The sequence below is a fragment of the Ursus arctos genome, unplaced genomic scaffold (genome assembly GCF_023065955.2).
Source record: "Ursus arctos isolate Adak ecotype North America unplaced genomic scaffold, UrsArc2.0 scaffold_28, whole genome shotgun sequence".
NCBI lineage: Eukaryota > Metazoa > Chordata > Mammalia > Carnivora > Ursidae > Ursus > Ursus arctos.
The window spans coordinates 32,831,092-32,972,841 of NW_026622963.1; the positions used below are offsets into that span (position 1 = coordinate 32,831,092).

At 47.7% G+C, this 141,750-nt stretch overlaps 2 protein-coding genes and 1 non-coding gene across 7 annotated transcripts; 2 read left to right on the top strand and 1 right to left on the bottom strand.

Annotated features, from left to right (window-relative positions):
- Positions 1-953: 953 nt before the first annotated feature.
- Positions 954-79,669, top strand: FANCI (FA complementation group I). Of its 4 annotated transcripts, none has more exons than XM_026510451.4 (38): positions 954-1,253; positions 4,907-5,009; positions 15,341-15,413; positions 19,850-19,980; positions 20,413-20,569; positions 20,645-20,702; positions 22,238-22,279; positions 22,626-22,749; positions 23,210-23,295; positions 24,887-25,013; positions 28,119-28,211; positions 29,263-29,399; positions 34,757-34,937; positions 36,394-36,481; positions 45,276-45,406; positions 46,105-46,175; positions 47,384-47,498; positions 48,609-48,731; positions 50,437-50,505; positions 56,902-57,003; positions 57,952-58,119; positions 58,322-58,443; positions 59,667-59,828; positions 60,636-60,815; positions 65,023-65,189; positions 65,539-65,615; positions 66,552-66,668; positions 69,219-69,270; positions 70,009-70,136; positions 70,232-70,300; positions 70,484-70,577; positions 70,872-71,059; positions 72,152-72,205; positions 72,288-72,347; positions 76,281-76,352; positions 77,733-77,828; positions 78,121-78,228; positions 79,010-79,669. In XM_026510451.4, exons 2-38 carry the CDS (start codon positions 4,926-4,928, stop codon positions 79,088-79,090), a joined length of 3,987 nt encoding a protein of 1,328 aa, XP_026366236.2. In that variant the 5' UTR covers positions 954-1,253; positions 4,907-4,925; the 3' UTR covers positions 79,091-79,669. The 4 variants fall into 4 exon arrangements, with proteins under 4 accessions (XP_026366236.2, XP_048076699.1, XP_057159665.1 ...); XM_048220742.2 differs by lacking the exon at positions 954-1,253 and adding an exon at positions 1,272-1,359; XM_057303682.1 differs by lacking the exon at positions 954-1,253 and adding an exon at positions 1,298-1,386.
- POLG (DNA polymerase gamma, catalytic subunit) lies at positions 78,925-96,107 on the bottom strand. Of its 2 annotated transcripts, XM_026510452.4 has the most exons (23): positions 95,947-96,107; positions 94,404-95,183; positions 91,486-91,681; positions 90,445-90,609; positions 90,194-90,340; positions 89,967-90,046; positions 88,975-89,157; positions 88,739-88,893; positions 88,449-88,575; positions 87,337-87,573; positions 86,356-86,476; positions 86,105-86,209; positions 85,686-85,793; positions 84,460-84,620; positions 83,756-83,809; positions 83,533-83,650; positions 82,939-83,074; positions 82,591-82,837; positions 81,308-81,430; positions 81,018-81,186; positions 80,695-80,903; positions 79,858-80,018; positions 78,925-79,458 (listed from the first exon to the last, which is right to left on the bottom strand). In XM_026510452.4, exons 2-23 carry the CDS (start codon positions 95,021-95,023, stop codon positions 79,400-79,402), a joined length of 3,681 nt encoding a protein of 1,226 aa, XP_026366237.2. In that variant the 5' UTR covers positions 95,024-95,183; positions 95,947-96,107; the 3' UTR covers positions 78,925-79,399. The 2 variants fall into 2 exon arrangements, with proteins under 2 accessions (XP_026366237.2, XP_026366238.2); XM_026510453.4 differs by lacking the exon at positions 79,858-80,018.
- A 236-nt stretch (positions 96,108-96,343) lies between these two features.
- TRNAR-UCG (transfer RNA arginine (anticodon UCG)) lies at positions 96,344-96,416 on the top strand. Its single transcript has one exon. It is a non-coding gene; the product is annotated as a tRNA-Arg (tRNA).
- The last annotated feature ends 45,334 nt before the right edge of the window (positions 96,417-141,750 follow it).

Below are 141,750 nucleotides of genomic sequence, written 5' to 3' on the forward strand. Positions count from 1 at the left end.
ATAAAGTCATCTGTGACCTTGGCAAGCTAAAGGATTCCTTTCAGGAATCATCTTCCAACTCAGCTGCTGTGTTTTAGCCAGGTATCGCAGCTCAATATTGGGCCAGAAACGAGAGAAGTGAAAGTTGCTTAGGAAGGGTCATAAGCAAGGAGCAGGCCTGGACAGCTGAGAGGTATCCCTCTATTGTAGCAGTTGTTCCTTCCAATACTGGCCAAGTAGACCCATCCCACCCCTGGGGACTGGGTGTGTGTGTTGGGGGGGGGGGTCAGGCTCCACACTGAATGCCTCTGATCTTAGCATTCCTTCACATGAAGGCCTCCTCATCACCCCCTCCCCAAAACCTGCACCTTTCCTTGCTCTCTCTGTGTCAGTTCTCTGGCAGTCTCAATCCACCCCCGCCTGTCACTCAAGCCTGGATATTCCTCAGCTCCTCCCCCATCCCCCCCAAGCCGGTGCACTGGACTTCCTAATCTCTTTCACATGCAGTCCACTCCTTTCCGCCTGACCCCACTTAAAAACCTATTTCCAGGGCAACTTATAGCCTCTAAAGGGTCCTGCCTTCAGTCCTCCCCACCCCCATCTCTGCGGCACTCATCTGCTAGAGAGATTTTTCTACAGTGTGAATGCAGTCACGTCCTTCCACTTCAGCTGTTCCACACAACCCCTGAGGTGAAAAGGACTTCCCAGACCCTGCTTTCTCACCCCAACCCCAAGTACCTTCACCTCCTGAACTAATCAAGGGCTTGTTTGCTTGCTTGTTGCTCTCAGGCCCTTTGCCCAAGCTGTTCCTTCAACCTAAAATAAGATTCTAGATCTGTCCCCCCCCCCCCATTGCTCTTTGCTCTACTGTCGGTTGTGCAATTAACATTTACTGAGCGTTTACTGCTTTGCCAGGCTACGCGCTAAATGCTGAGGTTTTGCAGGGGGGGGAGGGAACAAAAAGCTCCCTGGCCCGATGGGACTTACATCTTGGGGGTTAGTGGCACCTCCCCTAGCACGAGGAGTGGGACACCTTCATCTGCCTTGCAGGTGCTTCCAATGCAAAGACCTGTAGTTCCCTTGATCCTGCCCATCTCGCGCTCACTCTTTCCCTAACAGGAACCGATTGGTGTTAATGAGTCGACACCACGCTCCAGGGACATTCAGGCAACACTGCGCATGCTCTCTGCGGTCCCGAATGCGAGTCCATCTGCGGCGCCTCCCCGTGATAGGAGTGGAAACGTCCGAGGACTCCCGGCCGCTCTGCCTTAATGGTACACCCCATGCGCGTGCGCCCGGACAGCGGAAGTAAGCCGCGGGGGCGGGGCCTGTCGTGTCCCGTGACGGAAGTGCGGCGGCGTGCGGTTGAGCGGGCTTTTTGTAAGTTGTTGCGGCGGTGAGACCGAGGTAACGGTGGGGAGCGGGTTCGCTTGCTGACCGGCGCACGGACTCAGCGCCAGAGGGAGGGAGCGGGTCTGGGAGGACTGCTGTTGCGAGCTGGCGTTCTGGTGTCTTCACTGGCCTGTCTGCCGCCGCGTCCTTGGGTTTCCGCAGCTCCGTCCTCCCGCGCGGGCTACACTCTCCGCCCTCCTGGTAGAGTCTTCTCTCCGTCAGGGTTCAGCTCCTGCGTCTGAGATATCTAATCCCGTTTCACGTCTGGCCCGGTCACGGCCCGCCTCGCTAGCCGCCGCGCTTCCAAGTTTGTGTTTACGTGTTGCTCTCGGGGGAGCCCCGGCACCAAAACCCGGGCGTTTCCAGTCCCGGAGCCGTGCTATTCTCAGAGCCTCTGGACGAAGGAGGTGCTGCGCGCCTCGCACTCGCCTGGTAGTTCTTCGTCTCTGGTTTTTCGGCCGAATTTAGCAAATGCACCTAGTGAGATAGATTTCAGCGTGTTCCGCTTCTGGCTGCACGTCTCTCGTGGTCAGTATCCCCTTTGTGCATTTTCTCTGCCCCCCCCCCCCCCCCCGCCCAGGCCTTGACGAGGGTGGGGGTAGTAATTAAGAGCATGGGATCTTGGGGTCTGGAGCTGGTAATGAATGTAAAGGGCTAGGCCCAGGGGCTTGCCATTCATTGTAGGGAGTCTTACACTCCCTACATTACATTTTTTCAGCAAGTAGTTATTGGGCACCTATTACAAGGGAGGTACTGTGATTAAGTACTGGAGGTTCGGTGGGTAAACAAAACCAGACATGCCGCCCCCCATCCCCTCGCCCCGTCCTCATGGAGTTTTAGTCAAGTGGAAGAAACAGTCCTTAATCTAGTAATTACAAATGTCCTGTTAAAGGTGTAGTGACGGTAAGAGAAATTACTGTTGCCTCGAAAGTGTATAATAGGGGAGTATTTAGGGGCGCCTGCGTGGCTCAGTCTGTTTCTGCTCAGGTCATGATCTCGGGGTCATAAGATGGAGCCCCGGTAGGGCTCAGCGGATGGTCAGCTTGAGATACTCCCTCTCCCCCTGCTCGCTCGCTCTCTTTCTTTCTAAATAAATAAAAAATAGGGGAGTGTTTAACCTAAGCTGAGCTCCTGGGGAAGTAGATTGAGCTGAGATCTGAAGTGCTTGTAGGAATTAAAAGATTGGGGGGCAGGGGATGAAAGGAGGGGTATGTATAGAAATTCCAGACTGAAAGTCAAGTGTAAGAGCCTGTGGTAGGAGAACTTGGGGGTTGGAAGGACTGAAAGCAATTCACTGTGGCTGGAGTATATACTGATGAAGGGGATTTCGGTGCAGGCCAGACCCTGCAGGAATTTTTTATCCTGACTTCTGGATATTGGACTGACAGGAGAGCAGGGGGAAGGCTCGAAAGGTGAGGATGAAGGTGGAAGGAGTGTAAGACGGGTAATCTGGTTTGTGTTTCAAAAAGATTAGTTGCTGCCTGGGGACAAGTTAGAAAGCTTTTGTAGTAGTTCAGGTGAGAGATGGTGGTGGCTGTGGAGTGATGTGGCAGTAGTGGATCTGAGAAGTAGATTTGAGAGATGTTTAGGGGTGACGTTGCCAGGACTTGCACTGGATGTGAAGGATGAAGGTGAAATTATTAAGAATGTTGTCCAAGCTTCTGGTTTCAGTAGCTGAGTGGAGGATGGTACATTTTATGGGGATGGGAAACAAGAAGAAATACAGGAGGGGGAGCAGGTGGTCTTTGCACTAGTCTACATTTCCCTTCCGGTAATACTCCCATAGCTGCTCACTCGATCCTGCCTCCCAATAGTCTTGCGTTTCATCTCTTCCTTTCCACACCCCAGAGTCACCACCCTAACACAGACCTTTGTGTCCATCACTAAAATAGCACTCCATAACTTTCTAGTCTCTGCTCTTTGTCCTTACTCTCTCCCCAATTTAATCTAGGTGTCGCTGCCAGATCGTTTGCTCAAACACTTGTTTAGTCTGAAACAGGCAGAATCTGAATCAGGCAGATTTTCTTTTGATCCAAAAATTTTGGTTGTTATTTACAGAATAAAGTCTAAATCCCTTAATCTGGCATTTAAGATCTTGCACAGTTTAGGGGCACCTGGCTGGATCAGTTGGTAGAGCATGCGACGCTTGATCTTGGGATTGTGAGTTCGAGCCCCACCTTGCGCGTAGAGATTACTTAAAATCTTAAAAAAAAAAAAAAAAAATCTTGCACAGTTTATTCCCAGCCTATCTTTCTAGCCTTCATACTCATTGCTCCCCTCCTTGAACTTCGTACCTCTGTCCCTCATTTTCCCTAAACAGGTTTTTCAAATTCTCATATGAAAGCCTTTGTTCATAACATTCTCCTTCCCAGTAGTGTATAAAGCATCCCATCTGGTTATTTTATCTGAATTTAATCTCTAAGTTCCAATTCAAGCCCTCTGCTGGGAAGCCTTCTTGACCTCTGGGCACACATTTATTTAATTAGTCTTGTTAGCTTCTCATTTGTTTTTATACCATTTTTTTAAAATGTTCATTTTTTATTTATTTTTTATTATTTTATTCTTTTTTAAAAGATTTTATTTATTCGACAGAGATAGAGACAGCCAGCGAGAGAGGGAACACAAGCAGGGGGAGTGGGAGAGGAAGAAGCAGGCTCATAGCGGAGGAGCCTGATGTGAGGCTCGATCCCATAACGCCGGGATCACGCCCTGAGCCGAAGGCAGACGCTTAACCGCTGTGCCACCTAGGCACCCCCAAAATGTTCATTTTTTAAAGAGCGCATGAGCGCAAGCGGTGGGGGGAGGGGCAGAGGGAGAAGCAGACTCCCCGCTGAGCAAGGAGCTGATGCAGGGCTTCATCTCAGGACCCTGGAATCTTGACCTGAGCTTAACCAACTGAGCCACCCAGGCAGAGCCATTTTTATACCATTTAATTGGCACTTTGCATTTACAGTGTTGCTGATTTATTTATCAAATATTTTAAGTTTATAATACATGTTCTTGTGTATATGTTTATAATTATTTGATATACTATTATGTGGCAGCTTTGTTCTAGGCAGTGTGCTACGTAGATGTTAAAAAAATACATAAAAATGTGGGCAAAACTTTTGAAACTGCTTGCTTAGAATACAAGTTTCTAGGGGCGCCTGGGTGGCACAGCGGTAAAGCGTCTGCCTTCGGCTCAGGGCGTGATCCCGGCGTTCTGGGATCTATCCCCGCATCAGGCTCCTCTGCTGGGAGCCTGCTCTTCCTCTCCCACTCCCCCTGCTTGTGTTCCCTGTCTTGCTGCCTGTCTCTTTCTCTGTCAAATAAATAAATAAAATCTTTAAAAAAAAAAAAAAAGAATACGAGTTTCTAATATGGAAATTCCAGGAAATTCTCCAGATTATTTTGGATAAGAATCACCTACTTATACTAATGAGTGCCTACTGTGTACCTCGTCTATAATATGTATGAAATAGTTAACAGGGAAAGAAAATAATCAAGCTTGTTTACTTCTGAAAGTTTCATCCAGCTCTGACTCTTTCCCTTACAGTTCCCTGGTATGTGCAACAATGGACCAGAAAATAATATCTCTAGCAGCAGAAAAAACAGCAGATAGACTGCAGGAATTTCTTCAAACCCTGAAAGAAGATGATGTGAGTATTAGGAAGCATGTTCTGCTAAAACCAAATGTTAAGCATGATGACAAATTCCAAGGACATGTTAGAAAAATTATTCTGCCACTTCATCTACCTCCACTCTCCTTAGGAGACAAGGATTTATTTGATAATAACTCAGATGTAAAGAAATGGGGGAGAGGAAGAGAAGTAGACAAGAAATAGACAATGTTTGTCTACAACTATATAATATTTAAACATTTATGCAACTGTATGTATCTAAACAAATTAGTGTACTTTTAAGGTTCTTCAAACAATCCTATTTGAAGATGATATCCAGACTATAATTACTGATGTGAGGCATTTTGCTTATTGACACTCCTTTATTAATATTTTCCCTTAAAAAAGATAAATTTATAAGCAGTAAAATATTTTTAAGTTATTACTTGAGTCTTCTTACTCTCCTGATATACTTCCCTTTTTCCATAAGTGATCTCAGCTTATTCAGATTCCTGCATGGAAAGGAATCCCTGCTTAACATTTAACCTTAAACGTTAGTATATATGTCTGAATAAGTTAAGACTTCGAGTGTTAGGTTTTTAAAGGAATTTTTGCATGCTTGTGTTGTGGTCATTGAAGCTAAGTATAATCTAGCTTGTAATCTTTGTTAATATGTGACACTAATTGGGAATTGATGTAGGGATGGGCTATGGCTCTGTTTTTGGTTGGTTGGTTTGTTTTTAATTACGCAGGATTGCTTTTGTGGCACCTTTTTGAAGCAGCCCATTGCCTGAGTTTCAGCTGGAATCTTTCTATAGGCATTTAAGATTTGGTTAAAACCAGCTTTAATTAATGTTATTGATTTAGAATTTATATTTAGAATTTATATGCTTCCAAAAGGAGTGTGAAGAGGCTTTAAGATTATAAGTAAAACTAAGAACTAGAACAAAATTCACGATATAAATAGATGCTGTGAATTACTTCTCTGATTCTTGCTTGGTTTTTGTAAAGATGAGATGAGTTAATGCATGTAAACCATCTAATATCTGATAGATGCTGAGTAAATTTAGCAATGTTCCTTCACCAATATGGACAGTCTTCTGAACATTTCTGTTAACATTTCCCTTAAAAGTTTTATACCTTAAATTGAGCACATGTTTTCTACCACTAGAGTAAAATGGACTAACATGTCTCTTATTTCTCCGTTAATGCGGAATCAACTTGTTGGCCACAATATCATTCTATTGTCTCATTGCTTTTACAAGCAACCAAAAACCCCATTTTTGCACATGTTGATATTAGGCTATTTCCTTCATCTCTGAATTTCTGTAGTTACTTTTCAGGACTCGTATACAAAATTTTACATTTATATCTGTTAATTATCTTTTTAAATTCATTTCACTCCATCAAGATCTTTGTGTATCTTGGTTCTGTTGACCAGTGTATTAGTCATTTTTTTATCTCTTCTACAAATTTAAGTATTCCAACAATATATACATTCAGTTTATGTAATAAAATGTCCAAAGAAGATGTGCTTAAAATAAGAAAGTATAAAACACATAAAGAAGTCTGTGACAAGACAGACTGACATATCTAGCAATGGGAAAATTCACATTTGAAGATTTAGAGAGACTAGAGGAATCTAAAAGGGACTTTATATTTCACACAAATATTTAATGTGATTTTTTTAACATATTCAAATATGTCAATGAAGAAGTAGAATCCATAAAGTAAGAAGGGATAGATTTGGAAAACAATCAGAAAACTTGTAGAAATGAAAACCTTGATAGTTAACAGTAGACTAAACACTGCTAAAGAGGAAATTAGTGAAAGTAGAATACAGACCTCAGGATACCTAAACAAAGCAAAGATTGTAAAGAGATGGAAAATATGAAGAGTATTTAAAATATGTGGAGAATACTTTAATAAGAGAATATATCTTTGGGGTGCCTGGCTGACTCAGTCAGTAGAGTGTGCAACTCTTGATCTTGGGGTTGTGAGTCTGACCCCCCGCAATGAGCATAGAGATTACTTAAAAAAATCTTTAAAGAAATATATACGTGTGTGTGTTGTATATATATATTTTTCTAAACACGTAAAATGTTCACAAAAATTGATTATGTGTCCTAACTAGAGCACAAAGAAAATATTGATAGGTCCCATAAGGTAGAAATATATAAAACACCCTCTTTGATCACAACTCAGTAAAAACTAGAAATGAGAAATGAAATAAAAAATAAAAAGGTGGTTTGTTTTGTTTGAGAGAGAGCAAGAGAGAGAGAGAGAGGAGGGGCAGAGGGAGAGACAGAATCTTAAGTAGATTCCGCATGTAGTGTGGAGCCCAATGCAGGGCTTGATCCCCAATCCTGAGATCATGATCTGAGCCAAAATCAAGAGCTGACACTTAACTGACTGAGCCATCCAGGTACCCCAAAAAGGTTTTTCTACCTGGAAATAAAATACCTTCTAAACAACTTTTTGATAAAAAGGAATATACTAACCGAAATTACAAGATTTCTAAAAAATAATGAGAACACTACATATCAGTCTGTGGAATGCTTTTAAAAATCACCTAAATCAACTAAGAAGAAATAAATGAATTAAATTTTTGAAAGCAGTAAACAAAAGAAAGACATAAAGAAGAAACTAAAATAAAAGTGGAAACTAATCAAGTAGAGAATAGAAAACCAGTACATCAAATTAATACATCAAAATCTTGATTCTTTGAAAAAAATAAAACTATTATCTAATCAAGAAAGTAATGTAAACACAAATATACAAAATAAGGAATGAGAAGGGGGAAATAACCTTTTTCTAAAAGATTTTTATTTATTTGAGAGACAGCATGAGCAGGGGGAGGGGCAGAGGGAGAGGGACAAGCAGACTCCTCCCAGAGCCCAAGGTGGGGCTTGATCCCAGGACCCCGAGAGATCGTGACCTGAGCTGAAGTCAGACGTTTAACCAGTTGAGCCACCCAGGCGCCCCAGAAATAACTATTAATAAAGAGAAAATGTCAAAAATACTAAGACTACTTTGTATACATTTATTCAAATAAATTTGAAAAAGTTTAATAAAATTGATCCAATTTGAGATGGAAACCTTAACCAGACCAATTTACATAGAAGAAAAAGAGTTGAGCAGTTAATTCACACAGAAACACCAGGCCCAGATAATTTCACAGGAGACTTCTACCAAACTCTTAGAAATCAGAGATTAGAAATAGACAGTCTCAATGCTACCGCATTTTTTGACAGCATATATAACACAAAAAAATTTACATAGGGAAAACTTCTGGATGCTTTTATAAAGCATAACATTGATACCCTAAACCTGATAAAGATAGTATATAGGACACCTGGGTGGCTCAATCGGTTGGGCACCTGCCTTCGGCTCAGGTCATGATCCCAGGGTCCTGGGATCGAGTCCCTCATCGGGCTCCTTGTTCAGCGGGGAGCCTGCTTCTCCCTCCACCTGCTGCTCGCTCTCTCTCTCTGACAAATAAATAAAATCTTAAAGATAGCATAGAAAAAGAAAATCAAAGGGTATTTTCAGTTATGAACATTGATGCAAAAATCTTAAATACTAGGGAACAGATTCCAATACCAGATGAAAATATATCATGACCAAGTGGAGTTTATGCCAGAAATACAAAGTTGGTTCAGTGTTAGAAAGTATATTACTCGGGGTGCCTGGGTGGCACAGCGGTTAAGCGTCTGCCTTTGGCTCAGGGCGTGATCCCGGCGTTATGGGATCGAGCCCCACATCAGGCTCCTCCGCTATGAGCCTGCTTCTTCCTCTCCCATTCCCCCTGCTTGTGTTCCCTCTCTCACTGGCTGTCTCTATCTCTGTCAAATAAATAAAATCTTTTTTTAAAAAAGAAGTATATTACTCCAAAGACCCTGTTGATTATCTTCATAAGTTAAGAAAGCCTCTGACAAAATTCACCCATTCCTGATAAAAACTCTTTGAGAAAATAGGAGTGGGTGCCTATTTCCTTAACATGGTAAAATGTATGTATAAATCCTAAAGTCAGCATCTTAATGGGAAACCCTAGAGGCATGGTAATGAGACCACTGAGACCAGGAACCAGGCAGCATGCCTACTCTTTCCACCGTGATTTAATGTTGTCCTGGTCTGTTAGCCAATGCAGTTAAACTAGAGAAAACAATGAAAGGCATAAGAATAAGAAGAAAAGATATAAAACCATCTGTCTTTGCAGATGTCATACTAGTATACTTGGAAAACTCTAAAGAATCTGTGATCAAACCATCTACAACAAGAAGTCAGCAAGGTAGCAGAATATAGAATTATGTAAAAATCAATAGCATTTCATACACATAGTAGAAACGTTCATATAGAAAAATAGGCAAAAATAGCTAGGAAAACACTGAAATGGATCTCTGAGGAAGGACCAGCCCTACCAGTTACTGAATGTACCAAAAATCCTCTCTAATTCAGTGTGGTATGGGTACATGAAGAGAAGAACAGATAATGGAATAATAAAGTCTCAAAATAGACCCAACTACATGTAAAATTTAGTATAGGATAAAGTGGTATTCCAAATAATTGGGGTAAAGATTATATTTAATAAATGGTGTTGGGACAACTAGATAGCCATTTAGAAAAAAAATAGATGAAATTAGATTTATTCTTCGTATTCTGTTCAAGAATAAGCTCCGCATGAATCGGGTCTAAATGTTTAAAAAAAAAAAAAAGTCTAGGGTGCCTGGGTGACTCAGTTGGTTAAGCACCTGATTTCACCTCAGGTCATGATCTCAGGGTCCTAGGATCAAGCCCTGCCCCCTCCCTTTCAGGCTCTGTACTCAGTGGGGAGTCTGCTTGTCCCTCCCCCCCTTGTCCCCCCTTGTGTGTGCGATCTCTCTTTCAAAATCTTTTTAAAAAATTAAGTTGAAATATTAGAAGAAAACGGTTGAGATTCCTCTTTTTAATTTCAGTGAGAGAAGGGTTTTCTAGGACTCAAAATCTAGTTACACTGAAAGATTGATAAATTTACCTACATATAAGTAAAATTTCCATGACCAAAAACACCATACGCAGAATCAAAACAGAAATGAGATTGGGAGAAGGTATTTGCAATGTACCACAGATAAAGGATTAATATCCCTAATTCATAAATAATAATAATTGAATGGGGGAGGCCAAAAATCCCATAGAAAAAGAGCAAAAGGAATGAAGAGGATAATCACAAAAAGACATAAAAATGGCTGTAACCATAAGAAAAGATGCTCCAGTCATAAGAGCAATACAAATTAAATTGAAATAGCTACTATTTCTTATTTGTCAGAGTAGAAAAAAAATGAACACCGTGTCTATACACTCTTGGTGAGATTGGGGAAACAGTCACTCATACATTGCTGGTAGGAATGCAAAAATGGTAAGACCATGATTAGAATTTGATGCTATCTAACAAAACTACTTAAATACATTTTCCCCTCAACCCACTCATCCCACTTCTAGGCATACCCTAAAGATCTTCCTCCAACAATAGGAAATTGTATTATGCGCAGGGTTGTCCTTTGAATCTGTAAAAAAAGAATGAAGTTCACTATGTACTGATAGTGATTTCCAGGAGATACTAAGTTAAAAAGGCAAAATGAGAAATGTGTATTATTCCACCTTTTATATAAGAAAGAAGGGCAATAAAGCATACATACATCTGTGTATCCTTACAAGAAAGAAACTCCTGAAGAATTCTATAACCATACTGAAGGTGGAGGGGTAGAGAGAAAAAAAGAATTAATCTAAGTTTTGACTATATACCCTCAGTCTTGGGCAGAGGATTGAAGGGAGAAATACAAATAAACCATGAACTTTTTCAATAGGATTATTTAATGTAGTAATATGGGCAAAGCAATTCTGAAATGACTGTAGATGTATTGCAGGGTTCAGCAAATGAGTAAATGTATTGACGTTGGGAGTCAGCATTTTTACCGTGGCAGAAGGGACAAATACAGGATATAGGAAGGCAAGAAAGAACCTTCTGGGGATAAATTAGAAATGTAAGTGTTGATATGAACTTAATGACTTCTCCCATATGTGTATGTGTGTGCATATCTCCACACACGTGTATTTGTATGTATTTGCACGTACGCGCATATATATTATTTTAGCTCTGTTCGCTGAAAGAGCTAAGATGTGGCAACAAAAATGCCACAGTAGTAACAAGCACAGTCATGACTTAGATCTTTGGTCTCTAATAATCATTCCTCCCTAAAAGGAACCAGGGCTTTTCAGAGAAATGGTTGATTTCAAGAGTGGACATGGTAGATACAAGATGAGCCTGGAACATCTTGCTAGGCCAGAAAGTAAAGAAAAAATGATGAGGGCCTGTCACAAGGACATGTGAGCTAGCTCGGAGGGGCTTCCATCGCCTACATCTGGGGCCATTAGAACATCAAAATAATTAAGTTCAGTTATGAATTATAAGCCACTGAAAAATTAATCTGTGACTCCAAACTGATAACTAAATGGAGAGAAGGAAGGTCTCTTGCTTACTGTGCTAGCGTTAGAAAATCATCATTTTGCAGCTGTCATGATGAAGGTTGGATCAGGCAAGAAACCGGTGGATGCTAAATCCTGGGAGATTTTTTTTTTTCTTTTTATTCTGAGTTACTTTTAGACTTACAGAAAAGTTGTAAAATAATACAAAGAATGTCTGTGTATCCCTCCCATAACATCTTACATAGCCTTAGTCAGAATTTTAAGAATCGAGAAATTAACATGGGTACAATACCATTAGCAAACCTAAAGACCCTATTCAAACTCTATAATGGCAGTTTTTCCACTGATGTCATTTTTTCCCCCAAGAATCCCACTCAGCATAGTACATTGCACTTGTTATTTTTCCCTAATCTTCTGCAGTTTGCAACAGTTCCTCAGTCTATCTTGTTTCTCATGATCTTGATAACCCTGAAGAGTATTGATCAGTTATTTTGCTGAATGTCCCTCAGTTGGTGCCTGTCTGGTGTGTCTCATGATTGGACTGAGGTCATTCATTCCTGGTAGAAGGACCCCAGAAATGGCGCCTTGCCTTTTTCAGTATATTGTATCACTGGGCTCATGATGTCTGTGTCATTTCTGGTGCTACTAATTTTGATGACTTGGTAATGGTGGTTGTTGCTGGGCTTTTCCATTATGCAAGGGGAAACTAGATGAGGAGCAGGATATTTGTGTGGTCAAAGTGTCTCCCTACAAACTGCTCCTGGTTGTAATTATAAAGTAGAAAAATCAAGCAAAACACCTGACTGAGTGACCAGAATTAATATTACCAGTGAGGGATAGATGGACATCACATGCTGGTGTGATACTATGAGAAGGACACAGTATCACCTGTGTTCTGACCGGGAATGTGTAAACACAGTGTGATCATGAGGAAATTACAAAATGAGGACTGTTCTATTTGGGAAAAAAGTTTGTATCTGGACTGTGCCATTAACTTGATAGTTTCAGTCTACCAATTAAAAGAAAAATTTTAAAGCCTTCCAAAACAGCAAGGATACATAATCTTATTTCGTCTACTTTTGTGTTTTAAAATGCACTTTTAAAAATTGGGTGATGGGCATTAAGGAGGGCACATAATGTAATGAGCACTGGGTATTACATAAGATTAATGAATCACTGACCTCTACCTCTGAAACCAATAATATATTACATGGTAATTAATTGAATTTAAGTTAAAGAAACAGGAAAAAAAACCCAAAATTTTAGAAATGACGTTGGAAAATCTACAGAATTTTTTTCTCTTTCTTTTGAAAGGCCAAATATGAATTAGAAATTTGTGATGTATTATTTAAAAAACAGAAGTTAAGGGGCTCCTGGGTGGCTCAGTGGTTAAGCATCTGCCTTCAGCTCAGGGCGTGATCCCAGGGTCCTGGGATGGAGCCCCACATTGGGCTCCCTGCTCAGCAGGAAGCCTGCTTCTCCCTCTCCCACTCCCCTTGCTTGTGTTCCCTCTTTCACTGCCTCTCTCTCTCTGTCAAATAAATAAATAAAATCTTTAAAAAAAAATAGAAGTTAAAAAAGGAATTAAAATAAAATAAAATGAGAATAAAAGTTTTAAAAGAGTCGGGGTTTCTCAGCCTTAGCACTGTTCACATTTTGGACTGGATAATTCTTTGTTGAGTGCCATCCTGTGCCTTGTAGGGGGTTTTAGCAGCGTCCCTGGTCTTCTACATCAGCAGATCGTTGTACCCTTCTAGTTATGACAACTGAAAATGTCTCCAGGCATTGTCCAGTGTAGTCTGGGGGTGGGAGGAGGGACAGATTCAGCCCTGGTTGAGAACTACCCTTCTCTGAGGGCTGTGTCAAGGGCTGAGTATTCTGCTGGAGGTTCCAGGTGGAACAGTCAAGTACTTCCTTATTATGTATTTAAGAAGGGAGATACGGGGGCACCTGGGTGGCACAGCGGTTAAGCGTCTGCCTTCGGCTCAGGGTGTGATCCCAGCGTTCTGGGATCGAGCCCCACATCAGGCTCCTCCGCTATGAGCCTGCTTCTTCCTCTCCCACTCCCCCTGCTTGTGTTCCCTCTCTCGCTGGCTGTCTCTCTCTCTGTCAAATAAATAAATAAAATCTTTAAAAAAAAAAAAAAAAAAGAAGGGAGATACGGACTCCAGTCAGAAAGACCAGGCACGTGTAGTTGGGGAAGAGAACAAATTCACTGTTTTATTCGTCTTGGCTTCTGTGACACTCATGTCTCTGGATATTGTCAACCTCACCTCAGTTTTTGCTGGCTGCTGCTTCTCTTTTTAATCCTTGAATGTTGGTGTTTCTCCTCTCTTTACATCCCCCCCGAATGATCTCATATGTTCCCATCGAACTCTTTCTTCTCGAGCTCCATTTTGGCATATCCAGTTGACTACTTGGCATTTCCACTTGGATATCTTGAGAGTAGTGGTTCTGAGTGCCACATCGATTTGCTAAATCAAAAACTGGGGCCTTGCAATTTGTTTTTACAAGCCCTGTGGGAGATTTACATGCTTAATACCAAGTTTTCACCATGTCAGTGACTGATACCACTATCTACCCAGTTAGTTGCTTAAGCCGGAAATGTAAGAGTCCTCCTTGATTTCTCTTTCTTCGTCATCACACCCTTTTCACTTCTAAACCATGAGGAAGTCTGTCTCAGTCTGTTCAGGCTGCCGAAAGAAAATATGGCAGACTGGGTGGCTTATAAATGAACATTTATTTCTCATGGTTCTGGAGGCTAGAAGTTGGAGATGAGAGTGCCAGTGTGGTCAGATGAAGGCCCTCTTCTGGGTTGTAGACTTCATGTTGTATTCTCACACGGTGGAAGGGGCTAGGGAGCTCTGTGGGATCTCTTATAAGGGGACTAATCCCATTCATGAGAGTTCTGCCCTCATGACCTAATCATCTCCAAAGTTCCCACCTCCAAATACTATCACATCGGGCACTAGGACTCCAGCATGTGAATTTGTGGGGGGACATAAACATTCAGACCACAGCAAAGTCCTGTTAATTCGAGCTCTCAGATTTGTCTTTAGTCTACTTTTCTTCAACTTCTTTATTAGTTTGCCAGGGCTGCTGATTATAAAATTACTACAAACGGAGTGGCTTAAACAATCAAAATTTATTTTTATAGTTCTGGAGATTCGAAGTCCAAGATCGAAGTGCTGGCGGCGTTGGTTTCTTTGAGGCTGTGAGAATCTCACCTAGCCTCCGGTGGTTTGCTCACCGTCTTTGGCGTTCCTGAGCTTCTGTCACCCTGCTCTCTGCTTTCATTTTCACAGGGCACACTTGTTGTGTATGTCTCTGTGTCCAGGATTCCCCTTCCTAGAAGGAGTCTTTCGCACCAACCGTAATGACCTCAACTTAAGTAATTACATTTGCAACAGCCCTATTTTCAGATAGGGTCACATTCTGAGGTCCTGGGGGTTAGAACTCCAACATGAATTTGGGGGGGGGCACAGTTCAACCAGTAATATCTCCCCTGCTATTTGGGCTAGGCCACTATCATCCCCCACTTTTGAGTACTGTAGCAGTCTCCTAACGTATCCCTATTTCACTCTTAAGCCCCCCACAAGCCATTCTTTACATAAGGAGCAAGACTGACTTAAAAAAAAAAAAAAAGTGTCCTATCACTATGCTCTTTTCCCTTCAGTAAGTTCTGTTGTACTTAGACAATTGTAGAATGAAGATACGAATAAATTTCAGTCTTCACAGCCCAGCGTCATGTTAAATTCTACCCTCCTCTATCTAAATCAATGATATTTGTGATACCTGAAATCTCTGAAGGGTATGAACCTGACAGATGATTCGTACTAGGAATTTAGGTCCTTGCGGTAGAGAAATTGTTGCCAGAAACTTGTAGCTTTTTCTTTCTTTGATTGCAGTTGGCTAATCTCCTTCAGAATCAGGCAGTGAAAGGAAGAGCTGCCGGAGCACTCCTGCGAGCCATCTTCAAAGGTAATAATTCATGCCACTTCTCCGCACCTCGGTTGGTTAGTAGATTTATTTACTTTGGGTACATATTGCTGCTTTTCTTACTGTTGGAAGCCACACTGAGACTTTTCTGTGTTACGGGGATTTTATAAAATCAACTAAAGCAGCAGTCTCCTGTCTTGTGGACTCAAGTAATTTTACTTAAAGGGATTGAAGTAGGTACTTGAGATTGTATCGCTGGTTTGGGGGCCTACAAAGGATGCATTTCATAAAATTTACTTTACTTGCTTTTAAAATTGTGGAGAACAGCAACGTTTAGTACTTAACCTGTGCCTAACAAGGGGCAGAGGAGTTCTGGGGTTCAATGACTTGGAATATCTTGGTTGACTTCTGTGTTACTTTCCCACCAGCGCTGAGTGAGGCTGATGATTTCTCCATATCCTTGTCAACACTCGCTACTGTCTTTTTCACTGTAGCCGTCCTAGGGAGTGTGAAGTGGTATCTCGCTGTTTTGATGTGCATTTCCCTGGTGGTTGATGATGTCGAGCCTCCCTTCATGTGCTTACCAGCCATTTGTATATCTTCTTCGGAGAACTAGCTACTCAGATCATTTGCACTTTTAAAAATTGGGTTGTCTTTTTATTATTGAGTTATAATCTTTATATGTTCTAGATACCTATCTCTTATGATTTGCAAAGATTTTCTCCCATTCTGGGTTGTTTTTCACTTTTTTGACAGGATGCTTTGAAGCACAAAGTTTTTTGATGTTCATTTTGTTTTCTTACAGCTTGTGCTTTGGGTGTTTTATCTAAGAAAACCATTGCTTAGTCCAAAGTCATGAAGATTTAAACCTGTGTTTTCTTTTCAAAGTTTTATAGCCTTAGCTTTTACATTTAGATCTTTTTTTTTTTTTTTTTTTTTTTTTATTTTTTTTTTTTTTTTAAGATTTTATTTATTTATTCGACAGAGAGAGACAGCCAGCGAGAGAGGGAACACAAGCAGGGGGAGTGGGAGAGGAAGAAGCAGGCTCATAGCGGAGGAGCCTGATGTGGGACTCGATCCCATAACGCTGGGATCACGCCCTGAGCCAAAGGCAGACGATTAACCGCTGTGCCACCCAGGCGCCCCTACATTTAGATCTTTGATCCGTTTTATTTTGGTATAAGGTATGAGGTAGGAGTCCAGCTTCATCTTGTGTTTAGCAGCACTCTTGCTGAAAATCAGTTGCCCATAAATGTGAGGGTTTATACCTAGACTCACAGTTCTAGTCCCTTAATCTATATGTCTCCTTATGTCAGCACCACACTGTCGATTACTACAATGTTACAGAAAATTTTCAAATTGGGAAGTTTGAGTCCTCCAACTTTGTTTTTCTTTTTTAGGATTATTTTGGATATTCAGGGTCCCTTGTGTTTCCATATGAATTTTAAGATCAGCTTGTCAATTTCTGAAAAAAAAGGAAGCTGGGGTTTTAGTAAGGATTGTGTTGAATCTGTATATGCATTTGAGGGGCGCCTGGGTAGCGCAGTCGTTAAAGCGTCTGCCTTCGGCTCAGGGCGTGATCCTGGCGATCCGGGATCGAGTCCCACATCAGGCTCTTCTGCTATGAGCCTGCTTCTTCCTCTCCCACTCCCCCTGCTGTGTTCCCTCTCTCGCTGGCTGTCTCTCTGTCACATAAATAAATAAAATCTTAAAAAAAAAAAAAAAAAAAGAATATATGCATTTGAGAAGAACTGCTATCTTAGCATAAGTCTTCCATTACATGAACGTGGAATGTCTTTCCCTTTACTTAGGTTCTCTTTATTTCTTTCACTGATATTTTATAGTCTTCAGAATACAAGTCTTATACATACTTTTCTTAAATTTATTCCTAAGTATTCTATTTTTTGATGCTATTGTAAATGGAATTTTCTTAATTTAGTCCTCTAATCGTTTGTTGCTAGTATGTAGAAATGCAGTAGCCTTTATTAGGATTTTATTTTAAAATTTATTTGGAGAGAGGGAGAGAACGAGCAGGTGAGGGGATGGGCAGAGGGAGAGAGAGAATCTCAAGCAGGCTCCATAGTTAGTGCCGAGCTGGATGCAGGGCTCAATCTCAGGACCCTGAGATAAGATTTTATTTTTAAGTAATCTCAAAAGGGGCACCTGGGTGGCTCAGTCAGTTAAGTGTCTGCCTTCAGCTCGGGTCATGATCCTGGGACCCTGGGATAGAGCCCTGCATCAGACTCCCTGCTCAGCGGGGAGTCTGCTTCTCCCTCTTCCTCTGCCTGCCACTCCCCCTGCTTGTGCACTCTCTCTCCGTCAAATAAATAAAATCTTTTTTTAAAAAAAGGTCATCTCTACACCTAACATGGGACTCGAGCTCACGACCCTGACTGAGATCAAGAGCCGCATGTTCCTCCAACTGAGCCAGCCAGGTGCTGCTCTCTGATAATTTATTTTTTTGTGGATACTTGAGGTTTTTCTATAAACAAGATTATGTCATTTATGAATAGGGATAATTTTACTTGTATTTCAAACTGAATGCTTTTTTTTTTTTTTTAAGATTTTATTCATCTGAGAGAGCACTCAAGCAGGGGGGCGGGTGTGGAGGAAGGCAGAGGCAGAAGCAGGCTCCTTGCTGAGCAGGGAGCCCAACATGGGGCTCATCCCAGGACCCCGGGATCATGACCTGAGCTGAAGGCAGATGCTTAACCATCTGAGCCACCCAAGTGCCCCTCTTCTTAATTTTTGAAGAATAGTTTTTCTGGTTGTAGAATTCTTGGTTGACAGTCCTTTCAGCATTTTGACTATGTTATCCCATTTCCTTCTGCCTTTCAATGTTGTGGGGGGTTTTTTGTTGTTGTTTTTGTTTTCTTTTTGATGAGAATGCAGCTATTAATTGTATTGAATATCTGTTTCCCAGATGACTTGCTTCTCTCTTACTGCTTTTAAGGTTCTTTCTTTGTCTTTGACTTTTAAGGGTACAGTTCAGTGGCCCTAAATCCAGTAATTACTCTGTCTAGAATTCCAATACCATCTTGAATAGAAGTGGTAAAAGTGGGCATCCTTGTATTTTTCATGTTTTATGGAAATGCTTTCAATCTTTAATAATTGGGTATGATGTTAGTTGTGGGTTTTTCACATATGGCCTTTGCTATGATGAGATGTCTTTGATTTTGTTTGCTATTGTATGTCGAGGTGTACTTCTCTTGTGTTTATCATTGGAACTTACTGAGTTTCTTAAATGTGCAAATTAGTGTTCATTAAAATTGGGAAGTTTTTGGCCATTATGTCTTCTTTTTGCCCCTTCCTGTCTTTCGGGACTTTCATTATGTCTGTGTTAGCACTCACGATGATATCCCACGGGTCTTTGAGGCTCTGTTCATGTTTCTTCTTTCTTTCTGTCCCTCAGACTGGATAATCTCAGTGCCTCTATCTTTGAGTTCTCTGGTTCTTTCTTCCACCAAGTCAGATCTCCTGTTGAGACTTTATTGTGGATTTTTCAGCTCAATTATTGTACTTTTCAATTTCAGAATTTTTATTATTTACAATTTTTTTTCATATTTATTTGAGAGAGAGAGAGAGAGCGAGTGAGCATGTGCACTGAGTGGGGGCGGGGTGGGGCGGGCAGAAGGAGAGAGAATCCTCAAGCCGACTCCACGCTGAGCGCAGAGCCTGATAAAGGGCTCAATCTCATGATCCTGAGATCATGACCTGAGCTGAAATCGAGTCAGATGCTCAACCAACTAAGCCACCCAGGTGCCCCTACTTATTTACAATTTCTGTCTCTTTATTGATAGTCTCTATTTGTGAGACATTTCCTTTAGTTCTTTAGGCATCGTTTCCTTCTTTGAACATACTGAAAATAGCAGATTTAAAATCTTTGTCTAGTAATTTAACATCTAGGCTCTGTCAGGGACAGTTTCTATTCTCTTTTTTCCTGTGTATGGGCCATACTCTTGGGACATTTTAAATGATATTTTGTGGGAACTCTGGCAACCAGATACCATTCCCCTCTGCCAGGATTGTTGTTCTTGATGGTTTTCATTATTTTTGTCAGTTTTCTTACTGCTTTTATGGAGGAAAGGATTTTCTGAGGTCGTTATTATTCTGCCATTCCTGCTGACATGACTCAGTTATATTTTGAAGAGGAATATGTTAAAGACATTTAATTTGGGTTACTGGACCTGAAAAGGCTCTAAGGTATAAGAGAAGATATTTCTCCATTTGCACTATGAACTTGTTTTAAAAATTAATGATGTAGGTGGAAGAAGAAAAGATGACATTTCAGTCATCTGCCTAATTTATGTGCTTTTGTAAAGCTCCTAAATATTGCTGTTCTAAACATTAATCAGTAGTTTGATAATTCTACTTCTATATTAAACTATAATGTTTGTTTTTCCTGTTTGCTCTTCAGCTTTTTAAGATTTCTTCCTTTATTCTTTCTTTGTTTCTGTACCGCTCGTTAAAACAATAAGGTTCCCCCTGCTCTGAGGAAGCTGGAGCTCTTAGGAGACTTAAGATATACGTTTGTTGTATCCACTTAGTGGAATCAGGGGATTTGCAGAAAGAAGTAGCGTCTGAGATCATAGGATTACTAATGCTAGAGGTAAGATGGAAAACAAAATTTTTTGGTTTTGGGTAGATTTGGGGCCGGGGATTGTAGTTTGTTGAGGGAGTGTAAACTTAAATGTGCAAATCTAGTATAGTTCCTACTTATCAATAAGAACTACTGTTAAAAAACAGAATAGATGATGGATGGGCCATAAACCCATGTTTATGTTAATTTCTGATACACTGGACATCTGATATCTTTGAAGAGTATTTGAAAACATTGGAGAACTGATGGAGGATCCTGACCTTTGAAATCTTTTACAATTATAAGTTTGTACCAGAGCAGACGATTTCCAGGATCCCTTATAGTACCAGTTCTGGGTTTCAGTGCTATTACTATTAATTCAGCAAGAGACACTATTTGTGGAAAGAGATACCAAACATCTAGATTTCTGCTTAACATTTTCCTTATCCCATGAATGTTTAGGCTCACAATTTTCCAGGATCATTACTGGTTGAATTAGCCAAGGAGTTTGTTGGTGCTATCAAAGAGGGCAGCTTAACAAATGGAAAGTCTTTGGAGTTATTACCCGTTATTCTCACTGCCCTTGTTGCCAACAAGGAAAATCTGGATTATGGAAAAGGTAATTTTCTTCCAATTTTAGTGGCTTTTTTGCTAGTTAATCAAATTTATTTCTCAGTGTATTTTGCATTTCTAGGTGCACTGAGCGGGGAAGAATGTAAGAAGCAGTTGATTAACACCCTGTGTTCTGGCCGGTGAGTCTTACTAACGTGTAGCACTTTCTCAGACGTACAAGTGGCCAAAAAAAGGATTACTGTCTATTTCAGGAATTTGTATCACTAAGTCTTTTAGTCTGTTTTTTTGTTTGTAATATACAACTGTAAAACGATTTATGTAGTCCACGATGAATTTTTGAGAGATTATTTACTATATTTTCTGTTCTAAGACTATATTTACTTGACTGTTCATCTTAACGCAGTTTTGTCCTCTAGCATTATTTGGAGTCCCAAGGTCCTTAAGGCTGAGAAGTCACCCTGCTACTACATCTTTTATGTATTTTTTTAAATGAGTGGGATATATAAGTAGTGGTTGTGTCTTTAAGCCAGAAATATGGGAATCTACCCTAAGGAAAGACTCCAGCATAATAAGAAATCCTCATACATGAACATGTTCGACCCAGAAAATTATGACCCACTTAAGTATACAGTAATAGAGAGATGTAAGTTATGGTATGTAACCTACGTAAGTTAAGGTAGAGCCACTCCATGAAATTTAAACCCATTAAAAGTGAAATATAAAAAACCATCAAAGATGAAAAATCCTTACTACAGTCAGTGAAATAAAGAGAATACTAAGTTATGTAATACAGTGATTACATTTGGGTATGTTAAAAAGAAACAGAAGGGAGCACCCGAGATTACCTAAATCAGAAATAACAGCTTTTATGGTTCTTTACATAAGATCCTTAGCATACATAATTTTAAGTATGTCTCAGCTCATGTGTGCTTATCTATTTATTCATTCGTTTTTAAATTAAAAAAAATTTTTTTTAAGATTTTATTTTTAAGTAATCTCTATACCCAACATGGGGGTCAGACTCGACCCTGAGATCAAGAATCGCATGCTCCTCTAACTGAACCAGCCAGGCACCCCCATTTGTTTTTAATACCCTAAAGAGTTTATTCAATACACATTGTAATACACCTTGCATTTTTCATTTAACACATCTCTTCATGTCAGTATACACAACTCTACATCATTCTTTTTAATAGTTCCATATTATTCTGTTATAAATGGCTAATTTCTGATTGTTAAGAATGTTTTTTCCCCAATAAATAATATATGGTTACTTGGGTTTTTTGCTGTTATAAAAAGTGTTGCAGTGAACATCCTTACATATCTAGGTGACTTTGTAAGCGTGTACTTGGGATATATTTCTAATACTAATTTGAGGAGGGGGTGTCTGGTTATGTGCATTTTTAAACTTGATAAGTATTGCCAGCTTGTCTTTCCAGAAAGGTTATATCAGTATACACTCTCTAAAATAGTATGTGGAGAGCATTTGTTTCCCCAAAATTCCCAGCACTGAATATCACCAAACTTTGATTTTTGCAGTTTTATAGGTTAAAAGCTGTTATTTCATTGATTCTTTGATCTTGTTTTCCAGTAGTACCAAATCAAACTTGAAATGGCCTGAGTTTTTTTCCTTCCTTATTAATTTTACATAGTAATATGCAAATAAGTTAAATTGAGATAAACTTTCATATTCTTTGTCATTTTCTTGAACCAGATGGGATCAGCAATATGTAATCCAGCTCACCTCCATGTTCAAGTAAGCATCATTATTCCCTTTTCTCGTTTTACCCTGCTGTGTGAACTTGCCTGTAGAAATTGAAATTTAGCAACCCCAAACACTGCTCTCCCCCAAGTAAGAGTATTGGTACCTCTCTTTTCTGTTACAGGATTTTCGCCCTTCTTTTTTTTTTTTTTTTTTTTTTACTATAATTGCTTATTTAAAGTATAACTATGATTTTTTTTTCCAATATGACTTGACTTGTGTAAAGCTTTTGGCCCCCTTTAAGTTTCTCTCTCAGATAAAAGACAAGGAGGCAGTTATAATATTCTCATATCTCCCAAATTAGGCCATAGCTCTGGCCTTGAGAGTCTTTGATCCACAGGGATGTCCCTCTGACTGCAGAAGAGGTGGAGTTTGTGGTGGAAAAAGTGTTGAGGATGTTCTCCAAGTTGAATCTTCAAGAAATACCACCTCTGGTCTATCAGCTTCTGGTTCTCTCCTCAAAGGTATAAATAAAAAATAAATATATGTTTTTTAAACTCTAGTGGAATGATCAGGTAGGGCCATTCAGCTTATTCATACCCTTGATTTACATACTAGGGCATAGATGCTTTCATTTCATGTCTGATGATATGATGGGTAAAAGGGTCATGCTCCTCAGCCCAGGAAAACATACATGACTCTTGTACTCCCACATTCTGTGTGTGTGGGTGGGGGGTAGCAGAAGGGATAAAGATCTCAAAAAAGGGTGGACTGTCCAGCCTCTAACTGAAGTCTGACACTAAGATGCATTTCAAACTCAGTCTCAACATGAAAAAGTCTTCTGTAAATGCTTAGTGTGATTTTAGGTTGTAATTTACCTATGTAGGTTCATATTTGAGAATCCTCTAAGCTGAAAAGTACTTTAAGTTCAACTTGGTGATCTTGCTCTTATGGGGAGACCTTACCTATTTTGTGTTTTTTCAGGGAAGCAGAAGGAGGGCTTTGGAAGGAATCATAACTTTCTTCAATGAGCTAGATAAGCAGCACAATGAGGACCAGAGTGGTGATGAGTGAGTAATATAGTACAGAAATAAAATGATTTTGACAGATGCCCTTCTTGTGTGTTTTACTTCCTTGTTATTTAGCCTTTCAGTCCCTACCTTCACGTTAGCCGAGAACTTCCTAGTCCTCTCTGAGCTGCTCAGTACTAAAGCAGCCTCTTCACCTCCCTCATCTACAGCTCTCCAGGAGCATAGCAGTAATTGTCGTGTAAGTTGCAAGTTTATAAGCTGTTGATGAAGTTTCTACTCTGTACCAGGAACTATTTGGCCTTGGGACTATAGTGATGAACCAGTCAGCAAGGTCGCTGCTCTCAAAGAGTTTAAATGTTGGTGAGAAGAGAACAGAAAATAAATAAGAGAACTATTAGAAAGTGCTATGCAGCTGACTCAGATGGATGACATGATAGTGACAGTGTAGCTACTTTAGAGTGGGGGAGTCGGGGAAAACCTCTTGGAGAGGGTGTTACTTTAACTGAAGACGGAATGATAAGAACCACAATATGTAGATCAGGGAAAAGAACATTTTCAGTTAGTGGAGTAGTTAGTATGAATGCCAGACACAGCTTGGTATGTCTGAAAAAAGATTTTTTCTAAAGCAAGTATTTGTAGGGTGTTTACCTGTGCCAGGTGCTGTTCTAAGCTCTTAAACCTCACAACAGCCCTGTTTTGCCTCTACTTTATGCATGTGGAACCCGAGGCACAGAGAAATCAAGGAATATCCCAAGGTTATATAGCAGTGGAGCTGAGATTTTGATCAGGGCAGCTTGGCTCAGAGCTCATGCTGTTAATCTGATTGCAGCCTACCACTTCTACTGTAAGGTAACTTTTTGTTACGTGGCTTGAGCAATTGATTAGAAGGTGGTCTTATATACCGAGTTAGGAAGGACTGATGGAAAAGCAGGTGTAGGACGAAATAAGCTCAGTTTTAACTATGTTAAGTTTGAGATGTATTATTAGCTTCCCATTTGGAGGTATTAAGCAGACAGTCTAGAGCTAGAGGGAGAGGTCAGGACTGGAGATAAGAGACTGGAAAGAACTAAAACCATGGGATTGGATAGGGAATCCTAGGGAGATTGTGAAGAAAAAGAAACCCAAGACTAAGCTCAGAGGCATTCCACCATTTAAAGGGAGGATGAGCCAGCCAAAAAAAAAAGAAAGAAAAATTGGAGAAGAATTCATTGACCGTGCCCCAGAAGACAAGAGTGTGTTTCAAGAAAGAAGTGGTCAGTTGTGTCATATCTGCTGGGGTGTTAATTAAGATGGGACTTGATTATTGGTTTTGGCAACATAGAGGTCATTTGTAACCCTTGCAAGAATAGTCACATGGCATTGAGGGGAGTGGGTAGAGAGGGGCAGAAGCCTGGTTGAATTGGATTTAACTGAGAACAGGTAAAGAAGTGGAATTAATGATAATAGATATAATTCATGCTTTCAGGAAGTTTTGTTACAAAGAAGCAAGAAATGAGGTAGTAGAATTTACACTTCCTGCCTCCAGTGATGGTATGAGTTCAGCTTGAGTTGGTCTGCTTGTTCATCTGAGTATCTGCGCTCTTGTCTTTTGCTCAATCTGTAGCTCATACCCTTCTGTTGAATCTTTTAGGCTATTGGATCTTGTTACCGTGCCATCAGGCGAACTGCGTCATGTGGAAGGCACCATTATTCTACACATCGTGTTTGCCATCAAACTGGACTGTGAACTAGGCAGAGAACTCCTGAAACACCTAAAGGTAGCCCCGGACTCCTACGGTGATCCAGGAGCTCTTTATGAAACAGGGGTGTTTGAGCTCAAGCCTCTTTGATGCATGTTAATGACAGGAGACGAGTTGAAGCATTGTACGGTGGCTGTAGATCTAGAGGATGCCTTTTACTCTGAAAGTAGAAAATATATGTCACCACATTCTTAAGCAAGTTCCATTTTAAAACCATGCTTAAATGTTTGGGTGTTTAAAAAGAAAAAAAAAAGATGACTGTTCAGCAGGAAACTTAACGTTTAATCATACATAACTCCATCATCATTGTAGATGAGCTTCAACCTTGACCTCTGTTTCTCCATATAAGAATTGGGATAGTGCCTATTTCTAGTAGTCTCTTATGGAGTTTTGCGAAACCAAGTCATTCATCATTAAATATTTGCGAAGTAGTAAGATTAAAATTAGAAGTGTTTTGAACCCTTTTAAAGAAAAGTAGTATACAGATAAAAGACCTATTTTTTCCTATTTTTTCTTTTGGTTAAGACGGTGACCATCAGTTTTCTTCATTTGCAAAGATCTGTGTTTCCTTTTGTAGATAGAAAGTAATCCACGGGCTCATAATTTAGATCACGTGAAGATCTAGCAACGTTCCACGCAGTGGTTTTCGTTTTCCCAGCTACTGACAATTCTAAGCCTTAATCAGTTATTATACTGGGAGTTACAAAATGGTAGAATTAAAATAAAAAATTTCTAAGTCTATTATTCCTTCTACATTCTTAGCTGGCTTCCATGAAAAAAGCCTCCCCCCTCCTATATTTTTGAATATTGCTATGCACCCACTAACCTTTTTTAATTCCTTGTATTCATTATTCATTACTCCAAATGACCCATATTTGGCCAGTTGGATCCTTCAAGTTCGCGTCTGTGTCCTTCTGACGTGACCCTTTGAGCACTGCTATCCAAGGCTCCCCATCCATATGGATATCAGCCATTTCTCCAAGGAGCCCTGGGTCCCTTTTGTAGGAAAGGATATTCAAAGACCATGATGTGGAGCTAGACTTTAAAGCTTCTTTATCTCCTCAGTATCTGTTCACTCTTCTTTTTATTTAGGTTTATAGTAACTACATTATTGATCTTTCCAAAGAACGAGTTTTGTATTTTTTTTTTCAAGATATTATTTCAGAGCGAGCTAGCGCGCGCGCACATGTGCTCAAGCATGAGGGGGACGGAGAAGCCTGATCCTTGCTGAGCAGAGCCTGATGCGGGCTCGATCCCAGGACCCTGGGATCATGACCTGAGCTAAAGGCAGACGCTTAACCGACTGAGCCACCTGGACACCCTACCAGTTTTGATTTCTTGATCTACGCCACTGTATTATTTTTGTTTGTCGATTTTTTTGTTATTATTTTTGTTTATTGTCTTTTGGGTATCATTTCTTTCAGGCCTCAAAGACCTCTATTTTTTTAAACTTTATTGAGATACAACTTTTTTTTTTTAAGATTTTATTTATTTATATGACAGGCAGCAAGAGAGGAAACACAAGCAGGGGGAGTGGGAGAGGAAGAAGCAGGCTCCCAGCAGAGGAGCCTGATGCGGGGCTCGATCCCAGAACGCCGGGCTCATGCCCTGAGCCGAAGGCAGACCTTTAACGACTGAGCCACCCAGGCGCCCCTATTGAGATATAACTTTTTAATTTAAATTCAGTTTAGTGAACATATAATGTATTAGACTAGTTTCAGAGGTAAAATTAGTGATTCCTCAGTTGCATATGACACCCAGTGCTCATTACATCAACTGCCCTCCTTAGTGCCCATCACCCACCCAGTTACCCCATCCCCCCACACACCTCCCCTCCAGCAACCCTGTTTGTTTCCTAGAGTTAAGAGTCTCTTATGGTTTGCCTCCTTCTTTGTTTTCATCTTATTTTTCCTTCCCTTTCCTTATGTTCATCTGTTTTGTTTCTTAAATTCCACATGAGTGAAATCATATGGTATTTGTTCTTCTATGAGATATAATTTATAAAACATAAAATTCATCCATTTTAAGTTTACAATTTAGAGATTTTTCATAAGTTTACCTCGTGCAGCCATCACCATAATCCAAGTTTAGAACATTTTCGTCATGCTGTAAAATCCCTCATGCCCATTTATAGTAAATTCACATTCCCAGGCCACCACTAATCTACTCTCTCTATAGATTCTATGAACTAGACAGTTCATAGAAATGGAATTATATAATAAATGATCTTTTGTGTATGACTTTGATTTAGCATGATGTTTTCAAAGTTATCCATGTGTTGTAGCCTGTGTCAGTATTTCATTCTTTTTTCTTGTTTAATAGTATTAAATAAGAAATCTGTCAGTTGTTTTAGCTGTTCACCAGTTGACGGACATTTGAATTGTTTCTACTTCGGGGCTACTATGAATAATGCAGTTATGAACATTCATATGCAGGTCTTTGTGTGGACATATGTTTCACTTCTCTTGGATAGATACCTACAAGTGGAATTTCTGGGTTATGTGATAAATGTATATTTACGTTTTTAAGAAACTACCCAAGTGGCTATGTCATTTTACATTCCCACCAGCACGGTATGAGGGTTCCTGTTTCCCTGTATCCTCTCCAACATTTGTTATTGTCTGTCTTTTTTATCATAGCTGTTTCGGTGTGTATGAAACAGTATCTCACTGAGGTTTTGCTTTGCAGTCCCTAAAGACTGATAATTGAGCATTTTTTCGTGTGCTGATTAGCTGTTCTGATATCTTCTCTGGGAAAATGTCTCTATAAATCTTTTGCCCATTTTTTGATTGCGTGTCTTATTATTGAGTTTTAAGAATTCTTTATATATTCTAAGTCCTTCATCATGTATATAATTAGCAAGTATTTCTCCCAATCTTGGCTCATCTTTCTATGAGGTCCAGTTTATCAATTTTTTCTTACAGAGCTTATGCTTTTGGTATTATATCTAAGTAATCTTTGCCTAATCCAAAGTTTTAAAGATTTTCCAATATGTTTTGTTTTTAAAGTTTTGTAGTTTTGGGTCTTAAATTTAGGTTTCTGATCCATTTTAGGATCTGTATTCAGTAGGTTATGTTATACTTTTAAGATGTGAATGATGACTCCTTTTTGGTTTCTCTGTAGGCAGGACAGCAAGGAGATTTCAGTAACAGCATATGTCCCTTCAGCATTGCCCTCCTGCTCTCTGTAACAAGAATACAAAGATTTGAGGAACAGGTATTTATTAATGACTTTTTGCTTCCTCCTATAGTTGATAAGGAGTACAAGAGCCCTTTTTTAGCCCATTCTGCTAGCAGCAAATTCCTCTGTAAGGCATGTAGGCCCACGCTGTTTTCTGGGGGCTGCCCAGAGACTTGTTCAGGTACTTGGTTTATGCCTTTACTTCATATGGTGTGGTAAGCCAGGTGGTGAGTGGGAAGAAGAGTGGAAACATATCACACAGTCCAGGTGGCAAGAATGGGAAGTTTAGCTAGGAATTCACTAGTAGTTTTATTATGGTGCAGCTTTCTAAGAAATTATCCCTGATTGAGTTTAAATTAATGAGAGCAATGTAGTTCTAAGGATGGAAATATAAAATCCTTTACCCTTTTTTCTCATATGTGTGCCCTGATTGTGGGTAATATTAATATTGATTTTAGCCCTTTTCCTTTTTCTCTCTCTTTTTTTTTTTTCTTTTTTCAGAGAGGGAGAGAGTGAGGGGGGGTAGGGAGAGGGAGTGTGAGAGAATCTTTTTTTTTTTTTTTAAGATTTTCTTTGAGAAAGAGCAAGAGGGAGAAAAAGCACAAGCAGGGAGAGGGGCAGCGGGAAAGAGAGAAGCAGACTCCCCGCTAAGCATGGAGCCTGACATGGGCCTTGATCCTAGGACCCTGGGATCATGACCTGAGCCAAAGGCAGATGCTTAACTGAGCCACCCAGGTGCTCCAGAGCGAGAGAATCTTAAGCAGGCTCCACGCCCAGTGTGGGGCCCGACGTGGGGCTCCGTCTCACAACCCTGAGATCAGGACCTGAGCGGAAATCAAGAGTTGGACACTTAACCAACTGAGCCACCCAGACACCCCAGCCCTTTTTCTTAAGGAATACCTACCTGTCTTCAACTCTTTTAAGTGCGCACTGGAAGTCGTAATTTTTATATCATACTCATCTAGTAAAACGGCCGTCTTAGGGATGTAAGTGTATGGCAGCAAGTAGGAACAGTTAACAGAGTTAAGATTCTGTAGCATCGGCTCTCATTTTTTGCTTCATTTTCCTGTTTCTTTCATTATATTAGGTGTTTGACCTTTTAAAAGCTTCGGTTGTAAAAAGCTTTAAGGATCTTCAGCTTCTCCAAGGCTCAAAATTTCTTCAGAATCTAGTCCCTCATAGGTCATGTGTTTCAACCATGATCTTGGAAGTTGTAAAGAATAGGTGAGTTCATGAACCAAACCCCAGTGGGTTCACAAGGTATTTAGTGTTGGAAAATACAATGTGATTCCATACTTGGGGTTCATCAGAGAAAATTGATGACTATGGCTGTTGACTTCACATATCAAGGTTTAATCCCTTGAAATTGGTCAAGCAAGCTTTTCCCATATCGAAAAATCCTTAAATCCCAAGGCTTGATTTCTTGGCCACCTTGATAGCAAGAATACAAAACTAAAGTGGGTGCCTTTGATCCTGTCATGATATTACACTTCTTTCTTGGTCTGAGTCTTCATTGGCTTTTTAGGTGAGTAAAAAAACATTAAAAGTTTTATTTACTTTTACTGTTGAAGTTTGGGGCTGATGGATGAAACTAAATTAGCAGTTTTGGACAAATCCATTTTATTTTATTTTTTATTTTTTAAAGATTTTATTTATTTATTTGAGAGAGAACATGAGTGAGGGAGAGTGGCAGAGGGGGAGAAGCAGATTCCATGCCAAGCAGGAGCCCAATGTGGGGCTTGATCCCAGGACCCTGAGATCATGACCTGAGCCAAAGGCAGATGCTCAACTGACTGAGCCACCCAGGTGTCCCTAGACAAATCCATTTTAAACCAAATTGAAAAGATTGGTAACTACACTGGTTTTTATTTTAATTTCAAGATACACATTAGCTGTTGTAACTGTCTTTACTGTGTCATATTTGCTTTGTGGATCGAATGTTTTAAAGCTTTATAATTTAAGCCATAATCTGAGGTAAATCTCATTCCACGTCCTGGAATTCTCATTTAGATTGAATTTACACGAGGTTGGCACATAAGGCAAATTTCAGACTAGAATCCTTTGTTTCTGAGTGGTTTACCCATTGATAGGCTTTAAAGCTCCTTTATCTTCTCTGTATCTGGTTATTCTTTTTCCTGAGGTTTATAGTTGTATCTCCTGTATTTTCCCAACCTGGTCTCTTCAGTTTGGGCTAAAGATACAGGCATATTAGCTAGCCAGGAAATTCCTAGAAAGCTGCCCTTCTGGAAGTCCCAGTCAGCCATAGGACCTGGAATCCTATCTCCATCTATAGTTAGAGTGGGTTTCACTGTTAACACCAGGTAGGACCAAACCTCAGTGGGGAGGGATTTGGAGAATATTACTAGACTCCCTTAAATAAGCAGATGGTTAATTATACATGCTTGCCCCAGTCAGTTAACCTCATGTGATTAAATTTTTGGACCCCCCCCCACCACATTTTAGTGGTATTGTATTTAGACTTAGACTTGCCTGTTAGTGTGTATTTAGTAGAGTTGATTTTTCACATTTCTCCTGTAACACAGTATATTTCTGGAAAACCTGTTTTTTAAAATTAACACTCTAAAAATGACGGGGTGCTTGTGGGGAAGATAGGGCTGAGCAGACTTATATTTGACATTATAACCAGAGCATTAAGATTTTTTTTTTTTAGATATAACTGACATATAACATTATATTAGTTTTAGGTGTACAACATAATGATTCATTGTTCATGTAGTAAAATGATGACCACAATAAGTCTAGTTAATATCCGATGTGTTTTTTTAAGTATAATCAACGTGCAATGTTATATTAGTTTTAGGCGTAGAGCATACTGATTTGATGATTTTGTACGTTGCTCATTGCTCACCATAAATGTATTCACCATCTGTCACCATAGAACCATACACCATACAAAGTGGTAGGATATTATTATTATTATGGACTATTCCCTGTGCTATTCTTCTCCTCTCTGTGACTTACTTATTTTATAACTGGAATTTCCTCTTAATCCCCTTTATCTATTTCTTCATAGCCAAGATATGAAAGCAACCCAAGTGTCCATCAAGAGATGAATGGAGAAAGAAAATATGACACATACACAAACACTGAAATATCACTCAGCCATGAGAAGGAATGACGTGATATATTCTTTTTTTCCACATTTTTTTTTAAGATTGATTGATTTTAGAGAGCACGTGAAAGGGAGAGAGAGAGAAGGTCTTTTTTTGTTGTTCTGTTTTGTTTTGAGGGACAGAAAGTGTTAGGAAGACTCCACACTGAGTGTGGAGCCTGACTCGGGGTTGATATCATGACCTGAGCAAAAACCAAGAGCTGGAAGCTTAACTGACTGAGCCACCCAGGTGCCCTTCCCATATATTCTTTTTTTTTTTTTTTTTTTTAATATTCTGTTAGTCACCATACAGTACATCCTTAGTTTTTGACGTGGTGTCCCGTGAGTCATTGTTTGCGTATAACACCCGGTGCTCCATGCAATACATGCCCTCCTCAATACCCATCACTGGCCTAGCCCAATCCCCTCACCCCCCCTCCCCATATATTCTTAACATAAATGTTCTGCTACAGTAAATTATGAGACTTTACCTTAAATAAGTTGTGGTGACCTGGACAGGCACAGTAAGGGAGTGTTGAGGCTGAATTCTGGAGACTAGAACCAAATGCACAAATATTGGGGAGAACCACACAATAAACACCTCAGAGATATTGGTTTGCATGTGGCCTAAGCCAAAAGGAAGAAAACAGGCTGGGGCACCTCCGTGGCTCAATCAGTGAAGCATCTGCCTTTGGCTCAGGTCATGATCCCAGGGTCCTGGGATCGAGCCCCAAGTCAGGCTCCCTGCTCAGTGGAGAGTCTGCTTCTCCCTCTCCCTCTGCTTCTCCCCCAGCTTGTGCTCACTCTCTCTCTCCCTCTCAAATAAATAAAATCTTAAAAAAAAAAAAAAAAAAAAAAAACAGGCTAAGGGGCATCATGAACAGTAGTCCTGTATTCCTCTATGGTTTGCTGTATTCAGTTCTGTTGATACACTTTGTGTTTACCTGCAGATACTTGGAGGTACAGAACATTAAGTGTACTAGGAAAAAATCACCTGTGAACCAGTTCAGCTTCCAGGTTATGTTTACTTCCCTAGTTAACAATTGTGTCTGAGCTCTTTCCTGTTACAGATAGACATTTTGTAGCAAATGGACTATAATTGTCTCTTTTCTCCAAGATTAGAACCTTATTTAGATTTTGTAGTAAATTTTACTGGTTTCTTTGCTTATGTTTATCTTTTGAATCTCGTATTTTTCTCTTGGAAAGATACCATTAGTATGTAATTTTTGCTATAATCCTTTCTGATATGATTTATGGATAGTAAACTTTCTGAGTCTTGTCATCTCTGATGTCTTGATTTTGCCCTCCCACTGAACAGTAGTTTGACCAGGTATAAAATTTTAAGTTTATAATCATTTTTCATTGTCTTTTTGCATCTAGAATTACTGATAAAAAGGCTAATGATTATCTGACTCTTTGTACTATTGTAGATAACCTGTTCTTTTCTTCATGGGAACCTGTAAGACTTCATTTCTATTTTTGATATTCTGAAATTTAACACAATTTATATAAGTACCTTTTTAAGTCATTTCTGCTTGATACCTGTTGTGACCTTTCATTTATAAGGATTCGTGTCTTTCCTAAACTGTTTTTCTCCTTATTTTCTTTAATTAATTTCTTCCCTTTTTTTTCATCTCCATTCTCTCCTGTTAGCTGTTGGGATGTCTTTGTATTCCGTGTCTCAATTTTTCTTTCAAGCTTTTCATATTTTTGTCTTTTTATGTGAAATTCTACAAAAATCTTAGTTCTTTTATTTCATTCATTTGCTCTTAGCCCTGTTTATTTTACTCTTAGATTTATCTGTTGAGTTTTCACACTCTAGCAATCATGTTTTTCATTTCTAAAATTTCCAGTTGGTTCTTTTTTCATGCCAGTCTGTTTTTTGTTTCATGATCTAATATTCTCATTTAAGGATATTTATTAGACTTCTAAAATCTCCTTTTTGTTCCATTAACCTTTTCCCTCAGGTATTAGTTCTCTTCATTGAGTTTTGTTGCTTCTCTTTCAAGGTGGTCTTTTTTTCTTATATTTGGTGATTATTGGTTGTCTCCTAATTGTTGCTGGTGATTGCCGTTAGTTTGTCTGAGAGTGCCATATTGTGGGATACGGTGTACCTCTGCCGTGAAGGTGGTGGTAGGATATGCCAAGGGCTGACCTCCCTAACTGTCAGCATGTTGCATACTCAGAGTGCTTCTCTGCCTCTGAGGCCCGAGCTCCTCGACTCACAGATCCCACCTAAGTATAGCCTCATTGTTACTCACTTCTTGCCATAACTGGGGGTGCACTGGGCTGTTGGAGAAGAAGGTCCAGAAGGATGCTGTGTACCTGACTGTTCATGCTGGGGAATTCCAGCCAGTCACCCCACAGTGGCCCCAGGGTCCCTTCCAGGTCCCAGCACATCTGCCTTTGGTAGCTGCTTTTGAAGCCACGCCGTCGTTTTGCACTCTGGTCTGAGGCTTCATCTTTCATTCTTGTGTTACATTTCTTTCACTTTTTAAGGATTCTTTATAATTTCTAGTCAGTCAAAAACACCTTATTTTTCCCCATTGTTATGGATTGTGTAAGTGCACCGTATATAGGCGCACACATACAGACGTGTGTATCTTTTCGGCCATTCGTGGGTTTTGGGGGGTGCGAAGAATAGAGCATGTGCTCAGGCTGTTATCTTGATCCCAGATCTCCAGTGTGTGAATATTATTAAAATCTGTTGAAATGTAATGAGAATCTGTTCACAACTGTCTCCTTTATTCTTTAATGCTGAATTTATTATAATTTGTTGCTGTTTAGCAAGTAGAAATGATACAGAGGTTATTATAAGCATAGCATTTCCTCTACTGTGGGTATCCCCGAGGATTCTACTGCTGTGCAAAAGGTTATTTGTAGGTTTGGCTCATTGCTTTTGAAACCAGATCATGCATTGATTCGTACTATAAATATGAATATGATATAAATATGTGAATATATAAATTTGAATATAAATATTCCTGCTATAAATATTTACCGTGTGCCCTCTAAATGTTAGTCTTAATGCGAGTCTGTATGGGTAAAAATACAACTACAAGATGGTCTCTACCATAGAGAAACTCATTCTGGGGAGGGGGGCAAACTTGTGTGTATAGAATATAAGTGTCGTTAGTGTCATGGGGGAAATAAAAGAAGCAGCAATTAGCTTCCAGTCATGAAATCTTGAATGGAAATGTGTAATGGTCGGTACATTGAAATATTCCCGCTTCGTCTGTATGTTTTTGAACATTCTGTAGTTTCTGGATTTTCCCAGTGTTCTGTCAGTTGGAATACTAACAAGAATTCAGAATTCTGACAGATAAGGATGCATGGAAAGAAAAGGTTCATGTGAATGATGTTGGTGATCTAGGTCAAATTTGGGAAATGTGTAACATGACAGTGAGTATTATAAAGGTAAGGTATCTTCCTAAGTTTTTCTTTTTAACTCAGCTTTGTTTTCTTGCAGTGTTCATAGTTGGGATCATGTTACTCAGGGCCTGGTAGAACTTGGCTTCATTTTAATGGATTCATATGGGCCAAAGAAGATTCTTGATGGAAAAAGTAGTGAAACCAGCTCAGGTCTTTCAAAAATACCAAACCAGCATGCATGTAAGCTGGGTGCTAATATCCTGTTGGAAACTTTTAAGGTGAGTCTCTAGTTCGGCAACCATTCCCTAATTCTGTAAAACTGTATTATAAGCAGGGCATGACATTTGCTTGGGAGCTTGGAGGACAAGGAAATTTGAGTATGCAGCCGTTTCCAGGAACAGAGGTTGGGATAGTAATTGAAACATGACATCTAGCCTGATGGAATATTTGCTTTTTCATCCTTTATTTATATGAGGTTTTCATTTATTTTAATTTCTCCTTTTTCTGTTTCTTAGAAGTTTGAATATAAATTAGCTTTTCATGATTTCCTCTTCTTCCTCCAGTAGTAAATCATTTTTGATCATTTTCTGTTTTGGGGGGTGCTTTTGGATGCTATTGCCTTTTATAAAAAAATAATCTTTTAGGTCGCTGTAGAACATCAGGCTTGAAGAATCATGCTTATTGGTTCATTGTTTTTGAAGAAACCAAAATAGTTCTTAACATTTTTAAAGTCATTACCATATAATGACTGTCATTTCAATCTTAATTTCTGAAACAGCTTTCAAAAATACATTTCCTTTCAATTAAAACAAAAGCTAGGTTATGTCTGAGGCTAAACAACTTTGCTAATGGTTCATCTACGTCATTTTCTTGACTTCGAATTAATGTAGCTACATGCCAAAAGTGTCTGCTGAAAATGTTATTGGGAGGCTCATTTGAATGTGTATCTAGTGTTCTGATCCAGAACTACGAAGTGAATGTATAATAGTCCTCGAGAGTTGTGTGTTAGGTGATATAAATGACCCTTTTAAATAGTAATCTGATTAAAAGAGTAAGAGATTTTAATATTTTTTAAAATTGTTTTTCTAAAACTAGTGAGGTTCTCTTTGGTTTCACACAGATGTTGTCTTGGTCAAGGCATCTGTAAAGCATGTAATTTACTACTACTGATCTAGTGTTAGTCTGAGGTCTGAAAGAAATTAGTCTGTACCTTAAAATAATCAAGTCGAGGTAAGAATTTTAATGAAAATTCTAGTGAAAATTCAAAACAAGTCTTTTTTTTTTTTTTTAAGGTGACTACTGTGCTTCCAGAAACTGGAGAAGGGTTTGGTGAAGGTTTTTGGGATTTCCAGAAATTTTCATAGGCATTTAAATTTTAAGATGAAAGTCATGCATAGCATAATGTCAGAAATAAGGGTTTGGCATGTAATGGATACCTAAGTAGAATTATTCCTGTTTGGTGCTGAATCTAACACATCAGTACTTTCATATGAGCTCTCTTTTAGGCTAATGAGCATGGTAGTTTGCCCTGCTGATGAATCTTCTGAGCACAGAATAAGGATAGAATTGAGTGACTGTATCATTCTAGATGATTCGCAGTGTATTTGTCTTTGAAATAAACGGTCAAGTTGTATCCATATCCAAACTGTTCCTCATTCTGCCTGACCTAAATTGATGCAGTTGTAAGCTGAAGGTCACCATGGGATATGTTATTGACTGTTCTGTTCTTTTTAGATCCATGAGATGATCAGACAAGAAATTCTGGAGCAAGTACTCAACAGGGTTGTTACCAGAGCATCCTCTCCCATCAGTCATTTCTTAGGTCAGTTCTTAGAACTGTGGAAGAGTGAAAAGGTGTGAAAGTTCTAAGGAATATCTTTGTGTAAATATCATACTGTTTTGGTCCTGCAATTTTTTTTTTTTTTTTAAATAGGCTCCATGCCCAGTGTGGAACCCAATGCAGGGCTTGAACTCACAATGCTGAGATCAAGACCTGAGTTGAGATCAAGAGTCAGACTCTTATCCAACTGAGCCATGCAGGCACCGTGGTCCTGGAAAAAAATTTTTAATGATGCAGTATTTTAATGCAGTATCTTTGATTATGATGCCCATGAGACATAAGTCCATTTACATTGTGGTCGTCAAGAAGGAAAGGAGTATATAACTAATGAGTAAAACTTGTATCTTTCATCAGCTCTCTCTCTTCTGTTTTTACTGTTTCTCTAGTGAGTGTCGTCCTTATGCTGCAACTCATTGACCTCCTATCTCCTTAACCCTTGACGTTTGGCTTCAGTACTCTTTGTATTTTAATACATATCTTCTTTTTTTTTTTTTTTTTTAAGATTTTATTTATTTATTTGACAGAGGGACAGCCAGCGAGAGAGGGAACACAAGCTAGGGGAGTGGGAGAGGAAGAAGCAGGCTCCCAGCAGAGGAGCCTGATATGGGGCTCGATCCCAGAACGCCGGGATCACGCCCTGGGCCGAAGGCAGACACTTAACAACTGAGCCACCCAGGCACCTCTTTAATACATATCTTCTAATGCCGAATCCACTGGTCTTTTCTTAGCCACCAACTTTCCTAATTTCTCTATCATTCAACACCGTTTATAACTCCCCCCTGAAACTTTCTTAGATAGGTTCTCTGGTAACTAACAGTTTGCTTCTTCTTTTTTTTTTTTTTTTTTTTTTAAGATTTTATTTATTTATTTGACAGAGATAGAGACAGCTAGCGAGAGAGGGAACACAAGCAGGGGGAGTGGGAGAGGAAGAAGCAGGCTCCTAGCGGAGGAGCCTGATGTGGGGCTCGATCCCAGAACGCCGGGATCACGCCGTGAGCCGAAGACAGGCACTTAACCGCTGTGCCACCCAGGCGCCCCTAACAGTTTGCTTCTTACCCTGTGTGTGATCAGTTCTTCTCTTCTTCCTTTAGTGGTTCCTTTTCTTCTACCCTTCAGCATGAAGATTCTGAAAAGTTCAGTACTTGACACTTTATTCTACTTTTTTCCCCTTCTTTACAGCTTTATTGAAGTACAGTAATCTCTACATATTTAAAGTCTAACGGTTTGATGACTTGACATGCGTACAGCTGTGAAACCATCTGCACGATGAAGGTGACATATCACCCGCAGAGGTTTCCTGGTGCCTCTTCATAATTCTTTCCTCCAACCCACTCTTCCTCCCCACCTCCTGTCTCCAGTCGAGTCTGCTTTCTGTCTGTAAATTAAATGCCATTTTTTGAATTTTATGTAAATGGAATCCCGTATGCACTCCTGTTTTTGTCTGGCTTCTTTCACTCAGCATAATTCTTGTGAGATTTTTCCATGGTTGTTGCATGGATCAGTAGTTGGTCACTTTTTATTATTAGCAGTACTACCTGGTGAGAATATAACCTCAATTTGTTTATTCATTCGCCTGTGGACAGGTTATGTAGGTTGTTGCTGGTTTGGGACTATTATGAATAAAGCTGCTATGAACATTCACGTATAAGTCTTTCTGAGGAAATATGCTTTCATTTCTCTTGGGAAAATACCTGGTAGTGGAATGGGAGCATCATATGGGAGATCTATGTCTAATGGTTTAAGAAACTGCCAGACTGTTTTCCAAAGTGGTTGTACCACTTTACATTTCTACCAGCAGTGTTGCTAGTCACTCCACATCGTGACCAATACTTGGTATGGTTAGTCATTTTAATTTTAGTCATTCTGATAGGTGCATGATAGTATCTCATCATGGTTTTCACATGTCTGTTCAGATCTTTTGGTCCACTTTTTAAAATTGAGTTGTTTGCCCCCTTATTACTGAGTTGTGAAAGTTCTTTATATGTTCTGAATACAAGTCCTTTGTCAGATGTGTGTTTTGCAAATACTTTTCTGGTTTGTGGTTTGACTGAATGTTTGTAACAGTGTCATTTGAAGAGCAAGTATTTTTAATTTATCAGTTATCAATTTATCGGTTTCTTTTTATAGTTTCTGCTTTTCGTGTCATGTATTAATCCTTGCCTAAACCCAAGATCACTGAGATTCGCTGAGATTTTTTCCTATATTTTCTACTAGAAGCTTTATAGTTATAGCTCTTATACTTAGCTTTATGATCCATTTTTGTTAAATTTTATATATGGTGTAGAGTAACTGTCCCCCCCACCCTTTGGCTATTCAGTTGCTCCAGCACAACTTTTTAAAAAGGTTATCTTGGCATTACCATGGAATCTTGGAATTATATGGCATCCTTGCTGAAATCAACCAACCATATGTATGTGGGTCTATTTTAGGAATCTTCTGTTCCAGGGATCTGTTATTGTCTTGATTAATATACCTTTGTAATAAGTCTTAAAATCAAATAGTGTAAATCTTTCAGCTTTGTTCTTTTTCAAAATAGTTTTGGCTAATCTAGGTGCTTTGCATTTCAAAGTAAGTTGTAGAATTAACTTGTCAATTTTTATAATAGACCTGCTCAGGTTTGATTGAGCTTGCCTTGATTCGATGGGTCAGTTTGGGAGACAATTGGCATCTTAACAATACTGAGTCTTCTAACCCATCCATGAACATAATAGATCTCTCCATCTATATAGGTCTTCTGTAATTTCTTTTAGCGATGTTTGTAGACTTCAGTATGAATCTTGCATATCTTTTGTCAGCTTTATCCCTAAGTATTTCATTTTTTTGATGCTATTGTACGTGATATTTTTTAAATTTCAATTTCTAATTGTTAACTGTCAGCATGTAAAAATGGTTGCTTTTTTATGCTGATCTTATATTCTGCAACATTGCTAAACCCACTTTATTAGTTATAATTAATTTTTGGCAGTTCTGTAGGATTTTCTACATAGAAATCATGTTACCTGCAAATCAAAACATTCCTAATATCAGTAATTTGCATCTTCTTTTCTTTATCAGTTTGGCTTAGAGACTTGTCAGTTTTACTGATCTTTCAAAGAATGAGCTTCTGGTTTGAATTCTTTCCATTGTTTTCTATTTGCAATTTCATTGATTTCTGCTTATTTCTTCTTATTTTTTTTTAAATTTCATTTATTTACTTGAGAGAGAAAAAAAAGCACAAGCAGGGGAAGGAGCAGAGGGAGAGTGAGGGGAAAGAATCTCAAGCAGACTCTGTGCTGAGCTTGGAGCCTGACACAGGGCTTGATCCCATGACCCTGAGATCATGACCTGAGCCAAAACCAAGAATTGGATTCTTAACAGACTGAGCCACCCAGACACCCCTCTGCTTCTTATTTCTTACCTTTTGCTTGCTTTGGGTTTATTTTGCTCTTGTAAGTGGTTGAAAAAAATCAAAAGAAGAATATTTCATGTCACGTGAAAAATTTAGATTTCAGAGTTCATAAAGTACAGTATTATTGGAATATAGCCAAGCTTAATCATTTATGTGTTTTCTATCTTGCTCTTACATTATACCAACAGAGTTGAGTAGTTGTTATTTATACCATGTGGCCCATGAAGCCTAAAATAGTTACTATCTGGCCCTTTACAGAAAAAGTGTACCAACTTGTGGTCTGTTATATTTGCCTGGATGTTTACATTGCTTTTTCTTCCTTCCTGATGTTCCAAGTTTCGTTTTGTTTATGTGAAGGGTTTTAACTAACATTTGTTTAATAAAAACAGGGCTGTTCAGGTTATCTAAATCTTCTGGGTGAACATTGGTAGTTTGTGTCTTTCAAGGAATTTAACCATTTCATCTGGTTTATCAACTTTATTGCCATGAAGTGTAGGGAATATTCCTTTTAACGACTGTAGGTTCTGTACCGATGTCCCCTTTCTCATTCCTGACAGCCGTGAGGTGCATCTTCTTTTTCCTTATAGCTGAAGGCAAAAGATTATCAATTTTATTCATCTTAAAAACCCAGCTTTTGATTTCACTGAATTTCTCTATGTTTTTGTTTTTAGTTTTGTTTATTTCTGCTCTTTTTTGTTTCCTTTCTACTGCTCACTTTGGGTTTAATCTGTGCTTTTTTTGGTCAGAAGCTTAGGTAATAAATTTGAGACTTTTTTTTTTCTAATACAAGCATTAAACTGTAAATTTCCATCAAAAATTGCCTTAGCTACATCCCATAAATTTTGTTATTAATTTTCATTCGGGTCCAAATACTTTTTAATTTCCCTTGTGATTTGTTCTTTAACCTGTGTGTTTGGAAGTATGTTGTTTAGCTTTTGAATATTTGGAGATTTTCCAGGTATTTTTCTGTTGTTGATTTCTAATTTGTGGTTATAAAACATACAGTCTATATGACATGACTTTTTTTTAGTTTACTTATTTATTTAGGTAATCTCTATCCCCGGCGTGGAGTCCAAACTCAAAACCCCAAGATCAAGAGTCAGATGCTCTTGTGATGGAGTCAGCCAGGCACCCCTATGACATGAATTTTTAAAAATTTATTGAGACTTGTTTCATTCTCAGAATATGGTCCATTTTAAAAAATGTTCTATGTGCTTTTGCAAAGAATATGTATTCTGCTGTTATTAGGTACAGTTTTCCATAACTCAGGTGATTGAAATCTTTTGTATCCTTACAGATTTTCTGTCTACTTCTGTTAACTATTAAGAGAGGAGTGTTGAGATCTCTGACTTTGTAATTATAGATGTGTCTGCTTCTTTTAGTTCTATCAGTTCTTGCTTTGTGTATCTTAAAACTTTGCTAATAGGGACATACTCATTTAAGATTGTTATGTCCTTTTGGTTAATTGACCTGTTAATCATTATGAAATGATCTTTTTTGTTCCTGGGAATATCATTTGTTCTGATGTCTACTTTGATATTAATATAACTTCTCCAGTTTTGTTTCTCTCTCTCTCTTTCTCTTTCTTTCTTTCTTTCTTTCTTTACATTTATTTATTTTAGAGAGAGCATTGATTTGGGGGGGCAGGTAGAGAGACTCTTAAGCAGACTCTGCACTGAGTGTGGAGCCCGATGCGGGGCTCCATCTCACAACCCTGAGATCATGACCTGACCTGAAATCAAGAGTCAGATGCTTAACCCACTGTACCCCCAGGTGCCCCTCTCCAGTTTTCATCTTTTTAGTTTTAACTTATTTATATCTTTATAGTTAACATGGGTTTCTTGTAGACAACATACAATTGTCTTACTTTTTAAATCTTTTTTTGATAATCTTGGACTTTAAATTGGGGCATGCCATTTACATTTAATGTGATTTTTAAAATGTGATTATCATCTAGCTCTTTGTTTTCTATTTTGTCCATCTGTACTTGGTTCCTTTTTGTCTCCTTTTCTGCCGCCTTTTGGGTTGAATTTTTTTTTAATTCCATTTTATCTTGCTAATTTGATGACTTCTAGCTCTGTTTTATTTTCTTTCAGGTTGCTTTAGGGTTTATGATACGTCTTTAACTTCTCAGTCTACCTTAGTGGTACACCTCAACAGCGTACGTCCATTTCTTACCTCTACTCCTGTGACTTGTGCTATTCGCATGCATTTTACTTCTCTGTTTATTGAATTATGTCTACGTTGTGGTTATGTTTGCTTTAAACAGTCAATTGTCTTTTAAGAATTTTTTAAAATAAGAGGGGCGCCTGGGTAGCGCAGTGGTTAAGCATCTGCCTTCGGCTCAGGGCGTGATCCCAGTGTTCTGGGATCGAGCCCCACATCAGGCTCCTCCACTAAGAGCCTGCTTCTTCCTCTCCCACTCCCCCTGCTTGTGTTCCCTCTCTCGCTGGCTGTCTGTCTCTGTCAAAAAATAAATAAAATCTTTAAAAAAAAAAAAAAAACTTTTTTTTTAAATAAGAAAACGTCTTTTATTTTTACCCGTGCATTTACCATTTCCCCACTGAGCAGGGAGCCTGATTTGGGCCTTGATCCCGGGACTCCGAGATCATGACCTGAGCCAAAGGCAGATGCTTAACCACCTGAGGCACCCAGGTGCCCATAGATCCAGATTTCTGTCCAGTACATTTTCTGTCTGACTGCCTTTAACTTTTGATCTATTGTTTTTGGATTCTTCTATATGTCACAAAAAGTCTTCATTTAGTGTTAAGTTTTTTAAAAGATATTTTTGCTGGGTATAGAATTCCAGATTGACAGGGTTTTTTCCTTTGGTACTCTAAAAGTTACTTTACTGTTCTTTTGGTTTTCATCATTTCTAATAAGCCAGCTTTCATTCATATCCTTGTTCCTCTCTATATAATTCTTTTCAGATTTTATCAGTGGTTTTAAGCAAATTATGATGTGCTTTAGTGTAGCTTTCTCCATGTTTCTGGTGGTTGGAGTTTGTCAGGCTTCTTGGATCTGTAGGTTTATGGTTTCCATCAATTTTGGAACATTTTGAGAATATTTCTTCAAAAACTTTTTTCTGTCTTCTCCCTCCCACCAGCACACACTCCCCCCAACCTCACCCCCGGCCCCATGACATTACATATGTAGTAGGCTGCCTTACATTGTTACATCGCTCACAGATTTTCATTTTTAGTCTTTTTTACTCTGTTTTGTTTTAGTTTATATTGGCATAACTTCTAGTTCCCAAATCTTTTCTTCTGCAGTGATCTTTTCCTCTGCTGTTGATCTCATACAGTAGACTTTTCATATTTAGACATTTGTATCTTCCTGAGTATAGAACCTTGTATATTATGAAGTGTCTGCACTGTGGTTCTTGTAATGCAAACTATTTCTTGTCCTTTGTGACCTCTGAGAATATATCTGCCTAGTCCTTGCTGGTGAGTCTTTCCTTGGCTTCTGGTAGCTTCCTCACAGTCATACACCTACCAGAGGACAGCTGACATACAGAGGGGGCTTCTTGCACATCCCATGTAGCTCTTTCCTTCCTAGTACTCTACCCTGTGAATTCTTGTCACCTTAGCTTTCCTGAATTCCCACTTCTGTCTCTTTAAATTGGGAAAACCACTGGACTTGGAGTTTCCCCGCTCTGTGCGGCTGCCTTGAAACTCTAGGCAGGAAGATGGAGCAGTCATAAGGCTCACCCTGTGTATTTCCCTTCTCTCAGGGATCATGGTCCTGTACTACTTGTTGTCTGGTATCTGAAAATCATTGTTTAGTATGATTTGACCTTTTTTGTTATTGTTTAAAGTGGGAGGATAGGGGCTCCTGGGTGGCTCAGTCAGCTTAAGCGTCTGCCTTCAGCTTGGGTCATGATCCGAGAGTCCTGGGATCGAGCCCCACATTGGGCTCGTTGCTCAGCGGGGAGCCTGCTTTTCCCACTGCCTGCTGCTTCCCCTGTTTGTGCGTGTGTGCTCTCTCTCTCTCTCTGACAAATAAATAAAATTTTAAAAATAAAAAAATAAAGTGGGAGGATAAATTTGGTCACCATTATTCCATGATGGTGGAAAGCAGAAGTCTGTTCCTCTTCTTATACAGTCTCTTCCTTATAGATGACATGCCTATTTTCATGGCTTTGGTTGTTTTTGTGGGCTTTGACGGACATGGCTCCCAAATCTTTATGTCAAGACTGTCTTCTTTCCTGAGTTCAGTGCCTCCATTCCTGTTGGGTATTTCTATTTAGGTTTTTCTTTTTCCTTTATTTGAAATGCAATATATTTTCCTTCAGACAAAGTCCCCTTTCCATTATCTGTATTTCTATTATTTGAAGCCTGGCTCTCCAAGTTCCAGAAGCTGGAATTCCTTTTTATCTTCTCCAACATACTTGATACCTAAGTTCTCTCTTTTTTTTTTCCCTCTTACTTTTCATTTTTTCTTCATTTTTGTACCCTTCCTCCCCACCCATTGTGTAGTTCGCAGTCTTACAGCCTTGCACTTAGACCATCACCACAGCTTCCAGCTGATGCCCCTGCTTTCTTCTTCTCTTTGCAGCACCTCAACCTGCATATGCCACCAGATGAGTATTCTTAAAATGCCTGTCATTCAGGAGTCACCAGTACCTCCTTTAATAAATGATCAGCTCTTTATCCTGCCCTTAAAAGCCTTGACAGTTTGATTCGTCCTGCCTTTTCAACATTCACTTCACTTATTTATTTTTCTGAATCTTTCACTCTGGCTTCACAGATTTCCCACCATTTTCTGAATTTGTCCTGTACTTATCTTTACATATTTTGCCCTCTTCCAGAATCCAGCTAGAATTCTTCTCTTTATTCTCCTAAAGCACACCAACTCTTAACCTCCTCTTCCTTTGAGCTCCTCTTTAGACTCTGTCTCTAACATTTGCTAGGAAATAAAACTGTGTTTGAGATTATTAGGTATTCGGTGTTGATCTGTTATTTACCTCTTTCATTCTTTCAAAATGTATTTTTATTGACTCCTAACTAAATTTAAATTCTTGAAGGAAGAGAGACCATGTTTTATGGTTAAGACTATACCATGCTTACATATAATACAAGTACATAGATATTTATTGATTTACTTTAGCTTGGAAATATGAAGACATATGCTACTTGTCAGTATAATGGATTTCTTCCCGTCTTTTAGATTAATTTTTGTAGTCTTAATATTATCACAGAAGAAAGTTTGAAGTATTCTGGTTACACTGACTAGAAAAAGTATACAGGATCAGTAGAAATTTATTTTGCAGTATACTTGGGAAAAGAAACAAAAAACTTTTTACCATTTCTTTTCCCATATTTATTTTCCTTTTACTTGAAATATCTTTATTGTTTGAGGCAACTCACTATAGATTCTGTTTTTCAGATCTTCTTTCAGACATCATCATGTATGCACCCTTAGTTCTTCAGAGTTGTTCTTCTAAAATCACAGAAACTTTTGAGTATCTATCCTTTCTGCCCCTTCAGACTGTACAAGGGCTGCTGAAAGCAGTGCAGGTAAGTCTTCTGACTCCTAAGGAACTTGACAAGACTAAGGTTGAGCTACCTAATGGAAGTCTGATGTGATTCTTCATAGATATAAATGTCTGAGAAATTGTATATCCCTTGATTCTAAAGCATTGAACTTTGTATTAAAAGGGCAGGAGCATTGGGCTAGACTCCATTTCCAAGTTTACCCCTTCTTCCTGTCACGATTCTCTGTCCTTTGACTCATTTTCAAGTTAATAAAGTGATTGAAAAGCCCTTAGAAAATTGAGGACCATAGGTTTAAAGGCATTCACAATTAGTTTAAATTAATATTTCAAAGTATGCTATTGGCCTTATTACTAAGTATAATAAATATTGAAACATTATTTATTTATTTATTTATTTATTTTTAAAGATTTTTTTTATTTATTTGACAGAGATAGAGACAGCCAGCGAGAGAGGGAACACAAGCAGGGGGAGTGGGAGAGGAAGAAGCAGGCTCATAGCGGAGGAGCCTGATGTGGGACTCGATCCCAGAACGCCGGGATCACGCCCTGAGCTGAAGGCAGACACTTAACCGCTGTGCCACCCAGGCGCCCCCTGAAACATGTATTTAAAACAGAACTAAATTTCCTTATGTAAGCCAAGTTGTAACAGTGTTGGGTAGAAATGAGCTAAGGCTAATAAGCTTGGGGTGTTTTTTTTTTAACCACTTCTTTGTCTTTCAGCCCCTTCTCAAAGTCAGCATGTCAGTGAGAGACTCCTTGATACTTGTCCTTCGGAAAGCCATGTTTGCCAGGTATGGAGCATCCCGCAAGACCCTAGCAAGTAATGCCTTCTGGTGTTACCCACCATCCTCTCTGCTGTCTCCTCGAACAGCCTGTTCACAGTGGTCATGCAGATGTCTGACCCGGCAGGACAGCTTCCATCTAGCAAGACCTTGTGCTGAGTGTAGGCTTCCTTCTCTCATTCAGTTTTCAGAGTAACCATATAAAGTCAGAATTATTAGTTTCTACTATATAGATTAGGAAACTCTGGCTTAGAGAAGATAAATGACTTTCCCACAGTCAAGCAGAGGTTGGTGGGGCTAGAATTTGAGCTTTGATCTCAGGTACTCTGCTAACACCCCTGGAATAATCTTGGGACAAGGTTCGGTGCCAGTTGGCAACAGTTCTGAAGAGGAAAACACCTTAATTAAAATACTCAGGAAACTTACTCTAGTGAACTTCGGAATTGTGGTCTAGTGACCATAGACCACATAAATGGTTCAGTGGTCTGAGGTTTTTTTGGCTTAGCCAATGCCTCCTGACCTCTCTTCCTTTATTTCTTAGTGTATAAGCTAGAGATGATGATACCGCCTCCTAAAAAGTATTATGAGACCAGTAATGGGTAGAAAGCACTTGGTACTTTAAATATGAGATGCTCGATATCACGTTGGCTATTGTATAGTGCTTTCGTGGATATCCAGGGAACAACTAGTAATTATCCCTCTTCTAGAATTGACAGTTTTTTGTTATTCCTTACCCAGAGGCATGTCTGCTAGGCCAAGGTTTGTATGTTGTAGCATTTCCATGAATTAGAGCCTCAGTGAGAGGAGTGTATCATTTTTCTGGATGGAGGGCTTACAAGGCACCAAGCACTACACTCCTCTGTGAAGAAGGGAAGTAGTCCTTCAGACACAGAAAATCAACAATTCCCTTTGCTATTTTGTACTTATATTTGAGTTGTTGGCCCATTGGACAGCTTCTCAGTACTCCTCATTCCTCGCATAGAAGAAAGTGTAGATAGTGTTATGAGGTTGAGTAGATAGTGAAAAGTCAGCGGATTCCTCTATCACTAACTGCCAGGAACAGCTGATGCCTTGAGTATATAAATTCATTTTATTTTGCTCTGTGTTTCATGGTTTATTCCTTCGCTGTACAGAACTAACTGGATTTTTCTGACTCAGAAGCCTGTTGTATACTTAGTACTGTTTATTAACTACTTTTCTGTCTGTTCCTGAGCTAGCCAGCTTGATGCCCGAAAGTCTGCGGTTGCTGGCTTCTTGCTGCTCCTGAAGAACTTTAAGGTTCTGGGCAGCTTGTCGTCCTCTCAGTGCAGTCAGTCCATCGGCATTAGCCAGGTAAGCGTTGTGCGCACGGCACCGCGGTTTGCGGATTGTGCGCACGGCACCGTGGTGTGCATAGGAGCAGGAATTGATGACGTGCAAGCTGTGCTTTTTCCCTCCTGCTCGCGTGGTACAAATGATCCTGTAACTGAGAGTCTGAGTCTAGATGCTATTATTCTCCCCGTTTTTAATAGTTTATTTACTGTGCACATGAACTTCTTTTAAACCTGATAATCTGAAAAAAAAAAAAAAAACAAACAACTTTTTACAATTTTTTGGTAATCTGGACTTTGGAGCAATAAAATTGTTTTTATAACTTGTGTATTATATGACTTGTAAATAACAAATTAATGTGACAGTTTTATCAAGAATCCTTTATTGCTCTAGTGTAACTCTACAAAACTTCTGTTGATAACATATGGCACAGATTAAATATTAGGAGCACAGGGTATCAGTGTACTGTTATCAGCATCCCCATCTTAAGGATGAGAAGACTAAGGCCCAGGAAGGTTAAATAACTTGTCCAGGGTGATAGAAGCAGCAACGGGCAGAGCGGGGATTCTACTGCTCAGGCCTGTAGTGAGGATTAGGAGTCTTGGTCTACAGCTGCTGGATTTATTATATAAATCAAACAAGGGCTGTTATTATTCTTTGTCTTCTCCATTTCTAAACTAAAAATTACCCACCTCTAAACCTCTCAGGATTTTGTGGAAGCAAAAAGAGCTAGATTCTGCTAGCTACTGAAGACATTTAAAGGAAGCATTTTAGGCCTTTTAAGTAAAACCAAGTATATTATGACTCCTGGATTCTAGAGGTGTGAAATAATCTGTGTGCCTTCCTAAGCAGCTGACTCTGTCAAGGAAGACCTTAAGGGATGGACAAGAGCTAATGTTAAAATGCTTGAAAATTCTTTCTTCTTTTTTTTTTTTTTTAAATTCTTATTCTAAACCAGAATAAGAGTGGCACTTACAGTAGCCTTGTGATGATTGTAATGTCGGCCCCAGTCCTGGGTTGTGCCTTGTGAGGAAAGCTAAGTCTAAGTTTCTGACCAAGAACATAGGCTCATTTTATGTCCTTTATGAAAATTAATTTGGTAAAATAAGAACCGGCCTCTCCTCCTTTCAGGTCCATGTGGATGTTCACAGCCGTTACAATTCTGTTGCCAATGAAACTTTCTGCCTTGAGATCATGGATAGTTTGAGGAGATGCTTAGGCCAGCAGGCTGATGTTCGACTCATGCTTTATGAGGTAAATCAGAATGGAAGGAATGTAGCAACCCCCAACTAATAATCCTCTTTATTTTAATAAATTTTTTTCTGATTATAAAAGTATAGTTCACTCTTATTTGATGCAGTTAGGATTGGTAGTTTGTGATGGTTAGCCAAAATTCCAGACACCCGGAAGAAAACAAGATACTAAGCATAAACCACATTGTACAGTTTACACACCGTAAACCTATCATTTAGGGAAGGCTCTGTGTCGGTGTAGGAGACTGTTTCCTAGCCGGATTCCCAGCCGCCCACCAAGGGCCAGTCTTGCAAGAAGGCTTTACTAAGGATAACAGTCGCAGACCTACTATGTCGACTCTTTTCTGGAGTCATCGATGTGCAAAAAAGAATCTGCCCTTATCTAGCTCCAAATTTTACAAATTAACTTGATATGGATCATAGACTGATCTGTTAGGATATTGGTGTTCATTTATTCATCGGTTTGTAAAAACTCTGTATGTTGCTATTAACACTTTTGGTCATATTTGTTGCAAGTGTATGCCAGGTTGCCATTTGCTTGGTGGTGGTGGTGGTGGTGGTGGTGGTGGTGGTGGTGGTGGTGGTGATACTTCTATACCTACAAAAATACTAATTTTTGGTTGTTTAAAAATCTATTGATCATTTCCTTTAAGATATGTTATTTTTATGTGTGAAGAGTCCATAGCCTTCCAATGTATATTCACTAATATGTTCTTCTAGTTTTTTATGATTTTGTTTTTTATGTTTAGCTGCTTAATCCATCTGAAGTTTGCCTTGCTATAATATGTAAAGAGTTAACTTCTCTCCAGGTTAACCAGTTGCCCAGACATTATTGCCTTCTTCATGTGTACTACGTCTGTTTCTGTTTGTATACTATTCCTTGATTACATCTCTAGATTTTTGTGCCAAGACCACAAGTGTCTTTTATCATTATACATTTATAAAAAATTAGGGCAAAATTTCCTTTGTGTCTTTTCTTTAAAAAAATGTTTTAGGGGGTCAACTCTCATTTGCTTTTTCTCGAAGATGAACTGTACAATCTCTTTTCCTGGTTCCAAAATGAAAGTTCTCCCCAGGATTTTAATTTAAATAGTTTTTTTGCCAGGGGGGCAGAGAGAGAGGGAAAGAGAGAATCTTAAGCAGACTCTATGCCCAGCACAGAGCCCAATGCAGGGCTCAATCTCAGGACGCTGAGATCATGACCTGAGCCGAAGTCAAGAGTCGAATGGTTAACCGACTGAGTCACCCAGGCGCCCTTTAATTTAAGTAGTTTTAAACTATGACTGGGGAATTAGGGATAGGAAGAGATACCACAGTCTTTTAAATTAGGGTGCTTAGGGCCAGGAGACACTTTTGAAGCACTGGAAACTAAGTGGACATGATGTCCTAGAAGAGAAGACTTAAGGATGAGAGAAAAGAATGATGCTTGGAACATTCTTGACTGTAAAGGAGCAAAGTACTCCAAAGCCAGAAGTGACCTGTTGTTTAAAAATTGTAACGGTTATGGTCAGTTTATTAATCCAGTTCTCCGTGATCAGAGATCTCTTTTTACCTCTTTTTAGGCAAATAATCTAAACTTCCTGAATTGTTTCTCCTTCTGCAAATATGGTCTCAATCTTTTTCAAAGAAAGAGTATTGTTTTAAAGTTATGATTGTTCAGATCACTAGTATATCTGTTAAAGAGCTTACTATTTTTTTCCTCTTAGGGTTTCTATGATGTCCTTCGAAGGAACTCTCAGCTGGCTAATTCAGTCATGCAGACTCTACTTTCCCAGGTAATACATATTTTTTATTTTATGGATATACAGAACAGATAACAAGGCATGGAGAGATGATTGACATTTTCCAGACTTTTCAAAATATAAAATAATTCCCAAATAATACCCTGGTTGGTACATCGTAAACATGCCTGGATATGTGATGCTGTCCTGATGTTTTGTTTTAAATACCACCTATCTGTCCGCCTTCTTGCCATCATCAGAACGGTTATCCTCCCAGCTAGTGGTGTGCACCCTAAGTCAGGAGGACATATTAGGGGCACCCGAGTGGCTCAGTTGGTTAAGTGTCTGCCTTCAGCTCAGATCATGATCCCAGAGTCTGGGATCACGCCTTACGTCAGGCTCCCTGCTCAGTGGAGAGCCTGCTTCTCTCTCTGCCTGCTGCTCCCCCTGCTTGTGCTCTCTCTGTCTCTCACACATGCTCGCTCTGTCTCAAATAAATAAATAAAATCTTTAAAAAAAAAAGAAGGGGGCATGTTAAAGAACCATTTGTATAAGGGTTATCAACAGCCGTGTCTGTTTTATTTCTAAAAGAAAAAAATCTGAAGCAAATATCGCAAAATATGGACATGTTAAATCTGGGTTACAGATCCATGGGTGTCTACAGGTTATTTTCTGTACTTTACAGTTTAAAAAAAGATTTTTAAATTAAGAAATATTTCATAGGATGATCACAATGAGAAAAATTCAGCTGGAGAATATTTGGCATAAATAAGATCTTTTACCCTGAACATTTATTCATTAAGCATTATTTGAATCTTTTTTTTAACTGCTTTATTGAGAAATAATTTACATATCATACAATTCACCCATTTAAAGTGTACAACTCATTGGTTTTTAGTGTATTCATAGAATTGTGCAAACCATCACCCCAACCAATTTTAGAACATTTCATCACCTCAGAAAGAAGCCTCATACACTTTAGCTACCACCCCCTAATTTTCTCATCCTTCTCCCACCCACCTAGCCCTAAGCAACACTAATCTGTGTGTTGTGGACATTTCATATACATGAAATCATACAATATGTGGTTTTTTGTGACTGATGTCTTCGACTTAATGTTTTCACAGTTTATCCGTGTTGTAGCATCTATCAGTACTTCATTCCCTTTTATGGCTAAATGGTATTTGAATCTTTTTATATATCGAGAGTTTGTTGGTTCGTAACCCTTACAGAGCTTCCCGGGTATAAGCTGAAGCTGGCCCTTATACTCAGAGAGCAAGGAGAGACCAGCACAAGAGGCAGGCCACTCCAGGTTGGTAGGTAGCAGTTTTAAGAAGCAAAAGGAACTTACATGTGAAGCTTGTCTTGGGCAGCAGCAAGACCAGTGCATCCCCACAGTCACCTGCCACATCATAAAAGGTTAAACAGAGCCCTTAACTGGGCTCAGTCACATATACTGTGTAGATGTTCTCAGCACCACATCACCATCTCAAGGCCATGTTCTGGGAGCAGAAAAGGCAAGCAAAACCCACATTTCAAGGACAGGGAAGGGGAGGGTGAGGACCTCTGATCCCCCAGGTCCAGCTCACGGGTAAACTAGTGGTCACATCTTCTTGGTAACAGAGTTCAGGATGCTGTTATGTACTGATAGTAACAACAATACCGACTGTGTTTTAGAGAGGGCCAAGCGTGTATGAGGCGCTATATGTGGGTGATCTCATTCGATCCTACAAAATCCTGTGAAATAAAAGTTGTTATCTCCATTTTAGATTCTGAAAGGTTAAGTAATTTAATTTGTCCAAGATCACATAGATAGGAAGTGGCAGAGCTGGGATTTGAACTCATATCTTCCTGGCTCAAGAGCCCAAGCATGAAAATCCTCATATAAAAAACACTAGATAAAAAACAAGGAGAATCTTTTCAGCAAATGATGTTGTGAAAACTGGATGTTCACATTCCGAAAATGAATTTGGATTCTTATCTTACACTGTGTACAAAAATTAACCCAGTATGGATCAAAGACCGAAACACTAAGAGCTAAAATTATAAAACTCCTAAAATGGAAGGGAAAGTCTTCATGACATTGGATTTGTTAATGATTTCTTGGACATTGACCAGAGGAACAGGTAACAAAAGAAAAAAGAGATAAATTGTCTTCATCAAAATTAAAAACTTTTGTGCAAAGAACACTATTTACAGAGTGAAAAGGCAATCCACAGAGTGGAAGAAAATATTTACAAATCATATATCTCCAATAAGGGATTAATATCTAGAATATATAAAGAACTCCTACAACTCAACAGACAACAGACCAATTAAAAAATGGGCAAAGGACTTGAATAGACATTCATCCAAGATATATATAAACACAAATCGCCAATAAACACATGAAAAAATGCTCAACATCACTAATCATAAGGAAAATACAAATCACAGCCACAGTGAGATACCACTTCATACCCGTTAGAGTAGCTACTATCAAAGTGAAAAATAACGAGTGGTGGTGTGTGTATAAAGAAATTGGAACCCTTGTGCATTAATGGTGGTAAGGTAAAATGGTACACCTGCTGTGGAAGTATGTATGGCAATTCTTTAAAAAAATTAAGCAGAATTACCATTTGATCTAGCATTTCCCCTTTGGGTATATACCCAAAAGAAGTGAAAGCAGGGATCTTGCTTTTTTTTTTTTTTAAGATTTTATTTATTTATTTGACAGAGAGAGAGACAGCCAGGAAGAGAGGGAACACAAGCAGGGGGAGTGGGAGAGGAAGAAGCAGGCTCATAGCGGAGGAGCCTGATGTGGGGCTCGATCCCAGAACGCTGGGATCACGCCCTGAGCCGAAGGCAGACGCTTAACCGCTGTGCCACTCAGGCGCCCTGGAATCTTGCATTTTTAATCCAATATGACACCCTTCCTTTGGATGGGAATGCCTAGTCCATTCACATTTGATGTAATTATTGTTATAGTTGGATTTAGGTCTGCTATTTTGCTATTTCATTCCTTTATTGACTTTTTTTTTTTAAGATTTTATTTATTCGACAGAGATAGAGACAGCCAGCGAGAGAGGGAACACAAGCAGGGGGAGTGGGAGAGGAAGAAGCAGGCTCATAGCAGAAGAGCCTGATGTGGGGCTCGATCCCATAACGCCGGGATCACGCCCTGAGCCGAAGGCAGACGCTTAACCGCTGTGCCACCCAGGCGCCCCCCTTTATTGACTTTTTAACTCTATGTTTTACATTTTTTAAATTTTTTAAAAAGATTTATTTACTTTATAGAGACAGTATGCATGAGAAAGCAAGTTGGGGGAGGGGAAGAGGGAGAGAATCTTCAAGTAGACTCCCTGCTGAGCACAGAGCCCAACGTGGGGCTCCACCCCACAACCCATGAGATCATGACCTGAGCCGAAACCAGGAATCAGACGCTCAACCCATTGAGCCGCCTAGGCGCCCCTTTTGTTGTATTTCTAATTTTGCTCTAGAGGTTACAGTGCGTATCTTTAATTTATTATTATATATTTAGGTCAATACTAATATACTTCCAGTAAAATATAGGAACTTTGATCCACCTTCCTGCCTTTATGATATTGTCATACATGTTACATCTATGTTAAAATCCCAGCAAGACAGTGTTGTATTTTGTTTTAAACAGTTATATATATATATATATATATATGTCTTCTATAAAAATTAAGGGAAAAAATTGTACAGACACAATCTTTTCTACATACCAACTTTTTAATTGCCAGTGCTCTTCATTCTTGTGGATTCAGGTTTACCATCTTCAGTAACTTCCCTTCAGCCTGACGAACTTCTTTTTAGTATTTCTGTTGTGCAGGTCTGCTGGCAGTGACTTCTCTCAGTCTTCATCTGTATAGAGATACATCATTTTGCCTTCATTTTTGAAGGATAGTTTCACTGGAAATAGAACTTGTAGTTCACAGTTTTTTCTTTCGGTACTTTGTACCATTTCAGTGTCTTTTGGTTTCCATTGTTTCTCAAGGAGCTGATTCCTGAGTGAACCAATTATTGTGTCTTTGGTTTCTGTATTTTCTATGTCGTTTTTCTCTTGCTCCTTTCAAGATTTTTTTGCTTGTCAGGGTTTTAAGAGTTTGTATGTTTACATGTGATTCTTTTTGTGTTTCTATTTGAGTTCATTAAGCTTTATGGGATCTATAAGTTGATGCTTTTCACCAAATTGAAGAAATGCCCACTATCTCATCAAATATTTTTTCTGCCTCCTCACCTTTCATTCTGGGACTTCAGTTGTATATATATTGTAATGCCTGATTTTGTTTCACAGATCTTTGAGATCTGATTCATTTTTCCTCAATATTTTTTACCCTTCAGATTTGATATTTTCTCATAATCCATCTTCGAGTTCACTTATTCTTTCTTCTGCATCTCAGATCTGTTGTTTTACTCTTGAATGTGTCTTAAATTTTAACAAATGCATTTTTGTGTCTATTGAAATTAACCATATGATTTTTCTTCTTTAACATGTTACTGTGGTGAATTGTATTATTTAATTTTCTAAACCAACATTGCACTCCTGAGATAAACCCAAATTGATTATGATATATTACCTTTTTTGTACATTATTGTATTCAGCTTAGTAATACTTCATTTAGAATTTTTACATATATGTTTATAAGAGAGAATGGCCTACAATTTTTGTTTCTCATACTGAACTTCTTGGTTTACTATGAGCTAAATGATTATTAACATGAGTTAAAATGATTGGGGAATGTTCCCTCTTTTTCTAGTTTGTATAAAGTTTGAAATTAGTTATTTCTCTTCTTCCTTCTCTTCCCTCGTTTGGAAGGTATGTACTATGTTTCTTTAAATTTTTGGCTTTTGGTTCTTTAGACCACACACGTGGTGTGAATCCTAGCCCAAACTATGTTTGGAGATTAGCTTATGGTTAAAAATTCCCAGGGGAGGCTTTTTTCCTTTTCTATTTAAAGTCAAGGCTCATTTAGGTACATATCGCTACCAGCTTTTTCCATATGGTAGATTTATTTTTTTAGGTTTATCCCTAAAGGATATCTCCTTTTGAGAAGTCCGGCTTTGCGTGAGGTTCTCTGATTTAGCCTTCACCCCGTGAGGGCCCTAGTCTTCGTTTTCAGGCTCATGAGCCCTACAGCTATAGCTCTAGGCCTCTAGAATTGGCAGGTGCTCCTAGAATAAACACTAGTTTCAGAGTTCATTTGCTCATGTAGTTGCTAGATTCGTGTTTTATGACATTTTCTAATATAATGAGACGTATGAGGACTTCTCTTACTTTCCCATTGTCTTAGCTATCTAAATTTTTTAATAAATTTTTTAAAATTGTTCTCTACCAGGAGGGTTTCTTAGACCCCTTTCTTGTCTCTAACCACTTTGCTAAAAATGGAGGGTTTTTTTTTTTCTCCCTCTTACCCCACTTTTGTGTGCCATTGCTTTGTTATAATTCTGCTGAGGAAGCTGCACTTGAGTTAAGATCTCAGAGGTGTAGAAATTATTGGAAGGTCCTATACTATTTTTTTTTTTAAAGATTTTATTTATTTATTTATTTATTTGACAGAGATAGAGACAGCCAGCGAGAGAGGGAACACAAGCAGGGGGAGTGGGAGAGGAAGAAGCAGGCCCATAGCATAGGAGCCTGATGTGGGGCTCGATCCCATAACGCCGGGATCACGCCCTGAGCCGAAGGCAGACGCTTAACCGCTGTGCCACCCAGGCGCCCCGGAAGGTCCTATACTATTTATCAGAAGCTTTCCATTGCGCCTCAAGCCTGATCCTATGTAAAATCTGTATCCTGTTAACTATAGTGTACCTTTCAAACTGTAGTAAGTACCTCATCAACATTCACACACTTAAGAGGCATAAAAAATGGTGATGAAGGCATAGAGCAGTGCTTCGCAAGTCAGGTTAGTATGTGGACCAGTAAAATTGTGCAGACTCCAGAAGTAAAAAGGAGAAAATTAATAGCTAATGTTTCCTGAGCTCTATTATGTGCTGAGTAGTGTTGGTTTTTTTTTTTTAACACTTCACATATATTAGCACATTTAATCCTTATATAGCCTTATTTGTTTATAGTAATCATCTATCACAGATGAGGAATCAAGGCATGGATGCTATTACCAAGATTATTAATAAGTGGTGATACTGGGACTTGGACTCAGCCATTCCGACCCTGGAGCCTGTACTTAACTATCAAGCTATAGTGAAAATGCTGATTGCTTATGCACGTTTGGGAATTGTGTGAGAGAGCGTGGTGTGTTTTGGGGAGTTAGAAATATAGTAGGAGAGAATATCTCAACGTGATGCCTGAAGCAAGGGTGAAGGATGTGCATGAGGCCAGGCAACACAGATTTTGCTGCACTGTTCTGTGGACACTTGAGTTTGAGCAGTGAAAGAAGTGAAGAGCACTCATGAGCCATGGTGTCTTTCTTTCGTTACCATACGTAGTTAAAACAGTTCTACGAGCCAGGACCCGACGTGGTGCCGCCGCTGAAATTAGAAGCTTGTATTTTGACCCAAGGAGATGAGATCTCTCTACAAGAACCACTGGTGAGACTTTTTATTCCTCGTATAACCATTATTTTTACTGTTAAGTAAAAACAACCCTGTTGATAGAGTCTGTCTTCAGGAAGAAGTATCTTTCTTGAAAGCACTCTTCTGGGACTCCCAATGAAATTTTACTCTTAAGTCGTCCCTCCTTTTCTGATCCACCCTCACATTGGATCTGTTGGTAAGGTCATGTCAGCACTTTACTACATCGAGGCATCCGTCCCTTCCCCCAAGGAGCATTTTGTTTCCCATTTATGGCACTTGAACTATATAATATACTAAAATATGCTTTGGAATAGGGAAGGGATGTCACCCAGTAGCAGATGAAACAGGGAACCTCCTTTATTAATCTGGGGGGGAGTATATGATTTATGCTGAGCTAGAATTGGCATTCTCGAACCTTCAAGGGGAACCTTTCTGTTCTTGTACTCCAGCCTCAGAAAGACAGGAAAAAGAGAAGATAAAAACTGAAACTTCACTACCCCAAGTAACTGAGACCTCATGACAGAGGAGGGAAGTGGTCTCTAAGTTGTCAGATCCTGCCTTCATAAATGGGCCTTCTTGTGGCAGGAGATGGAGATGCTCTGTTGGTCTCCCAAAGATGCCCTCAACATAAGCCCCTATCTTTAAAACAGCTTCTGGGACTCAGGAGTCAGAATTTAACTTTGCAGCCTCCGCGGTGTTTGCACTAGGTCAGAAGTAGCACGTGGTGATGTCGCATTCTGAGGTGTCGGGTACTTACAAAGCCAGCTTTTGGGAGAGGTCGGGGAAGAATGCCTTTGTTGGTTCAGTTAATTTTTTCCAGTTTTGCTAATTCGGATTGACTTAATTTGTGATGCTGAGGAATAACGTATTTTAGCCTTAGAGGTGAGAATGATTTGTTGATGATCAACAGCCTCGTAGGTTGTCCCCTAAACACTCACAAATGTTCACTGATTTCTCCTACAGGGTCATCTGCTGTGTTGTGTCCAGCACTGTCTGGTCTGGTATAAGAGCCGAGTGATGCCCCTACAGCAGGAGGAAGAGGAGGAGGAAGAGTTCTGCCAAGACTTAGAGGAGATGTTGGAGTCCGTTACTAGTAGAATGATTAAGAGTGAACTAGAGGACTTTGAACTGGTAATTGCTAAGTCTCAGCTGTATTGAGTGATGCAGGTTTTTAATAGCGTATTAATTTTTTTTTTGTATTTTATTTTTAAGTGACCTCTACACCCAGTTTGGGGCTCGAACTCATAACCCTGAAATCAAGAGTCGCTCGCTCCACTGACTAAGCCAGCCATGTACCCCAGTAGTTCATTAATTTTTATCTTGTGTCTTTTAGGATAAATCAGCAGATTTTTCTCAGAGCACTAGTGTTGGCATCAAAAACAGTATCTGTGCTTCTCTTGTGATGGGAATTTGTGAGGTTCTGATAGAATACAATTTCTCCATTAGTAATTTTAGGTAAGGTATTGCTATGACTCTCTTTGCAATTTGATGAATACTCCCATTTTATATTGTGATTTTTTATTTTTTGTGTTTTAACTCTAACAGTATGCTGGGCACTCGACAGACCACAGGCCATGACACTGTCTTTTTTTTTTTTTTTTTTTTTTTTTTTAATGTTATGTTAGTCACCATACAGTACATCCTTAGTTTTTGATGTAGTGTTCCATGATTCATTGTTTGCGTGTAACACCCATGCTCCATGCAATATGTGCCCTCCTTAATACCCATCACCGGCCTAACCCAGTCCCCCACTCCCCTCCCCTCTGAAACCCTCAGTTTGTTTCCCGGAGTCCATAGTCTCTCGTGGTTCATTCCCCCTTCTGTTTACCCCCCCTTCATTCTTCCCTTCCTTCTCCTACCGATCTCCCTGCTATTCCTTATGTTCCATAAGTGAGTGAAACCATATGATAATTGTTTTCTCTGCTTGACTTATTTCACTTAGCATAATCTCCTCCAGTTCCGTCCATGTTGCTGCAAATGTTGGGTAATCGTTCTTTCTGATGGCTGAGTTAAATTCCATTGTATATGTGGACCATATCTTCTTAATCCATTTGTCTGTTGAAGGGCATCTCGGCTCCTTCCACAGTTTAGCTATTGCATGACACTGTCTCTTAGGTGGACATCTAGCCTAAGACCAGACTGTGCTCTTTCTACCAGAGAACACCAGGCATATACCACAGGGGTAGCAGGCTTTCAGTTATTCAAAATTCCCAGACCCTGAACTCAAGAAGTTCTGATTTCAATAGAGAAATTTTGATTGGTTGGTAGTATTGGACTTTCATGCTCTGCATTGACTGGTACAAATAAGAGAAGAAAAGGGGCGCCTGGGTGGCTCAGGCGTCTGCCTTCGGCTGAGGGCGTGATCCCAGAGTCCTGGGATCGAGCCCCACATCAGGCTCCTCCGCTGGGAGCCTGCTTCTTCCTCTCCCACTCCCCCTGCTTGTGTTCCCTCTCTCGCTGGCTGTCTCTCTGTCTGTCAAATAAATAAATAAAATCTTTAAAGATAATAATAATAACACAGATGGATTAGAGTGATCTGGAAGTTAATGCAAATTCATTCATTTATAATATGTTTAAAATAGGACATCTAAAGAAACATTGTGATGTCCTTATTATTGGGTGTGAGAGTAAGCCACAATATTCTGATGCTTGTCCTTGGTCTCTTTCCTTTTATACAGTAAGAACAAGTTTGAGGAGGTTCTGAGCTTATTTATGTGTTACAAGAAACTCTCTGACATCCTTAACGAAAAAGCTGGTAAAGGCAAAACTAAAACGGCCAACAAAATGGATAGTTTTTGGTCCATGAAATTTGTGTCTGATCTTCTCACTGCCCTTTTCAGGTAAGTTCGTAACAGAGCGCTTCAAGATACCTGTGCAGTAAAGACAGTAACAGCTACCCAGGTTCACTGGTATTATCTAGTTTGGATTCACAATCCTTAATGTATATATAATCAGTCAGGAGGTAAGTTTCTTGAAATGAAAGCTGGATCATTCTAGGTAGGTGCTTTAAAGAACTACCTTAGGGGCGCCTGGGTGGCACAGCGGTTGAGCGTCTGCCTTCAGCTCAGGGCGTGATCCCGGCGCTATGGGATTGAGCCCCACATCAGGCTCCTCCGCTATGAGCCTGCTTCTTCCTCTCCCACTCCCCCTGCTTGTGTTCCCTCTCTCGCTGGCTGTCTTTCTCTCTGTTGAATAAATAAATAAAATCTTAAAAAAAAAAAACAAAAAACTACCTTGAATTATTAATAGAGAAAACTCAGAAACAATGGACTACTGAAGAAAAGATAGGAAAGATTGCAATAAGGTAGGAAAATCTACCTAAGTAGCTTGAACACTGTAACAGATAAAAGAGAAGAAAGAAAAACCCGAATTGAAAAAATAGGAACAACGGCAACAAAAAACATAGGAAACTAAGACTGACATTTAAATCTTATCAAAGGGATGGGATTGGGGGAGGGGAGAGAAGGCGGTCACACTGAGGATGAGGGTCGTAAAAGGGCAGCTGTGGCAGTGACTGGCATAGGCTGCCTGGGGGCTGTTGTTACCGGCTTCCTAGGTCCTGCTCTTCTGAACAGTCCCTAGAAAACTTAATTCCAGATCCCAGTAACAGCGGGATCTCTTCTCCCTCCGTCTGTCTCTCTGTCTAGGGACAGTGCCCAAAGCCACGAAGAGAGCCTTTCTGTTCTGCGGTCCAGCCCTGAGTTTGTGCGCCACGCGGTGAGTGTAGCTCTGCAGAAGGCACAGCAGCTCAGGGAAACTGGGCACGTGAGTGGCCCTGATGGCCAGAAGCCGGAGAAAGTCTTTCAGAATCTCTGTGATATAACTCGGTAAGTCACTCTCACCCTCAGAAACCTGTTCCACTTGCTGTGGAATCTCCGAGAGGGGAAGGTGGGGTGGGAAGGAAGGCAGTTTGAAGTTGGGCATGCCTTAAGAGTAAAAGTGCGATCACTAATAATTGAGTCTTTTTTCTAGTCCTGCTTTGATGTGGAATGTTAGGCACATAGAAAATGTTACTCTGTTACCAGAATAAAGGGGGACATTACATAATGACTAACTCATCAGCAGGTAGACATAACAACTTTAACTGTGTACCCACCTAGCAACAAAGCACCAAAATACTTGAAGCAAAACTGATAGAACGGAAGGAGAGAGAAACAGTTCATGCCCACTCAGAAATCAGTAGAGAACTGGTAGGTAGAATATCAGGAAGGACATAGAAGCCTTGAGCTACACTCGTCACCCAGCTTGACTTAATGGGTATTTATACGATATTTAACAATGGTTTCAAAATGCACTTTTTTTTTTATGTGTACATGGTATATTCATCACAGTGGACCATATTTTGGGCTATAAAACAAATTGAACACATTTTTAAAATAGAAATCAGTATGTTCTCTGAGCACAACAGGATTAAACAAGAAAGCAGTAACAAAAATATTTTTAATTTTTAATATATTTTCTAAATAACTCGAAGTCAGAAATCAGAAAATACTTTGAATAGAATGAAAATGAACACACTACATTTCAAAATTTGTATGATCCAGTGCTTAGGTAGAAACTTATAATGGTCAGTAGTTATACTAGGAGAAAATATCAACTCTCTAAGCTTCCACATGAAGAAAAGAAAAAAGCATTTAAAATGAAAGTAAGTAGAAGGAAGGATGTAATAAAGACAAAATAGAATCGTTGAAAAAAAGAAACAACAGAGAAAAATGAATGAAACCAGAAGCTGATTCTTTGAGATCAGTAAATGCAATAAATTGTAACCAAACTGATGAGGAAAAGAGAGAAGACACAAATTACAAATATCAGATATGAGGAAGAGGAGATAATCACTACCGATTGTACAGACAGTAAGAATTGATGATAATGGAATGCTAACACTTTATGCCAATAAACTGGATTGCTTAAATGGACAAATTTTTTGAAACTCAGGAATAGGTAAGTTGAATAATCCTGTGCTTATTTAAAGAAATCGAGAGGCGCCTGGCTGGCTAGTCAGCAGAGCGTGTGACTCTTGACCTTGGGGTTTGTAAGTTCGAGCCCCATGTTGGGTGTAGAGATTGCTTAAAATAAAAATCTTTTGGGATGCCTGGGTGGCTCAGTTGGTTAAGCATCTGCCTTTGGCTCAGGTCATGATCCCAGGGTCCTCGGATGGAGCCCCACTTCAGGCTCCTTGCTCATCGGGGAGCTTGCTTCTCCCTCTGCCTGCTGCTCCCCCTGCTTGTACGTGCACTCGCTCTCTTTGTCAAAATAAATAAATAACATCTTTACCAAAAAAATTAAAATCTTAAAGAAATTGAATTTGTGGATCAAAGTTTTCCCTCAGAGAAAACTCCATACCTGGGTGTCTTATTGGTGAATTTTGCCAAACATTTAAGGTCGAAGTAATACAGGGCCCCTGGGTAGCTCAGTTGGTTAAGCTTCTGACTCTTGGTTTCGTGTCAGGTCATAGTCTCAGGGTCATCGGATCAAGCCCTGTATCAGGCTCTGTGCCAGACGTATGGTCTGCTTAAGATTCTCCCTCTCCCTCTCCCCCCCCCCACAAAAAAAAAAGAAAGAATACCAATTTATGCAAACTCTTCCAGAAAATAGAAAAGGAGGGAACATGTCCCAACTCGTTTTATGAGGCCAGCAGTACCCTAATGCCAAACCCAGTCAAAGACATGATAAGAAAACTACTGACCAATTTCCCTTATGATGTACAAAATATTAGCAAATTCAGCCCAGCAGTTTGTAAGAAGGATCATGTAATTAAGTGGAATATTTTCTCAGGAAGGCAAAGTTGGCTCAGAATTTGTAAATCAGTCATAATTCATCATATCAACAAACTAAAGGAAAACACCCTATAATCATCTCAATAGACGCAGAAAATTTGACATAAATTCATGATCAACTCTCTCAGCAAACTAGGAATAAAAGCAAATTTTATCAATCTAATAAAGGGAATCCACAAAAAACCTACATCAGCACCATACTTGATGATTAACCCCCCCCCACTCTCACTGTTGCTAGTCAACATTATACTGGAGGCATAACCAGTGCAGTAAAACAGGAAAAAGAAATAAAAGGCATCCAGATTGGGAAAGAAGAAATAATTGTGTCTTCAGGGACATTATAATTGTCTACATAAAAAATTCCAAAGACATTTTTTTAAACACTAGTAGATATATTAAGCAATTTAGCAAGGTTGCAGAAAACAAGCGTAGTATTTTTTAAATTGTATTTTTATTTACATGCTAGCAGTGAACAATTGGAAATTGAAGTTTAAAAACAGAACCATTTACAGTAGCATCACAAAATGTGAACGTCTTGGTAATAAATCTAACATAAGATTTATGTGATGAAAACTCTAAAACATTAGAGCAAAGAAGACCCACGTAAATATAAAGATGGATCTTATGTAAAATGTAAAAATGTCCATGGATTAGAAGATTCAGTATTGTCAAGGTATGGATTCTTCACAGATTGACCCTCCTATTCAACATGATTTTAATCAAAATCCTGTTAAGCTTTATTTTAGTAATTGACAAGATGATTCTAAAATTTATGTGGAAAAGTAAAGGACCTAGAATAACTAAAACAAGTTTGAAATAGAAACACCAAGTTAGAGGACTCACACTACAGGTATCAAGTCATATCAAGTTACTTTATTTAAGATAGTGTGAAATTGGCAGAATAGATCAGAAATATAGCCCACAAGTATGGTCATTTGATTTTTGACAAAGGTGATGAGGTAATTTAACAGAGAAAATTCAACAAATGGTTTTTGAACAGTTTGACATTTATTTTTTTTAAAAATGAACCTTTATTCGTTCCACATGTCATAAAAAATTAACTTGAAATGGGTCAAAGACATGTGAAACCAAAAACTGTAAAACGTCTAGAGGAAAACAGAAATCCCTGTGATCTTGTTTTCGGTAAAGATTTCTCAGAATACCAAAAGCACAAGCTGTATTTTATAAAAAGAAATTTAACTCCGCTCTTTGAAAAACCCTCTTAAGGAGATTGAAAGACAAGTCACAGATGAGGAGGAAATATTTGCAAAGCACATTTCTGATGGACCGGTAACCAGAGTGTATAAAGAGCACTCACGTTTAAGTTTAAAACAGCTAACAACCAAATTTAAAAATGGGCAAAATATTTGAACAGATACTTTACCAAAGAAGACCTATCGATGGCAAATAAGGACACAAAAGGATGGTCAACATAATTAGTTCATGAACTTTAAAAAATAATAAAAAGACTGACAATACCAAAATGTCATGGATGTGGAGGAATTTGAACTCTCTGTTGATGAAAAGATAAAAAGGAACAACCACTTGAGAAAACAGTTTGGCATTTTCTTCAAAAGTTAAGCACACACCTACCATATGGTCTATAAGTTTCACTCTTTACCCAAAGGAAATGAAAGCATATATCCATATGAAGGTTTGTGATTTGCAGCTTTATCTGTAATCGAATTTGGAAACAACCAAACATCCGTCTCCAGTTGAATGGAGAAACCGGTACATCTATACGACGGAAGCTGCTTAGCAGGAAAATGGGCTGAACTACCCATACACGCAGCGAGTGACATAGGTGAATCTCAGAAGCATGCGCTAAATTAACAGAGCTAGACTCGGGGGGCTCCAGACCATGCTACCATTTTCACATGCCATTTTGTAAATAGTAAAACTGTAGGGAGAGGGATCAGATCAGTGATTGTTTGGAAAGTCGGGGGGAGAGAATACAGAGCAGCGTAAGGGAACTTTTGGGATGATAGAAATATCTTGATTGTGGGGATGATTACACAACTGTGTAAGTTTGTTAAAATTCATTGAACCAGACATGTACAGGGTGTGAATTTTACAACATATAAAATTGTACCTCGGTGAACCCGACATTAATGAAATCACTTCTCTGGGGCACCCGGCTGGCTCAGTCGGTAGAGTGTGCGACTCTGGATCTCGGGGTTGGGAGTTCGATTCCCACGTTGGATGTAGAGATTACCTAAAAATAAAATCTTCTGATAACCGCTTTTCTTCTTTTCAGGGTCTTACTTTGGAGATATACTTCCATTCCTACTTCAGTGGAAGATTTGGGAAAGAACGAGAAAGGAAAGAGCATCTCACTGCTGTGCTTGGAGGGTTTGCAGAAGATATTCAGTGCTGTGCAACAGTTCTATCAGCCCAAGGTTCACCAGTTTCTCAGGGCTCTGGGTGAGCATTTCGGTTTTGATAAATTGGCTTCTTCTGGGTTTCTCTTTGTTAACCAAACCTCTTGATTGTATTTACTAATCTACAGACAACGCCTGAGAGCAGTCCTCATGTTGCTAAGGAGTGCCATCTAGTGGATTCAGAACTGGCATCTACTGGCTTTTACACGGACCACAGATAGTAGCTGGAAATTGAAAGATAGGGCTAAGAAATTGCAGAATGTTAGGAATACATTTAATTCTGCCCCCAGACTTTTTTTGGCTTTCTAAAATTTTAGCTTAATATCAAAAGGCCAAAAAAGCATCATGAGTCCGTCCATTTCAAAGAAGATCCCATTCTTTTCCTTTCCTAGATGTCACAGATAACGAGGGAGAAGAGGTGGAAGGCAGTGTCACTCACAGAGCAGCATTCCAGATCCGGCAGTTTCAGGTAGGAAGCCTTGGCACGCTGCCCGGCTTGCCTGAGGGCGCCTGCAGAGGGACCGTCAGCTGGGCCAGCTGGTGGGAGCAGGCAGACAGCGAGCGAGTAGGACAGGGTTTCTGGGTCATCATCCAAGCAACAGGACGTAGCTCTACTGTGTGGAAGGTAATGCATTTGAAAGGGTTCTGGGGAGGAAGGGTGTTGAGCCACCCCAGCCTGCAGCACTGTTGCCTCCAAGAATCACCGAGTGGTTATGAAGGGAAAGCCAGGAGCCCATTAAGGTAGGGAGTGTATGTCTTTGTTTCGTGTGCATGGTGTAGTTTGGCTTTGTCGGGTTGCATAAAGACTGGACAGTGAAGCCTGTTAGTTTCTAACCAGCAGTTGTCACACTATCAGGATCTTGTGTCTCAGGTTTTCTTTAACAAGTAAGTAATTCTAGAGTTCCTGCTCTGTGCCAGGTTCTAGGCGTTGGGGGTGTAGCAGGAAACAACAGAAACAAAATCCCTGCCCTTGGGGAGCTTACACTGAGTGGGGAAAGAGACTGACAGACAAAATAGAGTATTTCAGGTGGTGAGAGAGGAACGGGGCAAGGGAAACGGAAGGTGTGTGGGCAGTGCTGGGGCTGGGGCCCCGTCTACACCTGAGCTCAGTGGAGGGGCCTCAGGAGGTTGTGAGCCACCCAGCGTTGGGCACAGTGTTCATTCCTGAGGTGCATTTGGCAGGGGGTTAGAGGAGAAGGAGTTCGTGGTTTTCAAGAGAACAGTCAGATTTGTAGTCAGGAACAGGGTAGGAAACTACTTGTTCAATCCAGTTTATTTCCAGATTTTGTCCTCTTGGAATTTTGATAGCTTGGAATCCTTTCTGTCCCAGTTCGGCGTCTGGGTAGATGTCTCCTCCATGACAGGAACAGACATGCTAACGTTTCCGTGTGCACCTTCTTCCCAGAGGTCCTTGTTGAACTTACTTAGCAGCCAAGAGGAAGACTTTCACAGCAAAGAAGCCCTCCTGCTGGTCACCGTTCTCTCCAGCTTGTCCAAGCTGCTGGAGCCGTCCTCCCCTCAGGTAGAAGCGCCACGAATCCGGTCCCACCTGGCAGCCCTCAGAAGGCCCGGAGCGTCACATCTTAGTACAGCTGACTCTTGAGTAACACGTTCGTGAGCTGTGTGGATCCCCTTGTACCTGGGTTTTTCTTTTTCTTTTCTCTAGCCTACCTTATCGTAAGGGTGCAGTATGTCCTACACGAAACATGCAGAGCGGTGCCGACCGACTGTCGCCGTGACCGGCAGGGCTCCGGTCAGCAGTGGGCTCTTAGCGCTTGGGTTGTTCAGGAGTCAGAGGTTCTACTTGGAGTTTTGACTGCGCAGGGGGTCGGCGCCCCTAACCCCTGTAGTTTTCAGAGGTCCACTACATATATCTAAATGTCCCCTTTAAATCTCATCTTTGAGTGATAGGTGACCTGGACATATTTACCGCGACGCGGTCACATGCAGCCGGAGAGGGCAGGCTCACGCTGCGTTTTGTTTGGCCGCTGCCCTGACCCTTGTCAGCGCTTTAGAAAAAAAATCTTGTGTATCTTTGGTGCCTTCAGCCTTCTTAGCTTGTGTTCTTACTCACTCTTGGTGTTTGCTCTTTACTAAGATGGAAATATATTATCATGAAGGTAGCTGACATTGAGCAGTTGACTTTCTCAGCAAGGTTAGCCGGTACGAAGTTTGGGAGAAATTCACCAAAAGGTGATTAAGTCAGAAAGCGAGACTACAGTCCCCGAGGGGAAACAACTCAGGTGGGTTGTGTGTATATGCGTGTAGATACGCACACATCCGTAGAAGTGTGTACCACGTGAGCGTTCCACACGCTGAAGAGAAGGGCCACATTTTGGGGGTCTGTTCCGTTCAGGAGTGATTTCTCTGTAGGATGATGAAGAGCAGCCTTGATGCCTTGGGCTGTGTGCTCCTACCGCATCTGCTTCCTGATCCGTGAGGGAGACCGGCTCCTCGTGTGAGCCCTTGCCTCGGGAAGAGCTAGTCTTTAGAAGACTGTGGCCCAGGAGTATGGCGGTGTCAGAGCGCTGAAAAGCAAGGCCTGGGCTTCTGGTTCTAGTTCCCAGAAGCCCAAAGAAAGTCCCTCTTGCTAGTTGCTCGTGTGGTCCTAGCACCACGCCACTTCTCCCGCTTTACATTCTGCCTCATTGTTTCCTGCTGCTGCAGCCAACAGCACTAGGAAGGAAACAGCCACAGGGAAGTGGGGCCGGGGGAGGTTTGAGGGAAAACAGATGGATTCGAAAGGCTCATATATATAGGAAATTTTTTTCAGTCAAAACTCATTACCCACCCGTCCCTGTAACTTCAGGTAATCTCTTTAAAATTTTTTTAAATTTAATTTTGAGTGGGTAATAAAGCCCTTTGATTTGAAAACCAGAAATGATAAGATTTGCAGTGAATGGTCTCCCTTCTATCCCTGTCCTCCTCCACCTGTGCAGTTCTTTTCCCCCAAATAAGTAAATAACTTTTAGTTTCTGATGGATCCTTCAAGAGTTGCTTTTTTTTTGCTTTTTTTTTAATTTAAAGATTTTATTTATTTATTTGACACAGAGAGAGACAGCCAGTGAGAGAGGGAACACAAGCAGGGGGAGTGGGAGAGGAAGAAGCAGGCTCCCAGCGGAGCAGGGAGCCCGATGCGGGGCTCGATTCCAGGACCCTGGGATCACGTCCTGAGCCGAAGGCAGATGCTTAACGACTGAGCCACCCAGGCGCCCCTCAAGAGTTCCTTTATTACTGTGGATGCAAATATGAGATAGATTCTTATTCCCAACCCTGTCTGTCTTCACACCAAAGCTTGTTTGCATCCTGCTTATTACATTTAACACCGTATTCTAGAGACCTTTGTATATCAGTTCACAGAGACCTTTCAGAATTAGCCTCTGAATTATTTTTTACCCCAGTAGATCAAAATTTGAGTTTTTACTGGACTTAAGCATACTGCATTTCAGTGCCTTTGTGGTTGAAAACCTGTTCCAAAGAACTGCTGAAGCGGCGAGCTTAGGCGTCTATCTCGCAGTGCAGGACCCTGCCATCCCAAGACCTTAAGCCTCCTCTCCTTACCTGAGAAAACTCCGTCTGGTTGTTTGCCTCTTCTTCTTTTTCTCCCCCCCTCCCTTCTAACCTCCTTTGGCCTTTTGGCTCCTAGAAGCTGATTCTGCTGTCTTGTGGCCCAGATCTTACTCTCCTCTCCTGCATCTCTCCATTCGACTGATCTTAAAGATGTCTCCGTGTGGAGAGTGCGGCATGGAGAAGGCGCATCAACCCTGGACCAGAGTGGGAGTGGGAGGAGGAAGCTCAGCGGGGGCAAGAGCCCAGACGCCAGGACCCTCGGTCCTTAATGAGGGCACAGACTTTGAGAACTGAGTCATATGTTACTGTATTATGAGAGAAGGATGAGTAATTCTTCTTATAATTCTGGACTTATTTTTATGCTGTTCTTAGTACATTATCCCTCTAGATCCAGGCACGTATTTTGGCAGGTGAGGAGAATTGGAAAGGTCTCGTGTAGTCTGACAACACCTAGATCTGTCTGTCTCATGGCATGTTTCTTTAATATCTGAATGATCTCTAGTTTGTGCAGATGTTATCCTGGACGTCGAAAATTTGCAAGGAGAACAGCCAGGGTAAGTTTCCTTCCTTGTTTCCTTTTAGGCTTTATGTAAAATCATCATTCCCAAATAGCACTTAAAGGAAAGGAACTCATTACACGGTCACCAGAGTGACCAGAATGAAAAAGAGCCACGCCCATGGCTGGTAAGCATGCGGAGGGCCGCGTTCATGTAGGCATCCTGGAGGACTGCCGGGTGGTGTCTGGTTAGGGTCCGGCAGCCCCACTCCAGGCCCGCACAGGCGGCCGTGTTCTCCCAGCAGCGCTGTTTCTGTAGCAGACACCCGTTCACGCGTCAGGCAGCATGGAGGGGGTGAAGGAGTGACGATGGGCACGCACGTGCACGATGAGCTGCACAGACGTGCCGGGCACACAAGGAGTACTTCCTGCACGAGTCCATTTAGATCAAGTTCAAAATCAGACACAGCTAGGTGTGATGGTAGACGTCAGAGCAGGTTCCTTGCTGGGGCAAGTGAGGTAGGAGGGGGTTTCTGGGTGTTGGTAGCGTTTTGTTTCTTGATCTGGGTGCTCGTTCCTCAGCGGTAGTAACTGGGGAATAATCGGAAGCCTCTGCTTTCTTTGGGCCCGTGCACAGGAGTGTAGCTTGGTGGGAGAGCTGCCTTGGATGGACTGTGTCCAGCGCTGGGATAGCGTACATGGGACATGGCAAGCCGCGTTTCTGGTTGGGCCCCCTGTCCCCTGAAGACTGACTGGGTTAGAACTTACCTTTTCATTTTCTTTCCTTCGCACTTAGAGGATGCCTCGTTTTGCAAGGGCTTGATGAGTTTGCTCTTCAGCCTCCACGGTCTGTACAAGAGTCCTGTCACCCTGCTGCGTGACTTGTCCCAGGATATCCATGGGCATCTCGGAGACATAGACCAGGTACTGTCGCGAGCCTTCGCTGCGACACCCTGACTGGGGCTGGGGGCCGGGAGCCAGCCTTCCTGCAATCCCGTCTCCTCTCTCTGCCTCCTCAGGATGTAGAGGTGGAGAAAACAGACCACTTCGCAGTGGTGAATTTGAGAACAGCTGCTCCTACTGTTTGTGTAAGTGTGGACCCCCGAGCCATGGAAACAGCCTTGTCATTCCTTCCATTTTCGTCCCTGTGAGTGCAAATTGTCGCGGCTCGTGTCCTGAGGCCTGTAACCAGCCACAGTGGCCACGGGGGTTGTGTTTTGCCAGCAGCTGTGTGCACAGGGAGCTATGCCAGGCACTCTTTTCTTTTACAGTTACTTGTTCTGAGTCAGGCTGAAAAAGTCCTAGAGGAAGTGGACTGGCTGATCACCAAGCTTAAGGGACAAGTGAGCCAAGAAATTGTCTCAGGTAAGATGCATTGAGGGTGGAACGGAGAGAGTCCACCCCAGATTGGACGGCTGCATGAAAGTGCCACTCGATTTGTTTGTCGGTTTGAGCCGGATTGCCAGTGTGATGGGCAAGGTAGACAGCAGTGTGGCTTGGGATAGAATGGCTATCGATTCACTCTGCATGATGAATTACGTGCTCGTTGTCCCTACAGACTGCCCGTTTAAGCGCTGTTAGTTGAGTTCTAAGTCTCCTTCGCTTTAACTAGGAAATAAGGTCTGTGGGTTTGAATGTGCCAATTTCATTTCCCTTCAGAAGAGGCCTCTTCTCAGGCAACCCGACCTAATCATCCCATCGAGAAAGCCATCATCATGCAGCTGGGAACTCTGCTTACCTTCTTCCACGAGCTGGTGCAGACGGCCCTGCCATCGGGCAGCTGTGTGGACATCTTGTTAAAGGACCTTTGCAAAATGTACACCATCCTCACAGCACTTGTCAGATATGTGAGTATCTGCGAGATGACCCGAGTCACTCGGCCTGGGCAGCAGCCCACCGCGGTGGAACAGCCCTGTGCAGGACTCTTGCCTACCCCTGTGCGGGTTGTGGTTTGATTCTGGTTTGGTCAGTAGGTGGCAGGTGTCTCCACAGGCTAGGAAAAAAAAAAGCAGTTGATGGCATATTCTAAATCTGCTTTTAGAGCCCCCCCTTTTTGAGGGGCATATGTGGCATCTAATTGGGAGCGAATGCCTCTTCGAATGCCTTCTAAGACTTAATCTAATCGACAGCTATAGAATTCAGTAGCTGCCGTATTGCACACAGAATTAGACTATTTCAAACCAGTCTGGGCACTAAAGAGGTGTTTCTTCCTTATTTTGTTCCTTTAAGAAGTAAGTGTTAAATGCCTTCCAGGTCAGGTACGTGGGTGGGAGAAAGGTTAGTATTTTTAAATACAAGGCGTACTCCGCCCTGGGTTTGAGTTAATGCTCCCCAGTATCTGCTAATAACGAACTCTTCTCTTGCACTTGGACTATTTTTGGTCCTCAGCAGACATTCAGAAGGTGGTAGGCACTGGGTGACGTGGTTCTGACTGTAGCAGGGATCCATATTAAATACTTAGAAGGGCCTAGACAACCCGAGAAAGATGGTGGACGGCCACGCGCTGTCCCGAAACAGCAGTGCCGCCGTCTCTGAGAAGGTGCAGCTCTGGCCGCACGGCGTGGCTCCAAAACTTCCGTGCTGGAAATACCGAAAGCCTCTTCTCTCCTCTTCTCTTTCCGGGCATATTTTAAAGGAAAAACAGCAAAGTCTTTGGTTTTCTAGATGCAGGGGCCATCGGCCTGAAGGGTTTTTAAAGCAGTAAGCTGAACAAGTCAGAAACGGAAGCCCTTCGTTGCCTGTTTGGGAAGCTCGGGAGCTTTGGGGAGGGGACAGAGAAGCCTGGTGTCTAGGACTGTCTGTGGACGTGCTCGCTGGCTTCCTTTTCCCTCTCCGTCAGCAGTGAGGCCCACTGCCTTAGCTCGCTGACTCACCTGTAGGTGATAGCTGTCGGGGACGCTGATAGAGGACGTAGGCTAAACCTGGGAATCTTTGGTTAGTATCTCCAGGTGTGTCCGAGCTCCGGAGGAATTCCGAAAAATATGGAGAAGTTGGTGAGTTGAAAATTCCTTTCCTAGGAATGGGGGAAGCCTTCTATTCCTGCGTTTGCATTGGTCTCCTTCTCTCTTGCTGCAGGTGAAGCTGTCCGGTTCTCATCTGACCCCCCTATGCTACTCTTTCATTTCTTACATACAGGTAAGTGATTCAGGGTCAATACCAAAATAAATCTTCCAGGAAGAAAGGACTTCTTGTGTCCCCAGGGGACTGCTTGATCCCGTGAGCCCAGTGTCCATGCAGTTTCCTCCCAGTTACCATAAGCCAAAGGTGCCCACTTGGGACCAAGCCAAGGCTTGAGGTATTTACAGCAAAGAAATCTTTAATCATACAAAGAACAAAAGTTTTTCTTACTTTGGAGAAAGTGTTTGATATGTTTGCATTTGGAGCAGGGAAGGAACACGCATGATGGGGCTGCGACTCGGTTCATATCTGGGTGATCCTAAATCCATGCCATGGGCCATCCTTTGGTCTGTGAGTAAAGAAGCAGTAAGCACATAGAGGGCTGAGGTCCGACGGTGCCGTGTCTGTGGGAGCACCAACCCTTTCAAGGAGTGGAGGGCATGTGGGCTGTTCTTGTCAGGTGCCCAGACCCCTTTTCTTCTCCTCCTAAATTGATAAAGTAATGGGCTCTTTCAGGACTAGGAGAAATTTTTTTTTTAAAGATTTTATTTATTTGACAGAGGCAGCGAGAGAGGGAACACAAGCAGGGGGAGTGGGAGAGGGAGAAGCAGGCTTCCCGCTGAGCAGGGAGCCTGATGTGGGGCTCGATCCCAGGACCCTGGGATCATGACCTGAGCCGAAGGCAGGCGCTTAACGACTGAGCCACCCAGGCGTCCCAAGATTAGGAGAAATTGTAAATGGCATTGAGTCACGGTACCACCAGGTTCTGTCGTCCCTGATGCACTGTTACTGTCGGCTTAAACCAGGGATTTTAGGCCTCTGCATTGTTGACATCTCTTGAGCCAGATGATTCCTCGAGGTGGGGTCTCTTCCGTGCATTCTGGGTTATTTAACAGCATCCCTGGTCTCTACCATCTACCAGATGCTGGTAGTGGCCCCCTAGTTGTGACAACTGAAAATGTCTCTAGAAATTGCCAAATGTCCCAAAAGGGCAAAATCACCCCCAGTTGAGAATCTGGCTTAAACACATGAAGACCCACGGTCTCCCGAGGCCACTTAGTCACAAGGCAGGTGGCAGTTACTTGTCTTCAAAGAGCCAAGCAGATGTGCGCTAATGGGTCAACCCCAGCCAAAAGTCCAGTTGTGTAGAGCGGCGGCTCGGGACCCCTTGTGTCGCGATGGCTCACTTGCTCTCCGCCTCTGCGTCGCGCACAGGCCCATCTTCCTGTCGGTAACTGCTTCATTCTGCGCATGGTGAGGGGTGCGTCCCCTGCCGTGCTGAATCCGTGACCGAGTGGCCCGCCACCCGGGTTTGGCCCGAGGAGTTCTGAGTCGTGTGCCCGTAGTTGAGGCTCTCTGTCACCTTGCCTTTGTACCAGGCGTGTGGTCTGGGTCAGGCCCCCTGTCAGGTCACAGGGAACGGCCTGCTCTCCCCAGGCTGTTGCTTCTGCCCTCCTTTAACCTTGCCTGCACGCTTGCTCAGAAATGTTCACATAGGTGCCATCCCGTCAGACTCCTCTCTCGTCTAAATAGGGGGTGTGTCCCTCCATTGCTCAGGTCACGTTCGGAGCTCCCGCTCTCCGATAAGGCCCCATCTCACAGTGAACCCAAGAGATCGAGACAGTCCTCCTACAGAAGGGTTAGGTGCGAAGAGCTTGTCCATATTTCTCATCTTAGAGATTCGTGGTACCCGAGAGCAGAGTAAAGCTGCTGAGAGCTCCAACAGTGTTCAGTGGTAGTTTTCAAATCTGTTCAAGAACTTTTCTTTTTTTAATAACAAGTACTTGTTGGCAGAATAGCGGTCCAAAGAAAACAGCTTGGGAACCAGTGCGGCAAGACCATATGCGTTTCACCAGAGCAGAGAACCCTCACCTGTCTCTACGGCCGTGGCCTGGTGTCACGTCAGGCTCTTGTCACTCACCCTCGTTCCTCCTCACCACACCTCATGACCCGTAGGTGCCCTTGTAAGCGATGGGAAAGGGTTAGAGGCGAATGCAGAGAACGAGAGCTAGTTCAGAGGCAGAGACTTGAACCCAGGTAGTTTGAGCCTGCGGCAGGGGTCAGCAGACTTTTTCTCTAAAAGGGCGGAGAGTACACGTCGCAGGCTATGGTCGGTCACGTTGTCCTCTGCCATCGCAGCAGACTGCGTACGACTGTGCTCTCGCGAGACGGTGCTTTTGGAAACAAGCGTGGGCTGGATCTGGCCTCCGGGCTGTAGTTTGCCAGCGCCTGCTCTCCAGTCAGCTGGTATTTGGTGACATGTAAGCTCTTGGAGGGGTTCGAGTTTGTGTTTCTGACCCCATCCTCAAGCATTTTCTTCTGTGAATCACCAGGCGTCTCCTAGACTATTCTTTCCCCACGTGAGAAAAACCGATTTGTGTGTTCTCAGGCTGCTCTCCCCCTTCCACATCTCCATTTGACTTAAAGCCCTCCTGACACGTCAGCTGACCCACAGGCAGACATTTTTCACGGACTGGGAGATGTGCTTCATGACAGCCCTGGGCAGAAGGCCTATGGTTCCATTAATTCCATCTCCTATCTAGAAACCAGGATTGCATTTGCCGCATGTTTCAGAGAGCTGTTCATGCTCTTACAGCCCCCTCTCTCCTTCCCCACAGCCTTGGCTCTCAGCGGGAAGCAAGCAGTGAAAACCAGTACTCCAAACCCTTAGCATCCCGCCCAGAGCGGTGCACCCTTAAAACATGCCTCTCGGGACACCTGGGTGGCTCAGTTGGTTAAGCGTCTGCCTTCGGCTCGGGTCCTGATCCCAGAGCTCTGGGATCAAGTCCCACGTCGGGCTCCTTGCTCAGTGGGGAGCCTGCTTCTCCCTCTGCCTGCCGTTCCCCCTGCTTGTGTGCTCGCTCTCGTGCACTCTCTCTGATAAATAAAATCTTTAAAAATAAATAAAAGATGCCTCTTCTGGCTGGGAGTTTAGTCCTCCTGAATCAGCAGGAATGGGCAATGGACAGGGATTGATTTAAGGAGTTTCAGCAGGGTCCCATCTTGGGTCCCACCTCTGGAGACACCTCGCTTCTCAGTTGGTCATATGAGTTCTGTCCACGGCTGCCTCCCTGCCCCTCTCTTAAAAGGGCCTCCCTCACCCTCTACCATGTGTTCCGGGGCTAAAAGTAGACTTCTTCATACCAGCCCCTCTGGAATCCCTGCCGTTTCTCGGTTTCCAGAACGTGCCACATGGACTAAGACTCCTGCCTCTCACATGGTTCCAGTGGTACCGTTCTCCCCATTTTCAGGTCTCTGTTTTTGATTCTCTTACTTGTCCCATGGGACAGGGGTGTTCATTCCCAGCAGGGACGGAACAGCCCTTCAGGTAAAAGTGCCTGTTCGTGTAGCTCGCATGTGGTGGTCTTGACTCTCTTCTAACTTTCCCTTGGTTCCCTTTATTCTTTCTCCAGGAGCTCTTTATCCTGCGATATTTCCAACACAGGAAGCGTTCCTATGACCTTGAAACCCTTCTCAAGCACATAACCACAGGCATACAACACATGTCTGGGGTCTGCCTCTAAGTGGGAAGACGGAAGGCCCTGGGAATGGCTTCTCTGGCTTTCTCTCCTTCATGGAAACCCTTTGAGCCAACTGCCCAGTTGGGAAATCCCCATTCCTGCCGCCGTCCTCACGGTCCCCATTGTCACCATCCTCCGGACCTCACTAGTCCCTTGGCTGGCCTGGTGTAGGAACAATCGGTCCTGCCCTCGCTTCCACGTGCTAGTTCTAAGAGCAAGATTGTAAACCTCCCAACAACAAAACCCCCCAAATATCTGAGGATCATAAAGTGTCCCAAAATGTTCCCCATCTTCCAGCCTCTGCTGCTGGTTCTCTCTTTGCCCAGACTCGGTCCCCTTATGCACCCCCCATATTCTGCCATAATCATCTTCTTAGAAAATGACCACCAGCATCTTCGGGAGTGAAGAGAATTTGTTTCTGTGTCTTTAGAACAAGAAGAGTCAGAGCCTGAAATGTACAGGAGAGAAGAAGGGGAAAGCCGCCGCCGTTGCCACAGCCATGGTAAGCAGCTGCCACTGGCGGACACGGCAGCACCGGGGGACCGTGACAACATGCAGTGACAGAAGCCGGTCACCAAAGCCCATGTGCAGCGGGATTCCATCTATAGGACACACCCAGGGCCGGCCAATCTGGGAAGACAGAATGTAGATTAGTGGTTGTCCAGAGGTGGGGGGTGCCTGCTGAAACAGGGGCGCGGTTCCTGCGGGGATGAAAACGCCCTGCGGTTGACCACGGAGGCAGCTGTGCGCCTCTCAGTGTGCTGCACGCTGCGCTGTGCGGTGTAGACGGCTCAGCTCCGGGCCGTGCGCATTGTAGCTCCTTGACGTGCTTACAAAAACGTGTGTGTGGCTGCTTCTCAGCTCACAGATTGTGTGTTCAGAGGGAACATCTGTTTTCTCTGAGCAAAAAGCCACACACTTTATTTAGGAAGCACCCAGAAATCTTAAGCTCTTCCTTTAAAAATGGCAATGGCTTAGGATTCTCATGGGGAAGGAATTGTTTTAGGAAAAGTTAATGAGCTTAGAAGATGGTCCCTAAAGCACATGTAAGGGGCGGGAGCAGGGACAAGGGTGCTCTGGGACACTGCTGGCAAAGGTGCCCATCCACAGGCCGGGGAGTGGGGGTTGGCCATAACCGCTGAATTTCAGGAGCCCTACCCTCGTGCGCTTTCCGGCAGTTGTGTTTGCGGGAGCGGAGACTAAAGGCCCACGTGCAGGACAGTCCCACGGTGTTGTTTGCAGAACTGAAGTATTGGAGAGAAGTGGGCCCACCGAGTGGCCTGGCTAAATAGGTTCTGTAGTGCATTATACTGCAGGACACGGGCATGAGAAAGAGATTTTAATGTTCAGATATAGAAGTATCTCCAAGATACTGGTCCCATCTTTATTTTCCCCCCACATCCTTAGTTGTGGCCTTTATTTAAAAAAAAAACCACCACGTTGATGTGCATGTAGTTTGGGAGGACCTACAAATCACAAGTCTGACTGGGGGAAATAGAATCCCAGCAGTGAGAAGGTCACATAGACCAGAAAGGGGGACAGAGCCGTTGCAGAGTGAGCTCCTGGTGGCAGAATATCAATCAAGCCAGGGCGGCAACCAGATTTCTACAGGCGGCCCTTCTTTCAGCCAGTCTGCAGAGCAGTAAATACCGAGAATTCTCAGCCGGAGATTTGGTGCTGTCTTTCCAGTCCTTTGATGAGATTTAACTGCAAGAAATCTTAGATTGCCAGAACATAAGGAATCCTGCATTTGACTGGAAGACAGACTAGCTTTTTCCTGCCAAGCCCAGGGCAGTTCTGCTACTGACTGCTTTGGAGGACAACCTCAGAAACCTCTGAACCTGAAATCGAAGTCTTAGGTCTTCTCTTCTTTGTCCTGTAGGCCAGAGTTCTTCGGGAAACCAAGCCAATCCCTAATCTCATCTTCGCCATTGAACAGTATGAAAAATTCCTCATCCACCTTTCAAAGAAGTCCAAGGTGATCACGCTGTTCTTTTCTACCATTTCCACTTACCTGGGAGGGGCTGTGGCACACTGCAGCAGCACAGGGCAGTGGGGAAGAAACTAGAACCCTCCCTCTCTTTGCTTTCTGCCATCTGATGGCCTGAGTTCAGACCTCACGTAGGAACTACGATAAAACAGGTCAAGCGGGTATGCGTGCTTTTGGGAGAACTGAAGGGTCGGTCAAAAGCCGTGGAGGCTGCCCCTGTGGCCTGGCGGGCCCTGTCCTCCCGCAGGAAGACCCGCCCACACGCACAACTGTGTCCCAGGTGAACCTGATGCAGCACATGAGGCTCAGCACCTCGCGGGACTTCAAGATCAAAGGCAACATCCTGGACATGGTTCTTCGAGAGGATGAGGACGACGGACACGAAGAGGTCAGTGCCTGCTTCTGACTGGACGCCCTCACAACTGGTTCCAGGGAGCCCCCCCCACCCCCAGAGGAAAAGCTAGGGCGGTCAGGCACGGCCGAGACCACGGCCTCTCGGACAAGGGCTGCAGATTTCAGACCACGCGAAGTCACCCACATTGGTGCACGTTTGGGGTAGACCTTTCCAGAAAGGGGGTGAGGACACAAGTTCTTACCATGGGTCCTCCTCGTGACCTTTCGAGCCACTGGAAAATGACTACCCCAGGGTTATAGCACAGCAACCGGTTAGTGGAACCGGTCTCCCCGCCCTCCTCGAGGTAGGGCTTCCTCCAGTTCCCCCGTCCCTCGGCCTCCTGCGCCCTTTCGTTGTGCGGTTGCTGAGCACACCCCCGGGGGCTCCCAGACACTTCAGCAGCTCAAGTGTGTCTGAGATGGAAGTTCACCTAAGACACCCTCAGTTCTGGCTCCTCAAAAATTGAGAAGCTACGTTTTTCAGATGATCACATTCCAGGCCAGAGGGTGCCCGGCCCGGTCACCGAGCTGGTGGCAGACCCACGGAGGCGCCTGTCCCCTCGCCCCCTGCCTCTGGCTCAAGGGAGGGCCTCGGTGCTCGGCCCCCTGGGAGGCCTCCATTTTCTTCCACTGTCGGAACCACCTCCTAGCAGTGGGAAGGGGGAGAAAGCAGGACTACCACAGGCTTTGATGAGAAGATAAAGGATTTTTGTTTTTATTTCCACTGCCTCTGAGCAGGCTTATCACATTTGAGCGTTACTTCTCTCCCCCGCTAGGGCACTGCGTCAGAGCACGAGGGACAGAACAAAGAACCAGCCAAGAAGAAAAGGAAAAAAGAAATGAAATGCCTGAGTTAATGTGAACTTTGGGGCTTCTGCTTTTTTTTTTTTTTTTTTTTTTTTTAACCCAACAAGCAACAGTGCCCCCTTGTCCTACAGCCTGCACCGCTGGTGGCATCTTGGCTCTGAACCCACTGAACTCCACTGCACCTTCCCTCGGGGGTGGTCGTTCCCGGCAGGTCCTGCGCCTGCAGAGGGCTGGCCTCCCGCGAGCCCTTTCGCAAACAGCACAGCTGCGCGCCTGAGTGTGGGAGCCCGCACCGCCCCGATGGCGCTCCACGGGAGCAAATCCGGGGCCTGCAGGCAGAGCTGCGGTCCAGGCCAGCGTCACGGTTCCAGGGAGCCTTTGGTGAGTTCAATGATCTGGTAGATATCCAGCGCTTCACCTGAAAGACAGTGCAGGGTGGTGAGCGGTGCCCGGGAGCCAGCCAGGAGGGAGGGAGGAGGCGGAGCGACTGCCAGGGATGGGAAGGTGCCGTCTGGTTTCTTTCTGTATAAATAAGTTTGTGTCAGCTTATTTTCTTTTTAAATGTATCTTTCTGCTTTGTTTGCTATTCAAAGCACAGTTTCTTAAAATATATTTCTGGTGTGGTCGAAGAAGAGTATTTGAGTTCTGGCTTCTTCCGTCGTGTGCTGTGAACACCGTGTTCACTGGGGGCCCAGGGCACACTATCCACTGGCACCGCCCGGACGGCGGCTGTCTTGAACCTCCTGTGGTCTGAGACCATTTGGGTCCATCTTACATTTTACACATAACGAACAGAGAAGTGAAGTGTGGAGCTTACCCTGGGGAATCCCATATCTCCTTTCCATCCCAGTCGGGTTGGAAGGGGTTTTACAATCCATGGTCACTTCCTTCCTGAGGCACTGGTCAATATCGACTGTGCTGAAAAAGGCGACTGACTGGGGCAGGTCATTCAGACCCAGCTTGTAGGCAAACATGCACCTGCAAGAGACCCGATCTCTCAGGCCCGGCCCCTCCCCCCGAAAGCAAGCCATGCAGTTAGGGATTCGAAACATGCCTTTTTCCCCCCCGAAGTTCAGTATCCTTTACTGATGTAAAAAAAAAAGAAAAATGCACTTCCTGGGCCACTCAACATTCAAATATACGAGGACTCTGTTAGGCACAAGGCCCCAGGGGGAAGATGGAGAAGGCCGTGGAGACAGCGTGAAGTACTGTACACATTATTTACCCATTAGGACAGATGTGCTTCCCAAACTAGTTCTGAATGGCAAACTGACATGAACTATAATTACTAAATTCAACCATGGAAACTAGGAATCTTACTATAAGAAAATATAGTTCAATATAGAAAATTTTTTTAAGCCATGTCTGAGTTTCAGACTACCACCAGAAAACATGGTGAATGAGGCCTTACGAACTTTTGGCACTTAAGGAAACATTCACATCTCAATTTTGCTGGAACTGAGAAAAGCTGTCCAAGGTGTGTGTCTGTCTAGGGGAGTCCATGACAGCAGCTCCTCTCGGCACACCTCACCACCTCTGTGATCTGGTTGGGTTTATGGTCTTTCCAAACCCAAAAAATCTCTCTTAAGGCCGGTCTTACTAAGAACAGAAACGTTCATTCCCTGGGAGATGCCGGCGGCCGGGCCCCGCGTACCTGGTCAGGAGGTTGGTGACCTGCAGAGCCAGGGCCGCGCGGTAGCGGTCCTCCTCTCGCACCAGGTAGCGGACCTCATCGTGGATGCTGATGCAGAAGCGCCCGTCGATGGCGAATTCCTCAAACAGCCACTTCATGGCCACGAGCATGAGGTGTAAATAGTCCACGGCGGAGCTCTGCACCACCCAGTTCACACGGCTGGTCATAAACTGGGGGGGAGGGGGCCCGGGTCAGAGGGGCTCTGCCACACACGGCTCACTGTGGGGAGAGGTGGCACGGGAGCCCCGCCCCGCTCTCCCCATGCCCCGAGGGCAGCGAGCTACCTCCCCCTGGACAGCCGAGGGCTCCAGGGCCCGGCTGATGCGGCAGCCCAGCACCGGGGTACACGGGGTGTCAGACATGGCGATGCTCTCCAGCTTATTGAACATTTCTGACTCTGTGCCCCCCATCCAAGCTCGTTCGGCAACCACCTCCCACTTCTTCCAGCGTGACCTAGGGGCCAAGACAAAAAAAAAAGGCAAGCTTTGCCTTTCAGCATCTCAGAACTAAAAACGAAGCATCCCAGCTCTCCCAGCATGAGCCCGCCCAGACCCTCCCTCCAGCCTTCACTCACTTCCTCGAAGCTTCTCTCTGGATCTTGCGCAGATCCTGCAGGGAAACCCAGCCATCTTCGGTCCTGTCCACGGGGAGGTGCAGCTCCCTCACGAGCCACTCACCCTCGTCCGACAGCCGATACCTGGGGGCAGTGTCACCGCCATCATTCCTGTGGCCGTGCCTCCTGCGCGCCCAGCCCCGCGCTCCCGTGTTCACGGGCACCTGGCTCACGCCTGTCCCCGCACGCTCTACCTCAGGGGGAGAAACAGGCTGAGGGCGGGTAAGTGACTTGCCAGGAAGAGGCGCAGCCAGATGGGAACCCGTGCGGGCTGAGCCACGGGAGCCCAGGAAAGGGCTGACTCCGACCGAGGAGCCAGCACTGTCACTACGTCCTCTTGCTGCAGACACGGAACTGCCCGGGGACCACCGGGCACCACGTTTAGTTCAGGAGGCAGAAGGGCTATGACCCCAGAAGGGAGAGGGTAGGAAACGGGATACTCCTTAAAAAGGGCATTTGGAGAAGACCTACAGCCAAGTCAGGCTGACCACCTCCGTTCCCACTGCCCCAGACTCCCAGGTTCTGTGTGGCCTCGGACACCACCAGGCCTGTCCCCTAAGGGCTCCAGAGGCACGTCACGCATGTGCTCTAAGCTGCACCGGGGCTTCCTCACCACCCGTGCCCTCAGCACAGACACCCATGTGACACCTTCAAAGGTCTCCGCAACTAAGGCCCGACCTCTGTCAACACCACTCTGCTCCCCGCCCCCCAGCACACGGTCCCCACGCTGCAGGCCGCACCCACGTCCTGTGGTCACACACCCCTGCACCATCGCCTGCTTGCCCTTTAGGCTCCCGAGGCGGCCCAATTGAATGTGGCCACTGTACCGAGTAGCTACACTAGTTAGAACCGTCCCCTCCTCCCTCACCCTTGCTTCAGGGGCCCTCCCTGAGCACACGGGAGGTGGAAGCACCAGAGGACACAAGCTGGAGCCCCCAGTGTGCCCCAGCTGCCCCTGCCAACGCTACGCCCCGCCCCTCCCGCTTCCCTCGCTCGCTCTGCCCGGGAGGCGTGGGAGTTCCCAACCCGCGCGGCTGCTAGCTCTGCCTTAACTCCCGACGAAAGCTGGTTCAGGTTATTCAATGAGCAAATGCCAACCACCCTGGAGCCAGGTGAGAGGTCTGGAGGGAGAGCAGCCGAGAGGGCTCAGGCCACGGGGAAAGGGAGACGGGATGAGCGCGGTAAAAGGGCACAGAGCAGGCCTAAGGCCCTGGGGGTGACATGGACGGGGTAGGGCTCCTCACCGGCGAAGGCCCTTGGTGACGGCGTACATCTGCTGGGCCTTCTCGGCCGCCTCCTGCCGTGTGAGCCGGTGGTTGAACTGCATCAGCAGGCGCTCCGCGAAGGGCTGCCCCGCCCCGTAGATGCGGCCATAGTTGAAGATCTTGGCGTGCTCCCGGCTGATGCCCACGGTCGCGGCGGTCTTACTGTGTAGGTCGGTGCCCCTGCTCTTCCTGCCCTGCAGTGTCATCCAGCCGAAGGCCGTGCAGCCTGGGGGTGGCAGGGGAGGCAGGTGTGAGAGAGGCGGCTCGGAGACGTTCTACCAGCGCCGTGGCTGCCTTGGCGTTGGCCCAGGCCCGGCTCCCGCTCACCGTGCATGCGGGCGAAGTGCGCGTCTCCAAGCACCGCCGCGATCCACAGCTCCTGCGAGTCCACGTCGGCACCCACGAGCACGTAGCCAGGGGGAGCCTGCACCATGGCCTTCAACTCGCTGCCCACTCGGTCGGGCTGCCGAAGAGGGAGGTCAGGCCCTACCCAGATACCCCAGCGAGACTCCTCCCACCCCACTCCTGGAGCCAGGCTTGGCTGAGAATGCTGGGCCTTTCCTGAGGGGGTGGGTTTTAGGAAATGCCAAGCACTGCCCCGAACTCCAGTCCCAGGTGTTCCTGGGACAGCCTAGCAGCACTGGGGGTGACAGGGTAAAGAACCCCTCCCTCCACGCCCGGCCCCACCTCCGCTCCAGCACAGCTGTGCATGTCATGCACCGTCAACGTGTGGCTGCGAGGGGCTCAGGCCAAGCTCACTGAAGGAACTGAAGAGCCGCACAGCTAGATCTGAGCTGGAGTCCTGCCTGCCCCAGATCTGATGTTCCTTTTCACGCTCCTCGCTGAAAGCCCTCTGCACCCCAGTTTCGAAGAGACCCAGGAGAGGAAGAGCGGGGACCCTGACGTGCAGAGGGCACATACCCGGGCATTGCTGGCGGTGAGCCACGTGGGCTCCACAGCCCGGCGGGTGATGGTGCCAGCAGTCACCACCTGAGGCAAGATGGCCCCATAGCGGCCTTCCTCGTCATAGTCGGGGTGCCTGGCAGGGTGGGGGAGAACATGAGTCTCGGCAGCTTGCTTTGGGCCTAGGTCCCCCTCCCCCCACTCAGTCCTCCTGTCCCCACAACCACTTGGCAGGCCATACCTGGTCACGGCACGGGGCAGAGCCGACCTGGGCAGCCACACCACCATCTGGGAGCTGTGGGGACAGATGGACTGAGGCTTAGAACAGCCAAGAGGAGCGGAATCCACCCCCACGCCCAGCGTTAGGGGCTACTGCGCCCCCTCCTGGCCCAGCATCACCCTCTTCCCACAGACTTCACTTAGGGCGGGCTGTAGCACAGCCAAGGCCTGGGGCCCTAGAATCTGCCATCCAGGAGCACACGCCATCTGTGAACCGGCCGGGCCTCCCAGAGAGCTTCTGCTCTACCCAAGCACCTCGGCCATGCTTGGGGCGGACCTTGGCCAAGACGGCAGCGCCCTTCTGGCAGCCAGTCCTGCAGGGAGCCCCCTGCCATCGCCAGCCTCGGGTCCCCACTCCCAGGCCAGGTGCCCTCCACGCTCCTCAGCCACATCCAGGACTGCGGCAGCTCCACCCTCAAGGCCCTACAGCACCTCTCTCTACCTGAACATGGAAGCTGAGGCTAGGAAGGAAAAGGACTGGCCCGTCATCACATGGCACCAGAACCACAAGCAGCCAAGCCTCACGACCGTAGCTGGGCTGTCCCTCCAGTGCAGCATGGTGGGGGCAGGGGGCCTGGGTGGGAAGTGGGTAAAGGGGGTCCCAGGGCTGCCATAACCTGGCCAGGGGCATGGATAACATATCTCTGCCCTCCTGTGGTCGCCCACCTGATTCGTTTATGGGCATTCCTCCAGAAAGAAATCATTTTGTTGATCTCCAAGGCACGGGGCCCACTGGCACCTCCTGGGCCGGCCTGCAGGGTGCCATCCTCCATCTTGGGCAAGAAGTCCTTGGCAAAGGGGCTGCCCACATTGCAGCTGCTACCATCCTGAAAAGGGCAAAGGAAGTAGAAGCTGGAAGCTGATGGCAGACCCGACTAGGGAACCCATCGATGCCCTGCGCACCTCAAGTCTGCCCACCGAGCCCAGAACCTCGAGCAGAGCAGTCTGGGGCAAATCCCTAAGGGCAACATGCACATAAGCACAAGGACTCAAACACGTCTGGCTCCCTCCCCACAAGGCAGCCAACCCCCTTTGTTTTGGGGGGGTGCCTCCCAGATCCCCAGCAGATGCCTCAAACCACAGCGCTGACCCATACGTGCTTTTATCCTATATGTATTTATGATAAAACTTATAAATCATACAGTGTGGTGAAATTATCATGAACAGAAATATCCAATAAAATGGAAATGTAACAAACTAATAAAAGTTATATGAACCGGGGGCGCCTGGGTGGCACAGCGGTTAAGCGTCTGCCTTCGGCTCAGGGCGTGCTCCTGGCGTTATGGGGTCGAGCCCCACATCAGGCTCCTCTGCTAGGAGCCTGCTTCTTCCTCTCCCACTCCCCCTGCTTGTATTCCCTCTCTCGCTGGCTGTCTCTATCTCTGTCAAATAAATAAATAAAATCTTTAAAAAAAAAAAAAAAGTTATAAGAAGCGGCTTCTCTCTCTCTCTCAAAACATCTCATGTACTGTATTCGCCCTTCTGGTGCTGACGTGAGCTGGTAAGATGCCTCCGCGAGGAGATGAAGCGAGGTGAGCAACATGAGCGTGGTGCCGAAGCGTCACGTTACTAGCGACCACCCGACAACATGTCAGCTGAAATCATCTGCTTCGGGACCAGGGCTGACCCGGGTAACAGACCGCCATCGGCCGACAGAAGCGTCGACATCACGAAACGTGTGTGGTGCCTGACAGGCCCCCTCGACTGCTCCACCACGCCCCTCGCCACCCCATTCTCAGGAGGCAAGACTCCGAGAGACGGGGAACTGTCTGCAACCGCACCCCGCCCACCATGCATGTCGTTCCTGCTCCAAAGACACTTCTGGGCTGAGTCACTGGTCACCCGGGCCTCCGTGAGGGCAGCACAGGACAGGCGCAAACCAGGACACACACCTTGTGAGGCAGCTTGAAGAACCAGCAGCCGGGGACGTCCACGTCGTTGTAAGGTCCGTTGCCATGGTGATAGGCTGGCTGGCTGGCTTTGGGGCCACCAGCAGCAGTCTGTGGGGGCCACACACCTAGATGAGGCCCTGCTCCAGCACCTGCATTCGGCGAGGGCCACGGGGTAGGGTGTGGGAAAAGGGCCTGAAGCAGCCAACGGTGTGCTGAGAAATGGCAGGACGGCCACCAGCCTCAGGCTCCCTCCTTGGCCTCCAAAAACCGCCGGGACACCCAAGGGCAAGACAGTGTCTCTCCACCCCGCCCCGGGACCTTGGGAACTCTCTGGCGGGGAGAGCTACTTGGGCACAAGAGCAGGGCCCGTGCCCGCCGAGCGCCCGCCCAGAGAACCCCAGAGCAGAAGCCCCGCTCACCAGAGCCGGGGGCTGACCGGGGACTGCCGCTCCACAGCGCTCTGCCCTGGCCTCCGCCTCGGCCTCCATTTCCGCCTCCACTTCCAGGCAGCCCAGCTCTTCCACCTGGAGGGGCCCGGGTGCCCAGGACATAAAGCAGCGGACCGGCCTGGGGTGACCCACCCAGTACCCCCAGAGCACCGCCCCCACCCGGAGGCCACCAGTCCTTGGAAGGGAGCAGACTCCAGAGCCCAGGTTCGGGGTGCCCTCACCGTCTGCCACATGGTGCTGCCGTCGGCGAGCAGGAACTCCTCCACCAGGCCTGCCTGCTGGGGCTCCGGCTGCTGCTTCCCCTGTTCAAGACAGTGCTTCCTGTACAGGGACTCGATGGCTCTGGGCAGAGAACAGCGGCAGCGGCCTCTGATTACTGGGGGCCCGCTCCGGGCCAGGCAGCTCACTGGGGCCTTCCACAACTCCCCTCACTTAGGCCTCAGAACCGGCTCTGAGGCAAAGGCAGACAGCGCTCTCCCTGGTTTTCAGACAGGGAGTGACAAATCGCAAGCCAACCGCAACACGCCAGTGGCAGGCAAAGGTGCGAGGGCTGGTCTGACCCAATCTAAGTGCCTCGCCAGCTTGCAGGGGCCGCCTCTGCTGGGAAAGCTCTGGGAGCGGAGCAGCTGCCCCTGCTGGACCCCGGCCCCTTTGTCCCAAGGGCCCCACAGGTGACTCGGGCTGTCCTGCAGAGCTGGGCCTCCCAACCTGGGCCACATCAAGTGCCATGGCTTGTCCCCAACAGCCACCTGTCCAAAGCTCAGGGTTTAGGATCTCAGACAAGTCAAAGGACTTTCCTAGGCCTTCACTCTGCCAACCGCACGATGTGGGTAACGCTCTAACTCGCGCGGCTGCCTGCGCACAAACGAGGGAGCACCACACAAGGGTCAACCACAGAGTAGAACTCGTGCTCGATAAACTACACAAGGAAGGAAAACTGCCCATCTGCCGGCTGCTTCCGGCGGCCCCTGCTCCACACGCTCCTGCGAAGGCAGCTGTGCCGCCGGACCGAGGGCAGCAGGGCCTCAGGCCTCCACGCCCCCGCGGGGCTCAGGCCCCACAAGTAAAGGGCAGCCGTGGAAAAAAGGACTCGCTCCCAGACTCTCAGACCCCCGCTCTTCCCACTGGCCTGAGCCAGGCTTGGGTTCTCCAGCAAGAGGAAGGGGTCCCTCAACGCCACCCTTTCCTTCCCTGAGCCTCACCTGTAGGGACAGGCCACCCCCGCCGAGGCCGGGGCGGTTTCCGCGGGCGCCTGGGCCAGGTTGTCCCGCCGCCCAGGCACCAGGTACCCCCAGCCATGCCGCTCCGAGTAGTGCAGAGGGAAGCCATCCCAGGTCATCGCCATGAGTTTTGGAGTGACCCGCATCTGCAGGCTGAGAAGGCTGGGGCCCGGGGTCCATGCAGGGTCATCTAGCCGGGGGCAGAGTTTCCGGTACCACCTACGCCCCACCAGAGGAGAGCAGCGTCACCATGGTGGGGGAGGACAGCACGTGACTGCAAGCCAGGCTCCCTCTCCTGCGACCTCCCTTCAAAGCCCCGAGGCTTTCCGGTGACCTCAGCCTATAGTCACAGTCCCCTCCCTCTGAGGGTACACCCATGCCCCCCAGGAAGTCAGAAGCCTGGGCCCACAAGCATGGCCCGGCACCGGGCCCCTTCCCAAGCTCCATTCCATACAGGGTAACTGGCCACAGGAGACAGCAGATCTGCCCCACTGCTGCTCCAGGGACACACCAGGGCCTTCGGAGCCCCATCTCGCACAGGCTGTTCACCACAGCCAACCCGAAGGCGAGGCAAGTAAGGCACCCAGGGTGCACAACTTAAGAAGACCTCACTCTCAGGGTCCTGAAGGTGCCATGTCTACACCCTGCCATTCACCCTGGCTGCCCCATTTTCTCATCTCGGCCTGTCTGTGAGGCTCAAATAAAAAAAAACCCTCCTCAAGGAAGCCTCCCCTGATCTCTCCCAGCAGAGTTAGGTACTGTCCCAACACTGCTCACTCCTCCTTCTCATCGTGAATGTAAAGACCAACTGCACTGGCACCTCCTAGGGAGAAAGCAGCTCCCAGAAAGGAACTGTGTTCCCATTTGCACCCCGAGTGGCTGAGCTGGGCCCAGCATACAGCAGGTGCTCGGTGCACTTGCACTGAATGAGACCAGCGAGCCGGGGGTCAGAGCGAGCAAGTGACTAGAAGACAATGCACGGCAGCAGGTCAGGAAGGGCCCCCCCCACACCACCCCAGTTCTGGAGCCCAGGACAGCGGAGGCCTAAGGGGGGAGAAGGGTAGACTCTGCATATAGGAGGGGCTGGGGCTCACCCAGGGTGTCCAGGAAGGTGCTGGGGCCGCTTGGGCAGGACCTCTGCAGTCCCCTTCAGGTGCTCCAAGCAGGCACGAGCCATGCCATCTCGCTGAACCTCCTCCTCCTCACTGGGGGGGCCAGGGTCTGCACAGGGTGGGCAGGACCATCAGGGCCAGAAGGCTCTCTCCAGAAGACCTGCCCAGCCTACTCAGCTCTGAAAGGCCGGAGCGACCCCTTCCAACGATCCCTGGGTCCCAGGACTGTCCCAGGGACCATCCCTGCCCCACCTCCCACCCATGCTCCCCACCTTCCTGATCCTTGGGATCCCCAGGGGCCCCAGCCCCCTCGATGGGCAACTTGCTGGCTGCAGTAGGCTCCTTCCTCTTCACCTTCTTTGCCTTCTTCTGCTTAAACTCTTGCAGGTCCCACTCCAGGTCCCAGAGCCAGGGGTCTTCCTTGTACCTGCAGAGCCAGTCCACCGGGGCAGGGTAAGGCCGAGCCTGCCCGTGCGCACCTAGATCCTGCGTCCCAAGGCCTGCCTACCTCTGTCCTGAGAGCAGCTGGCAGGCGTCATTGGCCAGGTCCATCAGCGACTTCTTCATCTCCCGCTGGAGCTCCTCATAGGTGCTCTGCGCCTCCGCCAGGTACCGCTCCCAGTTCTGGTTGACGGGCAGGTAGGAGACCCCCATCTCCAGCATGCCAGCCAGAGTCACCGGGTGGGGGCACCTGGCAGGGGCCAACACCGGGGCGGTCAAAAATGGCCACAGAAAGCAAGGCTTGGGCCCCATCCTTGAGCCAGTCCGGCCAGCCTCAAGCCGACCACCCAGGTGGCGTAGCTCTGAAGACAGACCAGGGTCTCGAGCCCAGCTCGACGACTTTGGAGCTGTGAGACACTGAGTAAGTCGCTTTGTCTCTCTGAGCCTCAGTTCCTTTATCAGGTGAAGACAGTATCCTCCCGTCCTCAGGGGGAACGTGGCAGTTACAGGTGAAAGTGAAAACCGGTGCCATCTCCTGAGTCACGACTAAGTGCCAGACGCTGTGCTAGGTCGCAGACAAACCGCACACACCTGGGGCGGCCAAGTACTATCTGCGTATGCTTCACGCACAGAAACGCTGAGGCTCAAAGAAACCAAGCGACTTGCCCGAGGACAGATGAGCAAGGTAGACAGTCGATTTGAACCAGGTCTAGGTGACACTTGTGACTGGTCACACCATAAGAGTGACTCACTAGTAAACATGACCAAGATGGACGTGAAGCCCCGGGCTCAGGATCTGGGTAAAGAGAGGGTGCTGAAGCCCCCAGACCACACACATGAAACTCCAGCACAGCCTCAGCCCTCCCCTCCAGGGCCTCTGTAGAAACCCAGAGTCCAGGACCCAGGTGGCCATCACTCCACTCGATGGCTCCATTCTTTCAACCCACAAAGGCTAAGGTCCACAGGCTAAGAAAGACCTGGCACCACCTTTTGACAGAGGACCAAGGTACCAGGACCCTGCTGACCCCCAGGGGTTCCCCCACCAGGGCTCCCCCTCACCTCTCCAAGAAGAGCGGGAGCTGCTGCTGGAAAACCTCATAGGTGGCCCACACGTCCTGGGCACAGTACTGCATTAGGTCCTGGCACAGGCGACAGGAAGGCGCTGGGTGGGCAGCCATCCCACTGCCATCGCCGGGCCTCAGGGTCAGGTCGGGCAGCTACACTCCCTGGGGTCAGCTAGGGGCTGCCACGGCCCATCCCCCCAGAGCCCCTCTCCAGCACTGTACCTGGAAGTTCTCCCGGATGTCCTTCATGCTACCCCTGACAAACAGTTCTCGAGGTTCCTTCTCTAAGGGAGGCCCCCCCACATAGAGGCCGTGAACGTCTGCCAGATTATTGACACTGCTGATATCCAGCCAGTCCCAGGATGAGACCTGGGGAGCCAGAGCAAGGAATTCAGGTCAGCCTTGGGACAGACAGGCAGGCTGGTGAGACCGTCCCAAGCGCCCTGCTCCGGCCTCCCGCCGTGAGCTCTCACCACTGGGCCACTGGCTTTCTGCGGGGACTTCTGGCCCCGTTGCGTGGGGTGCCGGGCCTTGCGCTTGCCCTGCTTGGCGGCCATCCACAGACTGCGCTGGAAGCCGCTGAGCCCTGAGATGGCCATGTGCATGCTCATGGTGTCCAGGAAGCGCATGCGGGAGCCCTGCAGGGGAGAGAGGCTGGAGCTGAGGCCACCCGGCACCGCCTCAGCCTCGGGGTCACCCCACTCGCCCCACCTCAGCCGCCTCCCATCACACGGCCTTCCAACACTGAAGCTCTCCTCACGCTTAGACCCCCGGCCGTGACAGGCTCGCCCTCCCACATCCCAGCCACCCTCAAAGGTACAGGCCCGGCTCAGTCCCAACACATAAGTCCTTCCCAGCAACCAGCAACAGCTCCAACGGCTGCCTTGGAAACACAGGGGCCAAATCGAGGCCTTCTGGGCTCCCAGGCTCAGCCCCCACCCCAGCCCTGTCGCTCACAAGCTCTGTGGCCCTGTTCGGCCCTGTTCAAGGCTGCCCTCGCCTGGCCTGCCTTTCTGCTGGGGTGACTGTGAGGATGCGATGGAAGAACACTCCCCATACCATTAAGAATGCCACAAGCACCCACCCGGTGTGCACACCGTTCAAACCTCCCCAGCAATCCTGCCAGGTGACTTCTGCCAGCTCCCTTTTACAAATAAGGAAACTGAGGCTCAGGGACGTTAAGGCGCTCACATGTCTTGTCCCTGGCTGAGGCAGGATGCGAGCCCAGGCTGTGTGGCCCAGAGCTTCCAAAGACCCACACTAAGCTCTAAAACACCACACGGAAAGAAGGGGTCTTCGTACTCTCTGACAACTCAAGTCCTGCACCAGGCAAGTCCTGGGGAATGAACTCCTAGGCACAGGGACCAGGCGTAGGGCTAATCGACAGGGGCGCTGCAGTTGGTACAAAGACGAAGGAGACACTGACCGGGAAAAGCAACACCTTCCCTAGCCCCCCGGGATCAGAGCCTTAGGCCACCCCGTGCCAGAAGCCACACTGGCCCCAGGAACCTTACCTGGATCAGGTACTGCTCCCTGATATGCGCTCGATCAAAGGAAACGTTGTGCCCCACCACTAACTGCTCTTGCCAACCGCGCTGGGTGGGGCCACCGGCACTGGCAGGGACCTCCAGAGGAATGAGGTCAGCCGGCGACAGCTGGCTGGTCCAAGAGTAACGCTCTTCCACCAGCCGCCGGCTGCACCAAGAATACCTGAGGGAGGCGAGAGGCAGACGGGCTCGGCACAGAGGCAGCACACGTCCCTCCGCAACACCCACCGCACACCTACCGCCGCGAGCCGGCTCCTGCACTAGCAGCTGGGACTCGAGCAAGACCAAGGGGTGCTCCCAACCCTCACGGAGCCAGAGAGCGGGTGGGGGCGTGTGGGAGGGAGGTCATAAAAGCTCCTTTACTTTTCCCTTCCACAGATAAAAATGGAGCTAAACGCCACGGCACTGGGTGTCCTTCAGAGACACCCGGCCTGGACCCCGCCAAGGTGTTTGTTAGGTCCGGCGTTCCCGAAGTCGGTGCTGTTTGTGGGCACTGTCAACCCCTCGGGTCTATAAGCACAAAACAGCAGGTGTTCAAAACGCTAGTAAGGGAGACAGACAATTACAACAGAATCCAAAGTGGGAAATTTATTTTTTTTTGGTTGAAAGTGGCAAAAAAAAGAGAAAAAAAGAAAAAGACAAACGCTGCACATGTACAGGATGAATCATCTAACAGCTGGAAAGACTCTAAAGGACAAAGAGCACACTGTGCACCTTGGAGCAGGTGCTGGGCCTCTCTGAGCCCCCCCAGGAGAGCCGAGGGCAAGCGCGGGACCGCAGGGGCCGGGAGGGCAGAGGAAGAGCACTGCGTGTGGGCGCCTGACCCTGACTCGGGAAAAGGCTGGAAGGTGCTCCAGATCCACAAGGCTGAGTGGGGGGAAACTGAGGAATGACGCCAAAGGGTCAGAGCCACTCAGCATCAAAGTGCATGACGGACGAGGCGTGGCCGGTGTAGCCGCACAGGAGCTCCAGGCAACCCTGGGGTGGGGGGGCATCTGCCTCTACAGTTTCAACACACACAACCGTGGTTTCCACAGGGGAGGGGGCTACGGGCAGAAAGCAGTTCCTGGTTTTAAACCTGCTAAAGTCTAACTCACACTCCAAATGGTGGCGATACACTCAGGGACTCAGGCTGCAACCCCCTCCCCCGTCAGAGCCCTTACAAACACCAAAGAGGCTGGAAGATGTCAAATGGTTGAGGCTACGGTGATGGCAGAACTCTAGGTGCAATGAAAGGCCAGACTGGTGTCAAGATCCAGGTCTCCAGCCGCACAGAGCCGTCTTACTACACGTGTGTGATAAAAAAGAAGCCAACATGCCAACAGGGTTTGCACGTTCAAGATGATTCAGATCAATGCCATTGACTCTCTACGCTTGTCCTGGGAATCTCAGACAAATGTTGGCACCTGTGTGATGTCCCCTAGTGTGACAACCATAGTCCTCAGCCACGCCTTTGGGAAGCTGCTCTGCGGGATGTCTAAGCAGCCCCCCCACCCCCACCCCAAAATTTCGGGCTGGCCTGGAACGTGAGGTTACACAGCCACGGGACAGGGATAGGTCCAAGTTCACAGCGGACTGCTCGGAGGGCCCCACCTGGTACCCCCGCGCCCCCGCCAGTCAGGCTCCCAGGAGGAAGGCCCCCACGGGAGCCCAGGCCTCGCCACCACGCAAAACCACCACGCAAACCGAGCAGCGCCTCCAGTACCACTGGCAAGAATGGAATGAGGATGAGAGGAGGATGGGGAGGACAGGGAGAGGAAGGAGGAGGAAGAGAAAAGGGGACTTGAGGTAAAATGGCCAAAAACGACCGAGAGATCAAAAAACAAGTCTTTCTTGTCACTGATTTCCTCGTTTTCCTTCAGCCACCACAGCCTGCTGTACCTTCTCCACGGCGGGTGCTACTCCCTCTATTTTGACCCTCAAGTTACACAGTAAGCACTGAGATTCTCATCTCAACTGGAACTAAATCAATGCGGAATCTGGTTTTGCTCTTTTCAGCCATTAATGCCTACCTTATCTATTTAGCCATGTTTTCACCATTTTCAACTGCATATTTAACATTTCGCAGCTTTCTTTACAAAGATGTAGCTTCCAATAGGAATAAAGAAACTGCTAACTTTTGTGCTGGCCATGCCTGAAAGCATTAGGGTTGTAAATAGTATTTTAATCCTGGAATGAAGAATAAAAAAGGGGAGAAACAGGACTACCATCATTGTTTGAAAAAGAAACGTGGGTAGCACTTAGATGTTATTTAAAAAGAAGAGAGAGAGATTTGGATATACCTTTTGGGGACCAAAATGCCTGTTTGGGAGGCTGGGGGCAGGAAGCAACGTCTCTCAACTGGGGGCAATGGGGGGGGGGGGTGCTACCTTGGGGTGGGAGTGTGTTTGGTGACACGGTGGGGCTATTTGGTCTGGCATTTAAGGGAGTGTCTGGGGACGCTAAATGTCTTGTACTGTCTGGGACAGTCCCGCCAAAGGGAGATTTCTCCTGCCCAGGATAACCAATAGCATCCCCAAATAGAAGCACTGTTCAAACGTCTTGGACAAACTTCTCAGGAAGCTATTAGGGGAGAGGGAAAGGCACCAAATCGAGGTGGTCTCAAGTGGTCTCCCCTACTACCCCAAGTACAAGCTACTGTTCTCCACACGGCCCCTATCACCGCCTGCTATTTGCTTGGGTGTTTACTGCTTGTATCTTCCCACCAGAAAGTAAACTCTGTAAAAGCTGGGGTCAGGCCTACTTTAGTTCATCACGGAATCCACAGTCCCTAGAAGAGCACCTGCGTGGCACACAGTGGGAGCTCAGTAAATGTTCACTGAACCGAACTATTAAGCTGGGCCCCCCATCTGTGCTGAAGTCCCCTGAGCCCAGTCCCTACTTACCAGGCCGAGGGGGATATGGCCACCGCCAACGTGGGGCAAGTTCCCTCTGCCAAGCAGACCTCCACGTCGAACACCAGGGCCCGCTCCTCGGGGATGGCCACGGGTTCGGCCTCCCCCGCGGGGCCGTACCGGGTCCAGCCCTCCGCCCAGGCCCAGCTCGGGGGCCGGGGGGGCAGCTGGGCCTGCAATAATGAGTTGGCCGCCTCCAGGTAGGGCAGGCTCTGCTTCTGGGCCAGGAGGCGGAAGTGCTGGTCCAGGCCGCCCCCGTAAAGGGGCGGCAGGCGCAGCTCTACGTCCGGCAAGGGCGTGGCCGGCTGCCCCCAGAGCCCGTGCTTCTGCAGGTGCTCGACGCTGCGGCGCACCGCGGCCTCGCCGGGCGTCTCCCCGCCGCGCCCGAAGATTTGCTCGTGAAGCCCTCTCGACAGCATCTGGATGTGCAATGGGTTGTGCCGCAGCTGCCCGCCCTCCGAGGATGGCGCTTGCTGCGGCGGCGGCTGCGGCTGCCCGTCGCTGGGGACGGGGTCGGGGCCGGAGCTGGAGACCCAGCGCCCCGGAGCTGGAACTGGCCCTGGCCCGACGGTGGTGGCGCCGGCCACCCTCTTCCAGAGCAGACGGCTCATGGTTGGTGCAGGGAGCCCCCCGCTGGGAGTCAAGGCACCTGGCTTTGGGCTCCAGCTTGGCTGCTTTTACTGGCCGAAAGACGTGGAGGGAGACACGTCCTGTCTCTGTTTTCCAGTCAGTGAAATGGGTCTGACCATGCCTGCCTTCCACCCACAAATCCTGAAGAAGACAGACGATATCAAGTGTTATTTCTTACACGTGCGTTACGTGTTCCGTGACGAGCCGTCACTCCTCGAGCACTTACTGCGTCCCAGGCACTGCGCCAGGCGCTTTTAGGGACAGTTTCTCACTGAAGCACCGAACAACCACGGGAATTACCAATACCCCACCAGGGGACACTGAGGTTCAAGCAGGTGCATCAGTGAACTTGGGGGAGGCGGCGGCAGTGGTTAAGAGCAACGGTCCCGGAGGAGGACGCGGCGGGTTTGAATCCCGGCTCTGGCTGTTAGGAGATGCGTGACCTTGGGCGAGCTCCCTAAGGCCCCAATCTCCTACTCCGTAAAATGGGGTTACGGATTCTGTCACACGGGACCGCTGTTTGGGTGACTCAGGGCAAAGCAGTCGCGAGACCCGACCCTCGGCAAACGCTCGGCAAACCGTGGCTGCCATCACCACGGCCGGCGCGGCCCGAGGGCCTACCGCCGCCAGGTGCCAGCCCCCGGATTCGAACCCGCAGGGCTGGCCGTCGGCCCCCGGGGCCCCCACCCACGCCCGGGCTGTGGCCCCGCCGACCCAGGGCGCCCTGCAGGAGGCGGCGGCCCCCGCGCGCCCGGCCGCCCGCCCGTGCCCGGCGGCGGCGCCGCGGTGCGCCCTGGGACGAGCCTCCGCCCAGCTCCGGGCCTCGCTCCCTGACTGGAGAGGGAGGGGCCGCGCCGCCGCTCGGCGACCCGGCCTCCCCCCACGGGCCGAACCCGCCGGAAACCTCGGTCAGTCCGCTGCTTCCCGGGCCGCGGCTCCCGACCCCAGGCCGACGGAGCTGCGTCTCCCTCCGCGCGGCCTACGCAGCCTCGGGGTGGCGTGTGGCCTCCACCGACCAGTCCGCCTCGCTGGCAGCCGCAACTTCCCGTCTGCGCCCCGCTCCGTCCCGCGGCTACCCAAGAGGCAGGCGGGAGACTCCCGGAGCGACCAATAGGAGGGCCGCAAGTGGACCGGTCCGCCCGCAGGGGAGAGAGGGAGACTTCCGGGTGGGCTCTCCCTGCGAAACTCTGGGAGCCAAAGTCCAACCTCCCCTGCCCAAGGAACAAATGGATTGGTCCCACGCAAGCCGGTGGGCGGTAGCGATACTTTTCAGATTGTCCACAGAACACTAGGCGTCGGGCGGCCGCGTGGCCTAATGGATAAGGCGTCTGACTTCGGATCAGAAGATTGCAGGTTCGAGTCCTGCCGCGGTCGCGAAGGGTGTGCTTACAATTTTTGGTCTCTTCCTCCCTAGGAAGGTAGCGTGGGGACCGTAGGAAATGTGGTCTCCGGTTTCCACCCCACACTGCGATCTGGGAACGTTCGGATCCTCAGAAGTAACGGCTCCCGCCCGGCACGTCCCTGTGAAGTTACTCGCCTACGTGTCCCAGGCGCGGGCGCGCATTTCTAAAATGCACCAGCCGCGGGTACCCCCACGCAGGCGGAGGAGAATGAAGAGCGAGGGGCAGCCTTTACGGAAATCCCAATTCACAATCGATTGATAGTGGGAATAACAGGGGTTCGCAGCTGGAAGGGAGCCGCGTCCTCCCCCAGCCCGGTGCTCCCCGTCTTCATCCTGGGCAATCCTCATGGGTAAACATGCTGCCTTTCGTGGAACCCGAATCTGCCCACCGGTCGCCAGCACCCGCCCAAGCGCCTGGGGCTCCCGCCGGCCTGGGGAACCTTCCAGTCCGCGGTCTCCTGCCTGGGCACCCACCTCCTCTTGCTCCAGGGGCCGCAGCAGCTCTGGTTTCCTTTGGCCCGTGGTTGGTAGACTGTAAAGCGCCTGACGGAATAAGGCCCACGTGAATAACAAGAGCCTGGGGGTTGGAGCCTGGAGAGCCAGCTGTGCGGATTTGAGGTCAAGAGAGATTTAAGGTCGACCTGAGCTCACAGAGCTGATTAGGGACCAAATTCAGGTCTCTCCGAATGTTAGCCCCCACCTTCCAGCCTGTTACTGTGTCGCGACACCCTGAACTTACTTGACAAACTGACTTCGGTATTTTTCAAGGGTAGGGTGGGGAGATACCCAGGCAAACACGCTCTGGGCACGGATCGGCCCCGCCGACCCCGACCCCCTGTTGTCCCCAGAGGGTCAGTGAGAAGCCCCAGGCCAAGGCTCGGGAAGGCAGCACTGAGCCTTGACTTTTCCATACATTTCCTCTTTATTTTTAAGTATGAAATATTTTTCATGCACTGTTCTAGGTGTGTTTAATATGCACACAAATGTTTGGTTTATTTTTTCTTTTGTCAAAAAAAATACAATCAACTGAAAATCCACTGTATCATAGTCTGTTTGTTGTTGGGTTTTGTTTTGTTTTGTTTTCACTTAATCTTATACTGTTCACATTTTTGCAAAATGCCAAGAGAGGATCTCAGCTTAAATCAGGGAGACCCTGAGTGGGGAAAATGCAAGCCTTGTTTCTCCAAATCTCCTACTGAAATTTAGCTGCTTCTTCAATTGTGAGGTCAGGTGACCAGCCACAGTCCTAGGAGAAGTACCTGAGACTTTGTTCCCAATAGCAATCACAGATCTTTTCATAACACATTCCAGTTGCTGCAGATTTTTCAAAATACTGCTTACATTCATCTGTCCTTCAAAATAACAGTGTCACTGGGTCACTGCTAGATCTTGTCATTTAATGAGGTAATTAAATACATATTACCTGTTTCTAATATCTCATTATCTTTGGTTTCCTTTGTAATCCTATGTGTTTTATGCATTTAAAAACATTATTCTAGGGGCGCCTGGGTAGCGCAGTCGTTAAGTGTCTGCCTTCGGCTCAGGGCGTGATCCCGGCGTTATGGGATCGAGCCCCACATCAGGCTCCTCTGCTGGGAGCCTGCTTCTTTCTCTCCCACTCCCCCTGCTTGTGTTCCCTCTCTCGCTGGCTGTCTCTGTCAAATAAATAAATAAAATCTTTAAAAAACAAACAAACAAACATTATTCTAAGAAGGTGTCTATGGCACACACAAAAAAAGCTAAGAACGGACCCCTGGCCCAAACAAATGTCATTTCCAGGGGATACTGTCTGTTGGGTCTGCCTGATATCTGCTGGGAGAACCACCTTCCCCTTAGCTTCAGTGCCAGGAAATATCCATCAAGATGCCTGCCCCTCTCACAAGGCTAGTTCAGGCCAGTCTGGTGCCCTCAACCCGGAATTAAAATCTTCAGCAAGGACAAAAATGGCCCATACGGATTCCTGATGAGGGAGGGTACCCAGAGGCATGAGCCCTTCCTGCTGACCTGCACCGTTTCCAGGATTCTGAGCCCAGTTCCTCCATCTTCCCTCTCCCCTTTTCTGGGAGCTCTCTCACATCCTTCTAGAAAAGTCTATCCTGCTGGTAATACCTGAGAAACCAGGGACATTTTCCCGTAATTTCGCGGACTTCTCTTCCTACACGGAAGACAAAGTTCATTAGAAGCCACTTCCTGATGAAAACACTGTGTACTTTCTTGCAAAGCATGTACCTCAGTTGTAACAAGTGCTGATTTTTTAAAAATCTCCCCTTCCACTACTGCTGTGAATTCCCATGAAGACCGACCTTGTGTCTCATTGTATGTCCTGTTCCAGGGCCTGGCTGGAGCTTAGTAATACCAACCAGCACTTAGTAGATGCCAGGTCCTATTCTAAAGGCTGACACAGTCAACTAAATTAATCCTCACACTGTAGGCTAGAGGCACTGCTATTATCCCCTGTGGTGGAGAAACTGAGGCACAGAGAGGTGAAGTAGTGTGCCTAAAGCCCTACAGCTGGGATTTGAACCCAGGGAGACCTGCTTGACGGCAAGGAACTCAATGACTGCATTATACAGTGAATACCCGCTGACCTTGAAGGTTGGGAGCCCCTACCCCACGGTTGTGTGCCAGGCATTGGGCTGGTGCCGGGGAACAGGCTGGTGCAGACCCTACATCACGACTGCTGACAGAGGGACTCCCTCTGAGGGAAGGACTCCTCCAGGTCCCTCTAGTGAGCTTACTTCCTGGTGACCCTTTTCTGTCCTGTTTGCTAAGCCCAGCTTCCACAGTTTTCCCTCTCCGAGACAAAAAATACCTCTGCTCTTTCTTTTTATGAAGAGCAGAACCACTTCCAAAGGAGCCAGGCTAAACACCTACGGTACCATCTCATTTAATCCTCTTGATAACCTTATTGGGACTATTGGTACATCGTTATTGGAGTCGTTGGTATATCATATGGCGTCTCTGGGAGAGTCAAACGAGCTCCATGTGGGAGGTATTGAGAACAACGGCCAGCCCAGAGTAATTGCTGACAGAACGCAAGGTATGATTCTTCTGTGTCAGCGCCTCCGTGATAGCTGTGCCTGGGCTGAGCACCTTCGGGACATTTGTCCTAAAATAACCAGACCTGTCTGACCGGGCTTCAGAAGGTACCAATCTCTTGGGAGCTGTTTCTAGCAGAATCATACGGGGAAGGGAGGGCCCCTTTGGGGTCACCTCGTGCCATGCTGGGTCTCCATCTGCCTCCTATGGGATCAAACTGGCGTGTGTATGAAATTCGGGATGAGAATTCATATGTTTTCACAATATGCTTCTTAGTTCAGGGGGATACTTGGTTCTGTCGGACCTGGGTAGTTCAGGGCAGGAGGAAAAGGAAATGGATGGAAATGAAAACCATTGTTTCTGTGGATGAGAAACTCCCTGACAGGAAGAGACTGTGACCCATCCGTTTTTGTGTCCTTAGCATGGAACTGGTCATACAGAGGCAGCCGCTTGTTGTCCCCACCGCCAATGTCCCTCCCCGGCTCCTGGCCAAGGCCTGAGGCATTCTCAGTCCCCAGAGCCAGAACTGGGCTTATTAGCTGAGCCGAGCCAATCAGGCATTCCACCAAAAAATGAACAGTATTTCCTTCGTATCATCAAATAGCCGTGAATGTTGAAATTTCCAATGGCAAGAGCCTCTTTTTGCTTTAGCTAGTTTGGGCTGGATTTTTCCTTCACTGTGATAGAAAGAGCTCTCACTGATTAAGTACTCGTTAAATATTTGCTGAACAAATGATTAAGCTTTTTTTTTCTCATGTCTTTAGCTAAATTTCACCGAAGTAAAGTTCCCTGAGAGGAGACTAGGCTATACAGAAGATTCTTAATTCACAAAGTGCTCTGCAGTTTTCAGTTTGCAAACCCTTGTGATTCCATCTTAGTTCCACCACTATTTATGATACTGGAGGTGTCTGTGACACAGGTAAGTATTCTAAAAGAAAGGTTGAGGGGCACCTGGGTGGCTCAGTCAGTTAGACATTTACCTTTAGCTCGGGTCGTGATCCTAGGGACCTGGGATTGAGCCCTATCTCAGGCTCCCTGCTCAGCAGGCCATCTGCTTCTCCCTCTCCCTCTGCCCCTCCCTGCGCACCCTACCCCTTTAAAAAAGAAACAAAAAACAAAAAACAACTTGATCTATTTCCCCCATACATTGAAAACTATCACATCGTACATATAATTTTAATATATAAAACTACAAATTACTGTATCATATATAATTGACTTACCAAATACACATTGACTATATCACACATTTTAACTTCACATATAAAATTTCAAAATCACAAAGACCATTAAGAAATTCAACCAGATTACAAAAATCCATGCCTGAAAACCTGAAAATAAGTTCCTCCATCAGAAGAATGAAAGCGTATGAACAGGACACAGATGGAGATACTCAGTGAATGACCCTTAGCTTCAGGTAAAGTTCTGGGTCAGTAAGACAATTTCATTTTTAAAAGTTTGATGTTAATCAGCCTTGAGAATCTCAATCCACATGTGGAATCACCAGAAAGGCAAAAGATACTGAACTACCTTCTCTGGTCCGCCTTTGCATAGTTATACGTGTGCCACATACTCGGCAAGTGTCAATTTCGGAAATGGACATTTCTACAAACTACTGAAAAAAAAAGTCCCCATAAGGGTGGACACGTGCCCACAAGGTCCCATCCTGGGGGCTGTGTCCTCAGTGTAGGCTGTCCTTCCAGACAGAAGGGCAGAACCCTCAGTTCTTGAGGGGTGAAACATCCACGGGCTCCAAGCCCTGGCCAGGGCCCCGAGGTCTGTTTGGTCAGCTGCAAAATCCCACGTCCTTACTGATTAGATACCAGCCAGGCCCAGCCTGGCAAGCAAGGCCCTCTGTGGGATGAGCAAGGGGAGCCGGCTGGAGATGGTAGATAGGTTTCTTTCTTTCTCTTTCTTTTTCTTTCTTTCTTTCTCTTTCTTTTTCTTTCTTTCTTTCTTTCTTTCTTTCTTTCTTTCTTTCTTTCTTTCTTTCTTTCTCTTTTTTTTCCGGTAAATAGGTTTCTTGCAAACTGTTTGTCACAAAAGATTTTAAGCTCAAAACATAGACGGTAGGATGAAAAGAAATGCCTAATCTCTCTCTGCAGAGACATTTCCTTTAAGGAGTACGTTGGGCTAAACTCTAAGCGCCAAGAACTTTCCTAGAAACGGTCTTGCTATCCTGTTAAAAGGGGACAAACTACACCCCATCCCAGGAACAAAAAAGGATTAAGTCATTCATTCACATGGGGAAGATAAGAGCTAGACTCTGTCAACAGGTGTTCCCCCATAGGGAGGGGAACATCTCCAGCATCCTGTTTCTGGAAGAAAGTAGCTACCTTGCTTTGGCATTTAATTGTCAGGGTTTCGAGAGAAGATCTGCCTTTTAAGAGAATATTTTACCCTTCAGGGAAAATGACAAACAGTTTTGGTAATTGGAAAACACCCTTCAGTTCGGATTGGTCTGGTTATTTATTTATTGCCTGCTTTGTTCCAGAAAGACTTTCAGGTGGCAGAGCTTAGGGGTGACCACATAATCAATTACCATCTGAGCATAACGCAGGGCAGCAGCTTGGGTTGGCATCTGGTGGGGTCAGCAGCCATGGGATCCTGCCAAGAGGCTCACCAGGGCCTACCACTCTGCACTGCCCAGAAACCTGGCCGTGCTCCCCTAGCCACAACTGGCTGAACCCGGGGAAGGTACCTGAGCCATGGTCGCCACAGACCAACCAGGGTTAAGAGAGACTGAATGTCAATGAAGTGGGCTCAGCCAGCAGGGGTGATCCAGACCGATGGTGACAAAGCATCCTGACTGCACCCTCTTCCAGAAAGCGTGAGAGGGGACCGTGGCCATTCTCATCTGGGAAGACAAGATGCCCGGGGCCACCAGAGCCACTGCTGCATCCACACCAGCTCTCCCACATTGCTTGCAGCCTTGTATGGAGGCAAAGTCTGCAGTCCCAGGCACAGCCGTGACCAAGGCAGGGGTTGTCGCTTTGCTAGAGGGCCAGTTCTGGAAGTTGTTCCGGAGGCCCAGCCAAGAGCCCACCCTCCAGCCCTTCCAAAGATTTTTAGGTACCTAATTTCCTGTTCTGAGTCTCTTTCATATTACAGTACCTGGAAAGGTCTCTGTTTCCTGAAACCAAACACTGATGCCAGGACCCTCCCCTGGGCTCCCTGTGGTATGGATCCCATGTCTCCTCCCCGCCAGCCCTGGGGTCCCTGTGGGCGGGAGCCGCATATACCCCAGCACCCAGCACAGTGCCCTCACAAAGGAGGTGCCCAATCCACACGTACAGCGTGAACCAATGACTCTGCCCAGTGGCAATATGGTGTTTGACCTCCACATCCGTCCTATCGTTCAGATTCCAGAGCAGGAACCAGGAAACAGTCTGGTTATTTCAAAAAGCAAAAAGAGATGCAATACAGGGTAAGGGCGGTTGGGAAGGCTGGAGGGACAGCCGCCAGAGGTGACTTGCTTCAAGGTCACACCACCACCACAGTTGTGACCTGGAGCCAGATTCTAGAGGAAAAGAGGCCGCCGTTGCCACGGCTACCACTGTGGCTGCCACCACAATGCAAAGCCCGTGAGTGGAGGATGACATACCGAGTTGGGCTGTGACAACAGTCTTGTCAGCCAGAGCTTGCTCGTCTGTGCCAAGACCACAGGAAGATGGTCCCTGCCTCTCTTTGGCCTTTCAAATCTCTCCTGTGTATCTCCTAAGCAGAATATAAATCCCAACCAGAACCCTAGCTGCAAGGGCATCTGGGAAATGTAGTTCTTAGCCTTCTACCCCCTGTAATTCTTAGGGGAACAGAGAAGAGGATGGGGATGGAGGCCAAGTTCCAGCAGACAAGATTTAGTAGACACGCCTGGTCCATTGTATTTGCACCTATATCATGTGTCATCTTCTGCCTGGCCCAGGACCTGGGAGTATGCACATGGCTCCAGCATCGAGGGAAGGGGCTGGTCCTTCATCACCTTGGACCTCCTGAGCCAGGCACAGAGTCTGAGGAGAACGAGTACTCCATCGATGTTTCAGACCAAGTTCTCCACCCATTTCTGTGGGTTCCCAGGGATTAGGATCCAGAAGAGGGGCCTCCAGGCTCCCCTTAAAAACTGCCAGCAAGCCACCACCACCTCCTTACCCCTACTCCCAGGAATCAAGAGGCAAGGGGAGGAGCTGCTGAGCACCAGGGCCTGGGACCGGAACCCCCTCGGCTCAGGGACCAGCAGCACCTTGGAAAGCAGAGGGCACTGGCTGGCAGGAGGTCAGGCCCGGACCCGGCAGAGGGAGGAAGCTGGGAACCCTGCTGGTGAAGCCTGGTGGCTCCAGACAAGGGCTATGCCTGGGGCAGGGTGGGGGGGGAGGTTTGCGTGGCCACAGCATATTACTGCAGGAGTTCATGGGAAGAGAAGACAGGGTCAGCTCTCCCTCTTTGGGTTTTCAGAGAGGTTCCATGGCCCCCAGACAGAAGCAAAGGCCACTGAAGTATGACTAGTGTCTGAGAGGCAGGGACCCAAGGAGGACTATGTCCCTATGTCAGAGAGAACATCATGGCTTCCCTGACCTGCCAACATGGGGCTCCTCGCCCTTCAACTATACGTTGGTGGAATTTGGCCGTTCTGGTTCATCCTCACTCAGGGCCTCATGAGTGGGTCAGCGTGTGTCGGGTTCCCTCAGTAACCCATACCTGCAGAGGGCAGACCCTGCCCACCCAGTCAAGGTTCTCTAGCCTTCTACCAGTCCTGGGTCTGATGGGCTACGAAGAGACCAAGGGACAGAGAATCTAAGATCCAGCGGGTGGGGGCAGAAAGGGGAGGGAGGGCCTTGTGGTAGCTGCTGACGCACTCCGCACTCGGGCTCTGGTCAGGAATGGCAGAGGGCTCTCAGGGCTTTCCCCGGGGCGGGGCGGGGCGGGGCGGGGGGGGGGGGGGCGGGCAGAGAGAGAAACAGACTCTCCACTCAGCAGGGAACCCGATGATGATGTGGGGCTCTATCCCAGGACCCTGGGATCATGACCTGAGCCGAAGGCAGACGCTTAACCGACTGAGCCACCCAGGTGCCCTAGGGATTTTTTTTTAAACAGTAGCTAGAAGAGGGGGTCAGGTCTTAAGTCTGGGTGAATGTACAATTAAAGCTGCCCCAGCCTTGCATCTGTGGTGTGGAGAAAGCTGGTCTGATCTGCAGAAAGGAAAGAGAAGGGCCGGACAAGACCCCAGTGACATCAGGTTCCTGATGTCCCTTCTCTTGCTGCAGTTTGACAATAGGAGCCAATAAATTCCCCCTTTGTCTGCCAAAACTGGTCTGAATTGGGTTTCTGGTGCTTGTAGCCAAAAGAATTCTAAGTGATTGGCCTTCCCCTCTGTAAATGAAAGGAGTTAATGGGCTGGGTCTGTGGGGGTGCCAAAGCCCTTGCACCACCACCACCACCCCCCTCGGCCCTGGAGTGAGCTGGGGTCTGGCCTGACTGTGACGGCAGAGGGACCTCGATGTAGACCATTCCTCTCAATGTCAGGCAGACTAGCTCAGCCTTGGAACACTGCAGCCAGGAGGTTGGGCCAAATGAGGGTAAGGCACTTGGCTACCTTCTCTGGCCCTATCCTGACATTACCTGCCCTGTGGCTGGGCCGGCCAGCTCAGGGGAAGTGGGCACACAATCAAAGCCTCCTCTGAGTACGGAATCAGTGCGTATCACTGTGGCTAAACCTCACAAACTCCCTAGGAGGCCATTACTTTCCCATTCTCGAGATGAGGACACTGAGGCCCAGGGATATCCAGTATGATTTGCTTCAGGTCACAGAGCTCGGACAGGTGGAGCCAGGATTCAAACTCATTTCCTTCCGAGGCCTCCACTTGGCTGTCCTGCAGGCTCTGCCGCTCTTTGGGGACCCTTATATCCTCAGGGTCTCTAGCCAGATCCTCCTGGAAGGGAGAAGAAAATCCACTCTTTTCCCATGGTTTGGCCACCAGGCAACAAAGTGACTCTCTGCCTTCTTGTCTCAGCTCTCATACAGCGAACAAGTGTCCTTTTGGCAGTTTATTTGGGGCCACGTTTTTCATATTTTTATGCTTTTTTGCAGATGATTTTGCTGCTTAAAATGACCCCCAAGCATAGTGTTGAAGTGCTCTGTGGTGTGGTTATGCCCAAGGCTGTGGCGTGCCTTACAGAGCAAATACAGAATACATAAGTTTCCTTCAGGCATGAGTCATCCTGCTGCTGACCCAGAGTTCAATGTTAATGAACCAGCGAGATCCATTAAATAGGATGTCTTTAGGTAGAAACATAAAACGAGCTTATGCAATTATGTATTGATTGATTGATAAAGCTGTTGTGACCAGAGGCTCACAGGAACCCAACCCTGCATTGCCCCAGGAGCAAGGGTTCAGCATTTGCTAATTCGGTGCTCTCCACGACTTTATCCAGTGTGACCACCGTGAATAAAGAGAACGGACCGTCCACGCATCTGGAGGGACGACTGTGATATTCAGCTGAATGAAAACTGAAGGTATAGAATGATCCCATCTTTGTTTAAAAACAAAACCAAAAACCAACCAACCAAAAAAAATGGGCAAAGTTCTATAAATATTTAATTTTGATCATTGATCTTTTTTAAATTTAAATTCAATTAACTAACATATAGCGTACTGTTAGTTTCAGAGGTAGAGCTCAGGGATTCATCAGTCTTATCTAATACCCAGTGCTCATTCCATCATGAGTCCTCCTTAACGTCCGTCACCCAGTTACCCCACCGCCTCCAACAACCCTGTTTATTTCTTATGATTAAAGAGTCTCTTGTGACACCTGGGTGGCTCAGTCAGCTTGGTTCATGATCCCAGGGTCCTGGATCGAGTCCCGCATTGGGCTCCTTGCTCTGCAGGGAGCCTGCTGCTCCCCCTGCTTGTGCTCTCTCTCGGTCTCTCTCTCTCTCTGACAAATGAATAAAATATTTAAAAAAAAAAAAGAGTCTCTTATGGTCTGTCTCCATCTCTGATTTCATCTTGTTTTATTTTCCCCTCCCTTCCCCTGTGATCCTCTGTTTTGCTTCTAAAATTCCACAGATGAGTGAGATCATATGATAATTGTCTTTCTCTGATTGACTAATTTCACTTAGCATAATACTCTCCAGTTCCATCCACGTCATTGCAAATATATATATATATGTATTTTTAAAGCCCTCCATGTCTGTGTTCTGGGTTTGTTGGAACACGGAGAGCAGAGTGGAGAGAGCAACCTGGCTTCCCTGGGTGGAGCCTGGGCGAGCAAGGAGAGGGAGGATGACGAGGTCTTTTCTCGCTCCATGGCTATGTATTGCTAGGAGAGGCATGTATCACTTTTGTCATTTTTAGAAGTTTCATCCAACAGAAAAAAAGGCAGGAACTGCTGCCTGCTGGAGGCTTTCTTCCTGGGTGACATCACCTGTGGGTACAGCTGGAATGACTGTGACATCAGTGATCTTCACTCCAGCCCCTGACCCCAGCCCTCACTCGCAGGATTCCCCTGGGGACATCTCACCTGGGTTCAAGGACGAGTGGCACAGTTTGTCGGCCACCAAGGCCTCCAGCAGGCACCCTGAGTGTCTGGCTTCTCTCCTGGAGAGACTGAGGGCTGTTATTCCTAATATCCCAGGGACCTTTGAAGGGAGGACATGGTGAGAGGTTAAAAGCTGGGTTCTTGGGGCACCTGGCTGGCTCAGTCCGTGGAGCATGTGACACTTGATCTTGTGACTGTGAGTTCAAGCCCCATGTTGGGCATAGAGATTACTTCATAAAGGAAGATTTTCTTAAAATTAATTAATTAATTAATTAAAGCTGGGTTCTTAACACTGTGTGACCTTTGATGAGTCACTTAAGCTCTCCTGGACTCAGTTTCCTCATCTGTAAGGTGGGGATACCAATGATATCTATGCATCAAAAGCAAAGCAAACTGCTTGGCGGATACCTGGTCCCTCGTAAGGACCCTATAATGGTTAGCTGTTATTATTGTTATATCAGAATCTATAAGCTTTCAGAAGGTTCCTATGATATTGAGATTTATAAGAAATACTATATATATTTGGTCCAGGGTTCAGCTCACAGAGTCCAAAACCCTTGGAATTTCCTGAACAACAAGGGCAATGGGAACGTCTTTTGTTGCAGTATTAGGCGTCTGGTCCTCGGTTCCTGAGGCCACTTCTGAACCATAGAGGTGAAGCAGGTGTCTTGTCATTCATGATAAGCCCCTTTCAACCCTCGCTGAGCTTATGCTAATGAGATGACGTTTGGAAATCCCCTAAAGATGGGCGAGGCGCTGGTTGCCAGGGGAACCGGCCACAAAGAGAGGGGTGGAACTTTGGGTCCCACCCTCTGATTTCCCAGGAGGGGAGAGGATTGAAGGTTGAATCAGTCACCAATGGAAAACGATTTAATCAATCATGCCTATGTACTGAATCTTACGTAATAAAATCACATCATAGGGCTCCTGGGTGGCTCAGTCAGTTAAGCGTCTGCCTTCCGCTCGGGTCATGATCCCAGAGTGGGATCCCAGAGTCCTGGGATTGAGTCCCACACCAGGCTCCCTGCTCAGCGGAAGTCTGCTAGTCTCTCTCCCTCTGCCGCTCCCACGCTTGTGCTCTCTCTCATTCACTCTCTCACTCAAATAAATAACTAAAATCTTTTTTTAAAAAAAATCAAACCAGGGGCGCCTGGGTGGCACAGCGCTTAGACGTCTACCTTCAGCTCAGGGCGTGATCCCGGCGTTATGGCGTTATGGGATCGAGCCCCACGTCAGGCTACTCCGCTATGAGCCTGCTTCTTCCTCTCCCACTCCCCCTGCTGTGTTCCCTCTCTCGCTGGCTGTCTCTATCTCTGTCGAATAAATAAATAAAATCTTTTAAAAAAGAATCAGATCATAAAAACCCAAAAGGCGGATGTTCAGAGAGCTTCTGGGATGGTGAACCAGAATTCTTCCACGTGCCACTGTGTGGGGCCCCAATCCCCCCACCCCAGGGGACAGAAGGGACTTTGTTCCGGATCTCATTCTATGTATCTCTTCATCTGGCTGTTAATACATAGCCTTTTTTTTTTTCTTAGATTTTATTTCTTTGTCAGAGAAAGAGACAGAGAGACAAAGCACAAGCAGGGGGAGCGGCAGAGGGAGAAGCAGGCTCTCCGATGAGCAGGGATCCAGATGCGGGGCTCGGTCCCAGGACCCTGGGATCATGACCTGAGCTGAAGGACACTTAACGCGCCGAACGACCCAGGCATCCCTGATACATAGCTTTTAACATCCTTTGTAATAAGCCAGCAATTTGGTGAATACACTGTGAGTCGCTCTTGCAGATTAATCGAACCTCAGGAGGGGGTCATGGGAACCTCTGATTCAGCCAAGTGGTCAGAAGCACCAGGTAACAATCTGGACTTGCGATTGGCATCCGAGGTGGGGGTAGTCTTGTGGGACAGAGCCCTTAACCTGTGGGATCTGATGCTGTCTCCAGATAGACGGTGTCAGAATTGAATTGAATTGTAGGAGACCCAGCTGGTGTTGGAGAATTGGTGGTGGCATGGGGAGAAATCCTACACACATCAAAATGGGTGATTCAAATCCAAGTTGATAGGATAGTGGTATGGAACTGTAATTCCTGAAGGTAACTTGAAAGTAGCCTTCTGGCTACAAATCCTAGGGGTTCCCCCAGGGCAGCCCAGATGGACTGTCTGAATCCCATTTATTTTTTAAAGATTTTATTTATTTATTAGAGAGAGAGCATGTGCGAGCACGAGCAGGGGGGGAGGGGGAGGGGCAGAGGGAGAGGGAGAAGTAGGCTCCCCACTGAGCAGGGAGCCTGATACAGAACTCGATCCCAGGACCCCGGGATCATGACCTGAGTAGAACGCAGATGCTCAACCGACTGAGCCACCCAGGCGCCCCTGAATCCCACTTAGACCCACGCTGGCCCTCACCACACTCTTCACACTGATAAAAAGAATTCAAACCTTCCATGACCGCATCACCCAGAGAGAGTCACTTATGTTTCGGTGGGCGTTCTTCATGATGTTGCTATATTCGTAATTCTCAGTGTGTGTTAACACCCACACACCTGACACTGCAGAGTGATTATTTATCCGAGGTCACACACGACCCTTGCCACAGCGTTTGCGACTGCGGCTGTTTTCCACTGATTTCTTGCTTCGCGGGGTCTTCCCCACTCCAGATGGCTTATGTCGATCCGTGGGCTTTGGTGAGGTGATGACAAACTGGTCCGTTAGCAGGCTGGGACCCGCCCCTGTGGCACAGAAGGGTGGCACATCACTATGTTTGGATTTAGCTGAGACAGATGCCACTTGCACACGCTGCTGGGAACATGACCCTGATTTATGCCACAAAATCCCTCACAATCCAGAACCAGCCTGTCTCTAGAACAGAGAGGCTTCGGACAGGTGAAAATAGACCCTTAGGGAGACAGGCATTATGACCCACTTTAGCTTGGCATGAGATGGTGTCCACTGTGGACCTCAGAGCAGGGACAGGACAGCAGAAATGCAGGAGAACAGAGCTTCCCTCCGCAACCAGGCTGTAATCCTGGCCAGTGTCAGCCTGGAGCAGTCCCAGTGTCCAGGGTGAATATAGGACTTGATGGTTTACAAGAAGCCAATGGAAGATTCTAGAGCATGTGGGGGGTGGGGACAGGCAAGTATGGATCAGGACAGGACAGCAGGTCCTCCATGGAGCAAGGGGCCACACCAGACTTCAGGGAAAGGTGGTGGTGGAAACTGGGGGGAGGGGGAGCAAGAAAAGCCTGGTGACCTGGAGGCCAGGTGAGATCATGCACCTTGGGACATGGAGGGGACGGTCTTTGCATGATGATAACCCCTATGCCCCAAATCCACACTAGCCCTGACAGGCTGGAGTCCACCAGCCAAGATGGGAAATGGGGTTGGGATGTAGCCCGTCTGCTGGGGCTGACCTGTGTCCACCCAAAATTCATATGTTGAAGTCCTAACCTCCAGTACCTCAGAATGTGGTTGTATTTGGTGAAAGGATCTTTAAAGAAATAATGAGGTCAAAATGGAGTCATTAGGGTGAGCCCTCATCCAATCTGATGGGTGTCCTTATAAGAAGAGGGTATTAGGAGGGATGCCTGCTGGCTCAGTTGCTGGAGCGGGTGACTCCTGATCTCTGGGTTGGAAGTTCAAGTTTTTTTTCTTAAAAAAATAAGAAGAAAGAAGAGGAGGACATTAGGACACAGACACACACAGAGGGAAGACCATGTGGAGACACGGGAAGGAGATGAAACAGGACGGCGGCTGCCTCCATTTTGACCTTGAACTTGCTAGTTGGGCTCTTCTTTCCAGCGGGTCAATTCACTCAGGTGGAAGACCCTGAGGGCAAAGCACCTTGATGGGAACACAAACTGTCCATAAACCTGGGCCTATTATCCGCACTTCAGAGACAGTCCTGAGATGCTGGTCCTCTGCCTTCGCGGTGTTGATCTCACTGAAATAAACTCCTTTCCTGTTTCACCGTCACTCATCTCTCCGCCTTGGGATTCTGTCAGCGGCAAGTGGCAGTGCCTGGTCTGTCTGGGAGCCCCGGAGTCAGGAGCTCGTACACCCCTGCGCCCCGGCCACGAAGATGGCCATCGACAAGCCAAGGAGAGTGGGCTCAGAAGGAACCAACCCGGTCACACCACGAGAACTGTGAGAAAATCAGTTTCTGCTGTTGATGCCATCAAGTCTGTGGTCCTTTGATGGCAGCCGAGGCAAACCATCTCTTCCAGAGCATGGACTGCTGACCCTGGCAGAAAGGAATGGCCACTACGTGCCCAGAGCTGTGCCATCGTAGAGGATACAACATGAATACACCGACGTGGTCAGGGACACACTGTTCTTAGAATGTCTGTTCAGATGACCACAGTAGCAGAAAGTACTTGACCACTTAGTGTTCCTCCCCTTCCTTGCCTATGACCCCAATCACTGCTATTCCTTGGGTGACTAGAGAAGGCTGCTGAGGTTATGGGTGGGGGGCGGGGGGCTAAACCCACCCTTTGGCTCACCGCTGACTCTGAATGCATGGGCCCCCTGCCGTTCTACCCCCTTCATGCCTCACCCTGTCCGGGGCCCTCCCTGTGCATTCGCCCCCTGTGGGATGCCCAGAAGTAGCTCACCCACTCTTTGGGACCACCAGGTTTCTCGATTTTTTTCTTTGATCACTTTTTTTTAAGATTTTATTTGTTTTAAAGATTTTATTTTAAAGTAGTCTCTACACCCAAAATGAGGCTCACACTTACAACCCCGACATCAAGAGGCACATACTCCACTGACTGAGGCGGGGAGGGGCAAAGGGGAGAGAGAGGAAGAGGGAAAGAACCCCAAGCGGACTCCGAGGGAGCAGGAGCCCAACTCTGGGATTCATCTCATGACCTATGAGACCATGACCTGAACCAAACCAAGAGTCAGCCGCTCAACCAACTGAGCCACCCAGGCGTCTCTTATCACCCAGATGCAAACATCTCCGGCTTCCCCGTGACAGCCGCATACACGGTTGAAATCAAGATCTTCTCCACAGGCCCCATTAGAAGAAAAGATTTCATCCACCTCTACTTTCTATAGTTACATTACCTGAACAATGCAGGATTCATTTTTTCAAGATGGAAATTATACACCAATATACATATTTTTAGTTTTTCTTCAAATTCCGGTTAGTTTGGGGCTCCTGGGTGGCTCAGTCGACTAAGCGTCTGCCTTCAGCTTGCTTCATGATCTCAGGGTCCTGGAATCGAGCCCCATGTTGGGCTCCCTGCTCAGCGGGGAGTCTGCTTGTCCCTCTGCCTCTGCCTGCTGCTCCCCCTGCTTGTGTTCTCGCTCTCCGTCTAATAAATGAATAAAATCTTTTTAAAAAATTCCAGTTAGTTCGTGTACAGTGTAATATTAATTTATACCAATATTAAATGTTTTTTATTCTTATTTTATTTTTTTAGTAGGCTTCACACCCAGGGCAGAGCCCAACGTGGGGCTTGATCTCATGACTATGAGATCGTGGCCTGAGCAGAGGTCAAGAGTTGGACTCTCAACCAACTGAGGTGTCCACTTTTTTTGAAAGGCTTTCTTCCCCACCCACGTGTTCCGATATGCCCCTCCCCCCACTTCCCCTCCTCTGCAGTATGCACCCCTGGGAGGAGGGACGAGGGCCCATATGAACAGAACCCCTGAAGTTATATAGTACCCAACCTATACAGCTGTCCATGGCAGCCATGGCTTAGGAGGCAGTCTCAGCTAAACATGGCCGCTCCAGAAGCCGTCAAAGCTGGGCCGTCAGTACGTGCTGCAGTCACCAAGACTGGCAGGATCATCTGCAGAGAAGGAGAAAGAGTGCCTGCCGAGCTCCTTCCGAAGCCAAAGCAGGGACCTGAAGACTCCTTGTTTCAGGCCTCAGAGAGGTTTCCAGGCCTTGGCTAGCATCCTGTGGCCTGAGCTGGAAGGGTGACTTCAATCACCGAAAGGTATGGGGAGGCAGCCAAGCCATAAGGGCTTGGCAGAGACCGAAAATTCGGTCCCAAAGGCAAGGAGATGGAGACCAACAACCCATTAAAGCTAGAATCGGGAGGGGAAGGTGTGGGGCCAGACGCACAGCACACGGGGTTTTGATATGGTTCTGGAGCCCCAGATGAGCCATGGCCTGAAAGAATCCCTGTCTGTTTCCCCCATTCTCTTGCCTCTGCTTGCACACCTCCAGCAACAGGAGGCTCACCACCTCCACAGGCAGCCCATTTCCTGTTTGGGCAGATCAAGTTGTTGAAAACCTGTTAGTTGCACAATGGAGCCTCTCAGACCACACCACAGAGGAGAGGGGGGCGGCTGCTGTGGTAAAAGCCAGTGGCTGAGGTGGACTGGTCACCGGCATTTGGGCATTATTCTCAGCACTTTCTAGCAATGATCCCATTTGATCCTTTCAATCACCCCCATGAGGAGGGGGCTCCATGCCCAGCCCCATTTTACAGATATGAAAATTCAAGTACATGAAAGTTCTCACAACGAAAGTCCCACAGCAGATACATGGTGGGTGGAGATGTGAGTCGGGATCATGAGAACGTGGTCTCAGGCTCAGGGTCCTCAGTGGCGCTGTTGAGGAGCCCCAGCCCTCTTGCTGGCAGGTGCCTGACAGGTCAATGCTCACCTCCCTGATGACAGCAGGAAAGGTTCTGGAGGTGGCCATACGGTTCCACTGCCCTGTGGCCTCTGCTCAGCTGCCCAGCTGGGAGGCAGGGTGGCAGGCCTGTCCTCAGTGGACCTTTGGGATTGGTTCCTGCCATTGACCTGCATGTCCTTGGGGTGCTGGTTCTCCCCACCCCCCCCCACCACCACCCAGGACCTGCACTGCCCTGGCTTGCCTGGTGCCCTGTCCCGGACCCTGGCCGCGCTGCCACGTACGAACTGCTGACCCTTGAACAACATGGGTTTGAACTGCACGGGTTCACTTATATGTGGCTTTTTTCCTGATAAACACATTCCAGTAGTTTAAATGTATTTTCTCCTCTTTACGATTTTCTTTTTTTGTTTTTTTTAAGACTTTATTTATTTATTTGACAGAGACAGACAGCCAGCGAGAGAGGGAACACAAGCAGGGGGAGTGGGAGAGGAAGAAGCAGGCTCCCAACGGAGGAGCCTGATGTGGGGCTCGATCCCAGAATGCTAGGATCACGCCCTGAGCTGAAGGCAGATGCTTAACGACTGCGCCACCCAGGAGCCCCTCTTAACGATTTTCTTGATCACGTTTTCTTTTCTCTTCTATTTATGTTATTGTTAAAGCTTCAAGTCAACAGCAGGCTACTAGTAGTTAAGTTTTTGAGGGGTCCAAAGTTTTGGGGTTTTTTTTTTAGATTTTATTTATTTATTTGACACAGAGAGAGAGAGCACGAGCAGGGGGAGCGGCAGGCAGAGGGAGAGGGAGAAGCAGGCTCCTTGAGGAGCCGGGAGCCCAACACGGGGCTCAATCCCACGACTCTGGGATTATGACCTGAGCCGAAGGCAGACACTTAACTGACGGAGCCACCCAGGCGTCTGACAGAATTAAAAGTTCTATGTGGACTTTTGACTGCACAGGGGTCAGTGTCCCTAACCCCCATGTTATGTGTGTGCAAGCGCACGCGCATGTGTGTGTGGGGGGAGGGGGTGGGTGTACAGAGAGCGAGAGAGAGAACCAGAGAGAGAGCCAGAGACAGAGAGAGAGAGAATGTTAGATCTAGAGATCTAGAAATAGAGACATGGGGGCTGGCAAGTCTAAAATCCGCAGGGCAGACTGTCAGGCTGGAGACCCAGGGCAGAGTCGATGCTGCAGCCTTGAGCCCAAAGGCAATCCAAAGGTAGCATTCCTCCTCTTCAGGGAACATCAGTCTCTTTCTCTTAAGGCCTTCAACCAGTTGGACGAGGCCCACCCAACTCATGGAGGATCACCTGCTTTCCCGCAACTTGAATGTTAATCGCATCTTTAAAAATACCTTCACAGCAACATCGAGACTGATGTTTGACTAAGTCACTGGTCGTGATGGCCTAGCCAAGCGGACACATTAAATTCACCACCACAGGGTGGTTCTGGCGGCTAGAGGCACCTCCCACTGTTCTGCCTGCTCTTCCACAGGCCCGCCCTTCAGATGTTCCGGAACAATGGACAAGCATCTCCTTGGTTGTCTCTTTCCAGGCCTTGTCTACTCACACAGCCTGATGACCCAAGTTGCCACTGGCCAGTTTATTCTGTCAGTCAATGCCCCTTTAACTGATGGTGCTGTCTTTGGTCAGCTTCTGCCAGAGCAGACCCCAGGGGAAGGCTCTGCATGCTAATGAACGTTCCAGGAGAACTGGGAAGGGAGTGGGAGGAAGCAGGTCAGGGAAGGGGCAGAAGCCAAGCAAAAATGGAATTTCGAGCAAGATCTCCGTGTCAGCCTATTCCCATAGAGGACTTGAGGGTGTGAGTTACACCTCAGAGTTTGTCCTTGAGGGAGGTGGGCTTTCACACTCCTGCCCAAGACATCATTGGCCAGGGGCTGCTCTGGAGCAGGAGTGGGGGCAGAAAATCAGCTCTCCACTCCGGGAGCTGACAAAGCTCCAATCCTCCTAAGGGGACTGCAGGTGCTGGGAGCTGGAAGGACGGACGGACTAAGAGGGATGGGAGGGAATCGAGGTGGGAACAAACAGTGTCCGCTCCAGGACTCACCTGAGCACAGAGCCCCAGTATGGTAGGATCACACAGCTTGGGAGACCAGCACGAGGCTGAGGCTCTGGGAGGGCAGGAGCTGTTTCCCTACCATTTCACTGGCATGAGCACCCAGTGCACGGCCTGAGCTGCGCCATATTTTCAAGAAATACTTGTGAAATTAACAAAGGAAGAAGCAAAAAGTATACCAGTCAGGCACCTGCACAGGAAACAGATACCATTCTGATAGTTTAAACAGAAAGGGATTTAATAGAATTTAATTTAGGGAATCTGCCAGTTACAAAACTGTCGGAAAGCGTGGAGAAGCGGTTGTGGATTGGAGCTGCAGAAATGACTCTCAGAAAGCTGCAAAACTAGGGCTCCTGGGTGGCTCAGTGGGTTAAGCATCTGACTCTTGATTTCGGCTCAGGTCGTGATCTCAGGGTCGTGAGACTGAGCCCCACGTCGGGCTCCACATTGGGCGTGGAGCCTGCTTAAGGTTCTCTCTCTCCCTCTCCCTCTCCCTCTGTCCTTCCCACCCCCACTGGTCTCTCTCTCTCTTACAAAACAAAACAAAACAAAACAAAACAAAACAAAACAAAACGCCTGCCAGAGGAGCCTCTACTTCCACCACTGTTTGGAAGGCAGGGAATGAGGAGGTGGTCCACGGAACTGCTGGCTTCAAGAACACACGGCTGTGGTTGTGACCCAGGAATCAGAAAGTCACCACCATCAACTGTGAACGTGCCTACAGGTGCTCAGGCGGCGGAAGATGGAGCACTGGGACATCTTGGGGGAAAAGCCCCACATCTTCACAACATTGCTCAACGGCAACTAGAAGAGGGTCCCTGCCTCACTCTCCACCCCAGATTGCTTCTAATTAGCACATTCTAATTCCTATCCAGAATTCTAGCTCCAAGGGAGTCTGGATGAGGTAGTTTTAGCTTTCCAGTTTGTCCAGAACAGTGTGATATTTTATGAGCTTTGTTTCCATTCCTGCCACCATATTCTTGGCTTGTGATAAGCTTGTGGTCTGCAAGGAAGCCCACTTTTTTTTTCCTCCAAAACCTACCCCAGGGTACACTGTGTGGGGCGTTTATGTGCAATAATTCAAAGATTTTTCTTGCAGTCCCCGGAAGAGAGGTGAGAGAATTTGCCATGGGAATAATGAAAATAAACAGAAACTTGGACGGTATGTCAGCAGCTTCTTGTCTCTAGAAAGATGCATCAAGTGTTGACTGTGTCTTCTGTGTTAGGAGCTAAGAATCTGGAGATGAGTAAGGCAGAGTCCTTCCCTCACTCGGCTTGCAGTCACATGAGGGAAAGAGACAAGTTGAGAGAGACTTACTATGAGTCTGATAAGTACTGGTTTTACGGACATGTGGATTATTTGAACAGCAAGTGGGAGAATAGAAAACTATCATGAAGAGGCAGTAGGGGACACCCGGCTGGCTCAGTTGGTGGAACATTCAACTCTTGATCTCAGGGTTGTGAGTTCGAGTCCCGTGTTGGGTGTAGAGAGGACTTAAAAATAAAATCTTTAAGAAAAAATAAGAAGCAGTGTAACATAGTGGTAAAGAACTTGGACTCTGGGTTCTCACCCTGGTTTAGTCCCTGACGAGCCATGACTTCGGGCAAATTACTTAACTTCTCTGTGCCTCAGTTTCCCCATCTGTTGAACGAGAGTAAGAGCATCTGTGGCATAAAGCAGTTGTGAAGATTAATAACAAAGTGCTTAGAATAAATGGTGTTTAGTACAATATACCCACCTAGTGAGTGTTAACTGCTGGCAAATTCTCACTCTATGAGTAAATGTGAAAAACATAAATCCTAAAACATTTGAACGTCAATCAATAAACACCCTCGGAGCTGGCTGCAGAGGGACTGTAAACTGCGCTTGTCACGATTGCCACACGGTGGCGCCCCTGCTGCTGGCTGGACAGAAACTTTTGTGTTAGGCCAGTTCCTCAGGAGGGACGTCTCCAAGAGAGGGGCCCGTGTCCCCTTAACAGGTGCTGCCAAGATGGGAGGCCACACAGGGGAGGAGAGGCAAGCTTGGGAGGAGGGGGTTTGGGTCAAGGAGCTGGCAGTGGCCCAGAACAGAATCCTACTCAAAGCGGGCCAATGGAAAGGGGCTTTCTGTAAGACTTTCCTGCCGGTGAAGGGGAAGAAGCCGTCTGGTGAAGTCTCAGGCACTCTCGGGAGCCCTATGGCCTTTTCTCTGCTGGCCTCTCTACCCATCTGCTCCATTCTCAGAGGAACTTCTCTGCTCCTTTTTCACCTAGGCTGACCAAGGTAGCACGTCCATTAGCTCCACTGTAGACCCTCTCCACCCGGGTCTCTCTTGGATGCCCAGGACAGACTCTGGTGGCTCGAGCAGGGCCAGAGATTAGCCTGGGTGGGCCAGTGGTCAGGGGAAGGGGAGGATGCAGAAGGTACAAACATGGCCACTTGGGCCCACCTGGTCTTTAGCTGAAGGAGGGAGTGATAGCAGATAGGTCTAGGTCAGAGGCTTCATGGATGACTTTCACCCAGAATTGTAAATACATTCAAGAGAGAGAAGTATTACAGGTAGAGAGACTGTCAGTACGTGCAAAGGCAGGGAGTGAGTGGTGCCCGAATCTGGGCCTTGGGGAAATGGAAGACACCTGGGATGGCAGGAGAGTTGGGTTCACAGAAAGGGGGGACGGGTCATGTCCCAGGGTGGGGGGGTTGTTTGCCCTGGGGAACTTGGGTCTTTATCCTGAAAGTAACGGAACCCCACTGAAGGATTTCAAGCATGGAGGAGATAGACATCAACAGACTGACATCTTTTAAAGATATTTATGTATTTATTTATTTTACAGAGACAGAGAAAGCACGCGGGCATGCATGCACGTGTGAGCGGGGGGAGGGGCAGAGAGAGGTGCTGAGAATCTTGGGCAGGCTCCACACCCAGCACAGAGCCTGATGCAGGGCTCGATCCCATGACCCTGAGATCATGACCTGAGCCGAAACCAAGAGTCAGCCGCTTAACCGACTGAGCCCTGGTGCCCCCAGACTGACATGTGAGAAGGCTCTGTGCCCAGTGGTGAGGATGACATATTGAGTTCGGGGTGGAGCCCCAGTTAGGATACCTCTGAAATCACTCAGGTGAGAGAGGAGAGATGGGGGTAGGGTGGCGCACACTGGAGGCTGAAACCTGGCTCTAGCAGTTTCTAGGTGTGTGACTTTGAGCAAGTTACTTACTCTGAGTTTTGCCTTCAGAAGTACCTGGCATGGGATGTCTGGGTGGCTCAGTTGGTTGAGCAACTGTCTTCGGCTCAGGTCATGATCTCGGGGTCCTGGGATCGAGTCCCACATTAAGCTCCCTGCTCAGCGGGGAGTCTGTTTCTCCCTCTCCCTCTGCTTCTCCCCCAGCTTGTGCTCTCGCTCTTTCTCTTTCTCTCTCTCCCTTTCTCTCAAATAAAATAAATAAATAAAATCTTTAAAAAATTTTTTTAAAAAGAAGTGCCTGGCATATAGTAGGAGCTCAGCATCTATTTGTTGAATGAATGAATGAATGAATGAATGAATGTCAAGAACCCATCAAAACTTATGACCAGATTGAAAGCAGATCACTATGCCTGGGCTGGCAGGGATGCTCCTGCCGCTGGAGGCGAGAGCCTGGAGGAAATCTCAAGGCTCCCAAATCCCTGGCCCTGCCTGCACATCCTGTCATTTCCTCTTGCTCATCTCCCACTCACCCTTGGAACAGGAGATCCTTGGGGTGTGATGAGAAGGGACTTTTATTTCTTAATTTTCTGAGGTCCTGAAAATATGAGAGGGACCTGGCTGAAAGGAGAGCCACAGGTGGGGAGGGCGAGGCTGGGAGCAGACTGTCACTGCTAGGGGGACAGGGCGCACAGCTTGCCTGGCTGCAAGAACCCTGAGGAAGGTCCCCAGGGAGCCTGCCCCATCCACCTCAGTCTCCATGGGACCTTCCGGAAGGGGGTCAGGATTCAGGCAGAAGGGGAGATGACTCTAGGCCTAGCGACCCGCTGCCTCACTCACTGCTGATTCTACTTCCCAGAGCCCCTGGTTCCTCCCGATGGGTGGGACGGCGCTGCGCCATGAGCGTGTGCTATGCGTGGAGTTTGAGAGGCAGCAAGAAGCCGGGGGGGGGGCTACCCAGACGTCCTTTAGGCTACTGCATCCCTGTCCCCTCTATCTAGACCCCAGACCTTCAGGTACGCGCCAGGACAGAGCTCCCCAGAGCGGGGCGGGAGTCCATTCCGCCCGGCCTCGGCAGCCTCAGCCGTGTGCGCCTGCATCTCCCGGAAACTACCGCCAGAGGGCGCTGTTGGACAGCGCGCAGAGTGGCTTTCTAGGGTGGGAGAGCGGCGAGGTCAGGGCTGCCGAGGAGAGGACCTGAGACGGGTGGGGAGGACGGAAGGAGGACATGGGGTGGAAGCCTGGCAGACCCTCAGGGTTTCCTGTGTCCTTCCTTAGCGTAGTCTGACCAGGCCTTGGGGGTGCGCGAGCCTCAGCCTCCCCAGCTTTAGTTCTGGACCCTGGGAAGGGGCTAGGTGGGAGGCATTGAGCTAGCTACCGCAGAGACTTCTGGCTTTCTCCGCTACCCATCTAGGCCGCGGCCGGGTCCACGAAGTCTCCCCACCCCTAGTTCTCTGCGGTGCCGGTCTGGGGGTCCGAGTCATGGGGGCTCGGGAGCGGGAATGAGGCAGCCGTGGCCACCGTCCGTACCTGGCCAGCGTTCTTCCTCTGCGCCCCATGCCCCCATCAGCGGCCTTTCTCCGCCGAGGGGCCCCGCCCCTGGGCTCCTCCGCGGCTTGCCCCTGGAGCTTAGCTCCGGGAAGGGCACAGCGGATTTTCGAACTGGACAGGGCGGGCCTGACCACAGGCCTGAGTTGCCCTCTAGAGCTGGACGTCGATGTTTGCCCTGGACTCACTGACCTCATAATCACAGGGTAGGACGGAGAGGATGAGGGTGGCGCAAAGGAACCTTCAGGTGCCAAGAAAAGATACGTTTGCAGCAACCGACCCTTTCCTGTGCACTCCTTCTGGGCATGCTGGCCCCTCTGAACCTTGATCTTAAGTGGGTTCAAGCTGAACGCCCAGTCTCTTCTAAGCCTTTCTGGGGCTCAAAGAGCATACTCCTCCGTAGGGGAGCCTGGGGGACACTCGCAGAGGTGCACTGCAGGGTACAGTGTGTTGGAGCTCGATCCCCAGGTGTGCCCCCGCAGCAAGGGGCTGCGCTCCCTGGGGAACTCACACTGTCCCTGTCTCGTGGGTCCTGAGGCAGGACCAGGGGAGAGGGAGGGAGGTGCTGGAGACAGACAGCCTTGACACCAGCCCTGGCACCCTGGGATCCTTTTGTCCTTTTCACCGTGAGCTGGGGAAGAGTCGCCATGCTGGGGAAACTGGCCTTTGAGGACAACTCAAGGCTGGCACTCCCTGCTGTGTTTTACCCCTAAAACTGGACTACCTCCTTTCACTCCCTGAACTCAGGGAAGGCTCCCGCCAACTAGAAGCTGGGGTCTGGGCCCCGAGGAAAGAGGAAGGGGAAATCCCGGCTGTAGGAGCACAGCTGGGAGGCTGGAGAAGCCAAAAGGAGGTGTGCCGCTGACTGTTCCCTCAACTCCATTCCTGAGGTCAGGGCCACTGCCTTCTCAAAAGCTGCTCAGCAGGTCCAAGTGCCAAGAGGCAAACAACAGGATTTGGACAGGACCCTAATGATGGTGTGCAGGCTGGGACAGAGTCAGCCAAAATCATACTAGGACTGCACTTGTGGTCCAGTCCCTCCAGCCATGGTGAGACCCAGATAACACTTTCTCGGACCAGCAGCATTCTGTGACTCTGCTGCAGCATCCAAAAAAAGGCAGCTGAGGGCGGGAGTGGAGAGGGTGGGAGGGGGCCGCTGGCGCCCGGTTTGGCGGGCGCCTCAATGGGCCGCAGGGGCCAGAGCAGCGGCCTAATGGATTCAGGCCCTGCCGGGCAGAGGCGCACCCGCCCGCCCGCTCCTGCTCTCAATAGCGGACAATGGAGTCCCGGGGTGACCTGAACAAAGAATTTGGAAGTAGTTAAACTGCAGAACACGTTCTGGGCCTGGGTGCCTCCTTTCAAAGAGAGCTAAGGGAAAAGAAAAGAAAGCACTGGGGGGTGAGGGGGGTGAGAAAATGCCCAGGGGAAAAGTTGGTAGGTCGCCCTAGTTGCCGCCAGCTACCAGACGCCAGGAATTCAATAGGATATGGGGGGAGGGGGGAGAGTGGCCCAAGTCTGCCTGACCACAGGGAGAGGCTGAGAAAGTTCTCCGGGAGATGACTGGGGTTCCCCAGCCTCCCCACCCCACTCCCAAACTTCCATTCTAGGCCAGGCTCAGGAGTTGGACTGCCCAGGAATGCTGGGAGAAGCTTCTCTGGGCTTTGGAGGCTAGAATGAGGGTCAATAAATGGAGAAGGGGAAGAGAATGTGTGGGCCCTGCCCTGGTTCCCCAGCAGAGACAGTAAATGCAGTCTTTCTGGGTCCAATCCTGGATCTCTTTGAGGCCCCTCTGGTATTATCTCTCTGGACAGTTTTTCCTTTCTGATCCCTTTCTCAGAATTTGTTTTTGTTTTTCCTTCCCCATCCAGTTTAGAAAGGCTGGGTACTCCCTGCCTCTCTGATCCCCCCACCCCATACAAGCAGCAATCTAGATTATTCTAATGAAAATATTCTTTTTTTTTCAAGTCAGGCCTCTAGGCATAGAAATTAAGGCCAATTATTATTATCGCTTATATTTTTCTGAACTTTCCAATTTTTCCACAATGAGCACAGTCACAAAATGGCAGAAGGGGAAGACATTTAGAAAAGCAGTGAGTTACACTGAAATCCAACTAATTTAGAAGAGGAGAATCCAGAGAGATTATGGTGACCAAAAGAGTAAGTAAAATGACAGGAGAAATGGTCAGGAAATGCATTGAGGTGGGGTGTGTGTATTGGGGGGGGGGGAGACAAATCCTTCTCTCTTCTAGCCCTTTCCTCAAGTTGCTCAGAAAAGAGAGAAGTAGGGAAGAAGAAAAAAGCCATAGGGGCCACTGCTTCTGGGAAGCGATGCCTCTGAGAGAGCACGCCCCAGCTAGGCGGCTCCCTCCGGTTGGAGGCGCTCGGTTTGCAAGGGGTTAACAGCGTTGCTCGTGAACTTGGCCTGTCTGTCTGGCTTGTGATGGATGGTGAGACCCGCTGACAAGTTCAGCCGGAGGGACCTCCCCTGCTGTGGCAGCGGGAGAAACACGTAGGCGGAGAGGACCCCGGGCGAGCGGGCGGGACACGCGGGGAAGACTGGTTTGGCGTGGCAGGGCCACCGACAAGGAGCGCTGTTCCGCCTGCCCTCTCGGCTCCCGCCTCCCCTTGACCGCTCGCCTCCTCCCCTGGAGCTTTCCTATACCATCCTGGAGGACCAAAGTTTCCCGGAGCTTCGTGCTGTAAGTCCCGCACCCGCCTGCCCTCCCCTGCGGGTAACGCGGAGCGGTGGGGAGCCGGGCGTCGGGAGCCAGCCTCTCAGGAGGCCGAGTTCAGCATTTGGACAGCGGCTCCGGGGTGCAGTCAGCCCAGCGCTTAGAGTTTGCAGGTGCACAGCCTAGGGCGGGCGGGGGAGGGGGAAGGCAGCCCTGGGTCTTGGAGAAGCAGGACCAAGCCTGGAGGGTTGGCTCCGAAAGGGACACCTTTCCCCTAGCTAAAATATTCCTTCCGAGCCTACATGGGGTCCCCGGGACCGGTCAATCCGGCGTGGATACCCTCAGCCTAACCAACACTTGCTTAGAGCAAAAAATAGGCCCCCTTTCAGCCAGAGAGTAGACGCCCCCATCCCCTGAGTTCTCCATTCTCCCCAAAGCAGCCTGGATCCCTGAGCTTAGAGCTGCCTGCGAGGCTTCCAACACGCTGCTCGCCACCACCTCCCAGGTTGTTGGTGGCTCAGGACGAGCCTGGCAGCGCACGGGGGTGGGGGTGGGGGGAACAGAAGGCTTGAATGGCGCCGCGACTCCCCGGGCAAAGCTGGGAGGCACGCGAGGCGGGGTGGGGGGGGGAAGCGCCGGGGCGCGAGGCTGGGCGCCCCTCGCAGCTTGCCTCCGCCCCCTCCATTCCGCACTGGTCCGGGTGAGGGGAGGGGGGCGGGGGGAGCCGCGCTGACGTCACTGCGGGCCGTGCCCGCCCGAGAAGGCGGCGCTGGGAGCCGCTCAGAGCCCAGAGAAGCCGCGCGCCGCCAGGAGCCCCCGCACCACCGCTGCCGTGCCCGCCTCCCGCGGCTCTCTGCCGTGCGCCCGCCGAGGCAGGGGCGCCTGGAGAGCGGCCGGAGCCGGGCCTGAGCCCGTGACCGCGCCTCATCAGGGGCCGCGGAGCCGCTGTCCCCGCAGCCGCCCCACCCCCGCCGCTGCCTCGCGGGCCCCCGGCCCCCTTCCCGGTCTGTAAGTGCCGCTGCCTGCTGTGTCTCAGTGAGGCTGGGGAGCGGGGGCTAGGGCGCGAGGGCGGTAGCCTCGGCTAGGGCAGCGTCAGGGAGCCGGTCCGGACTGGGAGAGGGGGCTGGGACATCCCTGCTCGGCCCCCTTGGGCTGCTTGGGCGGTTCGGGGCTTCCCGTCGCTGCCGGCGGGGTGAGGGGGTGCGCTCTGACTGCAGGTGGGAGGCGGGGCTCAGCTTCTGGGGCCTGACCCGACATTCCCAGTAAGTCGTCAAGGCCAAGGTCAAGGGTCGTGGGGCAGTGGGAAGCGCCCAGAGGTGAGGACTTTGGGTGTGTAGGAAGGGGAGGAGCGCGGGGCCCGATGGAAGTTGTGCGACTGCAGACAGGTTTACCAGAAAGGAAAGAATGTTTCCGAAGTGACGTTCCCCGGTGTCTCTGGACTGCCCCCTTCCTCACCTCTGCCCCTGACTCCTTTCTTTCTTATCCCCCCCCAACAAAAAATAATAACCCAGAAAGTGGCTTCCCGAAAAAAAATATTTTAAGACATAATGCAACACACAGCACCCACTCTAGACAAGATTTATGGTACGTTTTCCCCCTCTGTAATGGGAAGTTGTTGGGAAAGCCTTTCTGCTCTGCTCCTCCCCCCACCCCCTCCATCTTCGCCACCCCCCCCCCCGCCCCCGGCACCGGCACCCCGTGCCTGAGAACAGGCCTCTCAGATCTGTTTGAGGGTGTTTGCAGCCTCCTCCAGCCCAGGCTCCAGTGAGCTTGGGAAAAATGAGGGTGGCACTGGAGGTTGAGCCTGTGTGAGGGGCTATCTGGGAGAAGGCGGTGGGGGAGAATCCCGGCTGGCCCCCAGCAAAGCAGGGAAGTAGCAGAAGCTGGTAGAGACTGTGGGGTCAAATCATGGGAGTAGTGCATGCATTCAGAAATACACGGTCCGGAGTCCTTGTGACTGGGGAGAAATTCAGGTGCTGGGGCTGAAAGGGAACCCCTTTTTGAACCCACTATCTCCTGGAGGAGGTTGATTCTTCAGTTGTAGAGAGGGAGAGAATAGAGTTTGAGGGTCTGGCTTTTAATCAAGGGACAGAAGCCAGAGGGTTAGGCTAGGTGGGCACTGGGGGGGGGGTCATGCAAGGTTCAACTGCAGGAGCTTCTATTAGAAATGCCAGCTGCCGCAGCCCCCAGGGGAGGGGTGCTGTTTCACCCAGACCTTTCAGGAGGGGTATTTCTGGGTTTCTGCCCAGCCTGGGCCTCCCTAGAGCCCAAATCCTGCATGCCTGAGCCTCAGCTTCTGAGAAAAGGGAGGCCAGATGTGGGAGCCAGGTAGGGCACTACAGCCCAGCTGACCATGTGAATATGAAAGTGGGTGTGGAGTCCCCGGGGACCCTGGGTGCAGGAAGCTGGATTCATCCGAGCTAGTTCAGTGCTGGACTTCAGGATCCACACAATGGGGAGACCAGCTTAGTCAAAGCTTGGGCCTGAGGGAGGAACAAGGGAGGGAGGGAGCAGTGGGGATAGGACACCCTGCACCTAGCCTAGGTTGTGACTGGTGATACGTCTTCTAATTAAGGCCCATAGGGGTTCAGGAAAGGAGTGTTAGTTCCAGACAAAGGTGACAAACTTCAGGTCTCTACTGGAGCTTGGGGAGCTCCACTGGTCTCAGGTTCCCAGCCTCTGGATCAGGGCAAGTCTAGTCACAGGATACTGGGTGTCTGCACAGGGCTGTTGGCTAGAGTCAGACTGCCCACTCTCCTTCCATTTAACCCCTTAATTCACTGTGTCCTGAAAGGGGGGAGCACACTCTTATGGATCATCACGGACCCTGCACTGAATTTTTTTTTTAAAGATTTTATTTATTTATTCGACAGAGATAGAGACAGCCAGCGAGAGAGGGAACACAAGCAGGGGGAGTGGGAGAGGAAGAAGCAGGCTCATAGCGGAGGAGCCTGACGTGGGGCTCGATCCCATCATGCCGGGATCACGCCCTGAGCCGAAGGCAGACGCTTAACCGCTGTGCCACCCAGGCGCCCCTGCACTGAATTTTGTAACCGCTAACAGGAAACAGGAACTTGGGCCAAAGCCAGCTTGGACCCCAAGCAGCTGAGGTCAGCAGTGGGTACAAGAGTGCTTATTTACACACGCGTGTGTGCACGGGCAAGCTATCTGCCACCTGCTTTACGTTGGCTGCTAGATGGATATTTGGGCCAGGTGTGTGTGGGGGGGTGCAGACTGTATGAATCTGAAGGGGTACAGGGCACACATGAGTGCAGCAGGAATGGGCATTTCTATAGATACAGGTATGGAGGTGGGGGGGCAGGATCCTTTCTGCCCTTTGATGGAGGTTTGAATATGAAAAATGGAGTCTCTGGCCCTCTATAGACACACCTAGGAGGGAAGCATCCTCTTGAGGAGACACCTGCCACTGGGCTCTCTCTCTCTCTGGCTGCTGTTACTTTTTAACGGTAGCTGCTGGTGTCCCTGGAGCTCAGGTTTGGGAAGATGATGAGGAAGTTTGGGGCAAATGGCGCTGTGGAGAGAGGTTCAGTAGGCAGCTCTCAGCACCGTGGCCAGGGCCCGGCCAGCACCCAGCGCTCAGGCAGACCCAGTGCCTGCTCTCCCCTGATCTTAGGGCCTGTGCTGCAGGGCCTGTAGGCCAAGGCCAGGGCTTGGTGTGGGACAAAGTGCATAGAACGCGCAGATGAGAGAGTGATGGGGCCAGGGCTGATGGTTTGGAATGGGCCTGCCCAGCATCCTGCCGCCTTCATCTGGTGGCACTAGAGAAGCTGTGCCTCCACCCGGCATCAACCTGGACCCTTTCCTGGCCCCTGCCTAAGTTGTGCTAAGCTGTGGAGGCCAGACACCAGGCCACAGAGACTGCAGCCAGCCCTGACCCACCAGAACAGCATCCTCCCTGCAGCCTACACCCTCAAGGCCAGATCTCACTGTGGCCTCCTTCACGGGGGTGGGGCTGTGATGGCCAGGTGCTGGAGGTGGAGGTGAAGGGATTCCACGACAGTCCCACTCAAGCAGAGCACAGAAGCCCCCAGCCAGCCTCACCTGCTCCCCATCAAGGGACTCAGTTTCCCAAAAAGGGTAGCAGAGATGTGGCCCTGATGACGGTGGCCTTCCGCATTTGAATTGAATCCAAATCGGGCTTTTAATTCTTTCTCCCAGAGCCCCCACCCGCCCTCAGCTTGCCAGTCAGGCCTCCGGCGCCGCTGTGTTACCGTGAGCCTCGCTGAGGAGCCATTTTGTGCAGCATCCTGCTTAAATCACACTCCGAGGGGCTCCTTCCTCGCTCTCTCTCCCCCCTTGCTCCCTCTTCCTTCCCTCTCCTGCAGGTGAACCTTGCTTCTCCACCCCTTCCCACCTCCGCAGCCCCACCCTTCCCACCCCGGGTGGCCCAGAAGGACTAAGGCTCTGGAGGCCGCCCCCACATACACCAAGAAGGGGAGACAGTGCGGGTTCTTGGAGCTGCAGGAGGAGGGGAAGCAAGGGGCGCCTCCCAATTATGGTAATCCTTTGGAATTAACTGTCTCGGGCCCAAATTCGGGTGGTTCCTTCCCCAGGGCTGCCGCCAGCCTGTTTCTCCACTGTTGCCGCTCTGTCTGGCTCTTGTTTGCCTTCTGGAAAAAGGGATGTGTATGCAAAATGGGATTTGGAGGGAGATATGTAAATGCCAGGTCTGGTCTGGCACAAGCTGGCTGGGATGGGAGTGGGATGCAGGCTGCCTTGGATTTAGGGTCAGGATGAAAATAGAACAAACCTGAGATACACGGTAGGGCAACGGGAACTTGACAAAATCAGGAAATTGACAAAATGGAGATGTCATTTTTAGGGAAAAATAGGGGAGAAAAGCATATTTAGAAAAATCATGAAATCTTTTCCAAACCATCCTCTTTTGCTCTCTTCTTTGGAACCCATTCTGCAGGGATTTGCCTGGCTCAGAGTGGTTCCATGCCCCAGGCCCTACTAAAATGTACCCTCATAGGCACCTCTGACAACCTTATAGTGGTCCTCATAGATGGCAGCAGTAGGAGTCCCTGGGCAGAAAAAACCCATGTGTATTGGACGGTCCAAAGCTGGAAATTCACCTGTTTTGCTTCCGAATCTCTCCCTTATGTCTTGGACTGAATTTTTTTCTGGGGGTATCTGAGAGCAAAGATATCATATTTTTTCATATTTAATTCTTGTGCATCCTGAGGATGACTGGCCGGGGAAGGTGAATCCCTGCACCCAAGGCTGAGGGGTAGTCACAGCATTAAGGAGGAAGCAGGTGATGGCTGGGGTGAGCAAGAAGCAGCAGCACACACGGGTCACTCACCTCTGGAAGGCTGCAGTGGGGCCTCCAGGTGTGCGGTCAGGCTCAGTTGGGGGTGATTCAGGGAGATCCAGCGTGACAGCCCCTTTTCCCTGTTGACCCACTTGTCGTGAGTAGGTCAGGTGTGTGCTGAGAGCCCTAGGAGGAGGGCTGAGGCACGGTTTGTGTTTTCATTTTTCGGTGGAACATGAATTTAATCAGCAGCCTACTTGGGGCCTAGGACCTCTCCAAGCCGCGGACACAGTCGGTTGCACCTTCTTTGACACTTCAAGAGAGGAGGGACCCAGCAGCCTGGTACTGGGCACCAGGGCCAGGCTCCAGTGTAGCATAGTTCTGGAACGCTGTGGGTGGGACACCGACCCTCGCGCTTAGTTCCTCCCTCCATGCTCAGTTTACGCGCGTGGGCTGATGCTGGAAGGTGCTGGGCGTAGGGAGAAGAGGAAAGTTAAAGGTGAACCGGCTCCTACCCTCGGCTTTAGGCCTCCCAAGTGCGCACTTGGCCGCCCTGGAGAGACCTTTACCACGCCCCGCCACGTGTGTCCCCAGACCTCATAGTCGGAGCTCCCTAACTCTGATGGTTCGCGGTGCCTGCCAGGCTCCCTGGGACTTGGGGAAGGCAGAGGAGTTTGAGGGAAAGGCCAAACGGTGCGGACCCAGGAGCGCAGCCCTAACGCTTTTTAGGGTAGAGTAGGCGCTCTCCCGGCGGCGGGGAAGGAAAGCCGTGAACGCCGAGGCCATTGTAAGCCTGGGTGGTGCGGAGCGCGGGAAGGGGGCTGGGATTTGAATGAGAGCCTGTGATTGGCCAATCCCTGGACTGACGTCACTTCCCCGCGGGGCGATTAGCGTGCTAGAGGAGGGCTGGCGGTCCAGTGCGCTGGGGGCGGCCGCGGCGCCCGAGGCTGCCGAAGCGCACCGCGCGGGTGCCCTCAGTGCGCCCCGGACGCCGTCGGAGCAGGCTGCCGGCGCCGGTGCCCGGACGCACAGAACGGGGAGCAGGGGAGGAACGCGCTAGGAGAGCGAAGGAGGGAGGGAGGGTGGGAACTGGGCGGGGGCTGCCGGCCTCGGCTGTGGGAGTCAATGTGTCTGTGTGTCTGTCGGTCCCCTCTGGCTCTCCGCGTGCGCCAAGGGCTCCGGGAGCAGTGCCCTCTCCGGTTCCCTCGCCCAGAGGGCAGCGGCACGTGGGGCCCACGGCGCGGCAGCGGCGGTGGCGAAGGGAGGCCCGTTTCTCTCTTTGGTTATCTAGCTGTATGAGTGCCACAGAGCCGTCATAAAGCTAGATAACCGAAAGTAGAAATGACTCTCACAACTTCTGTGTACGAGCGCCCGCCCCGCTGGCCGCCCCGGCCCGCACGAGCCAGAGACACCCCGAGGAGCCCAGTGCCGGCCCAGCGGACTCCAGCCCGGCGGAGCGGCCGCACCCGGACCAGGTACCTGACCTCGGCTCTCTCTCCAGGGACACTTACCGTACCCTGGAGGAACTTGCCAGCTTTTCCCCTACTCCTCCTCTTTCCCCGCCCCACTCCATCCCCCAGCGCCGAAGCTGGAACCCCAAAGTGGAGAAGACCGGGGGAAGGGAGGGGGTTGAGGTTGCAGAGGGGTCGCTGGCGGGGAAGGCACCAGCCTTCGCCTTCACCCCATAAATCAGGCTGGAACAATCCTCTCCCGGAGCTGCGGACGGGGATTTTGGGATGCAAATGCGGTGGGAGAGAGACAGCGGCCGGTAGGGGGTGGGGGTGGGGGGGATTCAAGGGGTGGGCAGGGGGCTGCCCCGCCGCTAACAAAGCGGCCTTTATCGAATTATTCGACGAGTCAGCTCCTGAGCGTCATTAGCATACGGCTTGGGGGTTGCCGGAGCTTCGCCCCTCGGTGAGGTCAAGTTCTTGATAATTTGATCACTTTTCACGGGCTCTGGCAGCTGCCTTTGTGTGCAGTTGGGGGGTCTGTGTGCAGCGTGAAGCGGAGCAGAACTGGCGAGGAGTGCGCTCAATGGCTAGGGGCCGGGGCGGGGGCCTCCCTCCCCGACGGGCCGGCCCTGCCCTGCATACAAACCAAGCGCTGGCGGGCGGGCGGGAGGGACCAAACCCAACCCCGAGCCACCTATGCACCAGCCCTAGCCAGGCCACTCCTGCCCGCCGCCTCCCCAACTTCCCTGAGTGGTTAAGGTGCTGGCAGGCTCCCAGGGTCACTCCCTCCCAACCCCCCCACCATAAGATGTATTACAATGTCTAGCAAATAAAAAAGCAATTGGGGGAAATCTGCATTCCGTTCCCATGGCAACCCAATGCAGCACACCCGGCCACTCAGGCTCCCAGCCCCTCTTAGCTGGGTGTGGGGAGTGCCCCTGATCACTGCATGGGGATCTAGGTCCCACATAGCAAACAGTGCTGGGGTCCCTCTTGAGGTTCTCATCTACCTCCAGATTACTGTCTTCCCTGACACCTCAGCCTGTCCTGAAGCTCAGGGCTCCCGGAAGCTTGGGGAACCACCTTGGCTCCTGGAGATGAGTGGCTGTGGAGCCAGCCCTGGATCCTACTTTGCCTCAGGGAAGAAAGGATCCAATGTAGGTTCAGCCTCCCTCATGGTTTGGAGGGCTCTCTAGGTATGTGGGTGTGTGAATGCTGTGATAGGCAGATTGGAGGGGACTTGAGCCACCACCCAGACATGACCTCCCATCCCCTTGTCCGTATATACACCAGAAAACGTGTGGAAGCCTGAAATGATTCTTCCAGAGTCACAGAGCTCAGAAGTGTGGAGCTGGGCCCAGGTCACTTGACTCCCCATCTTGGCCCACTTCATTCCCCAGAGTCTCTTCCTCATTTATGAGGCCCATGTTCCCAGCTCCTATCCAGAACCTACCCAAGTCCTCTTGTAATAATAGAAATCTTTTTCCACTCTCATTCCTTCAAGCCCCACCCCCTGCTTTTTTTTTTTTTTTGGCCTTTGCTTAACACAATTATTTTGAAAATAGGTTAAATGTGTAAAAGGGGAAAATTCAAATAATACGAAAGGGAAATCCATTGGTCCTGTGAGGAGGAACTTCGAGGCTGAGGTGGATGGTGGAGGGGGACTGTTCACTGTACCACCTTTTGAATTTTGAACCATGTGAATGTGTTAGCGATTGAAAATAAGAATGAAATAAGAAAACAAAAGAACAGACAAGAAAGTCAGTTGCTCTCCTTGGTCTCCAATTCTCATCCCCAGAGATAATCACCAAGTAGAGGTTTTCATGGATCCTGTGTGTCCCACCCCACCCCCACTTTGAAAAGCCAGTCTCCCTTTTTCCTGGCAAGAGGCTGAGGAAGGGTGGCGAGTGTGATTCAGGATCCACCAGGCCACTGGCTGCACACCCTAGGCTGCCCCTCCCTTCCAAGCGCACCTGGGAGCCTGTGCTCCGATCCTGACCTCATTTCGGAGGAAACCAGAGCAGCTCTTCCCGCCCCTTCGCCCCGTGCTCCCTGCCTGCCTTGCTAGCCAGCTGGCCCTGGGCCCCAGGGCTTCAATCTTCCATTCCCACCATCCCCATCCCTTTGCTATTTTGCAACAACGAGTCCCGCTAGTAGCCCAGTGGCTTTGCAGCCTCACAGCTGTGTCTGTACACTTCAAATGAGTTTTCTGTTTTTATTTTTAAACAGCAGGGTCTCAAACCGTCTGGGCAGTCCTGAAATCTGGGTCCGGGGGAGGAGGAGTCTGCACAGGGGAGAATGCGGTTTTCTTTCCGCTTTCTACGAAAATCCGTTGATGCAAACCTCCCAGATCAGGGGAAGGATCGCGGCGGCGGGGCTTCAGCGGGCAGAGTGCAATGGAATCCTAGTCTCCCGGACCCCGCCCTACACCCACCAGAAATGGCCTTCAGAGAGAGGCCAACCCTCCCAATTTCGGCCTCCCGGTATGAATGCCTTCCCCTAAAGAGCCATTTCAAATCCCCCCGGACACTTGAAGTCCCAGGAACAGGGTCAAAATCGGTGCCTCGCCCCATCAAACCTCTTCTGACTTGCGGGGGCCTGAAGGAGCCGGCTGGGTTTTGAGCCTTCTCTGCCCTCGCCCCCCTGTCCCAGGGAAGCCTTCCCCCAGGTCTTCTCTGGCCACTCGGCTCCCCATGTTTGGGCTTCGCTCTTGCCGCAAATCTACACTACTCCTCCCCACTCTGCCCCAACCCAAAAGGCTTTGGGGAACCTGAAAATTGAAGCTTCAGCTTGAAAGCCAAAATTGGTTGGAATCTCAAAGATGCTCTTCACCCAACCCTTTTCATTTGACATATAGAAATACCGAGCTCAATAAGGCCCAGTGGCTCGCCCAAGGTCGCACAGCAAGCCATTGGTGGGGCAGAGATCAGGGCAGGCACCGTGGTGAGTGAGGCATCAAGGGCTTCCTTCTCACTGGTCCGCGAACTCCCATCCCTGAACAACTGACTGTAGGATCGGGCGGTCCTCCGCCCCGGCGAACCGAGAACTGGCATCACCCGCCGCCGCCGAAAATCAGGCTGCGGCGCGACCTAGAAGCCTGACGCAGGCTGGCCAGGGATCTCTCCGCGGCCGCGGTCTGACCTCCCGGGAAATGGGACCAGAGCGCGGAGGGAGCGAGGCCAGGAGGCCTCCCAGGGCCCAGCCGCGACGCTGAAAAGCATGAAGGGTCGGAATTAGGCGCTCATTTAGCGAGCGTTACTAATCCGAAGTTACAGCGCTAATTCCCTGATCCGGCCGCTCCCACACGCAGCGCGGGGATTAGACGCGCGGCCACCGCCCCGCCCCGCCCTCACACCCCGGATCGCGCCCGCCCCGCGCCCTCGGGTCCGCGGGCTCGGGGCTAATCCGCCGCGCGGCGCTCGCCCGGCCCGAACGTGCCGCGGGGCGGGCCCAGCCAGCTGGGGTGTGCCGGCCTGCGCGCCCGGGGCCGGGAGAGGAGGGGAGGGGGCAGTCCCGGCTGGATCGTTGCGCCCTCCGAGACCCCCGCGACGCGGCGCGGTCCGGAGAGCCGCCCGGATCGCTCCAGCCCGGGTCTGCGCTCCCACGGCAGCGGCCCCTTGGAGGCCGCGGCGCCATTTTAATAGCCTTCGTTTCCCCCTTGGCATCCCTCGCGCGCGCGTGTGTGTTGGGGTGTCTCTGGCCCCCATCCCGCTTTGACTTTAGCCCCCTCGTCCCCCCCACCCCCGTCCGCCTGGATAGAGTGACCAATCAGCTCTGGCCTAGGGTGGGATGCGCGTCACCATGGCGACGGCCAGGGCGCCCTGGCAGTGCCGCCCATCGCAGAGGGCGAGTCTTCACTACGCCTGGACGGGTGAGAAGGAGAAGAGGAGACGGGTGGAGGAAGGCCGTGGCACCTCTCCACGCCCACCGCATTCTGCCTAGGGTCAGTTCAGTTTGGGTTGGGCAGGGAGAGGATGGAGGATACGGGCAGGGTCTTCGGAGAGCCCTGAGCTTGTCCTGGATTGGCGCTTACAGTTTTCCCATTACCCGGAGGTCGTCCTCCCCTCCGTCTTTCTCCTCTTGGCCCAAAGACCCATCTTGGTCTCTCTCTCCACCTCTTCTGTCTCTCTCTTCTCAAGACAGTGGTGTTCAGGAGCTCTCAGAATTTTCCCCCAAATTGCCCTGCCCTTGAGTGCTGTGACTTGGGGCAAGTCACTTCTCTTCTCTGAGTCTTAGTGTTCTCCTCCATGAGATGGGCTGGTGTGCAGGCATTGAGGGCACCGAGGGTGCTCTATCAAGGTTAGGGCCCCTTCTCACTAAGAGTCCAGGGCAAGACTATTAAGGGCAGAACTCAGAACTTGGGGATGTCCTTTCTGTCTGGGGTCAGCCAAGTTTGGGTGTCTCATGGCTTCGTAGAGCCAGCTTTTCATCTCTCCTCCAGACAGCTGGGAATCAAGAGAAGGGGAGGGTGTTTAAAAATAGAGCCAGGGTGGGGGCTGTGGCTGGAACAAAACCTTGGTCAGTGGCTCTGAGAACGGGCCGTCTCAGCTCCTGTAGCACGGGCTCCTTCCTTCCAGGCCGGTCCGGCTTAAGCACCACTTTAAGTGGTCCCGGCATTCACTGGCCGGCCCCTCACCGCAATTGAGCCGCAGGGGTTTGAAAAGAGGGCCAGGGCCTCAATGACAGGACCTTGGGCCAGGCTAATTGGTTTTGGTTCAAGGGGATACTGGATTTGTGAAAAGCTCCAAACTGCCTTTCCCACGCCAGAGTCAGGCCACGGCTTTAAGGAGAAGAGTTTGAGGAGCTTGGGGCCAGGCGAGAAAGCTGGGAGCCAGGTGCCTCCAGCCAAGGATCGCTTCCTAATGGCCAAGGCATTCCTCTGCTTGGAGAGTGGGGAGTTGTTACAAGGCACTTCATGGGTGCAGACAGGTTCTACTCTCTCTCTCTCTTTCTCTCTTTCTCTCTCTCTCGGTGGTGTCTAGAAAGGGGATCTCTTTTCTGAGCCTTTGGCCCACCCTAATTGTGGAGTGGCCTCGCTTTCCCCCCACTGGAATCATCCAGTAATCATCTAGCTTAGCTAATAGTTCTTGTCCCTGGAGCTGGACCAAACCTGGGCTTTTAGACTCTGGAAGAATCCTGGACTCTATCCTGAGGTTGGTCTCAAGATAGCCCACTTCAATCTCTTGAAATGTTCCTAAACCACCCTGAGCATTGGCCACAAGGTAGAGATGAGACACAGGGGGGCCTCGAGGTACTTTTTATTTATTTATTTTAAAAGCAAGGGTCAACTCTTTCTTTGCATTTAGAAATTAAGCATTAACTGTGTTATGACAAGTCCTATCATTATTGTAGATAATATTCGTGTAAATACTTTGGAGCATATATATCTTGAGGTATGCCAGATATCTGTGTGTTTGAACCAAATGATCTCAGGTTGCTGTATATAATCTACCTATTCTTGCATCTATAAGGTCTGCATATCAAATCACACACTTATATGACCATCTGTTCTATTAAGGGCAGTGGCAGGGTTGAGGGGGACCTATTAAAAAAATCAGTCCCATTTAAAATGACGTTGCATTGACTGAGACCCGTTTTTCATGGTTCATTGTGTGTTGAAGGGAGCATTTCTAAGTAATCACCAGCTAAAGAAACCCCCTACCTTTTTATTATCCTCCACGTTTTTCACCATGTTTGCCCACTTGAGGCATATGATAAATAGGAGAAAGGTACTTTGCAGAGATATCGAACTCTGTGTATCACATTTTCCATTTTTATTTCAATTTTTAATTGCCCAGAGCCTAATTTCTTTGGGCCTCTGCTGATTTGCACATTCGAGATTCATGTGTAAATATGCATGTGGTATGTGTGCACGCCTGGGCCTCCTTATCACAAAGTGTGCTCTCTCGGTGTTTAAATACACACAATCCACACCGATACACGATTATGGGCTTGCGTATTTGCCTCTTCTCTAGAATCCGGTTAATTTTCCCTTCGCTAATCCTCAAACCCATTAAGTTCCCCACCCCCTGCCCCCACAAAAAAAATTGCAAACCCTACCACAGACCAGTGGCCTCACCCCACTTCTCCAGCAGGCAGCTCTCCAGGCGGGGTGCTGGAGTGAAGGTTCCTATTAGGCAGACTTCATTAATGTTACCAAATATACCCCAGCACATTTACTCGTCTACTATGAAGTATTATCATAAATAATTAAAATTAAACTGCACTTGTCAAAATAAATGAACAAAGTAAGAGTTAGTGATGTCTCTGCCTTGATTTGCTTGCCTTGGTGTGCTTATTCACTAATTTGGAGAAAAGAGAGAAAGAAGGAGAGAGAGGAGGGGAGAAAGAAGAGACTGCCATGGGAAGGGGAAAGAAGAGAGGGAGAAACGGAGGAAAAGCGCTGTAAGTCGTCTGCCCTTAGGTTTCCAGTCATTAGGGCACTCTGGGAGGCTGGAATGCAGCTCATAATGAATATTGAGGTGTGGATGCGGAAGGAGGGATTTCTTTGTTTACTGAGGAATGGCCATGGGAATGGGGGAGAGGATTGCCTTTGGGGATTAAGGAGTGGGCTTTGTTTTTATGAAGGGCCTTACTTCTTTTCTGAAGTTTTCTGCAGCTAATTGATTCAATTCAGACATTCCTCCTCCCTACCCGGCCAGCCAAGGCCGTGTGTTTGTGAAATGTGCACAGCCCCATTTCCCCATCTGCTCTGGCCCCTTTCTCCACTGTGACCCTTGAAAAGGGTGTGAACCTTCACATCGGGGAGATCACAGACTATGGAGAAATCAGTGAAGAGGCCGAGACCTTTGTATGTATATGTGTGTGATATAAGCTACCTACATAATACACCTGCATCTATCTTATTGGAAGCATAATTCACATAGAAACAGACCATAGGTGTATAGTTGCATGGGTTCTGACAAGTGCATTTACACCCAGGTAGCCAATCCCCAAGACCTACAGCATTTCCCCAAAGCTCCCCTCCTGCTTCTTCTCAGTCCATCCCTGCTCACCTCCCTTCTGAGGTCTTTTAGTGTGGATTAGTTTGACCTCTCTAGAGTTTCCCACACACAGAAGTGTATGCTAGAACTTTTTTTTTTTTAAGGCTTTATTTCAAGTCTGGAGGTAGCACTGTCCTCAGAGGCCTGGCTGAGCGAGTGTCCAGGAGGTTTCATGTTTAGGGTCACATTGGACTTGGGCGAAACACTTTCCCCTCGGATGGACCCAGAAGTCAGACTTGTAATTAAAATTGGGGGGGGGGGTTCAGGGTGGAGCTGATTTGGGCTGGTCTTCTGCCAGGACAGCCCTGTTCTCACCCAAGGTCTGTTAATGAGCCGGGGACAGGTGAGCCTCACACATTCCAACCTGCCTTCTCTTCAGCGGCATCCAGGAGCCTACGGAGAGCTATTAATGGAAGGTGCCGGCTTTGTGCTAATTAGAACTTCCTTTCAGCTTCCATCTGTACAGGCACTCTAACCCCTCAGTGGTCAGCCTCACCCCCCCCCATCAGCTTGCAACCTAGCTTTGCAACCCCCCCCCCCATTGAATTAGGGTGTGCTGTGAGTGGAGCTGCTCTCCTCTGTCTCTGGCCAAATCCTGGGGCTTTGTGTGTCACAGGAATGTACAGAGTGGCATTTCTTGAGTCTTCGCTGTCTTGTTAGGGTGGAGATGCTATGCAAGGTGGGCAGGGACTTGGGCACCACAGCCATCCTGGCTAGGCTGGTCTCATGCCATCGACTGGGTTTATTTTGAAAGGGACCTCTACTCCTCTGCCCTCTGAAGAGTATAACTGCAGACCCTTGTGCCCTCCGTTACCCCGTTCCTGGCGCCTCCCAAGTCTGGTTGTCCCCACCCCTGCTCAACCTTCGGCTGCCATCTTTGTCACCTCAGGCAGCCTGGGGGTGGGGCTGTTTCCCTGGCTCTCTTCTGAAAAAGCCCAAACTTGTGTTTTCTTAAAATTTATTTCACATCGGGCCCAATGGGCATGATTTTTTTTTAATGGAGGTTGTCTCTCACGGAGTTTTCATTGAAAAAAAAAAAAGAAACATTAACGTCACATTAACGTCATTTAAAGAAAAAGTGCCTCTCAGCTTTGGAGGTTGGGGGAGTTACACGGCTTTCTGCCTGATTGTCAGCTGGGATGAAATCTTTTGCAGGAAACCAGAGAGAGGGGCATTTCCTTGCAGTGATCCTCTTTTTAGCTCCTGAATCTCCTCAGCTCTCCATTGGGGTTGTGTGTAAAAATATCATGCCCAATCTGCCCCTTCATCTCATTTTCTCCTGTGTAAATTATCCTGGTAATAATGCAGGTCACCCACTTCTCTGACTGTGTAGACTGGGATTTTAAAAATCAGGAGTGGATTATTGGTCAGCATGAGGCTTTGCCAATTTCCCCAATGTTCTGGACCCAGGCTAAAAAGAGGGATGGAAATGCCTCTGGGGTGCCCAGAGAGGCTGCAGGAATTCCTTGTTCACTGGTCCTGGGGAGAGCAGGGGGACTGGCCTGTGGCTTTTTTTTTTTTTCTTTTGTCCCTAGGGGTGACAATTTCTGAGCTGAGGCACTAGAGTGGAAGACCCGGGACAATCCTAGACTGGGTTAATAAACTAGCAATCCAAATTCCAGAAGGGCAGCAGCTGGGGGATGGGGGAGGATGCCCACACTTGTGAGGCAGAGTTTTTTTGGGCATGCTTTGCCATTGCAACTGGGTGTATCCTTGACGAGTCAGATCACCTCTCTAGACTTGTGTTTCCCCCGCATCTGTGAAATGGAGGTAACATAAGTAACTGCACCTCCAGGGTTCGTGTGGGAATTACGTAAAAATATACAAATAAAGTGCCTGGCATACAGTGGGCAATGAGCAAATGGTAGCTTTTTCTCCACGCTGGGGCAACGGGTGCATGTGGATGTCTGGATATGAAGTTCAAACCACCCGCAGGAGAGAGTGAAAGCACCAATAAATGGCCAGGGTTTCATGGGAGAATTGACCAGCCGCCTTCTTTCCTCAGTGCCTGCCATACCCACCAGGCCCGGAACTGGGAGACAAATTAGGACTCCAAGGAGCACCCCGTTGGGAGGGAGGGTCGGGCGGGTGTAAAGTTCCCTGCTTGGCTGGCTGGGGAGGTGCACCAGCAAGTGTCCTGAGAGACTTGAAAAGCGCAGGATCCAGGTTAACTTTCGAGGGCAAGAGGGCGCCGCCGGGAGGCCCACGGTAACTCGGGTTCCGGATTTCTAATAATTGGGCTTCCGGAAAATGGCCTGGGGTCCCGGTTCCGGCAGGTTCCGAGTGTCAGGACTCAGGAGCAGCGCTGTCGGGGAAGCTAGGGCTATCCTGGGGCGGTGGCTGGCAGGCTCTCTGCGATGCGCTTGGCCTTAGATGCACGGAGGTGTCCCATCTCACGGGTGGCTGGCTGCCTGGCCCGCTGAAGGGTAAGGAGCTCAGGGTCGGGACGGAACCCCCTTAGCCAGTACTGGGCTTCTCTCCCGCGCCCCGGGCAAGCGAGACTGAGGCGCGCAGTGTGCCCAGCAGCCGCCCCGGGCTGTGGTCGTGACCTGGCGGACGCGTGTGCCCTACTCCCACCTTCGAGAGGGACCACAGCGCGCTCCTAGGCGGGCGTGGGGGGCGCCTGATGTCTCCTTTCTGTTTTCCAGCTACTCCCCTGCAGGCGCCTTCCTCCTCGGCGCCCCCTTCTCCGGCACGAACTCGCCATCCGCACCGGTTCGTAGGAGGGCGCGCGGGTGGAAAGGTGAGTGGCCAGAGCCCGGGCGTGGGAGGAGGCGCGGTCTGCCTGCACCTTCACTCTGCCCCGGGGGTGCCAAGAGCGGGCTCGAGGGTCGGCAGCCCGGAGGTTGGGAGATTCCGCCATCAAGTCTGTGGGTGGTGGTTGTTTTTTTTAATAACCTGGGTCACCAAAAAGGCAACCCTCCTCCTTCCTAGGCCCGGATCCGCTGTCATCCCCCTCCGTGTCCCTCCCCGGGGGATGTGGGAACTGGCGTTAACCACACAGCTAGGGGCACGCCGTGCCCTGTGATACAGTTCAGCGGAGCACGGCGTGGGGCTCCCCGTGGGCGCCCGGCACAGGCGGCCCTGACTCGGCCTCTGACGCAGCCTCCTGGACACCCGGGCTCTCCCCGTCGGCGTTTCGCGGGAGCCCGAGGCGGTCAGGCCGGGAGCCAGACCCCTCTACCTGGGGTAGTGCGGCGGCCTCCCTCCTGCCCCGCAGCGGCCAGGCCGCAACCGCACTCTCCGGGCCGCAGAGAGTGGGCTGACCGGAGCGGACAGCGGGGACACTCGCGCCTCGCGTACGCCGGGACGCCGCCTGGGCCCCGCGGCCTTCGTGTCCCGCGGTGCCGCCGGCCACGGAGCGCGGGCGCGGGGGGCGCGCACCCCGGACCCCGGCCCCGGCGGGGAGGCGGGCCGGGCGCCGCGGGGCCGGGAGGCCATTTTGAGCGAGGAGGAGCGGCTGCAAGATGGCTGCGTGGGCACGAGGTAGGTCGCGGCGCGGCCCGCAGAAGCGGAACGCGCGTCGAGCGCGCCCTCCCGCCCATCTCCGCCGCCGCGCTCCGGGCGAAGGCTCTCCGGGCGCTAATGACGGCGCAGGCCGGGCCCGCGAACGGCCTCCGAGCCCTCCGTCGCGGCGGCTGCGACCCGGGCCGCTGCGTGCGCTCCCACCGGAGCCGCGGAGAAAGACGCGAGCGGCCCGTGGCCTCCTCGCCCGGCCGCGCGCTCTGGTCTGGGGCGGAGTGGTGGCGCAGGGTCGGAGTCCGGGACCGCGCGTGCTTCGCGCCCTTTCATTCTTTTCGAGGAATGTCAGGCGCATGGCTGACGCCCGCTTTCCCCACCCCCCCGACACCGCGAGGCGCGAGTGGCGAGCAGGCCCAGGCCGCCCTGCCCCGGACCTGGTGTGGCCCGGAGCTCGCGGACGGCCTCGGCGTCTGCAGCGATCGTGGCTGAGGACTGCCCAGAGGCTCCGTTCGCGTCCCCCGCCCCCCGCCCCCGGCGGTGCTGCGGGCGCACAGGAGCAGCACGTCAGAGCTCGTGTCCCACCAGGCCTCGGCCCATGGTCAGAGCAGTGGCTCTGCAACAGCCCGCTTTCCACCGAGTGAATAATTTAAGCGCGTTTGCCGGGTTTTATTTGTAACTGCCCCAGTTGATCGGCCGCTGCCCTAAGGCAGGTCCTACGCATATGCATTTGTGTAGAGTGACTAAGAAACTCCAGTTCTGTATTGAGTCTCCCTTTGTACCTAGCCCAGTAGTAAGCACTTCTCATGCTTTTGGGCCTCAGCTTGACAGGTAGGGTGGTGGTGATTCCCTCTTTTTGACTCTGGCTGTAGCTAGGATGTGGCCAAGTCAGGATGTGGAGTCAGGGCTGTCAGCCCCAAAGTCTGAGTTCTTAACCACAGGCTCTGCACGTGCATACATACACAAAAACACACGGATTCATCACCATTGTGATCTCTTCCAAGCCTGCCCTGAATCCAAGCCCCTATCTCCACACAGCCCCACCTCACATATGAGAGCTCTCCTGTCATACCCCGCTTCCTCCGTAACTCCTGGCCAGAGTCCTGGCCTAAAATAAATGTTGTATTTAATATTGTGTGTTCTGAGCCCCCTGGCAGCCAAGACAAAGAAGAAAATGGGACGATTTATAACCTTTGTCCCCCCCCCCCAAAAAAAAGCTAGGAAGCAAGCAAGCTCGCTCATCAGGGTTTGTAGAGATATGAACATTTCTTCCTCTGTAAGATTTATAGAAAATTTAAAGCTTGGTTATTATGTAGGTCAACTGCTCATGTCACAGATGAGAAACCAGGCCCAAAGAGGTTAAGTGATTTTCCCCAAGGTCATAAAGTTGGCTAGAAGAGTAAGCACTGGGGTCCAGTCCAATCGATTCCTAATCCAATTTCCCATCCTCTCATGAGCAGGTTTTAGTGGGTTTCTCAAGAGCGAAATGGTTTCGTTCT

Excerpts from the sequence above, each read along its gene's own strand:
- FANCI (XM_026510451.4), top strand. The coding sequence starts at position 4,926 with ATGGACCAGAAAATAATATCTCTAGCAGCAGAAAAAACAGCAGATAGA. Across the intron at positions 36,482-45,275 it reads TCCCATCAGTCATTTCTTAG|ATCTTCTTTCAGACATCATC; the intron begins GTCAGTTCTTAG and ends TCTGTTTTTCAG. Across the intron at positions 58,444-59,666 it reads TTCTCCATTAGTAATTTTAG|TAAGAACAAGTTTGAGGAGG; the intron begins GTAAGGTATTGC and ends CCTTTTATACAG.
- POLG (XM_026510452.4), bottom strand. The coding sequence starts at position 95,023 with ATGAGCCGTCTGCTCTGGAAGAGGGTGGCCGGCGCCACCACCGTCGGG. Across the intron at positions 90,047-90,193 it reads ACATCCGGGAGAACTTCCAG|GACCTAATGCAGTACTGTGC; the intron begins GTACAGTGCTGG and ends CGCCTGTGCCAG. Across the intron at positions 79,459-79,857 it reads GAGATATGGGATTCCCCAGG|GTGAAGCGCTGGATATCTAC; the intron begins GTAAGCTCCACA and ends ACTGTCTTTCAG.